This window comes from Lissotriton vulgaris, chromosome 3_1 (assembly GCF_964263255.1).
Source record: "Lissotriton vulgaris chromosome 3_1, aLisVul1.2, whole genome shotgun sequence".
Taxonomy (NCBI): domain Eukaryota; kingdom Metazoa; phylum Chordata; class Amphibia; order Caudata; family Salamandridae; genus Lissotriton; species Lissotriton vulgaris.
The window spans coordinates 109,218,410-109,362,588 of record NC_141689.1 but is presented as its reverse complement, the minus strand read 5'-3'; positions in this window follow the sequence as shown (position 1 = coordinate 109,362,588).

Below are 144,179 nucleotides of genomic sequence, written 5' to 3'. Positions count from 1 at the left end.
AACACTCCTGAGAACCTTTTGCCCCTCAGATTTTCGTGCACTTGTGCCATTAACACCTTTTGTGCTTAATCCGAGGTGAGCCTCTCAAGAGGAGGAGGGTGGGTTGCATGTGAATCTATGAAAGCTTCCAATACTGGAGAACTACAGTTGCAGGTAAGTAATTTGTGTTCTCACTCCTGTATTTGAGCTTTCATAGATTCACATGCCTGAATCAGAATAGCGAGCAGTAGAATAAGGGACTTTTCTTTTATTTTTAGACTCCATGCAGACCTGGTATAGCTATGCAAGACATAATTTATCTATACAAATTGATTATGGAATTCTGCATATTAGAAATGTAACCACTCACTAAACATAATAAAAACTGTGCATTTGTATCCAAGAAACCAGGACGGAGGGATGAAAAGAGGGCTCACCGTTACTGGATAAGGTTTCTCAGCACCGCTTCTCCCACCACCACATCTCTTCCTGTGGCTGCATCCAAGCAGTAATGCTTGGTGAAGGTGTGTGTACTCTTCAAGATCGCTGACCTGCAGATATCCTGGATCGGTACTCCCGCAAACAAAGCAGTGGAGGTGGACACTGCTCTTGTCGAATGGGCACGAACTTGTGCATTTAAAGGATTTCCAGCTGTCTGATGACAATACTCTATCGCACTGGAAATCCATCTGACAATTCCTCTTTTTGATAAGGGAAGCCCTTCCTGGGTGTGCTTAAGGCAACAAACAGTTCTGAAGATTTGCGGAAGGGTTTTGTCTTTTGTAAATAGAATTTGAGACAGCGTTGGACATCCAGCAAGTGGAGAGCTCTTTCCGCTGTGGTTGTTGGTTGAGGAAAGAACCGTTTGAGCATTAGCGGCTCATTTAAATGAAAGTCAATTGGAACTTTTGGAATACATTTTGGATTAGTCCTGAGTATCATTCTATCCTCTTGAAATTGTAAGAAAGGGTCTTGAATCGTGAGAGCCTGTAATTCCCCCACTCTCCTGGCTATAGTGAGCGCTATGAGAAGCAGAACTTTCCACGATCGAAATTTAAGATCTGCCCTGTGTATTGGCTTGAAGGGCTGTTTCATTAATTGAGAAAGAATAATGTTCAACTGCCAGAGAGGTGGTGGAGGCTTTACTAGAGGAAAAACCCGGAATAATCCTTTCATGAATTGTTGGATGACTCTTCCAGACCACATAGTTGGTCCTGAGGAAGTCCTCCTGTAGAGTGATATTGCAGCTAAATGTACCTTTATCGATGCATGAGCCAAAAGTAAAATGCATGGAATAATCTCATTCGCTGCCGAATTCAGAGGATGAATGTTACATCTTTGGCACCACAGACAGAATCTTTCCCATTTCATTCTGTGGGTCTTGTTCGTACTCTCCGCTCTGGCTTTTGATAGGACGTCTTTGCATTCCTCTGAGATCTTTAGATGGTGACACTTACAGTGCTCAGGAGCCAGGCTGCTAAGGGCAAAAATTTCGGATCTGGATGTAGCACTTGTCCCTGGGACAAAGTCAGAATCCCCTGTATTGGCCAGAGGCGAATCGGATAAACCTCCGACAGCAGAGGAAGCACTGTGAACCAGTGCTGCCTGGGCCACCATGGGGCTATCCGGATCACCCAGCACGGCTTCTTCTTGATCTTCATAAGAACTCGTGGCAGTAGGGGAATTGTAGGAAAGGCGTAAGCAAAGACGCCTGACCATGCCATCAAAAATGCATTCCAGCAGGATCCCCGTTGGGGAACCCAGCTTGCGAAGAACCAGCATTTCCCGTTCTCTGCTGTTGCGAAGAGGTCTACTGTTGGTTCCCCCCATCTTTGAAAGATGTTGTCTAGAACCCCTTGGTCGATCTCCCATTCGTGGCAGGTAGATTTGAGCCTGCGGAATGTATCTGCTTGGACATTCTGGTCCCCTGGGAGATGTTCCGCTGTTCTGGATATCTCGTGTTGCAGTGCCCATTCCCATATTCTATGGGCCTTTTGCGACAGGGAGAGTGATCTTGTTCCTCCTTATTTATTAAAGTAATGCATAGCTGTTGTGTCGTCCGTTCTTACTAACACAGTTGATCTTATTTTTGGTAGGAACGCCAGCAAGTTGATATGCATCTTCTGCTCGTGCAATTTCCAGCGGCTGCAGACTTTAAGGTCCTAAAGGAAGGCTCCCCATCCTTCTAGGGACGCATGTGTAGTAATTATCAGTGGGGCTGGCTCTGTGAGGAATGAGAAGCCCCGCAAGATGTTCCGCTCTTGGGGCCACCATTTCACGGCTTGAACCATGTTCGGCGTTACCTTGACTATGTCTTCGAAGGATCCCTATGCTTGAAGCCATTGTATATCTAGCTGCTCTCGCAACGGACGCATCCTTAACCTGCAGCAAGGTACGAGGGGAATGCAAGATGACATTGTTCCCAGCAATGACTTGTACTTGCATACTGAAAGGCACTTTCTTTTTGTGAAGTCTTTGAAAAGAGATGTAATTCTCAGTTGCCTTTCTTTGGAGGGGAAATGCCTTGTGTCCAGTATCGCTCCCAAGAAGGTGATGTTTCTTGTCGGTTGAAGGGATGATTTTTCCTCGTTTAAAGTCAGACCTAACCTGGCAAACAAATCCACGCAAGCCGCTGTTGGCGATCAGGCAGATGCTGCTGATGGTGCCTTAACCAACAAGTCAGCGAGGTAAGGAAATACTTAGTGTTTGTTTCCTTAGAACAACCGCCATTGGAGCCAGGCATTTCATGAATATTCTTGGGGCTGTTTTCAGGCCGAACTGCAGTACCTTGAATTAGTAATGTTCTCCGGCAACCATGAACCAAAGGTACTGCCTGTGGGAAGGATGGATGGGGATGTGAAAGTACGCATCCTGTAGGTCTGTGGTTATAGGATCTCCTGGGTCTAAAAGCAGAAGGATGTCCTGAAGAGAAACCATTGTGAAAGATTGCTTTTTGAGATAGGTGTTTAGGGATCGGAGGTCTCGAATAGGACGCCATTGGAGAGTGTTTTTCTTGACTAGAAAAAATCGTGAGTAAACCCCTTCCCCTCTGGGAGTTCGGTACCGGTTCTATTGCTCTCTTTCGGAGCATTGTCTGAATCTCCCGACGCATCTGAAGTAAGTGCCTGACCTCTTGATGCATCGGTGGTGTACAAGGGGGCGTTTGTGGAAGTTCTAGAGTGTGTCCGAATTTAATTATGTTGAGGACCCACTGGTCTGTAGTTTTTTGCTGCCAATTTTGGAGATAATAAGCAATCTTTCCACCCAAGGGAACATGTGACGTAAGAGGGATAGGTGTAGCCGGATCCTGAAGGCTGTCATTGTCGTTGGTTGTTGTCTTTCCCCCGACTACCTCCCCTACCCTCTAGGTGTAGATTGTGTGTAGCCTCCTGACTGACTGTGCGTATACTACTTACGGTAAGGCTGCGATGATGTAGAGTACGATGAATATCTTCCCTGCTGGTATCCTCCTCTGAAAGATGATTGGCCTCTACCTTTAGAGCCTTGAAAAGGAACTTTCCTATATTGTGGTGTTCCTAATGATTTCGCTGCATCAGTATCTTTTTTGATACCTTGCAGTACCTAGTCTATGTGATTTCCGAATAAATCCTCTCCATTGAAAGGAAGGTCCAAGATCTTATTTTGGACTTCCGGCCTGAACGCTGTTGCTCTCAGCCATCCTTGTCTGCACAGGACCGCCGCTCCCCCCAACGATCTGAAGGCTGTGGTTGCGATGTCCATAGCACAATCTATGACTTCAGCCGAAGTCCTTTCTCCCTCTTGCAGATTCTTGGGGCCTTATTTATGAAGGCCTTGCGTCAGTTTTGCGCCGCCGGTGCGTCACTTTTTGTGACGAACCAGCGGTGTAAAAAATGCGCCTCGTTGCGCCATATTTAAAAAGTGACGCATATAGGTAGATGCGTCACTTTTTAAACCCCTGCGCCACATTATACCTGCGTCAGGTATAATGTATGCAGAGGGGGCGTTCCCCCGCAAAAAGCCTCGTAATAGTGACGCAGTGAAATCTATGAGATTTCACTGCGTCACTTTTAGGATGCTGTTGCGTCAAAATCTTGCGCCTGCCTCACAGCAGGCGTAAGACTGACGCAAGCCCTTTCACATGGGGCTTTCCCCATGTGAAAGGACGCATTGTTGGAGTTGCGTCACTTTTGTGACACACTCCAGCAATGCGTCACTTTTGCGCTTACAGATACGTCAGAAATACTGACGTATCTGTAACTCCTTGCGACATGATACGTCATACATTAAATATGACGCATCAGGAATGTCGTAAAGAGTGCGCAGTGAAAAGTGACGCATCGCTGTTTTCACGCAGCGATGCGTCACTTTTCATAAATGAGGCCCTTGGTCTGTCAGCCTCTGGAATGCAGGAGGCGAGAGGTCACACCACATCTGCCTATCGTACCTGCCTAGAAGCTTTAACTAACAGGGCAGACAGAGGAAAACTTCTTCCCCGCATTGTCCAATCTCCTACGCTCTCTGTCCGGAGGTGTCGTAATAGAAGCGGACGGATTCCTGGTCTTCTGCTGAGCACCCTGGGTTATGACGGAGTCCAGCTTGGGGTGGCCTAGAAGACAAGCTGAAGCATCCGAAGGTGCCTTATATTTTTTGTCCAGTCTGGCAAGTACTTGAGTCACCATTGCCGGTGTCTCCAGGACTTTCAGGCCCTTTTTCCATAGATGATCGACAATCGGTAGGGACCGAAATGTACTACGATAAGGTTCCTTGAAGTCGTAAAAGAAACATTCTGCTTTGTCTGTGGACATGGCGAGTGTGAATCTGTTTGTGGCTCTCTCCATTAAATTATGAAAACCACTGATGTACTCACGTGGTGAATTGACAGGTTTCGGTGAAGGGGAAGAAATCGACTAAATGAGATAATCATCCCACTCCCTGCTAGGGTCCATTATCTCTCCCTCCTCCTCATCATCATCCGTGGTCACTGGCTCTAGTTGAGATCTTGCTGGTGGAGATCTAGGCAAGGGCTCTGGTAAAATTTCTCGCCTACACACTGGCGTACCTGGTATAGAGCGTGGTTGAGGCGTAGTCACCTGTAATTCTCTAGAGGTATGAGGAACAGGATGTCTCTTATAATCCTCCAGCATGAACTGCAAATCCTTTAGCAATGAAGATGGAACAATCACCATCTCCTCCTGGTGGTATTATTGCTGGGGACGACATTGAAACCCCTCATATTCGTCCTCTGAGTCACCCTCTTGGTACTTTATTTGCAACTACGACGGGCTACTGGCATAGCCAAAAGGACCGCCATCATCCTCCACTTCTTCTGACTCCTCCAACAGGTGAGATGTTACCAAAGGGGCCACCTTACTTTGTGATGGGTTCTTCCGGGCAAGAACCCATTTTCTGGGTTTTTTTCCTCTCGTCGACAAATTCGGCATCGCAACCACAGACGTTATTATCGTTGTCAACGCTACCATCGACTATTGCGTTACTGTCGTCATTGCAGTCAACGGCGCAATTGTTACCTGTAGCCATTGTAGTCGATGCAGTCGTCACCACAGATCTCGGCATCGACACTGCCGCCGACGGTAATAAAGTCTAAGACGTACGTTTTACCTCCGATTTAAAAGGCGCCGCTATCTTCTTCGTCGACGCTCCCGTCGACAGTGTACATTTCTCCAATGTCCCCTCAGAAGGTGTGGAGGCCAGCTTCTTGACTGAATGTTTGACTTTAGTGGGTGATTGTGGGCTGTGAGCTTTTCCTCTTGTTATGTTAAGTTATATTAAATGTATACAGCGCACAGTTACTGAAAGTGTCCCGGAGCTAACTCCAGAAAGAATTAAAAATTATCCATACTCCTATGTCAGTCTTAAACAGCAGCGTTTTTAGTTGTTAAAAAAAAGCAATGGCTCATGGATACTCCTTAGAGCCTTCGGTAGTAGGTTCCAAGCCAGGGCGGCTTTGCAAACAAATGAGTTGCCGCCAAGCCTCTGGCGGATGAACCGAGGATTTTTCATTAGCAGCTGATCCGATGATCGCAGGTGCCGGGAGGGTTTATAAAATCGCTTCTGCAAATAGCTAGGGCCAAGACCATGCAGAGCACGGTGAGCCATGGAAAGCATTTTAAATTAAATGCGAGACTCCACCGGGAGCCAATGCAGAGTACGTAAATTAATGCGGACTTTCCGTCTCCGAGGCAATCCCAGTAGAAGTCTGGCGGGCGCATTTTGGACTACTTGAAGTTTCCTGGTCAAGTAAGCCGGACTGCCAGCCAGCAAGGCGTTAGCGTAATCTAGGCGAGACAGAATCATTGCTCTGACCACCGTCTCCTTAGCGCTCACTGGCAGCAAAGGGAGGGATATCATCAAGATTTTAAGGGTCCCCAAACAAGTCCCTGTCAGCTTTTTTATCTGAGAAGAAAAGTTCAAGTCTTCATCAAACCAAACCCCTAGGTTTTTGGCCAGGCCCTTGCTCACAGTAGGGCATGGAAAGTCAGGGGGCCAGAGCCTAGCCCTGAAGTCCTCAGTCCTTGGTATGTTTTACCCCTCAAGCATGACCCATGCTCTCCTTTTCTTTGCTTGGGGGAGGTTTAGAGGGACTGCAGCCAGAAGACCCTAGACAGGACTTCCTTCCTGGCTTTAAGCTTTTGAAGACAAAGTAATAGCCTTCCTTCACGAGCCCTCAAAGTTTTATTTGAAAAGGTACGACATACCTTACAATCCTTTGCTTGATGATCTGGATAAAGGCCGGAGATGCAATCCTTTAAGGGTCGTCTGCATAGTGCCTTTTCTTTGAACAGGTGGCACAGGCTCTAAATAAACCTTTTTTCTCCTTGTCAGCCATTGTAACCGTAGTCTGCTGCCTTGCTTCTGCTCCCTTAACAGTAGAAATCACCTGCCCGTCGACCTGGTGTCTGTGGATTTGTGTCTTAAGCCTGTAAAACACTAAGTGGACACTGATTAACAAACCCACCCACCACCACCCATGGACCCTCCGGCCCCTTTTTGCCACCTCCTCTGCTACGCCTTATCAATCACCTCACTGCCCAAGACCTAGTCCTCCTCCCAGCTATCCTCCTCATAGTCAAAGTCCATACAACCCACCAATTCATCTGCCCCTGCCCACTGAGAGAGTAGTGGTGGTACCACCAGCAGATATTGCACATTATACACCATCTCTGGCCTACCCACCCCCAAGTCACCTCCACCGGCCATTGTACATGCAGACCTTGCAGCACCCTTTCCAGCTATTCTTGCATCTTCAGATGTAACCTCAAACCACTGCTCTTCACCTCCTACTTTCCCTTTTCAGATATCCCAATCCTCTTGGGAAGACACTACCTCACATCTCTCATATAACATCGCTACACCCGGTGCCTAAAACAGGGATCACCCGTTCCACTCCTCTGGCTTTCTTCTGAATCACTATAAATGAAAGGAGGCACAAGGAAGAGATATATTAGGTCCAGCATCAGACCTCGGAAATGACAACCTAGCACAAAAGGACGTTGCAGTTTATCATTGGGTGGGAGGGATAAGGATGTCAGAAGTAACTGGCTGGTAGACCTAAGGATCCTGGGGGAGATGAGGGGGGTTGGAGAGTGATCGGATCTGAATGCTATCACACACCCAGAACGATGTCATGCTTCATCATTGGTCTGCTCCTCGTCGGGCCGATGTTGCAATGCTGGACAGGTCCCTCAGTGGGAGATCTTTAGCTTGGATCTTTTGATTTTAGCCATATAGATGAATGCAAGTGAGGGGGTGTAAGTGTAGGGTGGTGTGTAGGTGACTACAAGTCTAAAATATTTCATCAATACTTGGTAGACATAGGTTTAGCCTCTCCTCAGGACTTAGTGGAAGAAGGAAAACCATTAAAACAAGATTAGGGGGTCCCCAAAGTCTTATGGTGGGGGTGAGCAAAGGAAAGTTTTTGCTATTACCTCTACTGGGAGCATGTGCAACATTCTAAGAACAAAAAAAAAACAGACGTCTGAGGTACCACAAAAACCTGTCCTGGAGGGTGGGCCCAGAGGCAGTCTGCAACCCAAGGGTGGGTACTAGGGTAAGAAATGGGATTTCAAAAAGACTATGTTTCAATTGTAAGGCAAATGGGCACCTAATTGGGGGCTTTCCTGGTCCCAAAAAGGCTTCTACTAGTACACCCCCAGTTACAACTGAAGTGGTGAGTTTACAGATGGGATTCTACCGTAATCTAAAAAGTGTGGGGTTGAAGCAACTGCTCTGGCTGTCTGGCTCCGTAACCTGGACAGCCACACATGAATGGGGTTAGAGTAGAAGCACTGAGAGATATAGGTGCAAGTGTAACCATGACAACTAAAAAAACTGGTATCCCTAGAGCAGTATTGCGCTGGACAAACTTAACTAGTCACCAATGGTGAGAACTATACTAAAGTTCATCTCATGGCTACCGTGCCCTTAAAGTGGGGAGGGATTACTGGACAAAATTAAAAGGTGGTTGGGTTCTTTGCCATCCCATTACAGTGTCATCTAGGGAATGATCTGGAGCCCTCAGCACGGGCCGAGGTAGAGATAATAATTCCACGCAACCATGCTGGGAATACCCGATTGGGCTGGTGTAAAAACAAGGAACACAAAGCAAAGCCTAGGGCAGAAAAGAAAAGGGGTGTTGGGGCCTGGAATAATGCCCCAACACTGCAAGAGAAAAGGTAAGAAGTCTGGGAAACAAACTTCAGAGCAGCCACAAGTTTAGGTCTCCTCTCCTCTGGGAGAACACTGGTCAGACCTAGAGGAAACTGAGCCCTGGGTATCTGGGCACTCCTCTGTGCAACAGACAAAGAACCCGAGACCGCAAGCTGCCTCACATGAAAATGAATATTATTTTATAGTTTCATAGAGTGCAAACCAGACCCGTGAGGGTATTCCAGAGCTTTACAGGATTACGGGTGGTATACAAAGCGTACAGTAGGGAGGGACCGCTTGGGTAAAATAGGTGGATACATTATAAAAGAAAAAGGAAAAAAAGAGAAAAAAAAACACGCAGTCTAAGGCCACGGGTACTTCTGGGATAAAAATTTTAAAAAGTAGATACATTATACAAGAAGGAACGCAGTCTCAACTCTTGGGTGGGATGTCCAGGAGTGCAGGAATTGGTATCATCCGTAGGAGCAGTGGATAATGCAGAGCTGGAGGGTGGAACATGTCGCTGAGGTAATAGAAATGTTATCGTTAGATGATGTATTTGCCCATTAAGAAGGATTTGGTCTCCTTTTTAAAGTGCGCCAAGGACGGAAGTCTTCTGATGGCGGGTGGGAGAGAGTTCCAAATTCTTTGAGCGGGCTCCGATTGTAGGTTTTTTCTTCCGGAAGCGTGCTGGTTGCAACAGGTCTTTGGCAGATCTGGAGTTTCTGGCTTCTTCGGATATCACAAGTTTTTGGGTGAGAAATGCAGGGGAATTGGAGTAAAGAGATTTGTGAGTAATGCAGACCAGTTTAAGTTGGATTCTGGCCTCTAGGAGAAGCCAGTTCAGAACTTTGAGGTGGAGAGAGATGTGGTTGGATTTCTTTGAGCCAGTTAGGAGTCTAGCGGCGTCGTTGAGGCAGTCTTTCAAAGGGGACAGAGAGTTCTTGGGTAGCCCTGTGAGTAGAGCATCCATATTCAAGTCTGGAAATGACTAGTGCCTGGATTGCAGTTTGAAAGTAGAAACATCGAGGAAGGGTTTTAGGTTTCGGAGGTAACTCAGGTGGAATCTGGCAGTGTTGGCCATAGAGTTCATATGGCCACGCATGTTCAGGGTGCCATCCAGGGTTATTCCAAGGGATTTCAAAGAGTCAACAATGATAGAAGGGCAGTTTAGTGCTGTGTTGGTCTGGATTCATTCCTGGATATCTAAATTGGTTGTAGGTGGGGGAGATTAGAAGAAATTCAGTTTTATTCGTGTTTAAGCTGGTTGGCGGTGAGCCAATGGACTGTCGGCTTCAGGGCCTCATTCTGGGAGAAAATGTCCCCAGGGGAAGAGATTTTGATGCAGATCTGTGTATCATCGGCGTACATAAGGTAGGAGATATTGGCAGCACCTCAGTGAGTGGTTCAAGGTAAAGGTTGACGAGGGTAGGGTAGAAGGTTGACTAGGGTAGGGTAGAGGGTTGATCCTTGGGGGACTCTAACTGGAGAGGGAGCAAATAGATTACAGTTGATGGACTCTGAGTGATTTTGGAGGAAGGATCTAAACCATTCAAGGACTGTGCCATCCAAACCCATCCTGAGTTTGAGGCGTTCAAGGAGAAATTTGTGGTTAACCGTATCAGCAGAAGATAGGCCTAGGAGGATTAGCAAACCAGTTTTCGCTTGGGGGGGGTCTTGGGGGGAGTCATCCACAATGTGGGAAGGATGGTTTCCATGCAGTGTCCAGGTCTGAACCCGGATTAGAAGTAATCTAGAAGGTGGGAGTGGTTGATGTGTAGGCTCAGCTGCTGTTGCACACATTTTTCCAGAACTTTGGCTAGGAGTGGGATGTTGTATTTGGGTCTACAGTGGTCAGCGGAAGCAGGATCCAACGTAGGTTTTTTTTAGCATGGGGACAAATTGCCAGCCTTGAGAGAATCAGGAATGGAGCCCTGTAGGAGGGAGGCGTTGATTTTTGAGGTCCAGGAAGGGATGATAGCCTGAGAGGCGGCAGCTAGGCAGTTAGAAGGGGGAGGATCATTGAAGTGATTGTTCAGGTTTAAAGAGGCAAGATTTCGAGAGGGTGTTAGTCATGAAATAATCAATACAATTGTAAAGCGCACTAATTACCCATGAGGATCCCAAGGTGCTAAAGGGGGGGGTGCTGCAACTACTCAAAAAGCCAGGTCTTGAGGAGTCTTCTGAAGGTTAGGAGGTCCTGGGTCTTCCGTAGGGGGGGGGGGGGGATGGGGAGGCTGTTCCATGGTCTTGGTCTTGAAGGCGAGGTGGGAGAAAGATCTGCCGCTGGAGGTTGCTCTTCGGATGCGGGGGACTGTGGCGAGGGCAAGGTCTGCAGAGCGGAGCTGGCAATTAGGGGTGTAGAAGCTGAGTCATCTGTTGAGGTATGCTGGTCGAATGTGTAGTGCTTTGTGTGCATGGGTGAGGAGTTGAAGGTGATCCTCTTGTTGATGGGGAGCCAAAGCAGGTCTCTCAGGTGGGGTATGATGTGGCTGCGGCGAGGGATGTCTAGGATCAGGTGTGCGGAGGAGTTTTGAATGCGTTGGAGTCCTTTCAGGAGTTTGGCCGAGTCTCCTGCGTAGAGGGAGTTTCCGTAGTCCAACCTGCTGCTGACGAGGGCCTGTGTGACCGTTCTTCTAGTTTCTGTGGGGATCCACCTGTAGATCTTGTGGAGCATGCAGAGGGTGTTGAAGCAGGAGGATGAGACAGCGTTGACCTGTTTTGTCATGGAGAGACTAGAGTATGAACCCTAGGTTGAGTGCATGGTCAGTGGGTGTTGGAGCTGTTCCCAGTGCGGTCGGCTACCAGGAGCCGTCCCAGGCCTAGGGGGTGGAGCAGAGGATGAGGATTTCCGTCTTGTCCGAGTTTAGCTTCAGTCTGCTGTTCTTCATCCACTTGGCAATGGCTTTCATTCCTTCGTAGAGGTTGATTTTGGCAGTGAGGGGGTCCTTGGTGAGGGAGAGGGTGCCGTCGGCTTTGGAGATGATGTTGAGGTAGTGCAGTCTGGTGATATGGGCAAGCGGCGCCATGTAGATGTTTAACAATGTTGGCCTGAGGGATAAGCCCTGGGGTACGCCACAGATCTCGGTGGCTCTCGGTTCTGCCGGAAAGGAAAGAGGTAGTCCAGTCCAGAGCCTTGTCTTGGATTCCAGCATCATGGAGGCGTGCGTAGGGTGCGGTGGCAGGCTGTGTCGAAGGCTGCTGACAGGTCCAGGAAGATGAGGGCCGCGGTTTCTCCTTAATCCAGCAGGGCTCTGATGTCATTGGTGGGTGCGATGAGGGCAGTTTCGGTGCAGTGGTTGCTGCGGAACCCGGACTGGGACGAGTCCAGGGTGCTGTTCTCCTCGAGGTAGCGGGTCAGTTGTCTGTTGACAGTCTTAATTGATGACCTTTGCTGGGAGCAGGGCGATGGGGCGGAAGTTCTTGGGGTTAGCCTTTGATTTTTGAGTAAGGCATTGATCTTGGCGTGCTTCCAGCTCTCCGGGAAGGTTGCTGTCTAGGAGGAGATGTTGATGTCCTTCCGGAGATGGAGTGCGATGGTGGTGCTGGATTTGTGGAAGATGTGGTGTGGGCATGGGTCTGCCGGAGATCCGGAGGGGATGGTGTTCATGATTTTGATGGTGTCATTGTAGTTTATGTTGGTCCAGGAGCGCAGGGGGTCGGTGTGGATGGTGGACGTGTGGACGGAGGTCTCAGTGGTTGTCGTAGCGGTTAGACCTTGAAGCGGTCGTGGATGTCTGCGATCTTGCGATGGAAGGTGGCAAGGGAGTTGCACAGGTTTATTTATTTATTTATTTTTTTTGAGTTTTCTATAACGCTGGCCAGACCCCATGGCATTGGAGCGCTTCACAACCAGATGTGTAGGTCAATATAGCGAATACAATACACAGAAGGCTAAGCGAACAACAAGTCCAACACGTATAAGTCATATAATGAATCGAAAGCGCACAGAGTGAGCGTACAGCAGGACCACAAATAGAATACGCATACCAATAAGAGATTCAACTGGCCCTGAGGCAGTGAGGACAAAGTCATATCCGTATCGAGGCTGACCCCAGGAAAAGGGGAGGGAGAGGTCAGTTGCAAGAACGTGCGATCTGGTGGCAACAAAAGTTCGGATTAGAGGGTTATGTAATTGGATTCGGGAAGGCACGTTTGAGGTAGAGGTCTTTTAGTTGGGGTTTAAACTTTAGAAAGGAGGAAACAGTTCTGATGTCGACCAGGATGGTGCTCCTGATTTTCGGAGCATTCCCAGCAAAGAATCGGTTTGCAGTTTTCGGTTCCCGAATTCCTAGGGGGATGAGCAGGAGGAAGTTTGAGCTTCTGAGTGTTCTTGCTTGACCGGCTTTCTTGAGTTTCGAGGCAAGGTATTCTGGTTTCCCTGTGTGCAAGGCTTTGTGAGTCAGGCAGGCTGTTCTGAAGCTGGCCCGCATTTCCACTGGGAGCCATTTTAGATCTCTGAGTGCGGGAGAAATGTGGTCAAATTTTTTTACTCCCTAGACCATTCTGGCCGGTGCATTGAAGGTGGTTTTTAGAGGAGCTAGGTGGGAGAGGGGGGTACCAGAGAGGGTTGTGTTCCCGTAGTCCAGTCTGGATAACTCAAGAGATTGGGTGGCTTGTTTGAGATCCGCGGGTGGAATGTAGGGTTGGACTTCGTTGAGTAGTTTCAGATTGAAGAAGGAGCTCTTGGCAGTTTTTAATGTGGTTCGCCATGGATAATTTGTAGTCTAGGATGATTCCTAGTGATTTTACAGAATTATTCAGAGTGGGCATCACGTTGAGATTGTCCATAGCTTTTAGCCACTCGGAAACTTGCGGGTTTTCTTCCTTGTTGGAGATCAGTAGGATTTCTGTTTTACCTTGATTGAGTTTCAGGTGGTTTGAGGATAGCCATTCTCGGACTTCTTTGAGAGTATTATTGAGCCTTAGGATGTCATTGATGGAGGAGGATTCCAGGTAAATCTGGGTGTCATCTGCATATAAGTGGAAGGGGATGTTGGCTTTATTCAGAATAGAAGTGAGGGGTAACAAATAGTTTCTTACCTGTCGGTGTAGTTTTGCAGCTTGAAGATCTTTCTGGATTCACTATGCTGGGCATATTCCGCAATCTGGTGGTTGGGTCGGGAATCGTAGTCTTTTTTTTTTCGTAGCCCAGGTGGGCGTCGACGTCCCATCATTTGGTGTACCTTCGGATTCTTTTTTCTTTTCTGTGCTTGTAGTGAATCCATGGCTTTGTTTGTTAATCCTATTTTCAACGTAATTCTTTTCACATATCTTGTAAGCTTCAACTTGCTTTCTTTTCTATGTGTTTCCACCTTATTCTCCAGCCTCATCTTTCTGGCGGAGGCTGGTGGGTTCGCTAGTGAATCCAGAAAGATCTTCAAGCTGCAAAACTACACCGACAGGTAAGAAACTATTCGTTTTGCAGCGTGAATCTTTCTGGATTCACTATGCTGTGCATATTCCGTAATCTGGTGGTTGGGTCGGGAATCGTAGTCTTTTTTTTTTCGTAGCCCAGGTGGGCGTCGACGTCCCATCATTTGGTGTACCTTCGGATTCTTTTTTCTTTTCTGTGCTTGTAGTGAATCCATTGTTTTGTTTGTCAATCCTATTTTCAACGTAATTCTTTTCACATATCTTGTAAGCTTCAACTTGCTTTCTTTTCTATGTGTTTCCACCTTATTCTCCAGCCTCATCTTTCTGGCGGAGGCGGGTGGGTTCGCTAGTGAATCTAGAAAGATCTTCAAGCTGCAAAACTACACCGACAGGTAAGAAACTATTCGTTTTGCAGCGTGAATCTTTTTGGATTCACTATGCTGTGCATAGATTTTGTAGCGGTTTCGTTACTTTTGTGGTGGCTGGGTGGAAGATGAGCGTTGGTTGTAGAATATATGTTGAAGCACTCTTTGTCCTACTTGTGCTTCCTTGTTCATCTGTACATCCACGCAATAGTGCTTAGTGAACGTGTGCACTGAAGCCCATGTTGCCGCCAGGCATATGTCCTGAATTGGTGTGTTGGCCAGAAAGGCAATTGTTGCTCCTTTCTTCCTGGTCGAGTGGGCCTGTGCCCCTCCTATTAGCTCCTGCCCGCTTGCTTGTGGCAGAATTGTATCGTTTGTGCGATCCATCGAGCTTTAGTGTTCTTAGTCACTGGTCTACCCATGTAACTGTTTGCGAAGGATACGAAGAACTGTTTTGTCTTCCTGTGTTCCTTCGTCCTTTCAATGTAGTGCATCACTGCCCCTCTTGCGTCTAGAGTGTGGAGCGCCCTCTCAGCGCTTGTCGTGGGGTTCTAGAAGAAGCTAGGAATCTGAATACTCCGATTCATGTGGAACCTTGACACCACCTTTGGCATGAAGTGCGGGTCTGTTCTCATCACGACCCTGTCACTGTGTATCTGGATGTAGGGTTCCTGCGGTGTTCGTGCCTGTAGTTCGCTCACCCTACATAGCGAGGTGATTGCTACCAGAAAGGCCGCTTTCATTGTCAGCATTTGCAGTGATGCCTTGTGGATGGGTTCCAAAGGTGCTTTCATGAGCTCGGTCAGTACCACATTCAGGTTCCAAGCCGGCGGCGGCATCCTTTTTGGTGGCGCTATTTTCTTAGCCCCTACCAGGAATCTTTTTACTACTTGAGATGTAAAGAAGCGAGGATGAGCTTAGCTTGGCTCTTATTAGGTCGTTGAGGTATCTTAGCACCGTTGATTCCTTGGTTAGCTTTCTCTGGAGTTTTTTCTTGCAGCACCATTGAGTGAATCTTTTCCATTTTTCCCCATAGCACTTGCGTGTGCTGGTCCTCCTTGCCTCTCGCCGCACCCGTAGGGTGCTCTCTGGTAGTTTCAGATGTGCAAACTCCAAGTCCTCAGGAGCCAAGCTGATAGGCTGAGGCCCTTCGGCTCTGGGTGTAGAACTTCTCCCTTTTCCATGGAGAGTAGGTCTTTTCTTTTTGGGAACTTGTGGGGTGGACCCTGTGCCAGGCCTGCCTGGCCCATTGTGGTGCCACCAGGGTGAGCGTCATGTTGCTGGTCATGCATTTTTTGAGAACCCTGGGAATCAGTGGTATCGGGGGAAAAGCGAAGGCAAATGTTTTTGACCAGCTTATCCATAGGGCATTCCCTTGGGATAGTACCTCTGGTTGTCGGGATGCAAAGTACTGGAATTTTGCATTCTGGCGTGTTGCAAACAGGTCTATTGTCGGAGTGTCCCACCTCCTGAATAGTCTCTCTGTTTCCTGTATGTTGAGTTGCCACTCGTTGGATGCTGAAGTTTACCTGCTGAGCTAATCTGCTTCTACATTGTCCTTCCGTGGCAGGTGTATGGCTAGCAAGCCTATTTTGAGTGGTATTGCCCATCTCCAGATCTCCTGTGCCAAGCTTGACAGAGGGAATGATTGTGTTCCCCCCTGCTAGTTGATGTAAAACATTGTTGTGGTGTTGTCTGTCTGTATCAGCACCTTCTGGTTGTACAGTTGTTTCTGAAAGGCCTTGAGGGCAAGCACTGTTTTCAGCTCCAGGAAATTGATGCGTTTGACCGCATCCCCTCGGCTCCATAGACCCCTCATTCTGAGCTTGTTCATGTGTGCGCCCCATCCCTTCTGGGATGCGTCTGTGGTGATGGTCACTGTTGGGTCCGGTGGCGTTAGAGGCTTCCCTATTGTTATCCTCTCTTTGGGCCACCACTTTATTTCTTCCTGCACTTTGTGCGCTACAACCACTAGATCCTCCCAACTTCCTGTAGCTTGTGACCATTGCTGTTGCAGCCACTCTTGGAGTGATCTCATCTGTAGGCGTACATTGGGGACCAGGTGTATGCATGACGCCATCATTCCCAAGATCTTGCTCACTGTCCTCGCTCACCCCTTCAGGTAGTGACGTTTCTCCCTCAGTAGGCTGAGTGTCCTCTTTTCGCTGGTTAACACCCTGCATTGGACGGTGTTGATTTGAGCTCCCAGGAAGATCTTCACTTGCTCTGGTTCCATCGAGCATTTTCCCCAGTGTATGGAGAATCCCAGGCCTGCTAGCGTTATTGTGACCTGTTCTGCATGATCTTTGCATGTCTTGTAAGAGCTTGCCTTTATGAGCCAGTCGTCGAGGTAGGGGTACACGTGTATGCCCTCTCTTCGAAGATGTGCGGCCACTGCTGCAAGGCATTTGGTGAACACCCTTGGTGCGGACTTTAGACCGAATGCCAGGGTTCTGAATTGGTAGTGATCCTAATTTACTGTGAATCTTAGCATGTGCTTGTGCTTCCTATTCATGGGGATGTGCAGGTACGCATTTTGAGGTCTATGGTGGACAAGAAGTCCCCGACCTTTATCTGTGGGATGACCTCTTGTAGGGACGTCATCTTAAATTTTTTAGTCTTTACATATTTGTTTAGAAACCGTAGATCCAGGATGGGTCTTAGGCTTTCGTCCACTTTTGGCACCAGGTAGTAGTTTGAGTACACTCCCCTGTTCCTTTCTTTGAATGGGACCGGTTCGAAGGCCTCTTTGAGGAGGAGTTCTTGAGCTTCCTCTTGGAGCAAATACAGCTCCCTTCCCGAGTGCTCTCTTTTCTTTGGCTTTCTGTTTGGTGGTCTCTTTTCCAACTCTATGCCATATCCGAACCGTATGATGTTGAGTATACACTGGTCTGTGGTTATTTTCCTCCACTCGGAGGAAAAATCTCAGCCTGCCTCCTACTGGTGTTACATGTTCTTTTGTGTCTTGTCCGTGTAGCCCTCTCCTCCTTGCTTTTCCGTGCTCTTCCCTCGGAGCGTTTGAGTGGGTGGGCACCTTTTCCTGTGTGAAGTCACATAGAGGGGGGTTGTTCACCGCCTCTCCTCTGGCACCGCCAGTTTCCTCTCCCGCGAAAGGACTGGCCCCTGTTCTGGTAGTTCCAGTTTTGCTTCTGCTGGCCCTGGGGGCCTTGGTTGTCACTTTGTTGACCCTGGTGGAACGCCTGGTGTGGTGGTCCTTGCTGGTTTCCACCCCTTCCGTTCGGCCTCCGCGTAGGTGTGCCTCTTCTCATCCCCCTGAGTTGCAGGGCCCCCATGGACCTTGCCGTCTCGTTGTCTTTCTTCAGTTATGTGAGTTTCTCATCAACTGGGGCTCTGAACAGTGTTTCTCCATTGAAAGGGGTGTTCAGGATGTTGTTTTGAACCTCCGTCTTGAAGCCTGAGATCCTGAGCCAGGCTTGGCTTCTCTCTGTGATTCCTATAGCCATCAGCCTGCTGGATGTTTCTGCCCCGTCCAAGGCGGTCTTCAGGCACGAGTTTGCGATGCTTTTCCCCTCTTCCACGAGGTGAGCGGCTCTCTGCAATTTGTTCATCTCGTCCCAATGCTGGTACTGGTGCCTGTTGAGAAGGGCGTTGGGAGTTTGCCATCCTCCAGTGCATTGCTGCGTTTCTCTCAATTTTTCTGCCTGTTAGGTCCATCCTCCTGCTTTCCTTGTCAGATGGTAGCCCAGATGTTGGGACGTTGGCCCTTCATCTGGCCGTTGCGGCTATAATTGAGTCTGCTGAAACTGACCCCTGGATGTAAGGGGGGTCCTGGGAGGAGAACTTGTACTTCTTCTCCGTCCTTGGCGTGACTGACCTGCAGGTAGCTGGTTCTCTGAACGCCTCTTTGCCCTGTGCCATAATACTCTTGAGCATGGGCAGGAAGTGGCTTTTTGTCTGTGCGGGGAGCAGGAAATCTGCCTTAGCCTTCTCCTCCTCCAATTTGGCTTCATAAGCTGCTGCAGCCTTCTTGACGACCTCATAGTAGGCCCCAATGTCATCTTGCGGCGAAGGCCTCGAGGGGTATGTCTCCACAGCCTCCTCCGGGTTTTTGGCCTCGATGTCCTGCCAATCCTGGTCCTGAGCCGTCAAGGATCCAGAGTCGTAGCTCGAACACGGGTCCCCATAATCACCCTCTGTGTAATAGAGGTCCTCCTCTTCTCCCTGCTCAGAGGGCTCTGGAGTTTTCGGCGGTTCTTCTGCGTCAAACTCCTCGTGTTCTTCTATCTCTTCGAGGACCGTCATGGGCTTCGAGGGGAACATGAAGCTTTTAATTTTGTCTTCGAAGTCCTTCTTCCTCTGGATGATGTTTTCCATCTCGGCCTTGAGCCTTCTTTTCTTTCTCTCCATCTGTGCGGCCTGCTCGGCGTCTAGCATTTCAGTCGCCCTCTTAGACGGCCCCGTCTACGTCGGAGCGGCTCTCGGCTCCTTCGAAGTCGAGGATCCCTTTTCGGGAGCTTGCTTCGACAACCCTTGTTTTTTCGCTGGTCTTTGCCGCCTGGGAGTCCTCCTCGAAGGATCCGCTGGGCTGTTTTTTGGGGACCGCAGCTTCGGTCGTCGAAGATTTCGATGCCGGTGCTCCCTTCGAGGCTCTAGACTCTGATTTTCGAGAGTCAGCCTCAGGTTTTCGAGGCCCTGTCTAGGGTTTCGGAGTCGTAGACTCTCCTACCTTGTCTGACGATTTCTTATTGGTCTCTGCGATCTTGGAGACATCTGGACCTTCGGTGATGTTGTCCTCGTCGTGGTGGAGAGGCCCAGGTCGTACAGCGATGGGGCCTTGCCCTGCATCGTGTGGTGAGCGTTTTTCCCCGAATCCTCAGCGTCTTCGGCGTGAAGACTGTGTAGGCGTTGCAGTCCTTGCTCCCGTGGTCGATAGGCAGACAGAGGTTGCAGACCGGGTGCTGGTCTCTCTGCACGTACTTGTGGTGGCAATTACGACGGATTTTAAACGGTGTGTTGTCCATTACTGCGCTCAGGGGGTCCCCTGTGTGTGCATTCTACGTCGGACGTCGAAGATCTCGAGGTTCCTCTCCTTCGTCGTCCCGGCTCTGATGATCTTCTCCTGGTCTTCTCGAGTTTTTTCCTGAAGACATTCACTTATTTTTCTCCTCCAAAACTTCTGGAGCTTCACGCAACGATCCAGACCCAACGGTGGAAAAAAGGATCTAAAGATGGGGCCCAAGGGTGGGAGCTTCCGCCGGAAGCATTCCGAGGTCACCGAAGGTACACCAAATGGTGGGACGTCGACGCCCACCTGGGCTACGTACGAAAAAAAGAAAAGAAAAAAAGACTACGTTTCCAGACCCAACCACCAGATTGCGGAATATGAACAGCATAGTGAATCCAGAAAGATTAACGCTGCAAAACATGTAGATATTGAACAGTTGCAGAGAGAACAGAGCTTTGGGGGACGCCTCTGTTCACGGGGAGAAGGTCGAAGGTGTATGACTTGATTTTGACTCACTGGGAACGATTCTGGAAGAAGGATGAGAACCATTGTAGAACCTGGGCTTCAGCCCCAACTCTCTCCTTGAGGGCCTTGATGAGAAGATTATGATCCACTGTGTCGAATGCTGCTGACAGACCGAGGAGGATGAGTAGACAGCAGTGGTCTGAGTCAAGGGAGTGACTGATGTTGTCGACAATGTTAAGTATTGCAGTTTTGGTGCTATAGCCTTTTCTGAAACATGATTGAGGTTGATCTAGCAGGTTGATGATGTCAATCTGTTTATTCAACTGGTGGAGCACGCATTTTTCCAGAAATTTTGGCCAATAAGGGGAGATTAGAGACCGGTCTAAAGTTGTTAAAAAAAACAGGCCTTGACTAAAAAGACTTTAGGAAAGGGGTAACTTGTCCGATCTTGAGGCATTCGGGTATGGTACCGTTTTTCAAGGAACTGTTTATGTTTTCGCACCAGATAGGAGCGAGGGCGAATTTCAGATCTTTGACCAATTGGGAGGGTCCATATTGTGGGATGAGGCCTTTGATGAGGCGATTAAGTTGAGAATCTCAGTTTCCGAGACGGGATCGAAGGCGGACCAGGTACGTGCGGGAAGCCTACTGGAGGAGGATTAGATAGTTATAAAGCTGTTGCCTGGAGGAGGTAGGTTAATGTCAAGGGAAAGTTCGATCTTGTCGATTGTCGTTAATGAAGTTGTCGCATAAGGCTTTAGAGGGATGGACGAGGGAATTAGACGGTTTGGAGGTTTGCTTTTTAATGATGTCTAATAGTTCTCTTGGTCTGTTTTTTGCCTTGTCGAGTGCATTGAAAAAGAAGTTGTTTTTTTCTTTAGTGATGTGGTTTTTGTACTCTTTTCTTGCTGATTTGAGCTTTTCACAGTGGGTGGAGGAGGGGTTCTTTCTCCAGAGCCGTTTCTTAGGCTCCGAGTTTCCTTCTTTCATCTTTAATGTCCCTGTTAAACCATGTTCTTGAAGGGATGTTCCTGTTTTTTTTATTTCATGGGGGCGAGTTGATCTAAGATGGAGGGCACTGTTGTGTTGTAATGTGCTGTGAGTTCAGCGGTAGCGAGGCCGTACGGGGAGATGGGAAGGAGGGAGATTTTTTCTTCTAGATCAGAAGTGCAGATCCGCGACAGATTCCTGGAAAACTTGGGGGGGGGTCTCTAATGGGGGGCTGGTGAGCGAGCGAAGGTGGGATGTCGTTATTGTTGGAGCTGGGGTTGGAGAGTTCCTTCATGATGTTGAAGAGCTCTTTGCTGTTGTGTGCGTTGTTGTCTAGGCGGTCTTTGAAGGAGGCTCTTTTGGCAGATCTGATGAGGTGATGGGTGTCTGCAGGTGGCGTTCTTGTGGGCAGAGTTGCTGTCCGGGGTCTGTTCAGGGAGCAATTTCTTCTCTTAGTTTCGGAAGGTTTGCTTGGAGGTCTTGAGGGAACCAGCTGGCTTTCTTGTTGGTGTGTTTGTTGGAGAGTTTCTTGATCGGGAGAGGGTGTTGGCGCAGTCGATCCATTGACTAAGGTTGAGGGCGGCGGTGTCGGGGGCGGGGCGGAGGGCTCTGGGCGAGGGTAGTGGTTAGCTAGTCTTTGGTGATTTTGCTCCAGCAGCAGCGTGGGATCTGTTGGGTGCGGTGGGTTTCCGGAAGGTGAAGTGGATGCAGCGATGGTCGGTCCAATGGAGTTCGGTTGTGTGGTTGAAGGAGAAGTGGGCACTTGCGGAGAAGATGGGGTCAAGCGTGTGGCCAGCGGACCGGGTAGGTGTTGTGATGAGTTGTTAGAGTCCGAGGTTGTAGATCACGGTGGTGGAATTGCAGTCGTCGTTGTTCGAGTTGGAAGTTCAGGTACCCGAGGAGGATTTAGTCTGGAGGCGAGAGTGTGTGTACTGACTAGGTAGGCAATGGAGTCGCTGAACTGTGGTCGAGGTCCGAGGGGTCTATAGACTAGGGTTCCTCTGAGGGTGTTGGGAATCGTGTGGATTTGGAAGTGCAGGTGTTCAGCAGTGCTGAGGGTGTCGTCTGTGTTGATCAAGAGTGTTCCTGTGGACGATGGCGATTTCTCCTCCTGATCCGTTGGTGCGGTCCCTGCGGGTTATCTTGGAGCCGTCTGGGGTGGCTATGGCGATGTTGGGTGCCGAGGCGGGGTTCAGGCAGGTCTCGGTCAGGAAGGCGACATCTGGGGAGGTTGAGTCAAGTAGCCCCCAGAGTTCAACAGAGTGTTTGCGGGTGTTGAGGAGATTGCACCTGAGATAGTGGAGTTCTTTCCTGGTGGGTGGATTAGCAGATCGGATGCAGGAGAAGGGTATTTGGTGCGCTTCGGGCGTCTAGGAAGCAGGTGTGTGATCGTCTGATGTTGAGTGCGTGGAGGGGTACTGCTATCGTAGCAGCATCTGGTGTCGTGGCGTTCGTGGGGGCCAGGGATTCTGTAGCTGGGTGCGGTCCAGGAGCAGACGGGCTTGCCTTAGGCATGCCTTTGGCGCGCCCGCCATAAGAGGGGGGAGGTGAGTGGGAGGAGCAGCTGGGAGCAGACAAATGAGAGCGGGGCGGGAAACTGGAGTGAGGAACAAGGAGGGGTACAGAAAGCAAAAGAGGTCACAGGGCACAGAATAGCGCAAGAGGGGAAAAAGGAGGAATGAAACGAAGACAAAATAAACAATGACAACAAAAAGCAATACAGTAACAGTGAGCAACCTAGGGCCTACCACTGGCCAACAGGGATGAGGCCCAGGTTGTAGCCTGTAGGTCGAGGAGGGCCTCCAACTTCCTCCAGCAGCAGCGGCAGCTGGGCTAAGGCAACAGGCACACAGGCGGTTAGATTTTAAAGTTGGGCCAGTGCGCTTTGTTTTTGTGTGAGGTATGGGAAGACATCGCGGAGATAAGAGGTAGAGCCGGCTGATTTTGATGGTTCAGAAAAGGGGGTGGTTAGCTAGGGATTTAAGTTCATTTCCTAGGACAGAGATTTTGTTGCAGAAGAAGGATGAAAATTCCTCGCTTTATATTAGGAGTTTAGGTGTTTGTTTGGAGGTTTTCGCTAGTTTGTTGGATTGGTGTTTGACCAAGTTAAACTGCTTGCGAGGTCGATTTTTGGCGGTCAAGCTCTGTTCAGAAGAATTCTTATTTTAGAGTTGAGGATTTTGTTTATTGTCGGAATTCCTGGTCTGGCGGAGAAGTTTTAGATGGGTTGCAAATGGGTGTTTCCAGTTTTGTTCAGTCTGGAGAAGGGATCTCCTCTCCTTGTTGAGGGATCCGTTGAACCAGGTCATCGAGAATATCAGATATAGTGGAGGAAGTCTCACAATGTGCTGCCACTTTCCCGTGATCAAGGTTCTTGGTGTCTCTAACCCATTGTTTGGTAATCACAGGTTGTGCTGTTCATGTCTCGTGGGTGCTAGGCAGGCGGAAGGTGATGGCGTGGTGGTCAAACCAATCACAAGGGTCAATAGAGATAAGTTTGACCTAAGCAATGATATGTCAGAGACTCCCACAAAACATTGGGAGGAGGGATGGCACCTCAGCAATACAGAGTTCTCACTCTCATTGGCCCATTACATCCCCTTAGCTGGGCATCTTGGCCAGGCAAAGACTTGGAGTAGGAAAGTTGTCCACTTCGACTGTCCAAACATGTACCAGAAAGTGAAAGAGTTTTGCAACACCTGTGTTACCTGTCAAGCCAATGGCAAAACGGGTACCAACCCTAAGCCCTATTTTGTTACATCCAAGTTAAGATTTTGGCATTTCACAAACATAATTCTAAAAGAATACATAAAAATGCATTGGAGATATAGACATTGTAGATACATTATCATCCATATAGTTACACGTTCAGCTCATGATGCATCTGCCACCAGCTGCACATCTTATACTTTCGGTGGCCTAACTGGACCTCATCGATCGGATTCTCATGGCTGGCTCACCAGTCCACCCCCCTCCACCCTTACAATAAGGCGTGATTCTGGCAACTTCCAGTTACAGACAATATCTTTTTTGCCCAACAATGTGGCCATCCCAATAACGTTTCTCTCCAGTCTCAGTCATCTAACTCCCTCCAAGAGGCACAACAGGGCTGTCCTTCTGTCTCTTGGAGGAAGATTACAATGACATACAAAAAGCGTGGGATGCACATCCTCTTAAATAAGGCTACCCGTCCTATAGCGATTAGAGGCAGGAGGCCCTGTTTCCACAGGACCTAGTCAGGGTGATCATAAGGGGCTGAAAACTAAGAGGCCAGGCCAGGGCTTGGCAGCAGAGAATATCTAGAGATCTAAATATTTGAAGGAGACAACATATCGAGATCGCAGGGTGCCAAGAATGTCCTCTTGTGTCTTCAACTGGTACCAACAGCGACTTGTTCATGTTTTTCTGCAGACCACATGCTTCACAATATGGGTTGAGGCGTCTGGTGCTGAAAGACTGCAGGTCAGCCAGAAATAATAGGATGTTATCCGCTTACAGAGCTTTTCGCTTTTCAGGATCCTCCTCTTAAAGCCAACCCAAATGTGGGTGTTGCATCTGAAGGGTGTGTGATCTGAGATGGCTCAGGGCAGGAAATCATTGGATGGGAGCAAAATCTGACCGATTCAATCAATCAGGATTTGTAGAACACAGCAGCTTCACCAGTGAGGGTCCCTAGGTCTGGAACCCAGTTTATGCTCTGTTGACGCATAAGTGTACAAGCATTGTGAGGGGTTCCATAATGTCCAAGCATCCCATAGGACAATTGAGTAGGTCTACAATGTAAGTTGGGATGAGAGTGCAATTCGGCCCAGCCAAAGGGCCTCGGAAATATCCAGAAAGGGGTCTGAGACAGCATTAAAAAACACACCACATCCCCCAATCTGATAGTCCAAGGGGCGGAGGCACCACAAGGTCCTGTGGTGCGTGCAGTGTCCAGTGCAACATCTGTTGGGGAACGTAGGCAGCTATGAAGTTCTGGTGTCTAGTCTCTAGAGCGCCCTCCGTTTCTATGTACCTCCTCTGCAAGTCAATGTAGGAGGAGGACAATGCCATTGGGAAGGCCTTGTGCAGCAGGATCACAACCCCTCATGAACCTCTGAAGAAAAAAGCATGAAAAACACAAGTCCCAGCCAAACCTGATGAGCAAGGGACACTGGGCCCCTAAAAGATGTGTTTCGTGGAGCATGACCACATCCTAGCAAAACCGCTTATATAACAAAGTACAGGCAATCTCTTATCGATAAAGAACAGTTTACATTCTAGGAAATTACCGTAACCATGTGTGGCAGGGCTGGAAAGTGTTGTACTGGCCGCTCTCCTGATGAGAGGCCTCCCAGTCCAAATAGGGATAGACTCAGTGGAGCCATAGACCATGTTGTATGTGAGTGGCCCCAGTGGATGTAGTTTGTTGTAGGTGCCTTCAAAAGAAAGTCAGAACAATAAAGGAAAACAGAACATTAACTATCCCCCTCAACACATACTCCTAACTATGAAGCATCTGTCGCCAAACATTCAAACAAAGAAACTAGTAGGGTGTGTCAGGATTCCATCTAAGGCTCCCTGTTGCCAAATAGAAGGATCACGCTAGCTGACAGCAATTTCTGATTATCACAATAAAACAACAAAAGAGCGTAACACCACCGGAAACGCTCCCTCCAACCTATGTCCAAAAAGATTATATGTAATACAGAAGTATTTCACAGATTATGTAGCAATGGTTGGCTATCCATGACCGGGTCATTCTGCACATCTCGATCTGCGGGGGTTCAAGTGAGTGGCTCATGATCGCCATCTTGAGTCTGAAAGATTGTGGGGGTGCCCGAGATAGACACCTTTGGGTCAAGAGCTTCTGGTTCACTCCCAGTAGAAGAGCTCATAGGGCTCGAAAAAAATCTGAAAAATTGTACTAGTCCTGCAGGTCTAATACCTTGAAAAATCACCTTGACCAAACTGCAGCCTACTTGACCTCAGTCTCTGAAAGCGGAGGAAATGTGACAAGATAACAAGATTTAAAGGCATCTTTATTGCTCATTCGCTTGGTGAGCAATAAAAATGCCTTCAAATCTTGTCACATTTGCTCCGTTTTCAAAGACAGAGAACAAAAGTTAGTTTGTTTTCCTACTCGCCAGAAAGGGCGAGTAGGACCTAAAAATAGCTCGTCCTCCTTAATTCTACCTCGCAAATGCGAGCGGATTTGTCAAGCCGTGGCTCAGTAACCCTTGTCTCCTGTGCTGGTTCGGTCGGCCCTGCTTGAGTGGGTTGTCTATCCCCCCTGGGTACCCGAGAGAGCTCACGGGGGACCCAACTGTCATACAGTTTGTGCATCTTCAATTCTGGTGGGTCAGAGTAACTGCTGCTCCATTGCCCACTTCCATGCTTGTTGGGGAATGTCAAAGAAATAGGTGGAAGAGTTGAAAATTACTTTCAGCCGGACCAAGAACAGGAGCATATATTGGATATGATGGGCCAGGAGTTTCTGTTGAACACCTCAAACAAGCATCTGCGCTGCAGGACCGCCCTGGTGTAGTCTGTGAACACCATGAGCTTGGTGTTGAAGCGCAGATCTTGGTGATTTGATACTCCTTGAAGATGACATTCCAAGAGTGGTGGTTGAAGATGCAGCCTATCATGGGGTGAGAAACAATTGCAGGCGGCCTGTTAACCATGACCCGATACTCCCTCTCATCCACAAAACTAAGAGACAGTTTATCCAAAGGGACACAAGAACGGAACCATTGCTCCAGAAAGCAGTCTGTCCCGAAGGTCTCCACCCCCTCTGGGAACCCAATGAGGCACAGGTTGTTTCTCAGGGATTGGTTTGGGCACCCTCTCCTCGTTCTTCCAGTGTATCCATTGTGGAGAGCAACTAGAGACGTGCAGTTTAAGGGTTGTCACTTTATCTTCAACCACTGAGACCCTGGCTTTAGTCACCCTGCCTACTATTTTGTGAGTATCTTAGTGCAGAATGAATACATCCAACAAGACTTATCCACTTTTGTCTGTACTGCTTCCCTGGAGCCTTTAATTGCTTTGAGGATGATGGGCATGTCGGTTTATTGTTATTGATGGGAGAGTTGGTTTGTGGTCTACCCGGTATGTACAGTGGGTGCAATATACTGGTATTTTTGTGTGGCCAGTTTGAGTTGCGAGGGCTTGTCAAACCCCATCTCCAACTGCAGAGCCACATTCGCCATGGGAGGGTATCGGCACAACCCAAGTGACCAACTTGCTACAGGGCAGCATGAGCAGCCAGAAAAGGCAGACATGAAGTGGATCACAGAGAATCATCGCTGCAGTGCAATACCCCATTTAAGTACAGTGCAGGATTCAGACTTCAGCAGTTCCCCAAATTTATCCAGGCACCACAGAGCCATTGAGGAGGCAGTCTACGACATCTTAATCAATGACGGATTTATAAAAGCATGGCATATCACCTGTGAGGGTCTCAAGGCACTGGGGCAGCTTAACTGCTTTGTGGTGATTTGTTGATTCGAACAGCCAGGACTTGAGTAATTTCCTGAATTGCCGGGATGATTGAGGTAGTCAGGGGGTGCAGGGGAAGGTCGTTCCAAGCTTTGGGCACCAGGTGTGAGGAGTGCCCTCGGCTATTAACTTGGCGGATGAGAGAGGTTGTCTGCGAGGGAAGATCGCAGGTGTCTGGTCAGTTAGTGGAAAGTTATGCTTTTGTGGATTTATGTTGGTCCTTCACTGAGCAGGACTTTGTATGAGTAGATCAGAATCTTGAACTGGAATCTCTTATGGATCTGGAGCCAGTGTAGCTTCTGGAGGTGGGGTGTGATGCTGGTCCGTCTGGGGAGATCGAGGGGTCTTGCAGCTGAATTTTGTATGGACTGTAGTCTCTTCAGGAGATGTGCGGTGAGTCCTATGTAGAGTGTGTTCCCGACGTCCAGCCAGCTAGTGACAGGGGTCTGCATAACAGTCCTTCCAGTGTTAAGTGGGAGACAACTGAAGACCTTGCCAAGCATGTGTGGGGTGTGGAAGCAGGCAGATGAGAATGTGCTTACCTGCTTATTCAGATATAGCTTGCTGTTCTAGATGACACAGAGGTTGTATACGTGGTCTGTCAGGCGGGGAAATCGTCCAAGTTAAGCAGGCCATCGTGCATTGCTCCATGATGAGATGTTGTTCCTAAAGATCAAGACTTCTGTCTTGTCCGTGCCGAGCTTGGAATAGTTGTCTTTCTTCCAGTCAGCAGCGTTTATCATACATCTGTGGAAGTTGCTTCTGGTGGTGGAGGGGTCTTCCGACAGCGAGAGGATTATGTGGGTGTCAAGTGAATAGGAGATGATGCTGAGTCTGAGCGATCTGACTGTGTTGACAACAGGATCATATGCATGTTGAAGATGGAGGGGCTGATGGACGATCCATGTGGGATGGAGATCTTTTCAGGTTTTGAAGTGAATGGCGGGAGAAGGATTCTCTGAGTTCTTCCGTTTGAGATGATCCTCTTGAGGGCGTCTCACTGGATTTGTAGTGTAGTTCCTAGTTTCCCACTAGGCCCTGCGCATTGGAATAACATAAACAGTAGTATCGACGTGGAACTGCTTATATTCCAGGTCTCCACTGACTATGCTAAACTTAATTAGGTTGTGTTACCAACTAGCTCAGAGGTCACTGGAAACTTTCTTCTCTGCATAGGAAGTGATCAGCTTCCTTGGCACAGACAAGAAGGGATTCAGTTTTCCAACAACCGTGCAACATGACAACTTTGCTCCTCAGATCAAGAGTCAATCTCTAGGGTCGTGTGAAACAATAGACATAGATTTCACTCAGTCAGTCTAGTGCAGTTTACTTTCACAGTATGTAGAGAATAGAGAGACGGGCGTGTATCAATAAAGGTTAACATTTATTGAACAGTCTTTCTTCTCGTACAAGAGAAATGTATTGCCACAATTGCAATAACTGTTATTATAAAAAGTACGTACAGTAAGATAAGAATTGCGAAATAGAACTGTAAAAGCATCGATATGGTTTCTTAGCCATACAATGGTTTAAAAGTAATAAAACATATATACAGTCATATATACATTAGGCTAACATACTCAACTGGTGCTTCTAACTAAGCCTACCCCAGTGTGCCTGACCTAAGCCTAACACGTGAGAAGTGGAGTAAGTAAGTAGCTTAAGTTAAGTTGGTTTTGCCAAGGTTTGTTTCAAGAATTCTCGTCTAAGGGTTTAGTCAACACCATACCTCTGAATAGAATGATGGAGGATTGGTATCTCCTTCAGGGGTCTCTCTCGATATCCCAGTCACCCGCGAGGGTAAACTGGAAGCGCCGGGACTGGATTTCTCTGCACAAGAAAGGCAGCGGCTTCTCTCAGCGCGTCGAGGAAGGAGGGGTGACAGCGTCCGCGGGCAGCTGGGCTGGATGTCTTCGCAGAGGACGGCTGCACGGCTCCTCAAGCGTACTGCACCATAGTTCGCGCTGTAGCGGCGATAATGGTAATCAGCAGCTTCACCACCACAGGATAGCAGGCTGCAGCGACAGAGTGCTAGTTTTTACCAACACAGGGTCATGCAGGCAGCTGGCATCAGCAACATGTTCGCTCGCTCATTGCTTAAGGCAACGTTGGTAATATTTATACCTGACAGGTGCCGGGTTTGACGCAAGTTTGCTGGACATAAGACGTCAATTAAAGATGTCACTAGGAAGTGGCAGTTATCAGTTGCTCATTAGAGTTCCATTACTAATCAAAACATAGCAAGCGGGGATTTCCAGGTTTGCTAAGTTTTTATCTTGTTGAAGAACTCGGAGTGTTATCTAGGAATATCAGATAGTGACTGCTGCTCTGTCATTGCACTAATTGGTCGCAAAGGAAGTAGCAGAGAGTCATGCTGGAATGTGGCTCTGTTCGTGTGAGGCCAGAGATGACTTTACAGAAAATCGCACTTGAACGGTTATGCCAATATAGGGAATCAAGGGCTTTATAGCCGAATAGGGGCATAAGGTCACAGTATCGATCAGGAACCTAGATAAGCACGCAACACCCACTCCACGGGTTAATGTCCATCAAAATTACTAAACTAAGCAATAAGATGCATGTGTAACATTGCCCACCCCAAAATACATAAATGCATTCGAAATAGGCGTACTTGTAATACATGGAATTTAGGTACTGTACGTTTTTTTTTTTAAAAGCATAGTAATCATTCAAAAATTGTTGCATTTGAAATCAATGAACGATTATGCAAAAAGAATTACACATGAAGTATCTCTGACAGAAGAAATGCGAGATAAATCATCACATAAAAATGCATTGTAATAACATGTGTACTAGAGGCTGGTGTTATGTTGTTATGTCTCTAGATGTGTTTAGAAATAGAAGTGTGAAGCTTCTGTTCTCTAAGAATAGTTTTTACGTTAAGCAAAGAATTGTTCGTGCCAAAAAAAGAGAGGGTCAATATTTTTTAAAAAATAGTCCAATTCAAAGAAAAAGATTTTCCAAAGCACTTGGCAGTTTTTGTTGATCAAAACTGAAGGCCGAATTCAGAGTTCATGGGAACGCTGTGTGTCGGAAAAGCTTCTAAAAAGTTATTGTTTCTCTGTGGGTGAGAACATCGTATCAGACAGGCTCGCAAAGAATTGGTCTACAAAATCAGGTGATAGTTCAACCAAATTAGATAGCGCTGTAACTTGGCAGGTGTGAGAATGATTGCTGTCATCGAAGGCAGGACCAGCAATGCTCACAGAACGTTGTACCTGGATGATGTTGCTTTTGTCACTCGCTCCACTGTTACCACTTGGCTGTAGTACAGGAGTCTCCACGAATGCCGTCATCAGGATTGGTAGCCGCTGGGGACAACACAATGCGTGAGCCGTTATTGGACTGAGCAAAGTATCGACGTCCATTGGTACTGCTGATGGAAGTGAAAGACAGATGTCCAACACGCATTCATCGCCGCAAAGCATACACCGTAGCACAGGTAAAATGCAATTTTGCCATATCGGTCTGAATGAAAGGAACCAGGTCATGTTTAGATCTCTCAGCCTGGCCAATCCGAGGACGTTAGTTATCCTGTCCCTGTAGCGCATTGCTAGGATTGTCTCTTCCATTCCCATGGGAGCTATGTCTGAGGCGAGGCTTGCCATAACGAAGCAGGAGGATCAAAAATAGAATCCCTGCGATAAGTCCCAAAAATAGTGGTATACCACCAAAAATTGAGTGCACAAAATTAGGAAAGATTCCCAAAATTGCCTGGAAGGGTGTTAGCAGTCCCGTGAAGACTGTCTTAAATAGGCCTGGGATGCTTGTTGCACTAGACATGTTAAGGAGTTGGCTCAACATTTCTACGAAATGCACGGGGCAATTTGTTGATAAAAGGTCATGGACCTCAGTAGCCGTCCTTGCGACTAGAAGATCATACGTCTCTTTAGATGACGTTATAGGCACTGTTGTCTGTAAAAGTACAGATTTCATTTTGCTTAATGTATCAATTCGTATAGAATAGAGATTCAGACGAGGCCAGATGGGAGTCACTATGTCTGGAGGCCCGCTCGGAAACAATGCTTGCATACAACATTTGACCAAGGACGTTACTTGTACTAGATAACTTTTCCCTGGCGCGAGGCCACAGCACCTGTGATCCGTTCTTAGAATGTAACTCCCGTTTGCGAGTTGCATAAAGAAGGGCTCTATCTGAGTTGCAGGTGTGACTAGCTGGTGGCATGAGAGGTTGTTTGAATTTCCATCACATGCTCCGTGTAAATTAATACCCTGACACAAAAGTATACCGCTTAGTGAATGTTTACAGTTGTCACCACTAAGAAATACATTTTTGTCGCTGTCACTATAGCAAGAATGAGTGTATGGTAATTTCCATTCGGATTTTACATATCCTTTACCCAATTGTTCATACTGGCCAGCAGGTATGTATTCAAGGCACTTTTTAAATTGGAAAGTTGTTATCGGAATTGTGATAATTCCGTGTATTATCCATTCAATGACAGGACTCTCTGACATTGTCAATGGTAATCGCTCGAGTTTTTCGATGCTCAGGATTGTATAGTCTGCTCCTTTCTGTGCCAAACTGATCTGTTTATCAGTAAGGTTAAAACTGGAAAATAATGACGTTGTGTTGATTAAACGCCAAGGCACATAGCCTGAACGAAGATTTTGCAGCTTCCAGCCTAATTCTATAATAGAGCGTAATTGAGACTGGCCCTGTTGTAACATAAGCAAATCTCTGTCTATCACATCAAAGGCAGAGGATACAATATTGTCCAACGAATATATTCTGGAAGACAGAGTCATTAACCCATTGTCTACCACAGAAAGTGATTTTTCCAAATTAATACAATCAATTTCTCGTATTTTTTCAGCAGTTTCAATTTGCTTTACTTTCCAAGCCTCGTTGTAAGCAGCATAGATGCTGGTCGCTATGAAACGCTTTTGACGCTGTTTGCGTGGTCCAAGAATGAAGTCGCGCAAATCAGCACCATCTTTTAGCAAAGACAAGTGTTGCTTAATTTCAGCCAGTGTGGATGTAGTTAGCCATTCTAGGCAGAGTTTCCCTACACTGTATGTTGTTATTATCCCTGGATGCTGTCTCTGGGAATATCTTGGGTCTAATCTGGTCATTTTTAAACCCTGTGTTTTGTTCAGGAACCTATCTTGACAATTATTTGTGTCTGTAGGCCAGATTAACCACTTTTTCCAATCAGGATGTGTTCTGTTGAAATGTAAAATTTGTGACACGTCTAAATCAATATCTGTTGTTGCATTCTCAGCTATTGGCTTTGGTATAGACGGTGTTTTAAGGTCTTTGTTCTTAGCTAGGCCAAGACAAGATGTTTGGTGTACAGTGTCATTTAAAAATAACATTTGTTCTGGTATCATGCAGGTTCTAAATAGTGCTTCAATGCCTTGCACCTGCCAATCTTTTGTACCCCAAATTGTTTTCGTTTCAATATTATTTTTCCAATAATCAAAACCAAATGTCATCATTTTGTCATAAAATGCTTCTGAATATATCATTTTAGAATTTGTCAGCATCGTTTTCATTCCTGTTTTATCTAACAGTTTATAATAAAACGTTTCTGCATCACTGGTGTTAAACCCTGAGAAGTATTTGAATTTCTCAAAAAATGCTTTAGAACTGCTTTTAGGTGGTGTAGAACAATGTTCCCATTGATTATACATAAAAACATTTCTAGGCTGTGCAGATTTATGCAAGTAATGATCCCCATAGTGGGTGTAACAGAATAACTGCTCATAACTAGATGAACCTTGTAAATAGTCATGATCTGTGAATCTAGCTGACATTACTAAATCAGACATCATGTCATTAATACTGTTAAAGTCCCAATCATCAGAGAATGTACTAGGTGTAACAAAGTCACTTAAGGAAACCTTTAGTTGATGAGGATACTTCAGGATTTCGACCGGACCATAGATCTCATAGTCTGTTTTCTCCCATACTACCCCACCAGGTATTGGAATTGCTGTGACATTTACTGTTGACAGTTCTCTTTTCTTCACGTGGGATGATCTGTGTGGTTTCAGGACTAGGTTGATGTTCTGACTTGCTGTGTCCATTGTAATATATTTTCCTTCAATGAATTTTCCCAAACATAGTACCATGATGAGCCAAAGCAGGAGGAAAAATACACCTAGACCGAACCAGAACTCTAGCCAAGGGGAAATAAGGTAGATTTCCTTCAGTTGATGAAAGAGTTCTGTTGCTTTTTCTTTAAAAGACTTTTTTGTTTCTGGCATCACTTCGGGGTCATTTAAATCTTCAGAGAAGTTGTCGAAGTTGATGAAATAACCAGAGGCAGTTCTGTCAATTGATGGGATTGTTCTTTCAATCTGTCTCTCGGTAGCATTTTCTGATGCCACATTATTCTAGACTGGTGTTGTTTCTTGACGAACTGTTTCAATCTGTGTTTCAAGAGGCACGAGTTCCATGGCATTATTGCATAGTCCTTCATTGTGCACTGCAGGCTGATCGAATGTGATGAGTCTTTCAGTTTGAACCTCTTGGATTGTTGCAAGTTTGGGTATTCTGTTGTTTCTTGGGAGTCCACTGGGCCTACTGTTGATTATAGGCCACATGCTTGTGGTTTTACCAGATCGATGGACACGATTCTGTTCTCCTTTTTACCAGCAAGGGGCGGTAGCACAACTGATCTTGTTCCGGTGACTGCCAAGACAGGTACTGCTTTTCTGTAAGAAGGCCCAAATTCCTTCTTAACCGCAATCTTTTCTCTGACTAGATCCCCAATCTTTGGAATCCAGACAGGCCTTGCTGGGGCTGTTGCGGGTGGTGCCTCGTCAGTGGTACTTGGCTGTTGCTTTAACTTTATGTTGCTTAATGATTTTCTTGTTTCATTCAGTTCCTGTAAAACAGCCAAACGATCCTTTACATCAAAGTGTGTTGTTTCTTCTTGTACCACTGACATCTGACTATCGAGGTCCTGAACGTTCATTCTAATTCCGAACAATAGTTCGTATGGGCTGAAACCTTTTAGAGAATTTCTTGGCATGTTGTTAAGACTAGTCTGGACACTTATTAAATGTTTGACCCACCCAGCGCCTGAACCTAATACCTTCGCTGTTATAGATTGCTTTATGCCCCGGTTTTTTCTTTTTATCATACTTATTCCCTTCCGGGGTATGACTGACAAGAATACCACAACCCAATTCCCATGCTAGCCATGGCCTCCTTATAAGCTCGAGAGCTGAAAGCAGGACCCTGGTCAGAATGGAACGTGGTAATTGCGTATATGCCGATATGGACTCGCGAATCTTTTATAACCGTTCTAGCGTCAGCCGAGTGCAGGAGGCCTCATTTTTTTTTTTAAGTGCTTTTCGTCTTAATGGTGTACACTGGGACGCGCTTCTCTTCTTTGATTGCGCAGATAGACCGCCTTATGCTGTCTAGAAGGGATCCTGAAACTACACTGGCCTGTTCATTACTGCGATCTATGTTGCAGTCTTCACAATTTTGAGCAAAACATTGAATATCTATACTCATTCCTGGCCACCAGTATTCTGATTGTAATTCTTTCAGAGAGGCTTTGATTGTTTGGTGTTTCAGACCCAACCCCATGTGTGCTTCCAGTAATAGGAAGCCCCTCCTGCTCCTGTTTGGAATTACTCTATCCCCCACTCCAGGGATTCGAGCAAAAGGAACGGAGTTTGCATCGATTATGTATGCATAATTGAGTGGATAGTTTACGGGTAATGCTGCACAGTCGCCTTTTACGGTCGTTTTTACTGCCAGCATGGTTTCCCCGTCTATGTACTTATCTGTACGCTTTTTTGTGGCTACGGAAGCCGGGTTAGTTGCTTCCGCGGTGGCTGTATTAGCCAATGAATTCCCTGCAACGTGAACGCCATCACGTTGAAGACTCTGTGCGTGAATCACGTGAGTCTTTTGTAGTTCTTTGTGTAAAAGAGCTACTTGTTCCCAAAGCATTTTATGCTTTATTGTGGCACCTGTGTCATCTTTGTAGTCGTTTTCGATCCAACTCTGCAGTTTATTGTTGTAAGAGTTGACGCAAAAATGAGAATCGCACACTATAAGTGTGGGGAATTCGCGTTCTGCATTTTCGAGCGCCATCTTTAAAGATCTGATTTCAGTTCTTTGAACCGAACAGTTTCTTACAGATTCAGTTTTTGTTACTTTCGGTCTTAATTTACCGCACAGCCAACGACCTTTAATGATCGCACATGCTGCATTGTAGGATTTGCTCTCTACATTAAAATGCTGTACAAAGCTATCTGTATAGATTATACATGCGTATTGTGGGAGAGGTAGAATTTCGATTGGCAGAGGATATTCTTCTTCATATTCTAAGTCATTCAGTTCTTCGTATTGCGGGGCGAAATAGTATTTCACATCTTCCGCTCCTAGAGAATCTATGCACTGTATCCATTTCGGATCCAGTGACACTGTAGGCAGGTTTACTGGGCTGAATAGCGCTTCGAAGGCGGATTCCGCTGTAAAAATATTAATCCGTTTGCCGTGTGCTAGTTCTCTTTCATTTGCTAATGCGATTTGCACTGCATTCACAGTTCTTTCTGTGTGACTGAATGTTTTTTCTGCTTGTGTGTACAAGTGAGATTTAATTGAAATTGGTACCTTTTCTCCCTCATTAGAGGTTAGGTACGTGAATCCGCATCTTCCTGGGATGACTCGGATTACAAGATCACGTGTGTTGTCACGTGTATCTAATTTTGTTTTTGCTAACATGTCTGTTTGCAGTGATCTCAAAATTTCTGTGTGTTTTTGAGTCCAATTGATTTGTTTAAAATCAGGTTTAATTAGTTCGTAGAGAGGTTTAACCCTCTCTGCGTAATTAAGAATGTAAGTTCTTCCGAAATTCAGAAAACCTAGTATTGATTGTAGATTCTTCAGCGTTTTTGGAGCTTGGAGTACAGCGCACTTCTCTAAGAAGTTGTCCGCTAGGCTTTTCCCTTCACTTGATAATTCGTACCCTAAAAATAGTACTGTCAGATGGGCAATTCGGGACTTTTTAAAGTTGAATTTGTAACCCTCTGCTGCGAACCCAAGTATAATGGTGTTCACTCTTTTCAAGTTAGTATCCAAGTCATCGTCTGTGAGATAAATATCATCTACGTAAGACAATGCTTCATCATCATAGATTTGTAGTAACTCTGTTACCCTAGCTGAGAATAGTCCTGGGCTGTTCTTGAACCCCTGTGGGAGTCGACAGAATTTTTTCTGCGACCCAAATGCGGAGAAAGCGGTCAAATATCTGCTTTCCGGTGCAATGTTTTGACAAAAGAAACCATTAGAAATGTCTAATGTCGTTTTGTATTTTTTCCTAACTATATTATTCATTAGGGCTGCACTATGCGAGTTTTGTACTGCAAAAGTTTTGCAACATGTATTAAGATGTCTGTAGTCCAAAACTAGACGATATGAATTGTCTGGCTTGGAGACAGGAAACAAAGGATTGTTCATTTGAGAGGTGCATGTTTCAATCACCCCCTGGTACTCAAGTTGATCTAAGATCTCCCTGACCTGTTTTTTAGCTTCTTGCTTTATGGGATACTGCCTTTGGGCAGTTGGTTCACTTTTTAATTGAATTTTGTGAGGCGGTGAATCCTCATCCCATCCTACGTGATTTTTATACAATGCAGGTGCCGGGGCTACTGCCCATTTCCTTGCATATGTGTATTTTTTGTGAATCGGTATGTGATTCGAGAAGGCAGGCATAATTACTTCTTCGCCACGAGGGCACTCCCTGACAAACTCTGGGGGCCAATCTTTTTCAGCTAACAGAATATCATAGCCTTTTGAGAGCTTATACCAAAATAGACCCTTAATTTTCCTAGTCTTATCACCCTCTATACGCAATGTTATTTAGTATATTTTATGGGGCTCGCTAAGTCTGGTGTCGGCAGTTTCAACCTGAATGTATTCATTCGTGTCCACTGTCTCCAGATGACTCATCAAGATCTTCCGCGCTATACTGATTTCTGCTGCACTGTCCAACATTGTCAATGCCCACTCCCCGTTTTTCAACTGTGTCCTCAGTATTCTCGGCATGGTTGATTACTCTAATACTGGCTACCTTCTTTTTCTGAAATTGAGATTTCTTATTTTGAGCAGGTTCCTTGTCTTTGGACTTGGTGTGCTCTCCTGGGTCTGACCGTCCTATTCTTTCCGAATTCTGTGGAAGAGATCGAGAGGGACGTGTATCAATACTTTGATATCTATCAGGCTTTTTTATATTATCCCTATTTCTAAGGTTATATCTTTTCTCAGAGGGCTCCCGTTGGGGAGACTGGCGTTCTCGAGTCGGAGTTCTTTCCCTCCGTCGAGGAGACCTTCCTCTGGACTGGAAAACTTTTTCCTTGGGAGTGGATTGTTTATTTCCATCCCAGCTCTTTTTAGGAGTGTTTAAATTATTTTTAATAAATAATTTTTCAGGATTTTCGAGCAGTTGGGGCTTTACTGGTTTTCCACCCAAGCTGTCTCTACCTAATTCTTCATAGCATTTTTCTATGATTTTTGCTAGCTCAACAGGATCTTTTATATCTGTTTCCCTCAACTTCTGGCGAATCGCCACAGATGCTGCTTCTCCCTTTATGTTGGCTAATAATATAGCCGTGATCTGCTTGAAATCTTTCAGTAATTTCATACCTAGATTTAAAGCGGGCTCTGGACCGAATTCATTTTGAATCTGTTTTAGCACTTCTGGTATTACCGCCATAGACGGAACACCGTGTGTTTTTGTGTAAATGGAAGCAAAGACTGTACCCCAAATGTCGCAGTCCTCCACGTGTGGTGCGATTCCCATAGGAAGGCAGATGGTCAAGACTCTGTGTTTCTCAATAGGGGTAGTATCAGGAAATACTGCCTCTATTTGAGTGATTTTCTGGGCTAACCAGAAAGGAATTTGTTCCCGTTTTACGGGTGTTTTACCAAGACATGACTGTATGTTCTGTGGTGTAATTTTATTTGTGTTCCCCTGATGAGGGGTCAGCTGGTGTGAATTAACAGCTGGCTGGACTGTTGCAGTCCGTATTACATATTGGACTAATTGCCTATGTATTTTTATTAATGTGTTTAGCTGTTCTAACAGCTCTTCTCTAGACATTCTTGTAATGTCAGGATGTGGTGTGTAGCTGGCTAGAACCGGCCACGTGGCTCCTGGTTTACCTAGTGGACCGAGCCTAGTTATGTGATCATTATGTTTTAGTATTTACAACAAGGGGTGGTGAGGGACAGAGTCTCTGAATTAAACAGAATACTCTCACCCAGTCAAGAGATCAGGGCTAGATCCAACACCGTTTTTTAGCTCACTGCACCATCCCAGTTTCAGAACCTGGCTGTATGCAAATTAGTCTGTTCCTGTCCCAGTGCATGATGGGAACAGGGCAAACCAAACTACAAAAGCCAATTCTTACACTGGGAAGGAAACAAGCTACCGGGGACCGGTTTCTGGCATTTCAGCCTCTTCGGCCCGGCTTGCTTGAATCCTGATGGTGCAATGAGCAAGGGACTCACATCTGAGCATACCCTTCCACGCTTAGGGTGGACAAAAATATTTACAACAAGGGGTGGTGAGGGACAGAGTCTCTGAATTAAACAGAATACTCTCACCCAGTCAAGAGATCAGGGCTAGATCCAACACCGTTTTTTAGCTCACTGCACCATCCCAGTTTCAGAACCTGGCTGTATGCAGATTAGTCTGTTCCTGTCCCAGTGCATGATGGGAACAGGGCAAACCAAACTACAAAAGCCAATTCTTACACTGGGAAGGAAACAAGCTACCGGGGACCGGTTTCTGGCATTTCAGCCTCTTCGGCCCGGCTTGCTTGAATCCTGATGGTGCAATGAGCAAGGGACTCACATCTGAGCATACCCTTCCACGCTTAGGGTGGACAAAAATATTTACAACAAGGGGTGGTGAGGGACAGAGTCTCTGAATTAAACAGAATACTCTCACTCAGTCAAGAGATCAGGGCTAGATCCAACACCGTTTTTTAGCTCACTGCACCATCCCAGTTTCAGAACCTGGCTGTATGCAAATTAGTCTGTTCCTGTCCCAGTGCATGATGGGAACAGGGCAAACCAAACTACAAAAGCCAATTCTTACACTGGGAAGGAAACAAGCTACCGGGGACCGGTTTCTGGCATTTCAGCCTCTTCGGCCCGGCTTGCTTGAATCCTGATGGTGCAATGAGCAAGGGACTCACATCTGAGCATACCCTTCCACGCTTAGGGTGGACAAAAATATTTACAACAAGGGGTGGTGAGGCTGGGCCAGGGACAGACTGATTTGCATATAGCCAGGTTCTGAGCTGGGATGGGGCAGTGAGATAAATAACGGTGATGGATCAAGCCCTGATCTTTGGACTGGGTAAGAGTGGTCTGCTCAATTCAGACACTCTGTTCATCACCACCCCCTTTTGTAAATCGATTTTGGCCACTATAGGTGTGGCAGGGTATACTCAGACATGAGTCCCTTTCTCACTGCTCCATCAGGATTCAAGCAAGCCGGGCCGAAGAGGCTGAAATGCCAGAAACCGGTCCCCGGTAGCTTGTCTCCTTTCTGGTAAAGAATTGGCTTGGTAGTTTAGTCTGCCCTGTTCCCATGATGCACTGGGCCAGGGACAGACTGATTTGCATATAGCCAGGTTCTGAGCTGGGATGGGGCAGTGAGATAAATAATGGTGATGGATCAAGCCCTGATCTTTGGACTGGGTAAGAGTGGTCTGCTCAATTCAGACACTCTGTTCATCACCACCCCCTTTTGTAAATCGATTTTGGCCACTATAGGTGTGGCAGGGTATACTCAGACATGAGTCCCTTTCTCACTGCTCCATCAGGATTCAAACAAGCCGGGCCGAAGAGGCTGAAATGCCAGAAACCGGTCCCCGGTAGCTTGTCTCCTTTCTGGTAAAGAATTGGCTTGGTAGTTTAGTCTGCCCTGTTCCCATGATGCACTGGGCCAGGGACAGACTGATTTGCATATAGCCAGGTTCTGAGCTGGGATGGGGCAGTGAGATAAATAACGGTGATGGATCAAGCCCTGATCTTTGGACTGGGTAAGAGTGGTCTGCTCAATTCAGACACTCTGTTCATCACCACCCCCTTTTGTAAATCGATTTTGGCCACTATAGGTGTGGCAGGGTATACTCAGACATGAGTCCCTTTCTCACTGCTCCATCAGGATTCAAGCAAGCCGGGCCGAAGAGGCTGAAATGCCAGAAACCGGTCCCCGGTAGCTTGTCTCCTTTCTGGTAAAGAATTGGCTTGGTAGTTTAGTCTGCCCTGTTCCCATGATGCACTGGGCCAGGGACAGACTGATTTGCATATAGCCAGGTTCTGAGCTGGGATGGGGCAGTGAGATAAATAACGGTGATGGATCAAGCCCTGATCTTTGGACTGGGTAAGAGTGGTCTGCTCAATTCAGACACTCTGTTCATCACCACCCCCTTTTGTAAATCCATTATGTTTTAGGGCGCCATTAAACCAGAGCAGGTGCTCTTGAAATTTAAGTGGGATTTCAATCTCCTCGAAAGGAGCGTACTCTCCCGGAGGTTCCTCTATTTTGTAATAGTGAAACTCTTGTGTTATAGCGTTTACCGCTGGAAAGTTTATCCATGAATAGAATACCTCTGTCTGCCGATACTCGTGAGCCTCTATCACGAAAATTACTGTACCACCCTGAGGTGTCAGTCCGTGTTCTATAAGTTTTAAAGTTATAGATCTTCTTAACTGGACCGGGATGATAATAGCATCCGGGTCTGCCTGTAGGAGACTCGTGTCTTCCTCTATTAGTATGGAAGCCAGCCTAGCTGCTCCTTCATTGTCTGACATTTTATAAATGCAGTTTTTGCAGAGTAGGTCTCCAAGGAGACAAAGATTAGGTGCACAATATTTTGGAACACTGTATCCTTCAACGTTGAATAAACCAGAGCTTTACATAGGAATCTCTTCCTACTAAGGTCGGGCGGATTTTAACCTTTCACCCACTCCAGACGTCTATTGGAGTATTTACGGGAGAAAGGGGTGTGAAATATGCACGACTGTACTCTACAAGTCTTGCGTTAGTTTATCGCCTTACCAAACGTTAGGGCGCCATGTAGTGTAGTTCCTAGTTTCCCACTAGGCCCTGCGCATTGGAATAACATAAACAGTAGTATCGACGTGGAACTGCTTATATTCCAGGTCTCCACTGACTATGCTAAACTTAATTAGGTTGTGTTACCAACTAGCTCAGAGGTCACTGGAAACTTTCTTCTCTGCATAGGAAGTGATCAGCTTCCTTGGCACAGACAAGAAGGGATTCAGTTTTCCAACAACCGTGCAACATGACAACTTTGCTCCTCAGATCAAGAGTCAATCTCTAGGGTCGTGTGAAACAATAGACATAGATTTCACTCAGTCAGTCTAGTGCAGTTTACTTTCACAGTATGTAGAGAATAGAGAGACGGGCGTGTATCAATAAAGGTTAACATTTATTGAACAGTCTTTCTTCTCGTACAAGAGAAATGTATTGCCACAATTGCAATAACTGTTATTATAAAAAGTACGTACAGTAAGATAAGAATTGCGAAATAGAACTGTAAAAGCATCGATATGGTTTCTTAGCCATACAATGGTTTAAAAGTAATAAAACATATATACAGTCATATATACATTAGGCTAACATACTCAACTGGTGCTTCTAACTAAGCCTACCCCAGTGTGCCTGACCTAAGCCTAACACGTGAGAAGGGGAGTAAGTAAGTAGCTTAAGTTAAGTTGGTTTTGCCAAGGTTTGTTTCAAGAATTCTCGTCTAAGGGTTTAGTCAACACCATACCTCTGAATAGAATGATGGAGGATTGGTATCTCCTTCAGGGGTCTCTCTCGATATCCCAGTCACCCGCGAGGGTAAACTGGAAGCGCCGGGACTGGATTTCTCTGCACGAGAAAGGCAGCGGCTTCTCTCAGCGCGTCGAGGAAGGAGGGGTGACAGCGTCCGCGGGCAGCTGGGCTGGATGTCTTCGCAGAGGACGGCTGCACGGCTCCTCAAGCGTACTGCACCATAGTTCGCGCTGTAGCGGCGATAATGGTAATCAGCAGCTTCACCACCACAGGATAGCAGGCTGCAGCGACAGAGTGCTAGTTTTTACCAACACAGGGTCATGCAGGCAGCTGGCATCAGCAACATGTTCGCTCGCTCATTGCTTAAGGCAACGTTGGTAATATTTATACCTGACAGGTGCCGGGTTTGACGCAAGTTTGCTGGACATAAGACGTCAATTAAAGATGTCACTAGGAAGTGGCAGTTATCAGTTGCTCATTAGAGTTCCATTACTAATCAAAACATAGCAAGCGGGGATTTCCAAGTTTGCTAAGTTTTTATCTTGTTGAAGAACTCGGAGTGTTATCTAGGAATATCAGATAGTGACTGCTGCTCTGTCATTGCACTAATTGGTCGCAAAGGAAGTAGCAGAGAGTCATGCTGGAATGTGGCTCTGTTCGTGTGAGGCCAGAGATGACTTTACAGAAAATCGCACTTGAACGGTTACGCCAATATAGGGAATAAAGGGCTTTATAGCCGAATAGGGGCATAAGGTCACAGTATCGATCAGGAACCTAGATAAGCACGCAACAGATTCTCATGTGAAGTCTGTTGATCAAGAGGTGATGGGAGAATGTTGAAGAAGGCTGATAGGTCCAGGAGGATGAGGGCTGCCATTTTGCAGAAGTCCAGGAGGGCCCGGATGTCGTTGGTGGGTTTGATGAGGGCTGTTGTGTTCAAGTTGTTTGGCGAGTTGCTGGTTGAATGTCTTTGAGAACATTTGGTGGGAAGGGGCCGTTAGATCTTCAGTTCCACTGGGTCGGCAGTTGATTTCTTCAGAGGGGGGTGGGGTCTGCAATTCAGCGTGTTTCAAGTCTTCAGGGAAGGATGCAGTGGTAATGAAGGTGTTCAAGACTTTCTTGAGCTCATCTTCAATAGTCCCAAGGTTGAAGGTGGGGTGGTGACAGTGGTCTGTGTGTGAACCGGAGTACACAGAGTTCATAATGGTGATTGTGGCTTAACTTGTCAGGGTCCCAATTGGTGATCAGGTTTTGGGGGTGCCGTTTGCGGATGTGAGCAGGCTGATGCGGTCGGCGTCATGGGGTTATGGTTTTGAAGTGTTCGTAGTTGACAGATCTTGTCATGGAAGAAGTTAGTCAGGGTGTCACATTTCTAGGGAAGGGATGGTGTGGTTCTCGTGGCTGCGGGGTTGGAGATCTCATTCAGGATGATGAACAGCTCCTTGCTGCGGTTTGTGCTGGCTTCTCTGCGGGCTGCTTAAGCGTACATGTTTTCTTTCAGGGTGGGGTGGAAGTGATTTAGAGATGTCTTGAAGCTGGTATGGTTGCCTGTCTCTTTGCTCGTGCGCCACTTCCTTTCAACTTGCCTGCAGTTGCATTTGGTAGATTTCAACTCAGCAATGAACCAGCTGGCTCTTCAGAAAAGTCATCTGGCTGGCTTGGCAGTGGTAATTATGTCAACTCTTTCTATGATGCACTGGGAGTAGTTCTTTGCAGCCTTTTCTGTGTCTGGGAGGTGAGCGTTAATTATTGTCCCACTGTTTTTCTGATATATTTTTCCTCTTTCTGCGCATGGAGTTGGGGAGCATGGTGCCATTGTTGGTAAGTCTTGAGATGGTAAAGTGGATGCGGTAGTGGTTGGCAAGGTGAGCTGTTAGACCAGGTTGAACTTGACTAGGTCTTTAGATGTGAAAACAGGGTAGAGCGTTGTAGGTAGGGTAAGTGACAAGTTGTTTGAGGCTAATTCGGGGGTAGATGGGGAATAGGGGGAGAGAAATCACAATGAGGAAATACAATGTAATAGATTTTTAACTTTCAATCAGTCTAACAATAAGTGAAGTGACCACATCCTAATGAAAGGGTCGACAACAGTATCATCGGCGGGTCAGTAGGAAGAACAGAGCAGACTAGATCTAATAATCAGGCACAAGAGAAAACAGCACACTTGAGAAATAACAGCAGTATAGGAAACAGGCAGAGGAGAGAGTGAGGCATAATGATGATAGGCGGCAGCAGGAGCACAAGCGAGGAGGCGCAGCAGGCTAGTAGTAAGGGGACCTGGTCTTAAAGCCCAGAATAACTCAGAGAGGGGAGAAGAGGTCAGGAGAACAGGGCTGGACGCAACACAGGGCCAGCAAGCTGACAAGAAAAGGGTCCCAGGTCTTACAGGGCCTCTCTGGACCAGAGGCAGAGGTCACTCAACGTAGCCTCAGTGGAGCATGAAATTAACAGCAAACGCCTGCACGTCCGCACTGTGTCTCTGTACGAAGGTGTGCCAATATAGGGGCCTGCAGGGGCCCACCAGGCATTAACTGTTGTATCCGAATGCTGCACCCATACAAGTCATGCCAGGTATAGGCCTGTGACTGCTTGGCTGTCAATAGTGGCCATCCACGAGCCGAACCACAATGCGAGCCTTGCCAAAGTGCAAAAGGCTGCTTGGGCTCCAGGCTCAGTGCACATCTGCGAGGCTGCATACACCATATTGCTTTATGGCAATCAGGGATTCTTTAAGCATGTTATTCATGCATGAGGGTTTCAAGGCACGGGGCAGCTCCGGTCAGTAGTCTGATTGTTTGGGTTCTTCCAGTGAGGAAGGAGTGGAGCTGGTTGAGGGCCATTTCCTGTATGCCGTCGGAGTCTGGCGGTGAGTGTATGGTGGGAAACAGTGTTGAAGGCTGCAGAAAGGTAGAGTAGGATCAAGACTTCAGTGTGTCCTTGCTCGAGGAGAGTGCAGATGTCGTCTGTGGAAGAGAGGAGAGCGATCTCGATGCTGTTGCTGCCGAATCCGGATTGGGGGGTCGGAGGGGGGGGAGATGTAGGTCTCTTCACCTGCCGCCACCGCCGAGAGTCCAAATTGGCCAGGAAAAGCTCTAGCCGAGACGACGCCCAAGCCGCCACCGCCAAGAGTCACCAAGGGCACTGAAAACCGCGCCGCCGCTCCGGGAGGACTTCATCTCCCGGCAGGCATCGCGGTGGCGCGTGATAGTGACGCGGGACGCGCCGGAAGAGCGCGGAGGCAGCCATAAAGGAGGAGGAGACCGGCAAAGCGGGGGGAAAGCCACTCACCTGCCGCCACCGCCGAGAGTCCAAATTGGCCAGGAAAAGCTCTAGCCGAGACGACGCCCAAGCCGCCACCGCCAAGAGTCACCAAGGGCACTGAAAACCGCGCCGCCGCTCCGGGAGGACTTCAACTCCCGGCAGGCATCGCGGTGGCGCGTGATAGTGACGCGGGACGCGCCGGAAGAGCGCGGAGGCAGCCATAAAGGAGGAGGAGACCCGCGTCGCGGGACGCGAGCGGGACGCCCGGGGCGAAGCCCGGGCAAAGGGCGGGCCCTCTACGGCCCTCATCGGCACAAGTCGGCCAGGCTAGGCCACCCTATTAACACTACATCCTTGTGCACCAGGAAATCATTTGCGTCAGTGACTATAGCAAGCAGTGGTGTTCCAGACGTTGGTTGTCCGCCTTCTTTGCGCCAGGCTATCCAGACGGGGGTCGGTAAGCAGGCCATACAGCTTCTATCGAATCGCCCAGGAGCCTGGGTTAGGAAGGGGGTCCACGTGATACGCCATTACACTGACGAATGCGGAAAGGAGTCAGCTGGATACTTGCACAAGTTTGAAGTAAGACTTTTTGTTTTAATTCTTGGGAGCGACATCTTGTTAACTACCTGAACAGTGGGTATAAGACTTTCATACACCTTGCAAAATTATGCTAAAAAAAAATCCACACACGGCACCCGAAATACCAAAGAACACCATGGAAAATTACCTTGTCCAAGTGGTTAGCAAAATAAACAGCGAACGCAGACAATCGTTAGGTCTGTCCCAATCCCCTATTCTTCCTCCTCTGAGCCCACCCACTTCCTCGCAAATCAATGACTCACTGTTGCTAGACTCTAACAACGACTTACATGCACCAGCCTCCCCAGCCACTGTCAACACTGATGTTAGCACAGTGAATGTGGGGGACACTGAACAACATGCGGTAATTGACTCAGATGCACAGCTAGTCATTGAGGATGAAGAAAATAATGACAAAGAAGATGCGGAGGATGATCCACCGGCCAAGCAGTCCTCAAGGGCAGTCAGAGCCAGTCGTAGATTGCAAAAAACAAGACTATATCACCACCTAAGGACAAAAACATTTGCCAGATTAAGGAGGTCAATAATTTGAGGGATTTTTTGGACGAGGACTTGTGAGAAGTTGGCCCGATATGCAACGTTCGCTATTCTAGCGACCGCTATGTATCGTTCCAACGACCCTTATGGTGTTTGGTTGTAAGTCAACCTTTAGACCAGCTATCCTAGTAGCGTGGATACGAGCAGTCTAAGGCTAAAGACTCGAGAGGGCGTGTTAAGCCAGCTGTTTACCACACATGTACCCCTTGAACACCCAGTGAAAGGACACCACACAAGTGTTATGAAAATAAACAGTATATTTATTAAGAATCACAACAGCCCTGTACTCTTTATGAGGACAGGGTACTAAGCACAAACCAAATCTCTTTAGCAAATACTTCAAGTGCACAATTTAGAAACAAGTGTCCGAGGACACGGAAAGATTAAGGTCTCGGGCGGACCCGATAAGGCAAGTCGGAAGCGAGGGACTCGGGACCCTAGAGTAAGGAGGCTATGCAGGCACCGAAATGCCGAGTTACCTAGCCACGAGGGCTGCGGCTGCACAAGTCTTACAGGCGTCGGGGTCTTCGCTGACGAGCCAGGAGCCGGAAGAAAAGGAGTTGCTGGCCGGCGACCAGTGCTGAATAGTTCGTAGAGATCCAAGCCTGGATCGGAGATTGATGAAACCTGAAAGCAGAGGGGACCAAGTTCGTACTACTAGCCAGTAGTCAGAGGGTACCAGGAAGGCACCGGTTGGCCGTCACCTCGACCAGGTGAGTGGGCGACGCTAGGCTCTGCAGTCTCACGGACCAGGAGGCGTTATCGGCGACCACGGCGGAGGTGCGAGCTGTCCCACGAAGGATGATGCTGTCGGCGTCGCTGGGCCCAGGATGGGGCAACAAGCCTTGGCAGTTCTCAGGGCCACGTGGTGGGCCTAAGATGGCGTCTTGAGTGGACCAGGAGGGTCCGGGGTGCTTCTCGCAAAGATGGAAGCAAGGGCCAGTCTGGAGCAACCAGACCAGCAGTGATGATTCTTGGATGTCGTCACAGAAGGACACAAGCCAGCGGCTAGTGACCAGACAACGTGCTGAGCAGCGAGCAGAAGGGCCCCACGCAGATCGTGGAGATGCTGGGGAGACTGCACTTCGGTGCTGGAGCGGCTCAGGGTCGGGGCTTCTCGGACCCCAGAGCACTCACCAGAGAGTTACCTCGATGGTCGTGCTGGTTTTTAAGAGCGTGCAGGTTCTGATGATGGCCGGTCCCTCGAGGTCTCGTCGCACCCACAGATCACAGCTGAGCTGATGACGTGGGTAGAGGTCAGAGGTGCCAGGGAAGCCGGTTCTCGTCGAGCTGGGCCGTCGGATTCCTTGAGGAAGGACTTACAGCAAACCGCAGAGTTCTTAGTTGGTGCCCGCTGATGCAGGGTGACTACTCCTTAGTCACAAGGGAGAAATCTTGAGAAGAGTCGTGAATGTCCTTTCGTAGAAAGTAGTTTTTGAATCAAAGATGATCTAATTTGGAAGGGTCCCCGCTCCGGCCTTTATTCTAAAGAAAGGGGTGGGTACATGACTAGGTCCTGCCCTAAGGGTGGGACCAGGAAGGGGGGTAGTTACACCCCTCTCCCCTGCCGGACTTTCCCCAGGCCAGGGCTGTCGCCCCTGGAACTGGTTCTAACCGGCAGATGCGTAGTGAGCACCGGGGTGCCACTCCGCAGTCACCTTCTCGCCAAAGCCCTACCTACCCAGAATACACAAACCCTGTCTGGGACGGTGCGAACACCGCCCTCGACAGGAAACCCTTTGTCCAAGTGCTCCTCGCTGGAAGGACTCCCAGCAGCAGGAGGTCAGACTCGTGTCTGTGGTGGCAGCATCCATTTTGTGGAGCTGAGGCTTCAGTTAACTTTAACCGGGGTTCACAGTTACATACATGTCGTGTCCCTCTAGAAGGGTGGGATGCTAACCTCGTCGCCAGAATTGGTGAGAGGGCAGCACCCCGATTCGTATGACACCTTACTCGACATGCCTTGATAACGCGACACCGGAGTTACCGATATGGTACGCGTTATCATGGAACAGCTATTGGGTCTTGATTCCGCAAGCTGCAACCGGGCTCGGCTCGGGCCTGAACCTAGCTCACACGAGCCCACGCACTCTGCCTTCAGGATTGTTAAGGCCTGCCATAGGAGTGACTGATATGAACTCGGGTGTCCATTGTATGGTTAGATATAAACCTACTATACCTAAAGCAAAGGGTGATTACACGACTTCGCCCCAGCTGTCATGCAGCCAGTTGTGTCAAATTTAGGAGGCCAGCCAGGGGTGGCATAATACATGCTGCAGCCCCTGGCGGCCCTGGGTATACCTATGCCCTGAGTTACAGGGTCTGATAAGGTGGCCCAGTACCAATTGGTAAATGCACCTAGGGTACATATCGTAATTTAGAAAGAGAACAGCCAGGCTGTGGGTCTGATTAGCAGGCCCACAGCCAGAGAAAGTCGTAAACCAGTGAAACAAAAGCAAAAAATCTGGGTGATCATAGGATTGCAGACCCTACTCTCCTACATGACCCCCCCCCCAAACGTCGGAACAATAAGCTAACCTTGACCAGGTGAGTCTTCTTGTTCTAAGTGGAAATATCTGGAGAGCCCATCGGCATTGCCATGATCAGTACCAGGTCTATGTTCCACTGTAAAGTCCATCCCCTGTAGGGAAATGGACCACCTAAGCAGTTTGGGGTTTTCACCCTTCATCTGATTTAGCCACAAGAGGGGCTTATGGTCGGTCTGAATCTTGAAGTGAGTACCAAACAAGTATGGCCTCAGCTTCTTCAGGGCCCAAACCACAGCAAAGGCCTCCCTCTCAATAGCTGACCAATTCTTCTCTCTAGGGGTCAGCCTTCTGCTTATAAAAGCAATGGGCTGGTCTTGACCATCAAAATTCAGTTGAGAAAGAACAGCTCCCACACCCAACTCAGAAGCATCTGTTTGGACAATGAATGGTTTGGAGTAGTCCGGACTCTTGAGGATAGGCGCCGTGCACATGGCCTGCTTTAGGTCATCGAATGCTTTTTGACAGCTCGCTGTCCACTGAACCTTTTTTGGCATTTTCTTACTTGTCAGTTCGTTTAATGGTGTCACAATTGAACCATAGTTCCTGACAAACTTCCTATAGTAACCAGTCAGGCCCAAGAAAGCTCGAACCTGAGTCTGGGTGGTTGGAGGAGCCCAGTCCCTGATTGACTGTATCTTGCTCTCCAGTGGCTGAACCTGACCTCCACCTACAAGGTGGTCAGGTACACAACCTGTGTCTGCCCTATCTGGCACTTGGTGGCCTTGATAGTGAGACCTGCTGCTTGCAGTGCCTCTAACGTCTTCCGCAGGTGGACCAGGTGATCCTCCCAGGTGGAGCTAAAGACAGCGATATCGTCAAGATACGCCGCACAGAAGTCATCCAGCCCAGTAAGGACGTGATTCACCAACCGTTGGAAGGTGGCAGGTGCATTTTTCAGACCAAAGGGCATTACCACGAACTGATAATGCCCACCAGGGGTCGAGAATGCGGTTTTAGGCTTGGTGTCCTCAGCTAACCTGATTTGCCAATACCCAGCTGTCAGGTCAAACGTACTTAAGTAGTTGGCCGAAGCCAATCTATCGATAAGCTCGTCTGCCCTTGGTATTGGGTGGGCGTCAGTCTTAGTGACTGCATTGAGACCCCTGTAGTCTACGCAAAACCTCATCTCTCTCTTACCACCCTGGGTGTGAGGTTTCGGCACTAGAACTACGGGACTAGCCCAAGGGCTATCCGAGGGTTCAATGACTCCCAGCTCCAACATTTTCTGCACTTCACTTTTGATGCAGTCTCTAACGTGATCAGGCTGCCTGTAGATTTTACTCTTGACGGGCAAGCTGTCACCAGTGTCAACCTCATGGGTGCACCAATCGGTCTGACTGGGTGTTAGAGAAAACATATGTCTGAACGACTGAAGAACCTGTTTACAGTCGCTCTGTTGATGTTCGGAGAGGCTGCCACAAAAGACAACACCATCTACCGAACCATCGTCAGGATTCTGAGTGAGCAGGTCGGGGAGAGGGTCACTCTCCTCTTCCTGTCCCTCATCTAGGGCCATGAGCAAACTCATGTCCTTCCTGTCGACATATGCTTTTAGCCTGTTGACATGAAGCACCCTGTGGGGGCTCCGGGGAGTTCCCAGGTCGACCAGGTAGGTGACCTCTCCCTTTTTCTCCAGGATGGTGTAGGGCCCGGACCATTTGTCCTTGAGTGCTGCTGGGGCCACTGGCTCCAACACCCACACCTTCTGTCCGGGCTGGTAAACAGTCAAGACAGCCTTTTGGTCATGCCAAGCTTTTTGGAGTTCTTGGCTGGCCTTAAGGTTTTCAGATGCCTTTTCCATGTACTCAGCCATCCGCGAGCGGAGGCCAAGCACATAGTCCACTATGTTGGCTGCAGGCTTTTTGAGAGGTCTCTCCCATCCTTCCTTCACCAAACACAGGGGTCCCCTTACAGGATGCCCGTACAGAAGTTCAAAAGGGCTGTAGCCAACCCCCTTCTGTGGGACTTCTCTGTAGGCGAACAAGAGGCAGGGGATCAGAACGTCCCATCTACGCCGAAGCTTTTCCGGTAGTCCATGAATCATCCCTTTTAGGGTCCTGTTGAATCTCTCAACAAGCCCATTGCATTGTGGATGATAGGGTGTAGTGAACTTGTAGTTAACACCACATTCCTTCCACATAGCAGTTAAGTAGCTTGACATGAAGTTTGCACCTCTGTCGGAGACGACCTCCTTAGGGAAGCCCACTCTGGAGAACACTCCAACTAGGGTTCTTGCCACAACAGGTGCTGTAGTGGTCCTAAGGGGAATAGCTTCAGGATACCTGGTGGCATGATCCACTACCACCAGTATAAACTTGTGCCCTGAGGCTGTAGGTGGTTCCATGGGACCGACGATGTCGATCCCCACCCGTTCAAAGGGCACCCCCACCACAGGCATTGGTATAAGGGGGGCCTTTGTCGTGCCACCTGACTTACCACTGGCTTGGCAAGTGACACAGGAGCGGCAAAACTCCTTGGTATCCTCGTTCATATGAGGCCAGTGAAAGTGTGAGACAAGCCTGTCCCACGTTTTCGTCTGGCCTAAGTGACCTGCTAAGGGAATCTCGTGGGCCAAGGTAAGTAGGAAACCACGCTGAGACAAGGGTACAACCAGCCTCCTGGTCATGCCAGGCTTGGGGTCTCTTGACTCAGTGTACAGGAGTCCATCTTCCCAGTATACCTTGTGGGTACCTGTGGCGTTCCCAGCAGCCTCAGCAGCAGCCTGCTGTCTGAGGGGTTCAAGAGAAGGGCAGTCTAACTGGTCCTTCCCCAGGTCTTCCCTTGAGGGTCCCCCTGAACCCAAGAATTCAACTTGATCAAGTTCGAATTCCCTTGGCTCAGTTTCCCTCAATTCCTGTAGGTCAGCCTCCTCTGAGACTTGATCCTCGACCTGGGGCAAGGGGGAAGGCGCGGCCTTAACCCTACTGCTCTTTTTCTTGGGAGGTGTCTGGTCCGTTGTTCCAGGATCCAGCACCTGTTCAGTGGGGCATTTCCTGACCTGTGACCTAGTCACAGCGAACACATGTGCTGGCAAACCTAACATTTCCATGTGAGTCCGGTGCTCCACTTCTGACCATTGTGACGACTCCAAATCATTGCCCAACAAACAATCCACTGGGAGGTCTGGACTAACTACAACCTTCTTTTGGCCAGTTACCCCTCCCCAGGAGAAAGCTACAATTGCCATACTGTGATTGGTAGTGACATTGCTTGCATTGGTCACCAGGAATTCTGTACCTGGCATGATCTGTCCAGGGTCCACAAAGTTAGGCGTCACCATGGTGACGCTGGCACAAGTGTCCCTATAGGCCTGAGCCATCTTTCCATTTATGAAAGGCGTCTGTCGGTATTTGCCCAAAGTATTGGGGCTTACGTCAGGGGATACGTCTGCGTCCCCTGTACTGACAAGGACAGCCTGAGTGAGTGTGCCAACTAAGTTGTCACGCCCCTCAGAACCCAGGGTTAACCCTACTAAACCCTTGGGAGGCGCACTACCACTGCTGACTGTACTAGGGGGCACAGGTGCCTTAGGGGCTGCAGTGGCAGGAGTCTGCCCTCCTCCTTTCTTGGTGCACTCACTAAACCAGTGAGATTTACTTTTGCAGTACTGGCACCATCTTTTGGATTGGCCTTCTTTCTTCTTTTGGGGAGCCTGACCCCCACCCTCTTTGGGTTGTTGGGGACCTGTCGAAGACTTCTGGTCATTTTGTTCCCCCTTAGAATCTTTACCCTTTTGGTCTGCTTTCTTCTGACCACCTTGATTCTGGCCCTGGTTCTGTTTAACTCTCGTACGAACCCATCTGTCTGCCTTCTTTCCCAATTCTTGGGGAGAGGTCAGATCCGAGTCGACAAGATGCTGATGCAACAACTGGTTCTGACAATTGTTTAAAATTTGTTCTCTCATCATCAAATTATACAATCCTGCGTAATCAGTAACCTTACTGCCCAGCAACCAGCCCTCAAAAGCCTTAGTGGCACAATCGACAAAATCAGACCAATCTTGAGACTGCGTTTTCTGGGTATCCCTGAACAGCACCCTGTACTGCTCAGTGGTTAGGCCGAACCCTTCAACGAGTGTATTCTTCAAGATTTGGTAATTGTTAGCATCCTCCACCCTTGTGGTGAGGAGCTTGTCTCTTCCTTTTCCTTCAAAGGAGAGCCACAAGATAGCTGCCCACTGACTCTGGGGAACATCCTGCACAGTGCAGGCCCTCTCCAAAGCAGTAATCCATTTGTGGATGTCGTCCCCTTGTTTAAAGGGGGGCACTATCTTACCAAGGTGTTTCGTATCGAAACTCTTTTCCCTATTACTAGGTACATTGCTGCCACCAGTGGGGACTACCCCACTTAACTGTTGCTCTCTAGCAAAGGCAAGCCTTTCTTTGGCCAGGGCAAGTTCTTCCCTTTCGATCCTCAGATTAGCTGCCCTTTCCTTAGCTTCGTACACTCTCCTCTGAGGGGACGTCATCCCTCTCTGAGAAGAGTTGTGAGAGCCATTGGTTCGAAGGGATCCGCCAGAGTCTCTTGACAGAGATCGGGCTCGTCCATTCCCAATGTTAAGCTGACCTGATAGTGGCCCCAGGGGTCCCCCAGTACCGCTATCATGTTTGCTTAAGTTGGACCTGCTTAGTCTGACGACTTCTACCTGTCCCTTATCTGCCTCATCCCCAGAGAGATCCTCATCCTCATCCTCCTCCACATCCTCGTTCTCAGTTGCGAGGTGAATGAGGTCAGGATCGTCTCGGGTTCCCTCGAGGGGAGGCATGTCTCCTTCTGGATTAGAAGAGCTACGAAGTTTCTCAGCTCTCCTGGCATCATAAGTCTCCAAGAGACCAATCAGAAAGGACGTTGTGGGGTTAGACCCCTGTTGAATCTTCCTGGAGTGACACAGTCGTCTTAACTCCTTGAAGCTCAGCACAGTATATCCTGAAGGGATGACCTGTGGAGGGTCAACTGACACAAGGGGAGACTCAGAGTTTCCTCCTTGGCCCGACATACTGTTTCTAGTGTGGTGTAAGTGTTGCACCTACCTACACTATGTGTTTTCCTACTGTTCCCTTGCTAAGAGTTGTAGCCAAGGTGTGCTAAGCCTTGAGGAGCTACAACAGCTGGTTCAGTAGAACTCAGAGTATTCTAAGCTTTTAGTTATATGTACTAACAGTACTTGTGCGATCTTTCAACAAGATATTCTTAGGATACGTGTGGTAAAACAACAGCAAGCTCAAATCCCAACCGCTGCTCACCAATGTGAGAAGTTGGCCCGATATGCAACGTTCGCTATTCTAGCGACCACTATGTATCGTTCCAACGACCCTTATGGTGTTTGGTTGTAAGTCAACCTTTAGACCAGCTATCCTAGTAGCGTGGATACGAGCAGTCTAAGGCTAAAGACTCGAGAGGGCGTGTTAAGCCAGCTGTTTACCACACATGTACCCCTTGAACACCCAGTGAAAGGACACCACACAAGTGTTATGAAAATAAACAGTATATTTATTAAGAATCACAACAGCCCTGTACTCTTTATGGGGACAGGGTACTAAGCACAAACCAAATCTCTTTAGCAAATACTTCAAGTGCACAATTTAGAAACAAGTGTCCGAGGACACGGAAAGATTAAGGTCTCGGGCGGACCCGATAAGGCAAGTCGGAAGCGAGGGACTCGGGACCCTAGAGTAAGGAGGCTATGCAGGCACCGAAATGCCGAGTTACCTAGCCACGAAGGCTGCGGCTGCACAAGTCTTACAGGCGTCGGGGTCTTCGCTGACGAGCCAGGAGCCGGAAGAAAAGGAGTTGCTGGCCGGCGACCAGTGCTGAATAGTTCGTAGAGATCCAATCCTGGATCGGAGATTGATGAAACCTGAAAGCAGAGGGGACCAAGTTCGTACTACTAGCCAGTAGTCAGAGGGTACCAGGAAGGCACCGGTTGGCCGTCACCTCGACCAGGTGAGTGGGCGACGCTAGGCTCTGCAGTCTCACGGACCAGGAGGCGTTATCGGCGACCACGGCGGAGGTGCGAGCTGTCCCACGAAGGATGATGCTGTCGGCGTCGCTGGGCCCAGGATGGGGCAACAAGCCTTGGCAGTTCTCAGGGCCACGTGGTGGGCCTAAGATGGCGTCTTGAGTGGACCAGGAGGGTCCGGGGTGCTTCTCGCAAAGATGGAAGCAAGGGCCAGTCTGGAGCAACCAGACCAGCAGTGATGATTCTTGGATGTCGTCACAGAAGGACACAAGCCAGCGGCTAGTGACCAGACAACGTGCTGAGCAGCGAGCAGAAGGGCCCCACGCAGATCGTGGAGATGCTGGGGAGACTGCACTTCGGTGCTGGAGCGGCTCAGGGTCGGGGCTTCTCGGACCCCAGAGCACTCACCAGAGAGTTACCTCGATGGTCGTGCTGGTTTTTAAGAGCGTGCAGGTTCTGATGATGGCCGGTCCCTCGAGGTCTCGTCGCACCCACAGATCACAGCTGAGCTGATGACGTGGGTAGAGGTCAGAGGTGCCAGGGAAGCCGGTTCTCGTCGAGCTGGGCCGTCGGATTCCTTGAGGAAGGACCTACAGCAAACCGCAGAGTTCTTAGTTGGTGCCCGCTGATGCAGGGTGACTACTCCTTAGTCACAAGGGAGAAATCTTGAGAAGAGTCGTGAATGTCCTTTCGTAGAAAGTAGTTCTTGAATCAAAGATGATCTAATTTGGAAGGGACCCCGCTCCGGCCTTTATTCTAAAGAAAGGGGTGGGTACATGACTAGGTCCTGCCCTAAGGGTGGGACCAGGAAGGGGGGTAGTTACACCCCTCTCCCCTGCCGGACTTTCCCCAGGCCAGGGCTGTCGCCCCTGGAACTGGTTCTAACCGGCAGATGCGTAGTGAGCACCGGGGTGCCACTCCGCAGTCACCTTCTCGCCAAAGCCCTACCTACCCAGAATACACAAACCCTGTCTGGGACGGTGCGAACACCGCCCTCGACAGGAAACCCTTTGTCCAAGTGCCCCTCGCTGGAAGGACTCCCAGCAGCAGGAGGTCAGACTCGTGTCTGTGGTGGCAGCATCCATTTTGTGGAGCTGAGGCTTCAGTTAACTTTAACCGGGGTTCACAGTTACGTACATGTTGTGTCCCTCTAGAAGGGTGGGATGCTAACCTCGTCGCCAGAATTGGTGAGAGGGCAGCACCCCGATTCGTATGACACCTTACTCGACATGCCTTGATAACGCGACACCGGAGTTACCGATATGATACGCGTTATCATGGAACAGCTATTGGGTCTTGATTCCGCAAGCTGCAACCGGGCTCGGCTCGGGCCTGAACCTAGCTCACACGAGCCCACGCACTCTGCCTTCAGGATTGTTAAGGCCTGCCATAGGAGTGACTGATAGGAACTCGGGTGTCCATTGTATGGTTAGATATAGAACTACTATACCTAAAGCAAAGGGTGATTACACGACTTCGCCCCAGCTGTCATGCAGCCAGTTGTGTCAAATTTAGGAGGCCAGCCAGGGGTGGCATAATACATGCTGCAGCCCCTGGCGGCCCTGGGTACACCTATGCCCTGAGTTACAGGGTCTGATAAGGTGGCCCAGTACCAATTGGTAAATGCACCTAGGGTACATATCGTAATTTAGAAAGAGAACAGCCAGGCTGTGGGTCTGATTAGCAGGCCCACAGCCAGAGAAAGTCGTAAACCAGTGAAACAAAAGCAAAAAATCTGGGTGATCATAGGATTGCAGACCCTACTCTCCTACAGGACTTAATGTTAAAAATAGCGGAGCTGTTAGAAATAAAAATACAGACAATTGTTAAGCCACTTATCAGCAAGATTGATAAACTCTCCGCGGAGATAAAGAAACTTGGAAGCACTCAAAATGTTTTAGTAGATGCAATAGGTAATGCCTTAAGTAATGTCAACAAAGGCAATGATCCCCCAGGGAATGATAGTGAATCCAGGGTAACATCAGATGTTATTCCTCCAGGGGCAATTCCTGCAGAAGACCCACAAACTTCTAGCCAAAATATTAACAACTTGCCACTAGAAGCCCCAACTGTCCGGCAAACTGATTCAACACACGCTACAGTGCCCACTAGTTTTGACGAAAATCAGACACAATTTGTAGTTGAAGCTGCACCGTTAGTGCTAGTGCTAGCCAATACACCAACCCTATTACCGGACCAAACTGAGTCAGCCTCATCACTTAAAAGTAAGGCATTATATTGGCTCTCAAATAATATGAGGCTAGCACAGGGGGGTGAACAGAGGTTAGCTGATGAAATCAAAACAGCAAGGAGGGTAGGTTGGATAGGAAAAAAGCAAAAAAAATGGAAGGGCGACTGTGTGATATTAAATTTCTCGACCGCAACTGCTCTTCCTGATATCTTGCAAAATATCCTTCCACCACAAAAAAGAAGTAGCTCTATAATCCCTCTCACATTAGAATTTTTCTATACTGATTCACAAAAAAGCCAACAACCAAAAACCCCGGAAGCCCGTTTGGTCAATGCGTGATCATGGCTGGGGAGGTGGTTCATCAGCTCCTGACATGAATTACGCTCCCCCAAGTAGGGCAGGCCCATGGCTACCAAATCACTACAATAATTTTCAAAACACTACCCCAGGGCAAAATTGGAATCAAATGGGCAGACGAGGGCTTGGTATTATAACTAATAATTGTGGGCCTGCAGGAAATGCTAAATATAATGGAGGATGGCCAGGCATGCAGCAGAATGTACTGTATCCTAATACCCCAGCACCCATAGGTAATGTTGACTTTAACGGAGGATTGTTGGGCTCTTTTCAGAACCCACCCCCTCCCATTACCCCTGCACCTAGATGGAATGCCCCCGCAAATGGCTGGGGCTTTGGGGCCCCATCCTACAACTGGGGAGTCAGCACGTCGAATAGGTTTGCAGCTCTAGCTGGTTTAGCTGACTGCGACTGACTCGATGGAAGGGCCCTGACAACGCCAAGTAGTATCCACCACACATACCCTAGTTCATGTCTTGAAACCAATTCAAGGTATATTGCACCTAATATAATCTTGCAACAGCCATCACATCTTGCTGAAACAACAACACATCAACTGCTCCCTGAGATATCTAGGGCAACTCCACCTTGCCAGGTAGCAGAAACAGAAGGGGCTTTAGGATGCATAAAAATCATCTGCTGGAATATAGCAGGTTTGAAAAAAAAACCTTTTAGACCCATCCTGGCACGACTACATTTCAAGTGGGGATATCATTATGTTCCAGGAGACATGGGGGCTTGAAAACTACTATAAGGTGCACTATAGATCCTTTTTTATACCCGCAGTAAACACAAACGGGGGGAGACCCTCTGGCGGATTAACAACATGGGTGAAAATCACAGGTGGCCTATCCATTAAGCAAATTGATATTAACAATCCCGACATTTTATTGCTCGAGTTAAAAGACACAAATGGTCGCTGCACTTACGTGATCAATGTTTACAATAGACCACATCGACCATGTAAAGAATCAATTATTGTAACTCAGTTGAGCAACCTTGTGGCGGGATTTGATCAAAATGCACAAATGATTATAGGCGGTGATCTTAACAGAGGTTTTGAACCCATAATAGGACTAGAAGACATCCACAGGGATGAGGATATGGCAAACAACATTCCCTCAGTAGACACAAATTATAAAGCACCCTGCTCAGTGAGCGCCTTACAAATACTGAACTTGACACTAGAATCGGGCTTACGTGCATGCAACGGGCGGTTGCCTTCAGACTGTCCCAGTAGACCAACGTTTTCTAGAGGGGCACACTCCAGCCACTTAGACTATTTATTAGTTTCCCTGAACTTGTGGCCTATGACTATCGATCTACTGGTAGACGATCGCACGGAAAGCGACCATTATCCCCTGACCCTATCTGTCAAAACCCAGACTCTTAAAACCTCTGACAAAAGCGCCAATGGTACAATCTCCCTGCCACCAGATCCTCTAGTGGCAAACAACCGTAGATCCCTGAAATGGCCAATAGTACTAGACAATTCCAAAATCATTGGACAAATTTATAATGTTTTTGTAAGCCATATGTCCTCTCTCTTAGACAATAATACGGTCAGTAAAAATCTCAGTTTGATAGAATCCCATGAACACTTAACTAACCAACTTGGCGGGATCCTGACCAGGGCAATAAAAAGACCACATAATGCCCAAAAGAACAAACAAACCGGGGTCACCTGGTACAACCAGGACTGCCGGAAAGCCAAGACAGATCTAATTATAGCAGTCAGGGGGGGTTCAACGGACATCGTGAGAACTAAGAGAGCACAGTACAAAAGAATTTTATCAAAGGCCAAGAAAGAATGGGACGAAAGGGTTTGGTCTGACTTACTGGATGCATGTAAATGTAAAGATCAGACCACTTTTTGGAGCCTCATTGCTAGAGGCACCAGGGGAGTGACAGAATGTAAAGATAAATTTTTAGAGGAAAAGACATGGGTCGAGCACTTTACTATGCTATATTCTTGCACAAGCTCAGGTGAAAGTGGAGGATGGGATAGTTTGCAGGCCCCCTTGGTAGCGCACGATGAACCTCTTGTATTTTCTTTAACAGAAACTATCTCCGCAATTAAGGCAGTTAAATCAGGGAAAGCACCAGGCCCTGACAGAATACCAGGTGATCTTTGGAAACACGAAAATTACATCTGGGCCCCTTACATCAATTTATTATCCAACGAAATCGCCCAAGGAGCTGCCATTCCGGAAACCTGGAAGGGGGCAGAGATTGTGGCTCTGTTCAAGAAGGGTGATAGGTCAAATCCCTCGCATTACCGGCCTATCAGCCTTATTGACGTGTTACAAAAAATCTTTGCACGACATGTTCTTGGTCGGCTTACCTCCTGGATTGAAGAGCACTCTATTTTTACAAAATATCAGGCAGGTTTTAGATGCAAGATAAGTACCGTTGACCAGGTTTTTAGATTTTTATGTTTAGTCTGGAAATATACCATTATAAGGAGTTCCCACATATACGTGGCTTTTGTTGATTTGAAGGCAGCTTTTGATATGGTCCCTAGGGCAGCCCTTTGGAAAACATTAAACAAAATGGGTGCCCCTGGAAATATCCTTCAAATTTTAATTAGACTCCATGATAACAATTATGCACGTGTAAGATGGGGACCGAATGGAGAAGTCACTGAGAAAATAAAAATAGCAAAGGGGGTAAGGCAAGGGTGCGTAATGGCACCCACCTTATTTTCCCTATATGTCAATGACATCCCTGATACTCTTTTGGGCTGCGAGCATGACTCTCCCAAATTGAGTGGGCAAGCCGTTCCGGCACTATTATTCGCAGACGATACAATTTTAATTTCTCAGACACCTAGGGGGCTCGAAAACCTTTTAAACACATTCAGTTTATATTGTCATGATAGGGAATTAGAAATTAACTCCTCAAAAACCAAAATCATGACAATCAACCCCCATAAAGGTTTCAATAAGGTTTTTAAAATAAATAACGAACCTATTGAAGAAGTCCCTAATTTTAAATACCTGGGTATTATTTTAGACAGTGACATCACATGGAAAACGCAATTGGAGAATTCAAAACTAAGGCTAACCCAAAATCAGGCACCAATCCTAAGGAAACATAGGAATAGCCATTACAAAGCAGTCTCACCAGCTATTGAACTATTTAAATATAAAGTGCAATCTTCTTCACTTTATGGTGCGGACCTTTGGGCTTATGCTTTAAAGGATACCTTCCGAGTGAGGGAAAATTCCTTCATTAGGAAACTCTTAGGGATACCTGGGTCAACTCCAATGACACCCATATTATGGGACCTTAACTTTAGGCGTACTGATGATTATGCTTCTCTTCGCCCGCTACTCTATTGGGTCCGTTTATGGTCCACGGAGGAGCTGGCTGTCTATAGAGAAGCTTTACAAGAGATATTGGCAATAAAGAACATCACGTTTTTACCATGGCTAGAGTACGTCAAAAAATGGTTCGAAAAGTTAGGGTTAAGCGACTTCTGGTTTGACCCCGATTCCCTTACAAATGGTTCAAAACATATCCTGAAGCAAAGGTACTGGGACTATATTAGAGACTCAGTGCTTGCAAATCCCAGAACAGGGACTCTAACTTCAAAATTTTTTGAAACTAAAATGAACATGCAACTAGAGCCCTTCATGGACGAAATCCACCCTCCATTGGCTAAAAGCCTATACCTAAAATTCCGCTATGGCATTTTGCTATTAAAAGATAGAACAACTGGTTGGAATTGTAATAAGGGGTTGACTGGGGTTGCGGGCTCTAGCATATGTGAGTTATGTGAAATGGGGGTGAAAGAAGATGAGTCCCATGTTTTATTTATATGCCCAGCATACCTTAAAGCAAGGAAAAAATGGCTCAAGCCGATTTGTAATAGGCTAGGCCTTAGACAAACCAAGGTTGGTTTAAGAATATTTAAAGGCGATACTGCACAACCGATTGTGTTTAGCCTAAGTCGCTTTTTCCTATGTGTTGCCTTGATTAGGAAAAAGAAAAATCAGAGAACTTAAATATAAAGGGGCTATTTTACCATGTTATTGACTGTCTGTTAGTATAATACTGCCTGTCTTATTGTTATGGTGTATATCACTTTTTAAACATAACAGATATTTAATTTATTATTTTAACTATGTGTATATCTAGTTAGTGTTCCTTACAGAAAGGGGACCGACCAGGAACTAGTTAACTCCGGTGTGGATGACCTTTGCGTAATTTTGCACAAATAAGATGTGGTGATAAATTTTTACCCACTGCTGCTATTTACTATGTATTATAATGATGTACTGTGATTTTAATGTATTGTATCTTACAAGGTTTTTTAAACCGAATAAAGATTGAAATGAAATAATTTAGTTAGTTCGACATCGCCGGTCTTCTCGGTGACCTTAGCCATAAAAGGGAGGAGAGAGAGAGGTCTTAGCTCTTGAGTTCCGTGGTGTCTGCTGAGTGTTTCTTTAATAGGAGTCTGACTTCTGCGCGTTTTCAGTCCTCAGGAAAGATGCTGGTTTTGAAGGTGGCTTGGATGGTGAGTTGTAGTTCGGGAGTGATGGTGGCTCTGTGGAAGATGCGTGGGGGTCCGGGGTCTGTGGGGCTCCAGAGGATGCTTTTCAGGTTGTTGCAGTGTATTTGATGGTGACCGGGGTCCAGGAGGAGATGGTGGGCTGGCTGGCGCTGCTGGAGGAGCGGGTGGTTTCAGAGTCAGGTGTCCGATCGTGGATTCCCTTGATTTTCAGCTGAAAGTAGGAGCAGGTTGTAGAGGTCCTGAGAGGTGGTGATGTCCGTGGTTTCGCTGGTGAATTCCTAGATGATGCTGAAGAGTTCCTTAGGAGTTGCTTGAGTTGGCGAGGATATTGTTCTGGATGAAGGTCCTCTTGGTAGATGTGATGTGTTGATGGTATTCCATCATGGCGTTCTTTAAGGTGGTAGTCTTCCGCAGATTTGCTGTTTCTCCAGTTCTTCGAGACGTCTGCAGGCGAGTCTGGCTTCTTGGAGGTTGATGGTGACCCAGGTGGCCTTACTGCGACGCTGTCTGTCAGGAATACATAGGGGTGAAAGCTCGTCTGCGCAGTTGGTGATCAATTTGAGGAGTTCTTTTGCTGAGAGGTTGGGGTTGGTCCTGGTGAGGGTGCAGTTGAGCTGCTCCTCTGTGACCATGCTCCAGTTTTATCGTGGGCGGCGTGGGTTTATTGACAAGGAAGTGTACGCAGTGGTGGTCCATCCATGGGGGTTGTGTGGTGTGGCTGAAACGGATGTCGTTCCCACTTGTCAAGATGGGGGTTGAGGCTGTGTCATGCCTTGTGGGCTGGCGTGGTGACAAGCTGTTTCAGTACGATGTTGGCTAGGTTGTCCAGGAGAATAGTGGATGGGGGGGTCGCCATGGTTGTCGAGGTGGAACATCAGGTCTGTGAGGAGTATGTAGTTCGTGGAGGCGAAGCCGTGGGGTGCAATGAGGTCAGCGATGGTGGTGGCGAATGAAGTCTGGAGCCCAGGAGGGTGCCACGAAGTGTGGTTCTAGGGTTGGTCTGGATGGCACTTTACTCATGCATGCCCAAGTCCAGACTGTGACCCCCTGTAAGTGCTGAGCACCACGAGCAGACCACAAGACGCTGTCATAGGGGGTGGGGTGGGGGCGGGAGGGAGCGACCAAAAACAGCCCAGAAGGAGTGTGCTATTAGTGATGGGTGAACAGAGGCAGCCTCCCTTCAATAGAGGCATGAAAGAGGGTTGATCACACCACGAAGCCAGTGCCACCGTACGCAATTCAAAAGGACACCTCATTGGAAGGCAGTCACAGGTAGATAGCCACAAGCGTCATACATGTGGCAACCATTCAAAACACCCACCTGCGCGGACCAGGATAGAAGTTTTGCCGTCTTGGTGCCGGAAATGCCAGCCGTCAGAGGCTTAACAAGGTGCACGCAGCGCCAGGGGAAAAAAAATCAAAGGGTGAAACAGCCATTATGCAGCTGCTTCGTTCACTGGTGTGAAGGCGGCAGCCATATTGTATTCGGTCCTTCCATGTCAACGACCAGGTTAACAGGAAATTATATTGCTGTGTCTACAATAATTATGCAGCTTAAAAAGAACAAATTAATGTTAATTAATGTTTTTCCCCCCAAAGCTACAGATGCCCTGATCTAAAGGGAAATCATACCGGTCTCCTGGTAGGACGCAAGTCTGGGGAAAGGTCAGTCACACAATAACAAATAACAACAAATATAAATGTAATAGCACAAGACCCTTCTAGGAAACCCATTTGACTGCAGGCTACCTGGCATTTAAAACGTACTCCATCAACAATTCTGTTTTTGCTCCTCCATAAATAAAAGATCACCTGTCTCTCAGCTAGTTGTCCTTGGATCCTAAAACTAATAACCAAACTTAAGCAGATTTGACAAAGAAAAGAAAAAATGGTGAGAATGCCAAAAATGTCTGTGATAGTGATTGAATAGTGATTATTATTTGGCATACATGGAATTCAGAGACATCGAACGGGGGGGGGGTGAGGCGGGGTTTAATGGAGCAGTAACCTAGGCCCTAAGGCAAGCAAAAGAAATAGGTCCCCATGCACTGGTTGGATAGCAAAAGACTGTATTCAGTAAAATGGGCTATATAGTACTCATGGTCCACTGTACCATTCCAACAGCTGCCCTCTGCGTGCCACGCTCGGACCTCACACTATAAGAAACAAAGCAGCAACACAATGTAAATCAGGCAAGAGACAAATCATCAACTCAATGTAAATGGACAAGAGAAAATGTGACGTAAAAAGTTAAAAATACGCATGTTTAAGAAATCAAGGTGGATGATTTTTGAAGATACATCATCTGTCATGTGGATTTTGGCCCTCATGCTCAACCCTAAAAAAGGTGCAACAGTTAATATATAACGGGTGGGGGGAAATCAAGGGAGAGCAAAATCTGTCGCATGTTAAAGAAATTCAGAGAGAAATACCAAAACACAAAATTATTTGCCAAACTCACTGTGGACACAAAGCAGCAAGAAATGTGGTTATGTAAATTTTGAAAAGACTTCACCTGCTTAGCGTGGCTTCTTCCTGCCACACAAACTTCACAAAGCAAAACCCTCAGTGTTTACTCGGAGGGAAAACCTGATGGCCAAAAGGTAAATATAATAGACGTTTCAACCTCATGTTTTAGTAAACATTAACGCTGAAATACATGTTTAAAGCTCAAAGCAGCATCCTTCAATGTGAAACCTAGGTACTGGACTGAGGCCAACTGTAAGGCTGCCGGAAATGACGGCCTCCAAAACATCAAGTGGCAAATGGGGGCTACGGAAAAAGATCTGAAGTCTTTGTGGGCCCAACATCAAGGGGACATCTCAAACTAAATTGATATTTTGGAAGAGACTGCAAAACTTCTGCTGTGGTTCTTACTGAACTGCGATAGTCAGCAGCAGAGCCTTCTTCTCTTCCCTATACAGACCCGACAGTGAGCAATGCGTTGCTTCTGGGTTGGGGTGTCCATCTGTGAGAGGTGGAGATAAGTGGCCTCTGGCCGAGTTCCAGCCCCACATCAACCTAAAGGAATGAGGGGCCAATAAATTAATCAGAGCTGGTAAAGCACAACTACTCACCGGAAGGGTATCAAGGCGATTGAGGGGGGAATGGGCAGCTCCTAGATGTTCTCTCCGATTCGAAGAGCCAGGTCATGAGGTCATTCATGAACCATGGAGAGTGTTGGTGTCTGTCGGAGGTGGAGAGAGGATGTTCCATGCCCTGGCGGCGAGGAAGGAGAAGGAAATGTCTCCTGTTCTGGTCTTGATGCACGACCCTGCAGCAAGGGAAAGCTGAGCTGAGCAATCTTTGGGGTGCGTGGAACGAGTGGTGGTTCAGGTAGGTAGGCCCGGAGTTATGGAGGCTTATGTGGGCGTGGGTGAGAAGCATGAAGGTGATTCTCTTCTCAGCGGGGAAACAATGTAGTGTCCGCAGATGTTGGGTGATGTGGTGAGGTAGGTTTTGAACTAGTCTGGTGGTGGTGTTGTGGACGTTCAAGTTTGTGGGTGAGGTTTTGGTTGATCCAGTCGTAGAGTGCGTTGCTGTAGTCTTGTCTGCTGTTGGTGAGGGCATGGGTGACAGTTTCCTGTGCTAGAGAGGAATCCAGTTGAAAGTCTTTCCTAGTAGCATTGATTTGGCAGTTAATTTTGAGTTCAAAGTAGAGGATGGTTCTGAGATTGCACACGCTTGTCAGTGGGGGGCGGGGGTCCCAAGGGCAGGAGGCCACCAGGTGTCAATCCAGGTGTATGGGTGTGGGCCCATGAGGAGTACTTCAGTTTTGTCCATTGAGATGTAGGCAGCTGTCCATCAACCTGACGACAGCTGCCATTCATTCTTGGAAGTTGTGTTTGGAGATATTGGGTTCGTTGGATAGTGAGAGGATGAGTTGGGTGTCGTATGCATAGGATACAATGTTGAGTTTGTGGGATCTGACAATAGGTGCAAGCAGGCCATGCAGACGTTGCCAGGGCGGGGTTGATGGAGGATCCTTGGAAACTCCGCAGGCAGTCAGCGTGGGATCCAAGAGGAATCGTGGGAGTGTCACCTGCTGCGTTCTGCAGGATAGGAATGAGCTGATCCAGTCGAGGACCTTGTTCCTAATTCCTGCGTCTTGTAGTCTGTGGCCAGGGTGCAGTGAGAGACAATGTCAAAGGCTGCAGAGAGGTCCAGAAGGATGAGGGTCAAAGTCTCTCCTCTGTCCGGAGGAGGGAGCGGATGTCATCTGTCACAGTAAGAAGGGTGGTTGCAATGCTGTGGTTTTTCCCGAATCCGAATTGGGAGGAGTTGAAAATGTTTTCTTCTATTAAGGAGGCACGCTTCCCGATTAAGCTTTTTGATGGCTTTCGCCGGGTAAGGGAGTAAGGAGATCGGTCTGACGTTTTTGAGGTTGGGTGGGGCTCTGCCAAGGGTTGTTTCAGGAGTGGTTTGATCTCGGCGTGTTTCCAGTCATTGGGGAAGGAGGCGGTCTTGAAGGATTCGTTGATAATTCATTTAAGCTCTGGAGGAGATTTCCTCCATGTGTATGTGGAGGGAACGGATACTGAGGAGGATGCATTGCAGGGTTTGGGGTGCAGTGGAATTGTGACAGCGAGTTGAGGTGGGTCCTGGGTCTCGGAGAAGGCGTGGCGACTGCGGCAGCAGGTGAAAGGTCCATGGGTGTGAATAGATGAAGAACCCTTGCAGTTGTCCTGGCCTGTGTTGAGTGCCTATAGGGCAAAAGAGCTGTTGCACTGGCGCATATATGGCACAAAGTATTATTAAGTAGAGGGTTAGTAGGGAGAGGGCGGGACCATGCTGGAGGAGCCACAGCGGCGAACAACATGGGGAAGAGGCGAGAAATATGAAAGAAACAGAAAAAAAGACAAAAAGGAACAGGAAAAGGCAAGGAAATTGGAAGCAAAAAATGAAAACTTGAAAAGGCAAGCATAAGGAGGAAAGAATTAGGCACAGAAGGGGAGACAAGCAGGAGGAGGCACAGAAGCCTCGAACACCAACCTTGCAGCGATGGGGGCAGGCACTTAACAGTGGAGCTGCCTGAGGGGGAAGAGCAGTAGTCTGACCAAAAGGTCAGAGGTCTAGGCGGATTAATTAAGCAGTCAGTGCCTAGGGCACAGCTTTCCAAACTGTGTGGCGCGACACGTTACTGTGTCGCGCCCCATACGTTGGTGTGTCGCGGGATGTGACGCGATGACATCTGCGGGCCCATATGAGGGAAATGCGACTGGAGCCCCACTCATTAATTGTGACGTGCAAACGTGCGAGGCGGAAGGCGGAGCAGCAGCCTCATCGTCCGGAGCTCGATCCCACAGTGACTATACAGAGGCTCAGTGGGGTCATTGTCGGAGTTCCAGTGGCGGTCTCAGCGACTGAGTCATTCGGGCCTGGTTAAAGCGAAAGGCCAGTGGAAATATTGAACCCCCCCCCCCCCCCCCCTCCCCTCCGGGACTGCTACTTAGCTTCCCACGGCTCTGCCCTGAGCGTGCGTCCTTGTTGTAAAACAGTGGCATCGGAGCCACAACCCCACCATCCCAGGCACTCACTCGGAATGTAAGTGTATTTCGGCATTTAAAAATGGCTCCAATCTACAGGCACTCGAAAAAATATAGTTGGAAGAAATGGTTTCTAAGGCAAGCATGGGCCGTGCTGACATGCACTGGTGATTTTAAATGGCTAATTCACCATTCGCGTTTATTGGTCACCTGGGTGGATACGCCTGTCGATCACTGCTGGCATGATGCAACTGCTAAGGGTGTTTCAGAGAGCTCTGAGGAACCGGCAAGCAGAGTCCGAATTGCATCAGATTCAGAGCCAGGCTGCGACTGGTGTATCACTGAGCAAGCCGAACTCCGAAACTGGGATACACCTAGGTACACTCAGAGACCCAAACCCGCAGTGCAAACAAATGAACATCTAAGTCTAAACCGAAATACTTTTTCCGGCCTCAGAACGTTTAATACCAAATAAAAAAAATAGAACGAAGGAGGTGTGCACAGGACACATTCAGGTGTGCGTTCATAAAATAAATGTGCAATTTATTGTGTTAAACAGACAAAATATTTCGAACAGAAATGCATATTACATATAGCCGTACGTGCATACACGGCAACACTTCGGATTAAGAAGGTAAACTACTGAATGTAATTAGGAAATTAATTTCCTCTGGCTTTCTTCTAAATTTGTCGGATGTTGACATGTATCCCCTTTTGTGAGTTGCAAAGCAAACAGCTTTATTTTAATCATGAATTGCCTTTTTGAACACCATGTCATATGTACTGAATTTGTGAGAATTTATGCCATTGGTACATGCAAGACCAATTGACAATGCAAATAAGCGTGGGTTTTGAATTGTTACATCTCTGTCACATTGATTTGTATAACACTATACATCCAGCCAAGTGCCAGGTTTCTCTCCTAAGATATGGATTCCTTCGAGATTGTCACTGAGTCACAAGAAGTCCTATACACGCGGGGCCCCCGATAGCGACGCACACACTTATGTTGGTTTTTCTGCCTGCCCTGGCTTACGTATATGCCATCCGCCCTTGGGCCGCAATCAGTCCATCCTACTCTCGAAGTTCCTTTTTTATCAAATTGCGCGTAGACTACATCTACCAGCATCCTCCAGTCAAGAATGAAGTCCTACTTCGATTTCGATGCCCCCCGCCATCCCGACTTGGTTCCAATTCAAATACACTGCGGCGGTGTCCGCGGCTGCCTTACTGATTGATGTTCCTTGTAGCGGCCAATTGACTTCGCCTACACGAGTAAGTGTCCCGGCGTCGCTGCTCAAACTCGGCTTCTTTGTAGCGCGATTGTTGCAGCCAGACGTCCCAACTGATATAGATCTCCTTTGTGTGTCATTTGCAGCGATTCCCGGTTGAATTATTCCCGCTCGCTGTATTGACTACTGTGACCAACGGCCCCCCGTATCTACATTCCCGTTCAAACACAGGTAGGAGCTTGTTGTGAGCCCTGCGCTAGGGGTGTGCTTGTCCTTTGTATGACTTGTTTTTTTCCAAACACTTACGGGCGCTTTCTCGCCTTTACCCTCTACAGCCTACAATATCGGCGCCTAAATATGTGAACTGCCCTTCCATCTGGGTGTGCACCGCGTTGCGGGCACCGCGCCTCCAGTGTCCCACTTTGTGACGGACAGGTATGATTTGCTTTTACATAGGCCCTATGTCACTACAATCTGCCTGACACTACGGTGTTTGACCACCCTGTGCACTGTCTCACTTTCTTTTAGACTCCCAATTTTCCACTGCGGTATACCTACACCACGGCAACCTTTGTGCCCACCGTGCAGGTAATATTTGCCTTCCCATTGTTCTGAGTCAGAGGAGGTCCATGCAATATGCAATATTTTTTAGTAAATATCTGACACCATTCCCTAATTTCCTTACAGATTAAACCGTTCCCAGTCCCTGTCCTGAGGAGAACCTTTTACATCTAAGGTTCGAAACGCGTCGACATCCCCAACCTGTGGCAAGATAAAAGGGTGCAGCCAGGGTGAAAATCACACCACTCCTTCGGGCCCTAGCAGTGTAATCCTAAAAAACATTCGACCACAGGCTGTGTAAGACAGGCAGGCACCTTTTTCCACCCTAGTTCCACCTGTCCAGTGGTTGTTAGTTCTAAGGACTGGTTTCCTTTTGTTTTTCCTTTCATGCACAAACAATGTATTGTTTCTATTAGCACTTGTACTTCGCAATTTATTTGGAATTGTACTGTTTTTTGGTGTGTCAATATGTTTTTTGTTCGACTCTTTCACCTCAGCTGTTTGTATATTTGTAAAATTGTACATTTGTAGATATTGTATACATGATTGTATGTCGTTGAACCAACTGTACTGACAGTTTTCCGTTTATGTCTGTTGCCTTTGAAATTTATGAAATCTAAGTTTAAATGTAAATAAATCTTCTTGGAATATATTTCCATTGGTCACGTAGTATATATTGACTGCGTGTGCCTAGAGTTGTTTGTCAACGATCCTGACCAGCCATCCTGTTCTGTTTTCCCGACATGTATGCAAGGCATAGTTAGTAAGTGGACAGGGTGATTAGCACAACCAGGCTGAGTGTTAATACAGAGAATTATTGGTGTCCAGTATGAAAGAAAAACCCAGCAGAAAGACATTTTAATGGAAGGCTATTACAAAGACATAAAACAAAATGCACATATGCACTGCTGCAGCCGCACGCGAGTACCCACAATTACTCTGCGTACGCTTTATGGCTTGTGAATGATGCAATTTGAAAGAAGCCTGGACTATGGGCTCTGGACCGGGGTTTGGGAGGCGCTGGAAGAAATATTTTGCCATTGCATCAGCAGCTACAGACTGTTTTTACTCCTCTGTATAAGAAAGACGTTACTTCCTGCAACATTTTGACCAATGTTCCTTGCTCACGTTTGCATGTAAAACTTGGTCCTTCTCTTCCTGTGCATACCTGGGGCCGGCTCTAGGGTGGTGCGATTGGTGCCACCGCACCAAGTGCTGACTTTGGGTGGGGCGCCATGTTTATTGTTTTCAAAGCACCTGATGCCACGTTTCTTGACCTAGCAAGTTTCAAGCATCGTTAAAAATATCACGATAACTGCGGTGATTAATGTTCTTTCTGGAAAAAGACCGGAGACTTATCTGGAAGTGGAAGTTTTGACTCATAGCGCAGATGGTTAACTATGCCTGCTGCAAAGAACTTGTCCCATGCTCTATTGCACACTAAACATACGTTGGAGTGTCGCGCGATGCGACGCAATGACGTCTGCGGCCCATATGAGGGGAATGCGACTCATTACCGTGTCCCTGAAATTGTTTTCACAAAAAGGTGTGTCACCAACATGAAAAGTTTGGAAAGCTGTGGCCTAGGGGGGGGATCAAGAGTGGCAATAACACATGGAGCCAGGGCAGGTTCTCTTCCACAAATGGGGATAACCATTGCTCTGTTTGCCACCGTAAAATACAAGCAATGTCAGCACATCTGCAGACTGGTGTTTCAAAGGCATCTCTCACTCAGACATGCGTTCCGCTTTAGTTGGTGGGTTTGGGGGACTAATGTATGCCTTCTTGAGGATACCACTCCTATCTCACTGTCTCACGTTATCAAGAATATGAGGACCAACTGGGACCAAATTATCCAAGAGGACCCAAATTGGGCACGGAAGGTAATTCCTGTGCTCGAGTATCTGTCCTCTGATGAGGCTATGTCCACGGAGGACCTGCTATTGCAGTAGCAGGGCTGGGTTCTCAGCCCAGGCATTCGCAAAATCCATGTCCATGCATGGAGAATGAGCGGCGACATCTGAACACGTTTGATCTTACTCCAGAGGTGATTGACATCCTCTTGGCAGCCAAGCATCCCTCAACAATAACTAAACTATATATGTCTGTTGTTGGGACCAATGTGTTGCCTGGTTCAGGACTTGGAGCCCAAGAGTGTGGATCCTCGATACAGATCCAAACAATAATGGACACATTCCAAGGCTTTATAACACACAGACAGAAAGACAAGTCAATTGATGCAAGTCAACCGCTCAAAAATTCTGTGTGCAACTGAAATAATTGAGTATTGTACAGCCTATGGAAAAAAACAATGAAAAACATTCCAATGGCGGAGAAGTCCTATCTCTCCTCCCCCAGGCCTCTATTCACCAGGCACCCTTCTCCAGAGTTTTCCATTTAAAACAATGCATGCACCATCCGTTTACCAGATGGCCACAGTCCCGGACTGTGTCCCAACAACCTGGGTACAGAAGCACTAAACATGGCAACAACATCCAAATATCCCATTTGTCAGGCACAGAATAAATAGTAAATAAACAGGGGTGGCAATGGCTGGGAGTCCTAAACTATCAAAAGGAAAATGGAGAATTTAAAGCAATGAAAAAGGTGGCTTAAAATGCCGGACAATCTACAAACATTGCAAGTACGAAGAATTTAGTGAAGCAATTAATCATATCAGAACACCACAGAATTACAGGGGGGTCTATGTGATCAGTCCCACAGTGGCAGGACCAGTATCTGCAGTTTTACTGCAGCCAGTAAACACCACACTGTTCCCTATAAAAATCTGGTTTCCGGAACTACATTTCCCAATTTAATCACAAGCAGCAAAGCCAACTACCTCTCTGGCAGTATCTACATTCCGACCGAGTGCAAGTGAAGCGAGATTAAACTAAAAAGTGTGCGGGACGCTAGAGGCTTGAGCCAGATGCCTGGCTCTGGTGCCGCACGAGGGCCCCTTGAGAAAAAATAAGCCAAGCTTTCATGTGACTCCTGGTTGTAGCTCACACTGTAAACTAATGCACCACAAATTAAACACATTATTAACATTAACCTTTAATGTAAACTATGAGAGGGCACCAGCTGCTCATCCAGTGGCTGAATGAGCAATGTAAAATCAGAAAACTTAGAATTTCTTCCAAGCTTCTCCGCTTGACCAATTAGTTAAGAGTGCTCTGGTATACATCGTGAAGCTTGAAAAATTAGTTGTGTGTGTGCAAATCCTGCCTTGCCAATCCCTGGTGAGTAATGAGAAACTCCTGTTGCATGCGTAAAACCAAACAATGTAGTCCACAGAAAGACATTAATATCAGAAGTTACACTTTTGAGCAATGAAAAGCTCTGAAAACAACTTTAAACTACTGCAAAATGCTTGAAATGGAAGATCACTAAAGTACAGCTGTTTTTTAGGGCGACTATTGCATTTTCACACAGTGCTTTATTTGCTGGTTAGGACCTCATGGCACTATGAATAAAGAAATCAGTAATTCCCAAAGCACAAAACAGGGCACAAATCTGTCTCTCTCTAGTTACACACACAACCTACATGTGACTGCGTTAATCAGTTGAAGTTTCATAAGGTAAACGTAAAAGAAAAAATAGTTCATTTTCCCATCAATTTAACTTGCATGATCTCTGAGCATCTTTAAATTAAAGTATATCATGGTTGTATATATGGTTACCTGAAGAACAACGACCAGAATAGTTTTAGAACATTTTGTTCTCAAAAGCCATGTGATGTCTTTTACACCCACAAACACACTCTGAAAGACATGATTATTCCCCCAAGATTATACAGCACTCACCCTCTGTGCTCTGCTGGACTGTCACCGATTGTGCCACCAGAAGCCCAGCGAGCGTCTTTTCTTCGGCCAGGTTGTTGGTCAGGGTGGGCAAGTGAGCTTCACACAGTGCTGAGAGATAAGTAGCAGGTTGTATGTGGCTGCATGCCTCTCTCCTCTAGGACCGTCGGCCAGGGTCCCTCGATGTAAACAACTAGTCAAGCACCTGAGTAGGTGAGGGCTGGCAGGCCTCGATACACAGGAAGATTGCAGGGAAAACAGCATCCTGCCAACACAACTCTCCTTCACAAGCTTGCTAAGCTCTTGAACTGGCCTCTAATTTAGCAACTAGGGAAATGTAACAGCGGCCAGCAGTGGTCTTAAACTGCAACACACATCTGCTCTGCCAAATGCATTTCACTGTAGTACAGTTTGTTAGAAATGTATGCACAGCGCACAATCCATAACTCAGAAGTCTGAATGTGCCCTCATATGTCACAATGAATAGAAGTAGGCCCAGTGAAATTAAGTATTTGTCCAGGATCACACCACTTGGTCAAACAGGAAAGAGCGGGTGAGAGGCAAAACCATGTTGAAAAGTGGCCATTTTTACTGCAAAGCAGATCAGAAAGGCAGATATAATTCTCTTTCTTCCTGGTGCCGGATGTCCCTCTTTAGACTCTCCAAATGCGCATTTGTGTGCATGCAGGTGATAATTAACGCTGCAGGGCTCAAATCACTAACCTAATACCAGAATGCATTTTTCCAAATAGGTTGGTCTTTTTAACCATAAAATTCAGGCATGCCCAATACGGAACTCCTTCAATTTAGGGCTTTGAGACAAACATTGGGAAAGTGAACTAAGCGCTAACTGGATAGAGCTGCAGACTTTGGAAACGGGAAACCAGATTCTAGTCCGAGCATTGGCTCCACAATATTGTAACCCTTGGCATATCACTTCACCCTCATCTCCCCTTACCGTTAAAAAATACATTCTAACTTAAGGCATTCATATAGAATGCCTGGTTCTCGTGTATAGCGCTACTGCCTTGGGTCACGTTCATGCTGTATAAACTGCAATTATAAATACAAAAAATGGAATACCCCTACCAATAGTCTTGGCACCTGGAAGTTTCCATTTGCATATAGTTTCCATCTGCCAAGCCGGGGACAGAACCTGCAACACCAAGTTCTAAGACAGAACAAGTATAGAGGGCAAAGGGCTGGCTGTTGGAAAAAAGGAGGCCACAGGAATGCATCGCAATTCAACTTTCATTCTGGCAAATGTGTTTGGGGTGGCCCCGTTGGAGACTGGATCCCTCCCTTTGGGAGAAGTTAATCTGTCCTTGAAGTGAAGTGCATGGCTGAAACATGGTGCGTGGATAGGGCTGGCAGCTGAATTACTGAGTTATTGTTTGGGAACAGGGGGTTTTCAGAAGGGGTGGCAGCAGGCACAGGTGAAAGCTTCTTGGGTCTAATTGAGCCACCCCCTCCTTCTGTCCATGGCATGTCTGTCCCATCGAAATCGCCTCTCTACAGCAGCAGCCTGCTGTAGAGTTACCGGGATGGTGTTTCTCTGTAATTGATCTTTAACCTTAGCTTTGATCTGAAAGGCCACCACCATCCAATTACCGCTGTGACTTTCGGGCGTCCTAATTCTCTTGTCGCCTGCTCAGCGTGATGCGACTACGGCACACTTTGGCACCTGGGGAGTGCATGCAGAGCCATCAGCAGGGGCTGCAACCTCGAGGCGAGGGATTGTGCTCGGGACCCTACAGACAATACTAGCCCAGCCTTGCCGCACCCTATGCCTCCCCATGATGCTGAAATTAAACCACGCCGCTGCGCAAAATGTCATCACGTACGCGACGGTTTATTTTGAGGCCCAGCGGCGGGAGCAACTTTAAAAGTACTTAGGGGCAGATTTATGTTAACTGGCGCATCCCCAGGGATGCGCCAGTTAACATGCGCCACAGTGCGCCACAGCTCCGCCAGCCATGGTGCGCCGCATTTATAATACGGTGCACCATGGTGCAAAAACATTGCTGGAGTTGCGTCGCAAGCGCGACGCAGCTCCAGCAAGGCTCGGGGGTGCCCCATTTTAACAATGCTGTGTCAAGACCTACGCCTGCTTCAAGCAGGCGCAGGCTTTTGATGCAGCATTGGCTTAAAAGTGACTGAGTGAAATCTCATAGATTTCACTCAGCCACTTTTGCGAGGCGCACCTGCCCCGGAACGCCCACCCTGCGCCGGAACGCCCGCAAGCGGCGCAGGGCTTTACAATGTGACGCATCTGCCTAGATGCGTCACGTTGTATATCGTTCGTCGGGATACGCCACATTTACGCCGCCTTTTGACGCAACAGCGGCGTAAACGTGGAGCAAGGGCCTCATAAATCTGCCCCTTAGTGCGCATGCGTGAAATGACACGCATGCGCACGAAAAAAGGCAGAGCTCAACTGGTAATGGTGTTAACGCTGCCGCAGGAGCTTCAAAAATGATTGAAAAATGACTTAGTACGCATGCGTGAAATGACGCATGCGCACTAAAACGGCAGCACATGGGGGAGATCAAAGATACCTAGATTTAGAAAAGGAGCGTTCTGCGCATGCGTTTACTGATACGCATGCGCTCAAATGAGGGGGGAGATCAGCCAGATGGGAAGATTGAAACTACGGTACACCGGGCCTGAATCCAGGAGGGGGAGCAAGCGCCCCCTCTTGCCCCCCTCCCCCCACTCCCATGGGCTGGTCACTCTACTCTGCAGTGACCAAAGACTAATGGCAACACCGCCTTCCCACAATCCTTTGCGTAATATCTGCATACAAACACTAATTGCGTAGGATCAAGCAACTGCAGCGCCCAAAGACTAGGTGTCCCTGCCTGCCCACAATCCTTTGCAAAAAAATCTGCATACAAACCCTCATGTCACTTCTCTTTCATCCCTGCGAACCATGGATAACTAGTTTTAAATCTTGTGTTTACAGTTTATCTTGAGCGTTTTTGTTCCAAACTCTCTATTGTTCGACACACGTTGCAGCCTCGCCCTAACCTTATAAGGCTGTTTTATCCCCTACGAGAGCTGCGAGTTTCGTGGTGATCGTGAATCGAGTTTTTGCGTCCCATGCGTGACGTTTCACTTGTACTTTGAGTGACAGTGAGACTTATGACTTGAATTTATGGAAGGCATTTCCTGGAGGAAATGTCTGGCATTAGTACAAACATAGAAGTGCTCGGATCGCGATTTCCTGGAGAAAATTTCTGGCATTTGTACATAGATAGTTGCGCTGGGATCGCGTTACATTAATGTGATCACGAAGGTAACCAATAATAATGGACACTGCTTCTAATAGAGTTACTACATGGACTGTTTACAGGACTCTAGGGATGCCGACGCTTACTTGGTTTGGCGTGACGTAGGAGGATATTCTGACTGTACAGAAGCATCAAGCAGTGACCACCGAGCCTGTGCCACATTTATGCCATCAACTGGCAACAGTATATTCACTAGAAATACAGGGGCAGATTTATGAGGCCGTTGCGCCTCTTTGCGCCGCAATTGAGTCACTTTATTTGACGCAACTGCGGCGCAAACAATGCGTCCTATTTACAACGTGACGCATCTAGGAGATGCGTCACGTTGTAAAGCCCTGCGCCATAAGGAGGCGTTCCTGCGCAGGGGGGGGCGTTCCTGCGCAGGAACGCCTCCTGAAAGTGGCTGAGTGAAATCTATGAGATTTCACTCAGTCACTTTCAGGGCAATGCTGCGTCAAAACCCTGCGCCTGCTTGAAGCAGGCGTATGTCTTGATGCACCATTAGTAGAATGGGGCACCCCGAGCCTTGCTGGAGCAGCGTCGCGCTTGCGACACAACTCCAGCAATGCGCCACATTTCCGGCACAAATGCGTCACGCATCTGTGCCGTTTTTGCACCATGGCGCGCCGCATTATAAATGCGGCGAACCATGGGTGGCGTAGCTGTGTCGCACGTTAACTGGCGCACCCTCGGGATGCGCCAGTTAACATAAATCTGCCCCACAATAACTACCATTTATGTTTCTGCCTTCTCGCATTGGGCCACAGTGCCCGAAATCACTGTTTAGAATAAGGGCAGGGGCGCGGAGGTGCCAAGGAGAAAGAAGAGTGGCCCTGGCAGGAAGTGTGGTCAGCGGGAGTATGCAAAATAAGGGATACTGAGTTTGTGTTGGACAACTGGTCGGTGTCCTGCGTGTTTGACAGTTAACTGATACTAAACAAGTTTGATATAAGATGCACACTTGCACCAACACGACCTTGTTACTTTCAAAATGCAATGTCTAAACTGAAATTCGAGGACCTTTCACACCAGCTTGGATGCAGAGTTGTTGGTATTCGTAAAGCGCACGCCTGTCTCTGCTGTGCATTGTGGCGCGCTGCCGGGTGGTGCAGCCTGTCTCTGGTGTGCATTGTGGCATGGTGCCGGGTGGTGCAGCCTGTCTCTGGTGTGCATTGTGGCTTGGTGCCGGGTGGTGCAGCCTGTCTCTGGTGTGCATTGTGGCATGGTGCCGGGTGGTGCAGCCTGCCTCTGGTGCATTGTGGCACGGTGCCGGGTGGTGCAGCCTGCCTCTGGTGTGCATTGTGGCATGGTGCCGGGTGGTGCAGCCTGCCTCTGGTGCATTGTTGCACGGTGCCGGGTGGTGCAGCCTGTCTCTGGTGTGCATTGTGGCATGGTGCCGGGTGGTGCAGCCTTCCTCTGGTGTGCATTGTGGCATGGTGCCGGGTGGTGCAGCCTGCCTCTGGTGTGCATTGTGGCACGGTGTCGGGTGGTGCAGCCTGTCTCTGTTGTGCATTGTGGCTTGGTGCCGGGTGGTGCAGCCTGCCTCTGGTGCATTGTGGCGCGCTGCCGGGTGGTGCAGCCTGTCTCTGGTGTGCATTGTGGCGCGCTGCCGGGTGGTGCAGCCTGTCTCTGGTGTGCATTGTGGCATGGTGCCGGGTGGTGCAGCCTGCCTCTGGTGTGCATTGTGGCTTCGTGCCGGGTGGTGCAGCCTGCCTCTGGTGCATTGTGGCACGGTGCCAGGTGGTGCATTGCTGTGCAGCTCCTGCCAACTGTCAGGTGCCCAGCTATCAAGAACCTGCAGACCAGGCTCAGATGAAGTGATATAGTGCAGGATTGACTGGCTGTGTTCACAACATATGCATTCTGTGGGGTGTCTTTGTCTTTGTCAATGTGTAACAAACACCCCGCATGCTTTGACATTGCATTTTTTTCCCGAAATAACACACACTGGGGCATATTACCAAGTGCATTATCGCCGCTTTGCGGCGATAACTGTATCGCCTTATTACCTAGCTGTCGCTAACACCAGTTAGCGATAGCTAGTAGGAGATAGCGGGCATTTAGGTGCCCACTTTGCATGTCAGCGATAATTAACGCTAATGACATGCAAAGTGGGCGTGCCAAGATGTTAGCGACTGGAAACAGTCACTAACATCTCTATCTCCTATTACCAACTTTTGGAAATAATCGCGCTAAGCGCGATTATCTCCAAAATCTAACGCCTGCCCAGAGCTGTTCTTAGCCATGTTATCCATGTGGAGTAGTGTGGCTCACTGGTTAGAGGCGGCAGACCCAGAAGCAGAGGTCGGCCCGGGACCAGGGTTCAATTCAGCGGGCTCGATAAATCTCGCCTTCGGTGTCACTCTAACCATGGGTCCCACTCAGCAACTCTGGGCAATAGCTTGCTTAATCTCCACAAACGGCCCCATCAATGCCCGGGATGCCTGGCTTCACCTTGGGGGTGGCCAGTAGGGACCATCTCACAGGGAAAGCCAGGATGGGTTCCCCAGCGTTATACAGCGCCAGATAACCTGTGAGTAGCAGTGCGCTTTACAAGCTCAAATACACACACACACACACACACATCCAATGGTAGGTGGATAACATGGCTAAAAGCATTTGCTCGGTAATGCATGAATATCGCTGACTTTACAGCGATATTCATGCATTTCGGGCGATTTTTATCGCTTAGGAGATAAACCTTGATAATAGCAAGGCTCCTAAGCGATAAAAATCGGCGAAGCTCGGCGATATTAATATTGCCGCTAAACCAACATAGCGATAATCATCGCTAGTTGTTGGCAATATGCCCCACTACCCCCAGCAAGAGCAGAAACCCTCCAGAGAGGCGGTGGCCCTGGTGCTGTTCTCAACCAGTGGAGAGCCCGTAAGGAACCCCTGCACGGAACTACCAGGTCCCGGAGGAGGCCCTGTGACCTGGCTGGCAAGAAGACTGTGTGCAGCGAGTGTACCCGTGGTGCAAGGCCCGGATCACACTCACGCTGGGCGGTGGAATCTTAGCTGAGCGGCAGCCCTTGCTTGCGGCCCCTGACCCAACAACACCGTCGTGTGCCTGTACACCCCGGCGTGTGGTGTCTGCAGCTCCAGTGAATCGCCGGCGGGACTGCGGGCAGGCGGCATGGTGCGCAGCCTGGCGGCTTGGGTGGCCATCTCTGCAGTCCTGTGAAGCTCATGGTGGTCCCGATAGGCCCTGCCCAACAACTAACCAGCGCAGTGAGTAAATGCCCACCCGCGGCTGCGGGGAGTCAGACACCTTGCTGGAGACTTTGCCAGCACTACAGCGAGTGAGACATGTGACATCAGGAGAGATACTGACAGCTGGTCCTGGATCCCCAGTAGACCAAATTTGAAGAACAGGGCCCTGTGGGCCAGCATTAGAAGCATCTACAGCTCGTTTGTCAGTGCAGTACTCCCGGAGTGTCCTGGTTAATCTAAGTCACACAGTGTCCCCCTCATCGGCTTGATTGTGCATGGTAGCACTTCAGTGGTAAGGAACCTTTTTATTCTGCTCTGTGGTGGGCTTCAACAGTGACCTTGAGATCAGTGTAGTTTACATCGGCGTCACTCAGCTGCCTCACTATCATCCAGTTGGCATCTGCGACACGTGCACTTGGGCCCTGTGTGCTGGCTACTGACAACAAGTACTACGGTGTCAATATTGTTAAGCTCCACCTCCTGAGGCACGTATGTTATGCACAGGACCCTCCTTAGCTGTGGGTGCTCGATACTGTAGCTGGTCCGCAGCTGAAGGCTGACTGACTCAGGCAGAATGTAAAATACTTTGAAATGTATAGTAGCCTACTCACATTTAATTAGGGGGGGAGGGAACAAAATATGAGTGTGAAATAGTGGACCCCCCTGTGAAGGACCCCAGGTTCACAACTGCACCCAAACAATATTTCCACACTACTTTTGTCATAGTATAAGTGGAAGCAGCATCAACTGCATTGCATATGGTTCCTGCTGTAAAGTTACAATGGAGGTTCAGACTTGAGGAGCGAGCAAAGAAGCAGGCGAGTAAAATGGTATTTTAAAATGATGATAAAATATTACCGTAGTTACAGACATAAAAAAGTGGGTTGAAACGAACAAGAGAAGTTGAATAATTGTCCTCTGGCTAACTTTAATGACAGGAAGGGTCATCCTTCCACATTCACAAGTATCACGTTGTGGTTTCTCTTTTAAGACTAATATAATACTAGCTACATGCCGGCAGACTCGACAACATCAATTAATACTTGATGGATGCAACCAGCCTGAAGTTGCCATCCATTGCAGAAGCACAAAAGAGCCAGCAACGGTGGCAGGATTATTAACTTTTCAGGTAAAATAACATTTTGCCCTTGGAGCGCTCCCCCAACACTAATTTTACAATGCCAATTCTTATCCTTTTCATTTGATTTGGAGCCACGGTCTGGTTGTGGCCTGAAGCATCAGCTGTATTCTGCCTTATGGAAATACTGGGGCCAGTCAAGCCACAACTACAGACCTCTGGTTTATGTAGAGGTCCAGAAACAAGGGTACAGTATAGGAACTATTCTGGGCATGTTAGTAGCCAGACAACATCTCCCGTGCCCCTGAATCAAAAAATATTTTAGATTCCATGATAGCTTTGTTTCCATGTAAATGTTCACCCACTTGCGATACGATGGCTCCCACACTTGCGTTGTGTAAATGGTTTCTGCCCAATGCATTTTGGGCCCTTCTGGCCCTTCTGGCCCTTCTTCAGGGGTTGTATCTCGATCCTGTTGGTGCTCAATCAATTGGAATTGCTGCGAAGTGCATTACTTTGAACCCGATGCGAAACGAGAACCTCTCAACAGAGGTTACGCGCTTACGACACAACTCCAGCAATGCGTCACCCTTACGCCACAGGATGCGACACGCATCGCCCTATCCTTGTGCCACGGTGCACCGCATTGTAAATGATTGTGTGTCGCATCTTTACTCGGGCATCCCTGCTGATTTGCAGAAATGCGCCAGAACTTGTAAATCTGACCCTTCATGTGCAATTGCAGGCAACAAGTGAGCAGCGTCACAGCCCAAACTGCAGTGTAGTTCCTATATTCCCAATAGGCATTGCGCATTTGAATAATATATCCTATAGATTAGACTTAGGACTGAGGTCGACTAGGTCTCTATCGAACATATTAGACTTAATTGTGAGTGCCAGCTAGCTCAGAGGTCACTAGAAACTTTCTTGAATAAACAAGAAGGGATTCGTTTCTGACAACCGCATAAACATGACAACTTTGTTTCCCAAGAATAAGAAACATATCTCTAGAGTCGCGGAAACAATAGATAGTTATTTCACTCAGATAATCGTGCATGCTTCATTTCACCAGAGGTGCAAAGAAACAGAGAGACATGCGTTTTCAATAAAAGTATTTTTTGAACAGTCTTCTTTCTCATGCAGAAGAAATGAACTGCTACAATCGTAATGCTGGTTGCAAAGTACAATGCGTACAGTAAGAATCTATACTTCTATACTACTATTATAAAGAGAGAACTTGCACCTTTTGGCCAGGTAAACTCGGGAACCACAGCACCAATCACAACACCCAATACAGCGTTGGAAAGGGCAGTTGCAGCAGAGGGACATAGGCTATGCAGACGCCCACCATATACATTTTGGGGCAGATTTATGTTAACTGGCGCATCCCGAGGGATGCGCCAGTTAACATGCGCCACAGTGCGCCACAGCTACGCCACCCATGGTGCGCCACATTTATAATGCGGCGCACCATGGTGCAAAAACGGCACAGATGCGTGACGCATCTGTGCCGGAAATGTGGCGCATTGCTGGAGTTGCGTCGCAAGCGCGACGCAGCTCCAGCAAGGCTCGGGGGTGCCCCATTCAACTAATGCTGCATCAAGACCTACGCCTGCTTCAAGCAGGCGCAGGGTTTTGACGCAGCATTGGCCAGAAAGTGACTGAGTGAAATCTCATAGATTTCACTCAGCCACTTTCAGGAGGCGTTCCTGCACAGGAACGCCCCCCCCCTGAGCAGGAACGCCTCCTTATGGCGCAGTGCTTTACAACGGGACGCATCTCCTAGATGCGTCACGTTGTAAATAGGGCGCATTGTTTGCGCCGCAGTTGCGTCAAAAAAGTGACGCAATTGCGGCGCAAAGAGGCGCAACGGCCTCATAAATCTGCCCCATAAAATGTAAAAGAACCGTGCCAGCAAAGTAGTCCCTTGTGGGCGTGTCTGCATTGTGCTGTGGGTGTGTGCTGGGGGCGTGACAATCGCTGGGGGCATTCCGTCACAAGTGTTGTTTTTTCTTCCCAGGTTCTATACATTCCTGCTCCCTTTAAATAGTAATTCAGTGGTGGTCCCATTCTCTTAGAACCACCCCAAGCACAGTTATGGGCAAAAATACAACTAAAAGGCCCTGCAAAGCATTATGGGATAAGCTTAGCCTAAATTTTAGCATTCATGAAAGGGTTTCAATGTTTTTGAATTTTACTCATCAGGGACATCTTGGGACGACGAGGTGAACTGCAGCTTGATGTATAATATTTTAAATGCGATTGCATTTGCCTCATCAGGGACATCTAGGGACGGCGAGGTGAACTGCATCTTGATATATAATATTTTAAATGCGATTGCATTTGCATCATCAGGGACATACAGGGACATGAGGTGAACTGCAGCTTGATGTGTAATATTTTAAATGCTATTGCATTTGCCTCATCAGGGACATCTAGGGACCATGAGGTGAACTGCAGCTTGATGTATAATTTTTTAAATGCTATTGCGTTTGCCTCTTGGGGACAACTGGGGAGAACGAGGTGAACTGCAGCTCTTTGTAGAATTATTTGGATACTATAATATTCACTTCCCACTGCTAATCTCGTCCCATAATGGTTTGCAGGGGCTTGATCTCAAAATCATCACCTCTCTCACTGCTTGCTGGAAGCTAATTTCACTTTTGTGAAATGACTATGGGCCATATGTATCATTGAAATTTGCATTCGCAAAGGCCGAAATTCGCCGAATTATATATCATATTTTTTCACCACCGATTGGAAAAATGCACAGGTCTCTCTCATTGATGCCCAGCACCGACATACACTTTTAGACACACCTCCCACCACAAGTTCTAGAATTGTGAACTTTAGAGATGGGGAGCTACGTTAGAATCTCGGCATCAGTTCAACATCCTGTGATTCCAGGCAAATCGCTTTGTCTCCCCGTGCCTACCACAAATCAATGTGTTCTTCTGTAATGTAAATTGTGCTCATGCCATGTTGTCGAGTTCGCGCTATATAATATTGCAAGGAAAATAAAGTAGGGAAACTCGAGTTCACACACTACTGAACGCGCACTCTTAAGTGCATCAGCAGTGCACTGTGAATCTGAGCGTTTCACAGGCCTGTCACTGATAAGAAATGCTATCAAAATGAAATCCTACGAAACAATATACTACTGGCCGGCAGCAATTCATTCCCGGACAACGTCGGGACGGGCTGCTAGTAGTATTATAAAATAATACTGTAAAAGCATGGTATGCTTTCTAAGCCATATAAAGTAACATACATAAATACTAAAAAGTACTCAACTGGTGCTTCTAAAATAAGCCAAACCTGATGTACCTAACCTAGGTCTAGTATGAGGGAAGAAGTAAATGAGGTGTAGCTTAGTTTTAGTATTCTTTTGCCAAGAATCTATCCAAGATTACTCTTAGGGTCTAATCAGCTCTGTACCTTGGTTTAGAATAAAGGAGGTCTGGTATCTCTCTCTCAGGACTCGATTTTCCAACACCACGCAAGGGGAGCTTGGAAACACTGGAGTTGGATTTCTCGGCAGGAGAAAAGACAGCGTCTCTCTGAGTGCATCTGCTGGAGGCTCGGCTTCCTTCGGCACTTGCTGTAGCGAGCTGCATTGGGCAAGTAGATAGTCGAACTGCTCCAAACCACTGTGTGTTTGCTTGGGCAAGTGTGGGCATATTTATACCTTGAAGGTGCCGAGTTTGACGTAAGGTTGGACATAATAACGTCATCAAAGGGTCTTAGCTCTTTGAAAACTCCAAGAGTTCTTGGATAAATTAATATTCAAGCAAGGCGAAGTCCCTGACTGCTGAAGGCGAGTTTTCCAAGAAATCGTTGTGGATTTTCGGAACTAGTGGAAGTATGCATGCTGTATTTGGACTGCATGAGCTCTGTCTAAATATGGTTATGATTTCAATGCCTATAGAAGAATATGGTGAATAATACCTATATAAGGGCATGAATGAGAAAATTACACTGGGGTCCTAAAATGTTATGCAACACCCACTCAACTTATTATGTTCGTCATTACTAAAGTATAAGCATCTAAAACATAACTAAAGCATGTGTTTACAATCCCACTCAAAAATACATAAATGTATCTGACAATGGTTGTACACAAAAAATGAGTATTCGTACTGCACGCATTTTTAAAGGCAATAGTTGACATTCATAGCATATGTAACCACATTTAATGCTATCTGAATTAATTATTAAATGGACATTCATTAAATGGCTCTAAGTTTTAAGGACAGGTCGAGACCATTCCATATCAGAATATATAAATTGTTATTGTTTTTAAGGACAAGGCCAAATATTGTCTCTAGGAAGTGTTCAAAAGAATTTATTGTTCTCTAAGAATAGTTCTACTTTAAGCAGATTAATTAGCGCCCCCCCCCCAAAAAGTTTCAATTTTTCTGAAAAAAAGTCTAATCAAAATAGTAGAAAAATAGAGTACCAAAGTTAGAAGCTTTGTTGTTGAAAAATGAAGGTCGAATTCAGAGCTGTGTGCTAATTTCAAAAGTTAATCTCGGTGTCAGGAGAAAACATCAAATCGTCTAAGCTGGCAAAGAAATCGTCTACCACAGTAGGTGAAAGCTGAACCACTTAATTAAGTAGATCAATTGTACATAGATGAGAATCATCACCATCAACGTCAACAGCATTAGCAACATTCACAGTATATGGTACCAGTGTGCCGGTTGGTCCATGAATCTCACTGGCAGTAGCTTGCGTCTGTGAGACCTCAATGAATGCTGTCATCAGGATTGGTAGCCGCTGGAGACAACACAATGCATGAGCCGCTACCGGACCTAGCAAAGCGTCACCATCCGTTGGCAGTGCTGATGGAAGTGTCAAACAAACGTCTAACACGCATTCCTCTCCACAAAGTAGGCATCGTAGAACAGGTAAGATGCAATCTTGCCAGATTGGTCTGAACTAAAGGAACCATGTGGTATTCAGATCTCTTAAACGAGCCAAGCCAAGAATCTGTGTTATTCGGTCATGATACTGCATCACCAGAAGAGCATTTTCCATGGTAATCTGGGTATCCCTGGTGACTGGACTTTCCATATAGGAGCAGAAGTAATAAAAATAGTATCCCTGCTACGAGTCCCAAGATGGGAGGCAGGCCGCCGAACACAGAGTGCACAAAATTTGGAAAAATGCCTAGGACTGCTTCAAAGGGTGCTAACAGTCCCGAAAAAACTGCCTTAAATACATATACTATACCACTGGTATCAGACATGTTTAAGATATGACCTAATATTTCTGCGAAAAGTATTGGGCAGTTTGTTGATAATAGGGCATGTATCTCCGCATAGGACCTAGCAACTTGCAGATCATACGTTTCTTTGGTCGAGGTCAGTGGCACAGTTTTTTGTAAAAGAAGGGCTTTTAGTCTGCTTAATATATCAATTCGAATAGAAGAGGTGTTCAGTGAAGGCCATAGCGGCGAATCCCAGTCTGTCTTACTTTTAGGAAACAATACTTGCATACAACAAGTGACCCTGGCTGACAAACTAACTAAATAGGATTTTCCTTGCATCATTCCACAACAGCTGTGATCGTTCAACATTATGGATCTACCATTAGATAGCTGCCTAAAAAGTGGATCTATCACTGCTGCCGGGGAACCCTGCAGGTGGCAAGAAAGGTTATTTGAAGAACCCTTTGCAGGCTCCGTGTAAATTAATACCTTGACACAAAAGTGTACCGCTTAGTGAATGTTTGCAATTGATACCACTAAGAAATATCTCCTTTCCCCCATTCCAACATGTGTGTGTGTACGGTAAATCCCAGGTTGACTTAATGTATTCTTTACCCAACCTTTCATACAGGGCTGCTGGTATGTGTTTCAAGCAATATTGAAACTGGAAAATCGTCACCGGTATTGTGATGGTGCCATGTATTATCCATTCAATGGCTGGTTGATCAGAAACGGTTAATGGTTATCTTTCCAGTTTTTCAATGCTCAGCACCGTATAGTCTGCTCCCCTCTGTGCCAAAGAGATTTGTTTATCTGTAAGGTTAAATGCAGAAAACAATGATGTGGTGTTGATTAGACGCCAAGGCACGTAGCCTGAACGAAGGTTTTGTAACTTCCAGCCTAGCAGCATTATAGAACGTAATTGAGACTGGCCATGTTGTAACATTAGCAGGTCTTGTTCCATTATGTCTACGGCAGAGGATACTATGCGGTTCAAAGAATACATTCTGGAGGACAGAGTTGTTAACCCATTGTCCACTACAGAGAGTGCTTTCTCTAAATGAATACAATCAATTTCTCGTATTCTTTCTGCAGTTTCTATTTGCGTGACTTTCCAAAATTCATTATAAGCAGCGTATATACCGGCGTATATGAAACATTTATGACATGGTTTACGAGGTCCTAGTAAGAAATTTCTCAAATCGACGCCATCTTTAAGTAAAGTTAAGTGTTGTTTAATTTCTGGAAGTGTGAATTTCTGTAGCCACTCAAGGCATAGTTTTCGTACACTGTACGTTGTTATTATCCCTGGATGTTGTCTCTGGGTATATCTTGGATCTGGCCTGGTTACTGTGAACCCTTGTGTCTTTTTCAGGAACCTATCTTGACAGTTATTCGTGTCTGTTAGCCAGATTAACCATTTTTTCCAATCAGGATTAGTTCTGTTCTGTTGTAAAATATAGATTACGTCTACCTCCTTGTAAGAAATGGGGGTTACCCAAATCTCAACCGGGGTAGCATGGCATCAAGTGGGCAGGCCAAACTTCGAGGACATGTGAAGCATTCACGCAGTACCCACAGCCAACACCACAGGCACACCACAAAAGAGGCAGGACACCAGTTTGAGTTGGAAAAAGATACGTAGTTTAGTAGGGTTTCCAACCTGCAAGGCAAAAGAATGCAAAACAGTAGTGTCACACAGGGCGCCAAATGGCGCCAGAGCCAAGTGGATAAAGGGGGGAAATTATTTACATAGGAAGTAGTCCATGCTGAAAGAGAAAAAGGATGGAATCAAAATGTCATAAGATCTGGGGCCAATCTGGCGGGGCCAACTCAGACTCTCATCCTAAAGGGAAGGCTGTAATTGCAAAAGTTCTACATTAACATAGTTATACATCATGCACATTAACACCAACCCAACCCCTGTTAGGGAAGAAAACATTAGGGCATCACGGCATAACATGGACAGGAACACCTGCAATAAATCAGCCTGTCTGGCCCATCAATCTGGTACATAAACAAGGGCCTGGAATAACACCTCAGGCCAACCCATTGACCAACCTAGGCGGAACATACATCGCCCAGCATAGATATCAGGTAGGAGCCCTCCTCATATATCAGGAACACCTGTAAGGAAATAGCTAGGCTCCCTCTACCAACAACCTTGGGGTATCAACATCAGGATGTACACAACAGCCCACCCTTATTAGGCCCCTGACGTCCCAATCCCAGGTCGGGGACGCAGTACGCTAGGCACTCTGCTTTAGCATAAGGCTCAGCCCTAACTAGGGAGAACAGGCAGATAGCAGTCACCTAACCACTAGGCCCGTATTACCTTGAACCTAATGGGGGCCAGCCTCTGGGCCTAAGAACCTCAACCTAGGGCAAACCCTCCCCGGGGTCTACATATTTAGGTGGGACACTTCAGGGAAGATTAGGCAGTTCAGGTATCCCGGGACTCTGCAGCAACAGTCACCAGTAGCCTTTCCTTGGTTTCTGGGCATTTAGGCTCCACCTAGTCAACAGAGGCAGGGGAGGGGCGGACACCGACCCTGTGCCCCATTGCCCTCTCCACCCCCACACTGTATATTGTTGCCCACACTCACCGGGCTGTCCAGGACCTCCTTTGCGGTGGGGGCAGGCACCGGCAATGTGCCTCGATGCCCCTGCTGCACAGTGCTTTCAATTGCAGGGCTTCCCTGACCAACCGGGAGCCCTGCGGGACCTGCAGCACCTTCTCGTGACCTCCGTCTCTCCCAGGCCCCTCTTATCTTATGGGGACCCAGGCTGCAAGGCGGAGGGGGGCAGGCACCGACAATGTGCCTCGAGGCCCCCTGGCGTAGCGCACGCAAAGGGAACTTTTCTCCCCTCTGGGGGATTCACCCGGCTCCTCTTCCTCACCGGGGGCCGGGGCGGCTCAATAGGGGCTCCCTCCTCCTGACAGGAGCCTCGCAGCTGCTCTGCTCCGGGCGCCTCAGGTCGGAAGGCGGGGCTGGCACCGACAGTGTGCCCCGGCCCCGCCTACCTCACCGGCCCCTTGCGTGGGGGCACAGACCGGCGGGGTGGCCTCCCGCTCCGGTTGCTCCTCTCGGGGCTCCCTCCTTGGCACGGGGGCCCCGCAACGAAGCTTCACCCGGGTCCCCCTCCTACCTCACGGGGACCCGGGACTTCGATTCCCCTTCTCCTGGCCTTCCCGGCCAACAGCCAATCCCTGCGCGGCCTTCAAAGGTCACGGCCGCGCAGGCCAATCAGTGCGCAGCGGGGGCGGGCCGATGACGCGGCCGGGCCCCCGTCACGTGATGGGGGATCTGCCGGCCTCAGGGGCTAGCGCGGCCCTTTCTTCACTTCGGCGGCCCTCTCCTCACACCGGGGGCCGCCGCAACGGTATCCACAACGGTGGGGGTCCCTTAAAGGCGGCGCCGGGCCGCGGTGGTGATTTTCACCAATTTACGACCGGCGCAAGGCAGCGCCAACACTCCTCGGGCTGCGGCGGTGATATCGGCGGCAATAAGGGGTAGGCTCCCTTTTAATTACTTCTTTAGATAGCGGCAAAAGCGCGCTTCCACAAACGGCGCTATTTACAAGCTGCCTCAGTCTCCTCAGGAAAACAGCGAAAATGGCGCAATTTACAAGCTGCCACAGTCTCCTCATAAAACAGCGCTATTCATAGCGCACGGCGCCTCCCTCTGCCCACAACTTCAGCTCCTTCCTCAGACCACGCCAAGGGGGCTGGAATTTAGCGCTTCACCACACAGCGCTGGACAAACGGGCTTTTCAACACTAAGGGGCCACAACAGTCCCAGGGGCCCAGCGCTTCCACAGGGCCTCACACCACCTCAGCCCGCAGCAGTTCCTTTGGGGGCATAATCTTCCCCAGGGGGCTTCAGAGGGGCAGACAGTCCCACAGCAGTTCCTCAGGGGCACACTCCTCACCTCCTAGGCGCTTCTTCACACAGCGCTGGCGTGATACCCGGTCAAATAGCGTCAGTGACCTGGATAGGGGCCCTCCCTTGTCAGGGGCCCATGGGGACAGTAGAGGGGGGGTTTATAGGGGTGCAGGGCCCAGCTCACAGGCCCATGTGGCGGTAGCACCTCACAGCAGGTCCCCTCTCTTCCTTGTCCCAGCGCTGACTGACTCTCTGGTGGCACTTCTCCCTATTTATACTCTTCTCCCTCACAGAGCCAGCACCTTCCGGAATGTTGGCAAATCTGGCCTAAACTGGTTCTAGGGGAGGGGGTGAGCACCCTGGGTGCCAGGCTTTCCCTCCAAAAGCTAGGGGTAGCTGGGTAATATTATCTAGACCGCTGACCTATGGCAGTCCAGTGGCAAAACCCATGGCCATGGCATCCATTTTAAATACAATACATTTCAGTCAGGTGCTGTTCTAAAATGGGGAAATTTACAAGTGCTCACATTATTACATGTAATTACATTTTCAACAAGGTGTCTCACACCACTCATGGCCTATACAGGTTTAATCCCATGGGGGAGACATCCTAGATAAGGGGGTCAAAAGCGAAAAATTTGGGGGAAATAAGCCAAGTCCAACACTCCTCATCTGTAGTTCTATTACTGTCAGTTGTGGATCTAGGTATGGATGTTTTGTTTAAATCTTTTATTTTAGCTAGGCCAAGATAAGATGTGTGTTGAATAGTGTCATTTAAAAACATAATTTATTCTGGGATGATGCAGGCTCTAAACAAGGCTTCTAAACCTTGCAACAACCAGTCTTTTGTGCCCAAGACAGTTTTTGTCTCAATGTTGTCTTTCCAAAAGTTAATGCCTAATGTAGACATCTGAGCATAAAAATCAGTAGAATAAATTTGCTTAGTATTGGTCAACATACTTTTCATTCCTGTCTTATTAACATTTTTAAAGTAAAAAGATTCCGGATTTGTGACATTGAAGCCTGAAAAGTATGGAAACTTTGCATAAAGTGTTTTCGAGCTACCCTTTGGCGGCGTTGGACAATGTTCCCATTGATTATAAATTAAAACATTTCTAGGGTTTGCAGATTTATGCAAATACGATCACCATAATGATTAAAACAATACATTTATTCATAATCTGATGAACCTTCTAAGTATTCATGTTTTGTGAATTTAGCTGACATTTCTAAATCTGACATCATGTTATTAACAGTCTCAAAGTCCCAATCATCAGAGAATGTGCTAGGTGAAACAAAATCACTCAAAGAAACCTTAAATTAGTGTGGAATCTTCAACAGTTCCACCGGGCCATAGATGTCATAATCAGTTTTGTCCCATGCTATACCACCAGGTATAGAAACGGCTGTGATGTTCACTGATGACAGGTCTGTTTGTTCACGATGAGATTTGTGAGGTTTCAGGAGCAAGTTGATGTTCTTACTTACTGTGTCCATTTTACTATATTGTCCATCTATCAGCATTCCCAAACTTAAAAAAGGTTGAGCCAAAGTAGGAGAAAAACTACACCTAACACAATCCAAAATTCAACCCATGGTGAAACCAGATATGTCTTCTCAAGTTTATGAAAGAGTTCTGTTATTTTTATTGGGAAGTTTTATTTGCTGTTGTTGTTTCAGGCTCACTGGAATCCTCGGAAAATGTATCAAAGTTGATAAAATAGCCAGAGGCAGTTCTGTCAATTGTCGGAATTGCATCCGGATTACTTGAAATTTCTGGAGCTGTTTCTTCCTTTGTCATATTAGTATAGTCAGAGGCTATATCATTGTAGACAGGTGTTTCTTGACTAACTGTTATTTGGGTCTCAAGAGGCACAAGTTCCATGGCTTTGTTGCATAGTCCTTCTTTTCTCACTGCAGGCTTATCAAAGGTGATGAGTCACTCAGTTTGAACCTCTTGGATTGTAGCAAGATTTGGCTGTCTACTACATCTTTGGAGTCCACTGGGCCTACTACTTATTATCGGCCACATGATGTGGTTTGAGCAGGTCGATTGACACAACTCTGTTCTCCTTTCTTCCAGCAAGGGGCGGCATTAACACTGATCTTGTTCCATGGATTGCTAAGATAGGTACTGGTTTTCTGAGAAGGCCCAAATTCCTTCTTGACCGCGATATTTTCCCTGACTAGATCCCAATCTTTGGAATCCTGAGAGGTCTTGCTGGGACAGGTCGTTGGCTTCAGTGGTCGTTGGCTTTTGTGTTGTATTGCTCAGACTTCTTCTTGTTTCATTTAAGTCCTGTTAAACAGCCAAACGTTCTTTGATATCAAAGTGTTTTTGTTCCACCACTAAAGTACGATGATCAAGATCCTGGATGAGCATTCTAGTACCAAACAGTATTTCGTATGGAGTGATTCCACCCAGAGAATTTCTTGGCAGATTGTTAGGTCTACGTTGGACACTTATTAGTTGTTTGACCCACCTGTCACCCGAGCCTAATACCCTAGCTGTTATTGATTGCTTTATGTCTCGGTTTTTTCTTTCCACTACCGTATTTCCCTCAGGATGGAATGGACTTGAGTACCGCAATGCAATGCCCAAACTGGCCATGGCCTCCTTGCAAGCTCGAGAGCTAAACGCAGGACCCTGGTCAGAATGTAGCGTGCCGATTCCGTATGTGCCGATAAAGACTCGCAAATCTTTTATAACAGTTCGAGGCCACATCCAAATAAATCTGTCCTAATAGTTGTGGGAGCGCATTTGTCGGTGGTGACGTCTGCATGTAGAAAGTCCAATGCTGGCTAACAAAGGTGTCTGGACTGGGCTGGCTACACTGTAGTCAGGTATCTGGTGGCGTTCAAAGCTATGATCTCTGTAACAGACATCACAATTGATACAGAATTCCTAAATATGGGCATTTATCCCTGGCCACCAGTACATCTCCTTTAGTTCTAGTAGAGATTTTGAGATCCGTTGATGTGTCAGACCCTCTCCCATATGTGCTTCTTGTATCAGAGCACCTCTGTGTTTCCTGTTTGGAATTACTCTGTCGCCCACTCCAGGGATTCGAGCAAAAAGGAACGCAGTTTGCATCAATTATGTATGAATATTCGAGTGGATAGTTCAGGGGTAACATTGCACTGCTGCCTTTGCTAGTGGAAATGACAGCGAGCATTGTTTCACCGTCTATTTCTGTTTTTGAACGAGTGATTGTAGCTACGGAAGCCTTTGTACAGCTGCCTTCGCGGCTTCATCAGCCAATGAATTGACTTCAATGCGAACGCTATCCCGCTGATGACTCAGTGTATGGATCACGTGAGTCTTTTGTAGTTCTTTCTGTAATAGAACTACTTGTTCTCAAAGCATTTTATGTTTAATTGTGCGACCTTTTGCGTCTTTGAACCCGTTTTGAACTCAGTTCTGCAAGTATTCATTGTAAGATTGGACGCAGTAATACAAATCGCACACTAGTGTGGGGAATTCGCGATCGGTATTTTCAAGCGCCATCTTGAATGCCTGTAGTTCAGCTCGCTGAGCTGTACAATCTCCTAGTGATTGAGTTTTTGTGACCATGGGTCGGAATTTACCATCGTGCCAGCACTGTAAGCTTGTTTACCCCCAATTGCAGGCTGTGCTGATCTGTCTGTATAAATTATACAGCTGTAATGTTCTAGAGGCAGAATCTTAGCGGGCAGAGGACATTCGTGTTCGTATTGTAGAAATTCTTGAGTTTTCAAGTAGGGGTCAAAAACGTATTCAACGTCTGTTGCAGCAAGAGAATTAACCCATTGTATCCATCTCGTATGTAAAGCTTTAGCTTTCGGAATGCTTGCTTTCGTCACTGCCTCTAAGGCAGGTACAGGCGTAACGACCATTATGCATTTTCCCTGTGCGAGGGCTCTTTCTTTTGCTACTGCAGTTTGAACCGCTGTCAGAATTTTTTCTGTTGAAGTGAATTTCATTTCAACTTGTGTGTGCAAGTCTGATTTATTCTATTCTATTCTAAGGTTTGGTAAAGCGCAAACAGCTGCCCCAGCGAAGAGGCGTCCCGGCGCTAAGGAGAATCACAGACCCCCACCTGAGCAAGGAAAGGAGGGAAAGAGGTGAACTAAACAGAGGGGAACAGGAGGGTCTTAATAGCCTTTCGGAAAGTGGGGAGGCTTTCTAAGGAGCGGATATTCAGAGTCAGAGCATTCAAAAGCTTGGGTCCCAAGACCCTAAAGGAGCGTCCGCCAATGCGACAAAGCTTTGTGCGGGGAACGTTCAGTAAGTGCTGGTTAGAGGAACGCAGATCACGTCGTGGAACGTAAGGAGTGAGGAGAGTTTGTAGGAGAGTAGGGCTTCCCAGTTTAAAGATTTTGAAGGTCATGATGAGGGCTTTGAAGTGAATTCTGGAGTCAGCGGGTAGCCAATGCAGTTTGCGAATAGTAGCTCTAACCGAGCATCTGCAGGGAAGGCCGACTAAAGCTCTTGCCACCGCATTTTCCACGCGTTGCAGTCGTGCTATTTCTCCTTTGTTGGCGCCTAAGAGGAGGATATTGGCGTAATCCAAGCGAGAGAGGATTGTCGCTTGGATAATAAGTTGGCGGACTTTAGCGTTGAAAAAGCCAAGTATAGGGTTGAGACTCCTCAACAGACCAACACAGGTAGCAGCCACTTTCTTGGAGTGAGTCTGATAACTGAGTGATGTGTCCATCCAGACTCCTAGATTTTTTACTAGGGACTTGGGAGGAGGAATGGGGCCTAGGGATGACGGCCCCCAGTGCTCATTCCAGTGGCTGGTGTTTTTGCCAAGGAGCAGCACTTCCGTTTTTCCCGCGTTAAGTTGTAAATAGTTATCCGTCATCCATTGGGCCACTGCCGCAAGGCCATCCCTGAATCTAGAGGCCAAGATGGAGGGGCCTTCCGTGAGAGTGATGGCCAGCTGGGTGTCGTCGGCATACGACACCAGCGTCAGGCCCCACTCTTTGGCCTCTGCTGCAAGTGGCTGCACGTAAAGGTTAAAGAGGGAGGGGCTCAACGCAGAGCCCTGAGGGACTCCCTGTGCAATGGGATGGGATTTGGGTAAAAATGGGGGGGCTGACACCCGGAAGGATCTGTCCTTTAGGAAGGAACAGAACCATGTCAGAGAAAGGCCAGAAACTCCAATCGTCTCCAGACGATTAAGAAGGATGTCGTGGGATACTGTGTCAAAGGCTGCGCTGAGATCGAGAAGAATCAGCGCAGCACTTTGACCGGAATCTAAGATCGTCTGGAGGTATTCGGAGGTAGCCAGGAGGGCAGACTCCGTACTGTGGCCCGGTCTGAATCCATTTTGGGATGGGTCCAGGATGTTATTCTGGTCCATATGTTGGGACAGGACGCTATTTACATGGGCCTCTGCAAGTTTGGACAGCCATGGGAGCGGAGATATGGGCCGGAAATTTTCTGGCTTAGATGGATCTAGAGTAGGTTTTTTGATAATGGGTGAGACCCACGCTTGTTTCCAGGCTATTGGAACACTAGCTGAGGAGAAGGAGAGATTAAGTATGGCAGCCATGGAAGGCAAAAAGAAATCGAGTGAGTCCATGAAGTGAGTAGGACTCATAGGATCCGCAGGGGAGCCTGATTTCACCTTTCTGCACAGTTTAGTAAGGTCGTCAAGAGAAATATCAGGGATGTGAGTTAGAAGGGTACAATCAGAGGTGAAGTTGGTTGGGTTGATAGGATTAAAGGAGTGCTGAGAGAATGTTTTGTAAATATTTTGAACTTTCTCTATAAAGTACGTGGCGAGGTCCTCACATTGTTGTGCAGACAAAATACTGGGGGAAGGTGACCTAGTGCTCTGAAGTTCTTTAACTAGTTTGAAAACTATTTTAGCAGGGTTAGGGCTCCAGTTAATTTTGTCTGCGTAGAAAGCTGCACGTGCAGTGCGGATAGCTTTATGGTACAATTTTTGTTTTGACATGTACTTGATTTTGTCCCCACTGTTGAATTCTCTTCTCCAGAGACGCTCAGCTTTTTTACAGTCCTTGCGCATGGATTTAAGGGTGTCATTGTACCAAGGGTTGGAGGGTGAGGTACGCCCTTTGGACCATTTAGCTGGGATGAGAGCGTCTAGTCCTCCAGTAATCCAGTCGTTAAAAGCGCTATAGGTCATATTAATGTCCTGGTTGGCCTCTCGGTGGAATTCACCAAGGGTGGCGTGGAAGTCACTGGTGGATAGTTTGTGCCATGGTCTTTTAAGGCGGAGAGTTGGTTCAATTTTATGCGCTCGACCATTGACTAGTACAGTCAGTTTAATGAGGTAGTGGTCCGTCCATCCCATTGGTATAGGCATCTCTGTTATGACCTCCTGGATGTTGGTAAAAACCGGATCTAAAGTGTGTCCAGCTGAATGTGTTGGGGCCTGAATTAGGGAGTTAAGTTGTAGGGCAGAAAGATCTGCAAGGAGATTTTTAATAGTGGAGTCGCTAGACAGATCAAAATGAAGGTTGAGGTCACCTAGTATGGTGAAATTAGCAGATTTGGTCACTAGTGAATTTGCTACCTCAAGAAGAGCTTCAATAAATCTAGAGGCAGATCCAGGTGGGCGGTAGATGTAAAGGCCAGACAGGGCAAAGTGTGGGCTAGTTGTAATTTTAAAGCTGGCACATTCACCGCCGGGGAGATCTTCTTTGGTAAATGAGCAAGAAAATTGCTTTTTGTGAATTACAGCGATGCCACCGCCTCTCGCATCTCGATTTAAAGTTGACATGTAATAGTCGTCCGGAAGCGTGAGGTTGGGTATGGCAGACGTGCCGTCCCGTAGCCACGTTTCACAGAGGAAAAAGATGTCAGGGTTTTCATCAAGTATGAGAGAGTTAACCTCAAGATGATGTTTGGTGAGAGACCTGACATTGCGTTGAAGAATCGTGAGGGGGGTGGTTTTAGGTGAGTCTCGTTTTTCTTGAATACGACGAGGGCTGGTAGCAGTAAAGTGGCAAGAATTACATTGGAGGCGCGTATAGCCAAAAGTACCTGTAATGTCAACACATCTCTGCCCAGGGTTCAAGGCAAGGAGGTGTTCTCTGTCATAATGAAGGGGTACCTGAGGAGTTCGACCAGGGGGACTGGCGAGAGGCGATGTCTTGGCGATGACGGGCGTAGACAGGCTTGCCTTAGGCGCGCCTTCAGCGTGCAAACGGCGCGCCTGCTGCGCCCGTCCGCTGCGCGTCCGGTGGATACACATGTTTATCAGGGAGTGAAAGTGGACGGGGGCGTGGCCTAGGAGTGGGCGTGGCCTCGCAGCATGCCGTCAATGACGGCAGGATTGTTTTCAAATTGGCTGTTCCACTGCAGCGCTAGATCCGCTGCGCGGTCAGCTCGAAGTTTCAAGTCCTGAATAATGCCAGGGACCAAGTAAGTGCAATAGTTTTAAAAAGCAGAGTATTCGTAACACACAAAGATTTTTTTTAAAATAGATAGTACAGACTCCCGGTTTCCGCCTCAGGAGGAAATGTGCTTCTGGGCAAAAACGCTCGCAGTCAGCGTTTTATACCGGTAGGCGGGGGGCGTGGCCTAGGAGTGGGCGTGACCTCGCAGCACGCCGTCAATGGGGGCAGGATTGTTTTCAAGTTGGCTGTTCCACTGCAGTGCTAAGTCCGCTGCGCGGTCAGCTCGAGGTTTCAAGTCCTGAATAATGCCAGGGACCAAGTAAGTGCAATAGTTTTAAAAAGCAGAGTATTCGTGACACACAAAGATTTTTTTTTTAAATAGATAGTACAGACTCCCGGTTTCTGCCTCAGGAGGAAATGTGCTTCTGGGCAAAAACGCTCGCAGTCAGCGTTTTATACCGGTAGACGGGGGGCGTGCCCTAGGAGAGGGCGTGGCCTCGCAGCACGCCGTCAATGGCGGCAGGATTGTTTTCAAGTTGGCTGTTCCACTGCAGCGCTAGATCCGCTGCGCGGTCACCTCGAGGTTTCAAGTCCTGAATAATGCCAGGGACCAAGTAAGTGCAATAGTTTTAAAAAGCAGAGTATTCGTGACACACAAAGATTTTTAAAATAGATAGTACAGACTCCCGGCTTCCGCCTCAGGAGGAAATGTGCTTCTGGGCAAGAACGCTCGCAGTCAGCGTTTTATACCGGTAGGCGGGGGGCGTGGCCTAGGAGTGGGCGTGACCTCGCAGCACGCCGTCAATGGCGGCAGGATTGTTTTCAAGTTGGCTGTTCCACTGCAGCGCTAGATCCGCTGCGCGGTCAGCTCGAGGTTTCAAGTCCTGAATAATGCCAGGGACCAAGTAAGTGCAATAGTTTTAAAAAGCAGAGTATTCGTGACACACAAAGATTTTTAAAATAGATAGTACAGACTCCCGGCTTCCGTCTCTGGAGGAAATGTGCTCATTTGCAATTGGTAACTTTTCACCTTCATTAAAAGTTAGGTATGTGAATCTGCATCTCCCTGGGATTACAAGATTGCGTACGTTGTCGCGTGTTTGTAACTGTATTTTTGCTAACATATCTAATTGCACTGAATGCTAAATTTCTGTGTGTTTTTGAGTCCAATCAGTTAGTTTGAAATCAGGTTTGATTAGTTCGTAGAGTGGTTTAACCCTTTCTGCGTAATTTAGAATGTAAGTTCTTCCAAAATTCAGGAAACCTAGAATTGACTGTAAGTTTTTCAGCGTCTTTAGAGGTTGGAGCAGTGCACATTTCTCTAAAAAGTTTGCTACCAGGCTTTTGCCTTCACTTGAAAGTTTATATCCCAAGAATAGGACGTTGAGGTGGGCAATTCGTGATTTCTTAAAATTGAATTTGTACCCTTCGGAAGCGAACCCAAGTATTATGGTGTTCACTCTTTCCAAGGGTACGTCCAAATCATCGTCTGTAAGATAGATGTCATCAACATAAAAATAATACCTCATCATACGTTTGTATTAACTCTGTTACTCTGGCTGAAAATAACCCTGGACTATTCTTGAATCCCTGAGGGAGACGGCAAAATTGTCCCTGTGTCTCCATTATTAAGAAAGTGGTCAAATACCTGCTTTCTGGTACAATGTTTTGACAGAGAAACTGGTTGAAATATCTAGTGTAGTTTTATATTTCTTGCGAACGATGTTATTCATCAGTGCTGTACTTTGTGCATTTTGTACGGCAAAAGTTTTGCAACAAGAGTTTAAGTGTCTGTAGTCCAAAACTAGACGATATGTATTGTCTGGTTTAGAGACAGGAAACAAAGGATTATTCATAGACTAGGTGCATGTTTCAATCACCCCTTGGTATTCACGTTGATCTAAGATCTCCCTGACCTGTTTTTTAGCTTCTTGCTTAACTGGATACTGCCTCTGTGCAGTAGGTTGATTTTTTAACTGGATTTTATGGTGAGGAGAGTCCTCATCCCATCCTACATGATTTTTATATAATGCTGGAGCCTGGGCTACTGCCCAGTTTCTGGCATAGGTGTATTTTTTTATGAATTAGAATATGATTTGAGAAGGCTGGCATAATGATGTCCTCACCATGTGGGCACTCCCTGACAAATTCAGGTGGCCAGTCTTTTTCAACTAGAAGAATGTCATAACCCTTAGAAAGCTTCTCCCAAAAGAGCACTTTTACTTTTCTGGGTATGTACCCCTCCATCCGGACCGTTACTTCATGTAACTTATGGGGTACAACTTGAATGCATTCAATCAAGTCCAATGTCTCCAGATGATCGTTCAGGACCTTGCGAGCTATGGTAACCTCTGCTGCTCTGTCCAGCATTGTCTGGGCCCACTCCCCGTTCTTGAGTTGTGTCCTCAAGATCCTCGGCATGTCTGATTTTTAGACTTGCTACCTTCTTTTTGGTGAATTGGGTTTTCTTATTTTTCTGAACGTGTTGATCGTCTTTGGACTTCACGTGTTCTTCCTTTTGTTCTGACCGTCCTCTTCTTTCGGATTTCTGCGAGGAAGTCTGAAAGATACGAGCGGAACGTGTATCAGTATCTTGATATTTATCAGGTTTTCTCAAATTATCCCTATTTCTGAGGTTCTACCTCTTTTCAGAGGGCTTCTGTTGAGGAGACCTTCCTCTTGACTGAGAACGCTTCTCTTTAGGATGTGGCAGTTTTGTGTTTTCTCACTTCATTTTAGGAGTAGTAAGATTCTTTTTAATAAAGACCTTTTCAGGATTTTCTGTTAGTTTGGGTTTTACTGGTTTCCCACCCAAACTAACTCTACCTAGTTCTTCATAGGATTTTTCAATAATTCTTGAAAGTTCATATGGTTGCTCAGTTATATCTATTTCTTTTAGCTTTTGGCAGATTGCCACAAATGCTGCTTCACCGTTAATGTTACCTAATACTATAGCCGAAACCTGTTTGAAATCTTTTAGTAATTTCATATCAAGATTCAAAGCAGGTTCTGGTCTGTATTCATTTTGAATCTGTCTTAGGACACGTGGTATTACCGCCACAGATGGAACACCATGTGTTTTTGTGCAGATTGAAGCAAATACTGTACCCCAAGTGTTGCAGTCCTCCACATGTGGTGCAATCCCCATTGGTAAACAGATTGTTAAAACCCTGTGTTTCTCATGAGGTGTACTATCGGGAAATACTGCCTCTATTTGAGTAATTTTTTGAGCTAACCAGAACGGAATTTGTTCTCGTTTTGCGGGTAATTTACGAATGACTGTTTGCATAGTCTGTGGTGTGTGGTGTAATATTGTTTATGTTCCCCTGGTGAGGGATGTGCTGTGGAATTCTTACAGCAGGTTGGACTGCTAAAGTCTGCATGACATATTGAACCAACTGTCTATGTATTTTGAATAAATGTTTCAGCTGAGCTAACAGTTCTGGACCTGTCATTCTTTCAATGTCAGGATGTGGTGTATAGATGGCTAGTAACGGCCATGTTGCTCCTGGTCTACCTAGTGGACCGAGCCTGGTAATGTGATGTTGATGTTAATGGAATTCCAACGTCCTCGAAAGTAACGTATTCCGCTGAAGATTCCTCTACTTTGTAGTAGTGGGACTCATGTGTTACTGGATTTGCTGTAGGAAACAGAATCCATGAATAGAATACCTCTGTCTGCCGATATTCATGTGCCTCTATTACAAAGATTACTTTACCACCTCTTTATGATACTCCATTATTTATAAGTTTGTAAGTTATAATTTTTCTTACATTTGCCGGGATGTGTATAGCACCCGGGTCATTTTCATTCAAACATGTAGTGTCTAGCTTTTGTTCAATTGCTGCTGCTTCAGCAGCTCTTTCCTCGTCACTATCCGTCATTTTTATGAAGGTTTGCTGAGCTAGTTTCAAGGAAACAAAGATAAGGTGCACAATATTTTGGAACACTGTATCCTTCAACTTTGAACAAACCAAAAACTAATACATAGGATTTTCGTCCTACTCAGTTATGGCGGATATTCTATCCTTTTACCAACTCCAGACGTCTATTGGAGTTTTTACGGGAAAAAAGGGGTCTGTGTGAAAAGCACGACTGAGTTACTCTAGTATATAGCGTTAAATTAGTGCCTTACCAAACTTTGGGCGCCATGTAGTGTAGTTCCTATATTCCCATTAGGCTCTGCGCATTGGAATAAAATATCCTATAGATTAGATTTAGGACTGAGGTTGACTAGGTCTCTATCAGATATATTGGACTTAATTGTGAGTGCCAGCTAGCTCAGTGGTCACTAGAAACTTTCTTGGATAAACAAGAAGGGATTATTTTCTGACAACTGCATAAACATGACAACTTTGTTTCTCAAGAATAAGAAATATATCTTTAGAGTCGCGGAAACATAGATAGTTATTTCACTCAGTCAATAATGCATGTTTCGTTTCACCAGAGGTGCAGAGAAATAGAGAGACGGGCGTTTTTAATAAAAGTATTCATGGAACAGTCTTCTTTCTCATGCAGAAGAAATGAACTGCTACAATCGTAATACTGGTTGCAAAGTACAAAGCGTACAGTAAGAATAGTATTATAAAATAATACTGTAAAAGCATGGTATGCTTTCTAAGCCATATAAAGTAACATACAAAAATACATAAATAGTAAAAAGTACTCAACTGGTGCCTCTAAAATACGCCTACCCCGATGTGTCTAACCTAGGTCTAGGGTACACAGTCAAAATATCGAGTTGATAATATCGTTTAGACAAAATATCGAGTCTGAAAAATCGAAGGTAAGTAATATCGACAAGCAAAATATCGACGTTAAAAATATCGATTTATGTGTGTGTAAATATTATCGATGACAATAATATCGAAATAGGAAATATCGAAGCTAAAAATATCGATTGTAAAAAATATCGACATTTTAAAGTTATTTTGAAAAGAATGTTAAGTAATGATATAGTAAAATGTTGTGTATATATAATTTCAGTATTAATTATTAGTGAAATAAATTATGTAAAATGTTTAGGAGCGGGATGTAGAGTTTATAGGGGATAAGGGTGGGTAGTGTATTAAAATGTATATAATTTAAAAATATATTTTTATTAATAATTATAAAATATAAAATATTAAAATATAGAGAAGAAGTTGTAAATATTTGTGTATTAATAATGTGTATTAACATTTTTTGGTAATGTTTAGTAGCGGTTATAGTGTTTATAGGGGTTAAGGGTGGGTAGTGTATTAAAAAGTTATTTTGAAAATATTTGTATAAATTTCGTATTTAAAATAAATTTGCTAAATTTCGAATTTTAAAAAAATTTCACGATTTTTGCGAAATTGTATAGAAAAATTATGAATTATGTTTAATGTTTGCTAGTGTATTATTGGGTATATAGTGGATGTGGTTGGATTTATAATGCCAAAAAATATAGTATAATAATGTTTAGTAGCGGGTTATAGTGTTTATAGGGGTTAAGGGTGGGTAGTGTATAAAAATGTTATTTTGAAAATATTTGTATAAATTTCGTTTTTTAAATAAAATTTCAAAATGTCGAGTTATAAGAATTTTTTTTGATTTTGGCGAAATTGTATAGAAACATTATGAATGATGTTTAATGTTTGCTAGTGGTTTATTGGGTATATAGTGGATGAGGTTGGATTAATAATGTAATAAAATATAGTATAATAATGTTTAGTAGCGGGTTATAGTGTTTATAGGGGTTAAGGGTGGTTAGTGTTTATGAAAATGTGTTGAAAACACTAGTGAAAATTTCGAAATTTTTTGTACAATTAAAATAAAATATCGAAATAGATTGAAAATTAAAAAAAACATTCGAAATTCAATAAAATACAAGATAATGTTTGCTAGTGTGTTATTGGGTATATAGTGGGTATTTTTTTAAAAATAATATGGAAATTTTTAATAACATTTTATTTAATATAACATTAACAAATATTCGAAATTGATATTAAATTTCAAAATTTCGTAAATGTTTTGGATAAAAATAATAATGATGTTTCATGTTTTATATTGTTTTATTGGGTATATAGTGGATACGTATGGATATTGTTTGAAATAGTATGTTTGTACATACAAAATATTACAAGTACATTAAATAGGAAAAGTCTCTAGCACTTACCTCAATTAAGTGTTGATAGGATTTGGAATCGTAAATTAAATTGGTTTAGTGTCCAGCACTTACTCTAATTAAATGGTGATTGGAGTTGGAATAGTAACTTAAATAGGTTCAGTGTCCAGCACTTACCCTAATTAAATGGTGATTGGAGTTGGAATAGAAAATTAAATAGGTTCAGTGTCCAGCACGTACCCTAATTAAATGGTGATTGGATTTGGAATAGTAAATTAAATAGGTTCAGTGTCCAGCACTTACTCTAATTAAATGGTGATTGGAGTTGGAATAGTAAATTAAATAGGTTCAGTGTCCAGCACTTACTCTAATTAAATGGTGATTGGAGTTGGAATAGTAAATTAAATAGGTTCAGTGTCCAGCACTTACTCTAATTAAATGGTGATTGGAATTGGAATAGTAAATTAAATAGGTTCAGTGTCCAGCACTTACCCAAATTAAATGGTGATTGGATTTGGAATAGTAAATTAAATAGGTTCAGTGTCCAGCACTTACTGTAATTAAATGGTGATTGGAGTTGGAATAGTACATTAAATAGGTTCAGTGTCCAGCACTTACTCAAATTAAATGGTGATTGGAGTTGGAATAGTAAATTAAATAGGTTCAGTGTCCAGCACTTACCCTAAATAAAATGGTGATTGGAGTTGGAATAGTAAATTAAATAGGTTCAGTGTACAGCACTTACTCTAATTAAATGGTGATTGGAGTTGGAATAGTAAATTAAATAGGTTCATTGTCCAGCACTTACCCTAATTACATGGTGATTGGAGTTGGAATAGTAATTTATTTAGTTTCAGTGTCCAGCACTTACCCTAATTAAATGTATATTGTAGTTGGAATAGTAAATGAAATAAGTTCAGTGTCCAGCACTTACCCTAATTAAATGGTGATTGGAGTTGGAATAGTAAATTATTTAGGTTCAGTGTCCAGCACTTACTCTAATTAAATGGTGATTGGAGTTGGTATAGTAAATTAAATAGGTTCAGTGTCCAGCACTTACCCTAATTAAATGGTGATTGGAGTTGGAATAGTAAATTAAATAGGTTCAGTGTCCAGCACTTACCCTAATTAAATGGTGATTGGAGTTGAAATAGTAAAATATTTAGGTTTAGTGTCCAGCACTTACTCTAATTAAATGGTGATTGGAGTTGGAATAGTAAATTAAGTAGGTTCAGTGTCCAGCACTTACCCTAATTAAATGGTGATTGGAGTTGGAATAGTAAATTATTTAGGTTTAGTGTCCAGCACTTACTCTAATTAAATGGTGATTGGAGTTGGAATAGTAAATAAATAGGTTCAGTGTCCAGCACTTACCCTAATTATATGGTGATTGGAGTTGGAATAGTAAATTAAATAGGTTCAGTGTCCTGCACTTACCCTAATTAAATGGTGATTGGAGTTGGAATAGTAAATTAAATAGGTTCAGTGTCCAGCACATACCCTAATTAAATGGTGATTGGAGTTGGAATAGTAAATTAAATATGTTCTGTGTCCAGCACTTACCCAAATTAAATGGTGGTTGGAGTTGGAATAGTAAATTAAATAGGTTCAGTGTCCAGCACATACCCTAATTAAATGGTGATTGGAGTTGGAATAGTAAATTAAATAGGTTCTGTGTCCAGCACTTACCCAAATTAAATGGTGATTGGAGTTGGAATAGTAAATTAAATAGGTTCTGTGTCCAGCACTTACCCTAATTAAATGGTGATTGGAGTTGGAATAGTAAAAGAAATAGGTTCAGTGCCCAGCACTTACCCTAATTAAATGGTGATTGGAGTTGGAATAGTAAATTATTTAGGTTCAGTGTCCAGCACTTACTCTAATTAAATGGTGATTGGAGTTGGAATAGTAAATTAAATAGGTTCAGTGTCCAGCACTTACCCTAATTAAATGGTGATCGGAGTTGGAATAGTAAATTAAATAGGTTCAGTGTCCAGCACTTACCATAGTTAAATGGTGATTGGAGTTGGAATAGTAAATTATTTAGGTTTAGTGTCCAGCACTTACTCTAATTAAATGGTGATTGGAGTTGGAATAGTAAATTAAGTAGGTTCATTGTCCAGCACTTACCCTAATTAAATGTTGATTGGAGTTGGAATATTAAATTAAATAGGTTCAGTGTCCAGCACTTACCCAATTAAATGGTGATTGGAGTTGGAATAGTAAATTAAATAGGTTCAGTGTCCCGCACATACCCTAATTAAATGGTGATTGGAGTTGGAATAGTAAATTAAATAGGTTCCGTGTCCAGCACTTACCCAAATTAAATGGTGATTGGAGTTGGAATAGTAAATTAAATAGGTTCAGTGTCCAGCACATACCCTAATTAAATGGTGATTGGAGTTGGAATAGTAAATTAAATAGGTTCTGTGTCCAGCACTTACCCAAATTAAATGGTGATTGGAGTTGGAATAGTAAATTAAATAGGTTCAGTGTCCAGCACTTACCCTAATTAAATGGTGATTGGATTTGGAATAGTAAATTAAATAGGTTCTGTGTCCAGCACTTACCCAAATTAAATGGTGATTGGAGTTGGAATAGTAAATTAAATAGGTTCAGTGTCCAGCACTTACCATAATTAAATGGTGATTGGAGTTGGAATAGTAAATTAAATAGGTTTAGTGTCCAGCACTTACTCTAATTAAATGGTGATTGGAGTTGGAATAGTAAATTATTTAGGTTTAGTGTCCAGCACTTACCCTAATTAAGTGGTAATTGGAGTTGGAATAGTAAATTAAATAGGTTCAGTGTCCAGCACTTACTCTAATTAAATGGTGATTGGAGTTGGAATAGTAAATTATTTAGGTTCAGTGTCCAGCACTTACTCTAATTAAATGGTGATTGGAGTTGGAATAGTAAATTAAATAGGTTCAGTGTCCAGCACTTACCCTAATTAAATGGTGATTGGAGTTGGAATAGTAAATTCAATAGGTTCAGTGTCCAGCACTTACCATAATTAAATGGTGATTGGAGTTGGAATAGTACATTATTTAGGTTTAGTGTCCAGCATTTACTCTAATTAAATGGTGATTGGAGTTGGAATAGTACATTAAGTAGGTTCAGTGTCCAGCACTTACCCTAATTAAATGGTGATTGGAGTTGGAATAGTAAATTATTTAGGTTTAGTGTCCAGCACTTACTCTAATTAAATGGTGATTGGAGTTGGAATAGTAAATTAAATAGGTTCAGTGTCCAGCACTTACCCTAATTAAATGGTGATTGGAGTTGGAATGGTAAATTAAATAGGTTCAGTGTCCAGCACTTACCCTAATTAAATGGTGATTGGAGTTGGAATAGTAAATTAAATAGGTTCAGTGTCCAGCACTTACCCAAATTAAATGGTGATTGGAGTTGGAATAGTAAATTAAATAGGTTCAGTGTCCAGCATTTACCCTAATTAAATGGTTATTGGAGTTGGAATAGTAAATTAAATAGGTTTAGTGTCCAGCACTTACCCTAGGTAAATGGTGATTGGAGTTGGAATAGTAAATACATAGGTTCAGTGTCCAGCACATACCCTAATTAAATGGTGATTGGAGTTGGAATAGTAAATTAAACAGGTTCAGTGTCCAGCACTTACCCTAATTAAATGGTGATTGGAGTTGGAATACTTAATTAAATATGCTCAGTGTCCATCACCTACTCAAATTAAATTTAGATGGGAGTAGGAATAGTAAGTTACATAGGTTCAGTGTTTAGCATGTATTCTAATTACATGTGGTATATTGAAATAGATTGCACATTATATTAATAAACATTTCGAAATGATAATAGAAATGAGTTTGCAATAGCTACAAGATAAAAATTACACAGTTGATTTTTCAAAAAAACTTTATTTTTTTTACATCTCAAAATAAGGACAATATATATTTATTATAAAGCAATGTATAGTGTAATTAATACAAAATATAAGGACAATGTTTGAAAAATGACATTTTTGAGTAGTTGTTTTGTAACGTACATTTTATGTACAGAGAAAAAAATGTAGTTTAACATTATGCAAAGTATGATAATATACATACATATTCAAATAATGATATGTTAATAAAAAATTAAACATTTGTTATGAAATAAATGTTTCTAATATTTACATATAATATAGTGCACTACAAATGATGATATAAAAGAATGAACATATTTTAAAATATATTTAAATCTCAATAATATTGATCATACCATTAACATCATTTTCAGGGTATTTATAAAGTATACAATATTTTTATGTACAATTATTATTAATAATAAATAAGTTTTAATAATAATAATGTTCACATGTTAGTCATATTGTTAAAAAATTTATACAGCAAAAACAGATAGTATAATACATATTTTTCATAGAATTGTTTTCAATAAATATTACATTAAATATTAAAATGTTTTAATATTTAATGTAATAAATATTAAAAGTATGAAAACAATACAATAATAATTTGTAAAAAAACATATATATTTAAACATGTTGCAAACAATTTTTAGTTAATTATACATAATTTTGAACAATAAAAAAACTTGTTTTGGGCATTTATAGCACTATTTTTTACAGTATGGTATAATTTGGGTATTTTTTTTTGTAACCGCTCTTTGTCTTTTTGCATCATTTTGGGAGAGGGAAGGTCGCGGTTGGCAGCAGGTTCACGTCTGAGCAGGTAAGAGTCTATTTTGATATATTTAAACTATTTTAACTAAAAATTGAAGGTAGTCGTTTGTTATTTAGGGGTTGGTGATTAATGTATGAGTATTTAGATAGTATGGAGTTCACTCGATACGTATTTCGGTCATCGAGGCTTTGTGTTATTTGAAGTAGTTGGAGTTAGTGAGTTTGTCCTAGGATTTGGTTATTTTATAAAAAAGTTAGTATGTCATGTTTATATTATATGCTATATTGCTTAGTGTTATGTGGGTGGGATTGTTTAATGTTTTTTTCTACGTATTTTGAAACAGCTATTTCCGTTTCCGAGTAGTGATTTTTTTATCAAAGGAAGTGTGTTTCAGTTGTTTGAACTGAGATGTATACCATACTCCCTTTATTTTTCGAGTTCCCTGCAACGTTTCTAACATTTTTAGATTAGTTTCGTTAATTTTAATGGATTTTGAGCAATCGATTTATTTGGATGATGGATACATTTAGCACAGTTTTTTTTAACATATTTAATGGATTGTTTAATTAAGTCTTTGAGATTTTCACACTATATGGATTGTAAAGGATTACTGGTTATGATGTTGTTTTTCAAGGTAAGTGATTAATTTATATTATTTATTTTGGGTGGGAAAAGTGTTTAAATGAAATATATTTTATATACTGACATAATTATTTTGTCTATTTATAATTGTGAGTCAAAATATATTAGACAAAATAATTAAAGATTTGTTATATTATAATATGTGTTGTTGCATATTTAAGGATATTTGCGGATGTTAACCCTTTTATTTAGTTAGTGTAGTTAGTTTAATGTTTTGGCTATCATTTTTAAGTATTCTAGTCCTCTAGTTGTTGGATAAAGTTGTACTTGCTGTTGTAAATACTGATACATTTGAGCAGTTTGTCTTGAGAGTTTTGGTTTTAGTTGTAAGACAGATTGCTCCATTCGTAATTCTTGGAAACTTTGCTCTTTTTAGATTGCTGTGAGGAGTTTGTGTAATGTGGGAGTTGTACGTCCAGTAGAAGATAGGAAGGCATTGTGCCAACCTTCAACAGCGTTGTTTGTTTTGGCCTCTTGGTTCAGCGTTGGTAGATATACATTCCACCAGGGAATTAAAAATTTAGGTTGGCGTCTGTGGCCTGACCTATGTAGTCTCCCTACCCAGTTGTCCTCAAAGTAATCCAAAAGTGGGGCAAGTCTTTGCTCATTTTGTGTGTAGAAAGGACTTTCAATTAATAGATTATAATGTTCAGCCACGTCAGTTATTGGCACATATGCCAGAGCAATGAGGTGTTTAATTTGGTATGCAAAGGTAATATTTGTTGCATACTCAACACTAAGTGCAGATTTTTGTAAATGTCTCCAGAGACATTGATTAAAATGAAAATAACATCCTTGAATGGATGTGTGTGGGTAAGTTTTCAAAATGGAATTAATCATAGCTTGTTCGAAGTCTATGATTATTTTTAATGGAAAGTAGTCTGATGTTTGTTCTTTTATTTTGTGCAAAATTTCAGTATACGTTGCTGCTTGTTTGTTTGGTAACAAACAGTAGATGAATGGGATACAGGTATTATGATATTGCCCATGAATTGTATACACTTGGTAGAAAGGTTTTGGGCATATGGAAAAAGTGCCATCCATCATCCAGGTTGGACTTTCTTTTAATTTTTTAATGTTGTTATTTGTGGCAAACATGATGATTCTTTTCTCCTTGCTATGATTATCATAAAAGATAAATGGTTCGTCATTATGTGTGATGGCAAAGTCAGGTGGAATAATGACTTCCTCAAAAGTTGTAGCTATTGGTATAGTGGGTCTACTTGATTTTTTTGTCCTAGCTATGGTTCTTTTGATTGAAGCAATTGATGGTAACTGACCTCTTGCTTCTCTGGGTACTTTAGATAGTAATTCTTTCAGAATTACGCTGCTTGGTAGGTCAGATGTGCTACTTAATTCTTTTATATTTTCGAGAGTGGATCTAACCTCGATTTCAGAGATGTTTGGTGGATGGTTATGTTCAGTAGTATTAATAACACTTGTTTCTCTGGTTGTAGCACACCCATAGCATTTATTAGAGTAATATTTAGTACATTTCCAGTTAACTTTAAGGTCTTTTTGTTTCTCCTGAGTATAAGTATAGCCCATATAGCATAATAAAAAATTTCCTTTCTGAGATGTAATAAATCTTGCATCTTCTGTCATTCTTGTGTTCTTTTATCTAGAAAAGTTTTTATAAAAATATTAGGAAAATGTGTAATGTTCTAATCATTTTAAATAAAGCATGCACCATTTGTAGTTTCTTACTTACCAACAGTAAAGTTGTATCTTCAGAAAATAGGTGTAGTTTCAGTCAGATGTTGTTCTAGTGTTGGTAGGTCTGTTGAAAAAAAGTGAAGTCTGTTATAGGATTTGTTTAATTGTGTATTTTGGTTAGACATTTGCTAGTGTGTAACTTTCCTAATGAATAAGTTACTTTTTAGGGATTACAAAAGAGAAATATTCAAGAAAATACTAACTGAAGTATTAACAAAGAGAAGTATTAACATTGTACATTCTATTGAGCATATAATGACTTTTTATGTTTGTATTTTGTACTTACCAAGAGTTTTTGATTAGTTGCAGAATGTCTGTTCTTGGATGCGAATTATCTGCTTTTAGTACTTCTGTGGTCTGTTTAGAGAAAAATTTATAGTAATTTACCAAAGTGTATTTATGTGGGAAAAACAATAGACAATTTTTAATAAAGCAGTGTTACTTATTTGGTGAAAATAACCAGGGATAACACATGTCTTATGAGTTAAAACAGAAGAAACACATTAGAAAACATGAATTCTTTAAACTACTTGTCTAGTTATTTTAAGAGAAAAGAAGATTTGGGTAGATACCTTTTTTATAGTTAAAGTGTTGATTATCTTGAAGAAAATGTTGAACTTTATTTTTTTGTAGACTCTGTTTTTGGAAAAAGTAAATAGAGAGACAACATTTTAGTGTTAAAATAGTAGTATATAAGTTATAGTTTACAAAACATCAAAAATTTGTACCAGAGCTATAAGAATACTTACTTGTAGTATTTAGTAGTATTTTTATGCACAGAAGAATATAGATGGTGCTCCAAAAACTGGCAGTATGTGGTCACGTTGAATCTTCCCTGCAGGTTGTAGGGATGATTGAGAATGGTTTATATAGGGTATGTGTAATTAGTGTTTCAATCTGATTGGTCACATATGTTCAGAAGAGTTACCATTGGTTAGTTTGAATTTTTTTTAACTAAAATAATTAACTTATATGTGACTTAATGGTTTATATAGAGGAATAGAAAAATAGTATGTATTTAGTAAAAACACATTTAATAAATATCAATTTTAAAATATTAGTAAAATGTAAAAAAAAATGTTTGTCTAAAAAGAGTGTTTATAAAAATATAGTTAGAAAGAAACCAAATAAATGTAAGTAAATGAATATATTATTTAATAAACGTAAGAGAAATTAGTGAAGTATATTAATATGTGTGTATTACTAAGAGTGTAGATGTTTTGGGGTTATATAACAAAAATAGACTTATTTAAAGCTATCGATATTTTTAGCAAGACGAAATTAGTGCTGTCGATATTTTAGTTATCAATATTTTTGTAGAGTGCTATATGTAGTATTGAGTGTCGATATAATGGTAGTCGATAATTATCTTAACGATATTTGTGTAGTCAATATTTTTGTGCATCAATATTGTGTGACCGATATTTTTGTAATTTTCATGTAAAGTATGGGGAGTCGATATTATTGATATCGATGTTTGAGACTCGATGTTATTGTAGGTCGATTTTTGTGAAATCGAAATTCTGTCAGTGATTCAGGTCTAGTGTGAGGGAAAAAGTAGGTGAGGTGTAGCTTAGTTTTAGTATTCTTTTGCCAAGAATCTATACAAGATTTCGCTTAGGGTCTAACCAGCTCCGTACCTTGGTTTAGAATGAAGGAAGTCTGGTATCTCACTCTCAGGACTCGATTTCCCAACACCCCACAAGGGGAGCTTTTAAACACTGATGCTGGATTTCTCGGCAGGAGAAAATACAGCTTCTCTCTTGTTGTGTTTTATCTAGGACCCCAATCAATATTGTGACCTCATGCCCCTATACGGCTATAATCAATACATATCCCTATAATGGCATAACAATCAGAGCCATATTTCAGTAACTCGCCTCTGCAGTCCATGACAGTCCATGACACAGCAAAAGCCACTTCCTTAGATTCCTTAGATTCCACACCGAGTTCTTTCGACATACCAAACCCCCAGCAACCTGGGAAAGCCCCGCTTGCCTTGTTTTGATTAGTAATAGAACTCCTGCGAGCACTGTAAGAACGACCAGTTCTTAGTGACTTCTTTATTGACGTCTTATGTCCAAAAACTTACGTCAAACTCGGCACCTTTCAGGTATAAATATACTAACGTTACCTTAAGCAAGCACGCGGTGGTGGTGAATACAGGAGCAGAACAGCTGTCCCCTTGCAGAGCCCAGCAGATGCGAGAAGCCCACGGACGCTGCCCCTCCTCCTTGACGCTCTGAGAAAGACTCTGTCTTTTCTCCTGCCGAGAAAATCCAGCTCTTGCGGGTGACTGGGATATCGGGTCCTTAGAGGAGATACCAGACCTCCCGCATTCTATTCCAGAGGTACAGTGCTGACTAAACCCTTAGAGAGAATTCTTGAAACAAACTCTTGGCAAAACCAACTTAACTTAAACTGCTACTTACTCCCTCCCATGTATTAGGCTTAGGTCAGGTACACCGGGGTAGGCGTAGTTAGAAGCACCAGTTGAGGTCGTTAGCTAATGTATATATAAGTGCATATATTATATTCATTTTAACTATCTTATGGCTAAGAAACCATATCAATGCTTTTACAGTATTATTTCGTAATACTCATTTTACTGTACGCACTTTTCATAATAACGAGTCTTACAATTGTGGCAATTCATTTCTCTTGCATGAGAAGGAAGACTGCTCAATAAATAATATCTTTCATTGAAAACGCCCGTCTTTCTATTCTCTGCATCCTAGTGAAAGTAAATCTGCACAACTGACTGAGTGAAATAGCTGTTTATTGTTTAACACGACTCTAGAGATTGACTCTCATTCTGAGGAGCAAAGTTGTCATGGTTATGCGGTTGTCGGAAGCTGATTCCCTTATTGTCTGAGCCAGGGAAGCTGATCACTTCCTATTCAGTCAAGAAAGTTTCCAGTGACCTCTGAGCTAGCTGGCGCAAACCTAAATTAAGTCTAACATAATCAGCAGAGACCTAGAAGACCGCAGTCCTACGTCTACACTGCTGTTTATGTTATTCCAATGCGCAGGGCCTATAGGGAAAATAGGAACTACACTACATGGCCCTCAACGTTTTGTAAAGCGATAAAACTAACGCAAGACGTTAGAGTAACTCAGTCGTGCTTTTTCACATAGACCCTTTTCCCCGTAAATACTCCAATAGACGTCTGGAGTGGGTGAAAGGTTAAAATCCACCGGAACTTAGTAGGAAGAGATTCCTATGTAAAGTTTCTGGTTTAGTCAACGTTGAAGGATACAGTGTTCCAAAATATTGTGCACCTAATCTTTGTTTCCTTGGAAACCTGCCCTGCAAACCTTCATTAATACAATGTCAGAAAATGGCAATAACAACGGAACCAATGAAGTCGCAGTAGACGCGAATCAACAGGGTCCCGATGTTACAGGGATTAATGAACCGGGTGCGATTATCATCCCGGCAAACATAAGAAAATCTATAACTTCAAAACTTATAGAAAACGGACTGACATCACGAGGTGGTACAGTCATTTTCGTGATAGAGGCACACGAATATCGGCAGACAGAGGTATTCTATTCTTGGATAAACTTTCCAGCGGCAAACGCTACAACACATGAGTTCCACTATTACAAAATAGAGGATCCACCGGAAGAGTACGCTCCTTTCGAGGAGATTGAAATACCATTAAAATACCAAGAGCACCTGCTCTGGTTTGATTTGATTTGATTTGATTCGGGATTTCTAAAGCGCATAGCTACCTTTGGGCGTCCCAGCGCTAACTAAGTTAGACAATACTCCTAGAGGTGGATTATTGAGGGAACAACCAGGTTTTCAGCATTCTACTGAATGAGAGGAGATTGTTTTCTTTGTGGATGTTAAGGGGGAGGCTGTTCCAAAGCTTGGGAGCATTATAAGAGAAGCGTCGGCCGCCAGTGCGAGCCTTCCTTATTCTGGGGACTCTAACCAGGAGCAGGTCGTCTGACCTGAGATGCCGGGCTGATTTGTGTTGCTTAATGAGAGGTCTCAGGATTGGAGGGCCCTTCCCTTGTAAGATTTTATGGGTGATGCACAAGGCTTTGAAAGAGATGCGTTCTTGGATGGGGAGCCAATGAAGCGTCTTGATGGATGGCTTGGCTGAGCATCTGGATTTCGTTCCTGTCAGTAGCCTTGTTGCGGCGTTCTGGGCGAGCTGGAGTTTCTTTATAACAGCTGCGGGTGCGCCTAAATATAGGGCGTTTCCGTAGTCCAGTCTTGATAAAATGAGGCCCTGAATCAAGATTTTCCTAGACTGGAGGGGGATCAGTGGAAGGACCTTCCGGGCTGCTCGCATGAGTCCAAAGCAGGTCCCTGCTGTCTTTCTTGCCTGGGCTGTGAAGCTGAGATCTTGGTCAAGCCAGACGCCTAGGCTTTTGATTTCTTGTTTTGGTATGGGGGGAGTGCCCATGCTGGCTGGCCAGGTAAGAGTTTTTGGGAGTTTGTTGGGATTACCTAGGAGCATGATCTCTGATTTTCTCCATTGAGTTTGAGCCTGGAATTGCCCATCCATATAGATATGTTGTGCAGGCAAGAGACTAGGTTCTCCATAGATTGATCAGCCTGGTTGATTGAGATGACTAGTTGCGTGTCGTCGGCATACATGACCACCTTTATGCCAAATGGGGAGGCGATGTCGTCCAAAGGGGCCATGTAAACATTAAAAAGTGTGGGGCTCAGGTAGGAGCCCTGACGAACTCCGCAGTTCAGGGGGAGAGATTTAGAATGACCGTGGCTATCGGCCACTCGGAAGGTCCTGTATTCCAGAAAAGACTTTAGCCATGCCAGAGTGGTGTCCGCGATGCCCGATTTTTGGAGGCGGTGGAGCAGGATGGTGTGTTCCACCATGTCAAAGGCAGCGCTTAGGTCTAGGAGGATCACTGCCACTGATCCCCCTGCGTCCAGAATGGATCTTGTCTCCTCTGTTACGGCCAGGAGGGCGGTGTCAGTCCCCTGTCCGGGTCTAAATCCTGTCTGCGAGTGGCGGAGGAGGTTATTGGTTTCTAAGAATGATGAAAGCTGTTCATTTACAATCCTCTCTGTCACCTTGCTAATGCCCGGAAGGAGAGAGATGGGTCGGAAATTTGAAAGATCCTGAGAGTCTAGGTGGGGTTTCTTTATAAGAGTCCGAACTGTCGCACTTTTCCAGCTGGTAGGAACTATCCCACTGGAGAGGGATGCATTTATCAAACTCGTGAGATGGAGGGAAATAGTGGGGGCTACTAATTTGAGTTTGTTCATGGGGGCGGGGTTGTCTGGGGAGCCACTCTTCACTCGGTTAAGCGTGTCCAGCAGTTTTTCTGTGGAGATGGAAAGGAAGGCTTTCAGAGTTGGTGCGTCTGGGGTGGTAGCCCCTGCTGGGAAGTTGAGTGAGGGGTGGTTGGTGGGAAGGGACATGATGATTTTTTGTATTTTGGAAGAGAAAAACTCAGCAAGTTGGGTGCATCTGGCACCGGTAGGATCAGTGACCGGCTGTGGTTCGGGGATTTTCATGAGGCTTTTTACTATGCGGTAGGTATCCCTGGAAAAGTTGGAAGCAGCCATGATTTTTCCTTCAAAGTAAGAGGCTTGAGTGGTTTTGATGAGAGTTTTATATTGTTTAATGGCCGATTTATAGGTTTCTTTGTTGTTGGGATTCCAGTCTTTCCTCCAGGTCCGTTCTAATTTTTTGCATTTTTTTCGGAGATCTCGCAATTCCGAAGTGAACCAGGGGGATTTGTACGAGTTCCTCTTACTAGGGAGCTGTTTGACGGGGAGAACCGCGTCCAGAGAAGGTTCGATCCAATCACGAAATTGGATATTGGCTAGTGAGGGATCTGGGTTCAGGGTAGGGGTGGAGGCTATGAGCTGATGGGTCCAGGCGTCAATGTTAAGTTTGTTCCATGAGCGCGAGGGTGCCTGGGGTGGGGGACTGGGGCTGATGTGGTTGGTTATAGGGATTTTGAGTAAGATCAGGTGGTGATCTGTCCAAGGAATAGGAAGCGGAGGAGATGTGGAGAGTTCTTGGATGTTTGAAAAGACAGGGTCCAGGAGATGGCCCTTTTTGTGGGTGGGCAGGGGATTCTTCAGGGAGAGGCTGAGTGCAAGGAGATCGTCTTTGAGGTCTCCCACCGTAAGACTCTCTGGATCATCAAAGTAGATGTTGAGGTCTCCTAGTACTGTGAAGTTAGGCGATAGACAGGACAGGGAAGTGGCAGTCTCTACAAGGGAATTAGGGAACTGTCCAAGTTGTCCCGGGGGTCTGTATATAAGTAGGCCCGACAGGGTTTTTTCCGGGGAGAGATGTAGAGAGAAGTGGACATTTTCACAGTTAAGGACTGGACTGTCCTTCAAATGACAAGTGATATGGGCTTTCGCGATTATTGCTAATCCGCCTCCTACTCCTTGCGATCTGTCCAGATGTTTGATGGTGTAGCCGGGAGGAAGGGCCTGGACTATGTCTGGATAAGATGCAGAGTTAATCCACGTTTCCGTAAGGAACAGCACCTCAATTTCGAAGTTCTGAATGAGTAAGTTGATTTCGGTGCTGTGCTTGGGGAGCGATCTGCAATTGAGCAGAGCCATTTTGATTGTCTGTGCTTTGGGGGGTGATTGCAAGGTGGATTTGAATGCACAGTAGTTGCATTTAAAATGGCATTTATCAGGAGAGATGGAGTGGAGACAGGGTTTGGGAGTGTTTATTGCCAGTTTGCGGAGAGTGTCTGGCGAATAAATAATGGGGGGAGGAGTGGGAGAGACTGGGAGACTGGGCCCTGGGCATGTACTGGCGCGGACGGGCTTACCTTTGGCGCGCCTTCGGCGCGCTGACAGTGTGCCCGCTACGCGCGTCCGCTGCGCGTCTGGCCCTGGCACATTTTATAGAGTGCAGAAGAGGGGGTGTGGCCTCTGGCCGGTGGGCGTGGCCTTACGGCCCTCGCTGATGGCGGCAAGAAGTTGTTTGAACCCCGCGGCAGCGTTTAATTTGGCTGCGAGGAGGTGTCGACGATTGTGATGAGGGGGGAGTGCTCAAGCTAAGTGATGCCACAGGTAAAAACACAATAAATTTCAAAGTACAATTTTTAAAACAAGTGCTATTCTCCCGGCTTTCCACCTCAGGAGCTTTCCGTCTGCCTTAATGCGAGCTTTTCAGTCAGCGCGGTATAAGTAGGGCAGGGGGCGTGGCTTCTGGCCGGTCGGCGTGGCCTCACGTTTAAAGGTGCCCTAAAACATAATGATCACATTACCAGGCTCGGTCCACTAGGTAGACCAGGAGCAACGTGGCCGGTTCTAGCCAGCTACACACCACATCCAGACATCGAAAAAATGTCAAGAGAAGAACTTTTAGCACAGCTAAAAGTATTAATTAAAATACACAGACAGTTAGTCCAATATGTTATGCGGACTGCAACAGTCCAAACAGCTGTTAATATTCCACAGCTGACCCCTCATCAGGGGAACACAAATAAAATTACACCACAGAACATACAATCATGTCTTGGAAAAACTCCCGCAAAAAGGTAACAAATTCCTTTCTGGTTAGCACGGAAAATTACTCAAATAGAGGCAGTATTCCCGAATACTACCCCTATTGAGAAACACAGAATTCTGACTATCTGCCTTCCAATGGGAGTCGCACCACATGTGGAGGACTGTGACACTTGGGGTACAGTCTTTGCTTCCATTTACACAAAAACACATGGTGTTCCGTCCATGGCGGTAATACCGGATGTGCTAAAACAAATTCAGAATAAATACGGTCCAGAACCTGCTTTAACTCTTGGTATGGAATTACTGAAAGACTTCAAGCAGGTCTCGGCTATATTACTAGCCAACATAAAAGGAGAAGCAGCATCTGTGGCGATCCGCCAGAAATTGAAAGAAACAGATATAACAGATCAACCAATTGAGCTTGCCAGAATTATAGAAAAATGCTATGAAGAATTAGGTAGAGATAGTTTGGGTGGGAAACCTGTAAAACCCCAACTACTCGAAAATCCTGAAAAATTATTTATTAAAATTAATCTAAACACTCCTAAAAAGAGCTGGGATAGAAATAAACAGTCCACTCCCAAAGAAAAAGTTTTCCAGTCCAGAGGAAGGTCTCCTCGGCGGAGGGAAAGGACTCCGACTCGAGAACACCAGTCTCCCCAGAGGGAACACTCAGAGAAAAGATATAACCTTAGAAATAGGGATAACTTAAAAAAGCCTGATAGATATCAAAGTATTGATACACGTCCCTCTTGATCTTTTTCGCAGAAATCGGAAAGAAGAGGACGGTCAGATCCAAGGGAAGAGCACACCCAGTCCAAAGACAAGGAACCTGCTCAAAGTAAAAAATTACAATTCCCAAGGAAGAAGGTGGCCAGTATTAGAGTAATCGAACATGCCGAGAATACTGAGGACACAGCTGAAAAACGGAGAGTGGGCACAGACAATGCTAGACAGTGCAGCAGAAATCAGCATAGCTCGCAAGATCCTGATGAGTCATCTGGAGACAGTGGACGAGAATGAATACATTCAGGTAGAAACTGCAGACACCAGAGTTAGCGAACCTCATAAGATATAAGAAATAACACTGCGTATAGAGGGAGATAAGACTAGAAAAATAAGGGGTCTATTTTGGGATAACCTCTCAAAAGGCTATGACATCCTGTTAGCCGAGAAAGATGTGGCCCCCAGAGTTTGTCAGGGAGTGCCCTCATGGCGAAGAAATGATTATGCCTGCCTTCTCAAATCACATTCCAAGTCACACTAAATATATATATGCAAGGAAATGGGCAGTTGCCCAGGCACCAGCATTATATAAGAATCATGTAGGATGGGATAAGGACTCTCCTCCTCACAAAATCCAGTTAAAAAGTCAACCGACTGCACAAAGGCAGTACCCAATTAAGCAAGAAGCTAAAAAACAGGTCAGGGAGATTTTAGATCAACTTGAATACCAAGGGGTAATTGAAACATGCACCTCTCAAATGAACAATCCTTTGTTTCCTGTCTCCAAACCGTACGATTCGTATCGTCTAGTCTTGGACTACAGACACCTTAACCCATGTTGCAAAACATTTGCGGTACAAAATTCGCACAGTGCGGCACTAATGAATAACATAGGGGCATATTATCAAGAACAGGAGATAAAATTATCGTAGCTTTATCGGCAGAAAACTGCTGCTAAAGTGGCGATAATGGGCTTGATAATATGCTCTATAGAATTCCAATCGAAGCCCATGTTAGATGTGAAGACATCTAACATGGGCTTCGATTGGAATTCCATAGAGCATATAATCAAGCCCTTTATCGCCACTTTAGCAACAGTTTTCTGCCGATAAAGCGGCGATAATTGTATCTCCTGTCTTGATAATATGCCCCATAGTTCGCAAAAAATACAAAACAACATTAGACATATCTAATGGGTTCTTTTGCCAAAATATTGCACCAGAAAGCAGGTACTTAACCGCTTTCTCAATAATGGGGTCACAGAAAAATTTCTGTAGGCTCCCACAGGGATTTAAGAACAGCCCAGGACTATTCTCAGCCAGAGTAACAGAGGGGCATATTACCAAGCAATAGCGATAATTATCGCTATTGCTTAGTTCGAGACAAAAATTTACCGCTGCGCCGATTTTTACCACAAATAAACCTTGGTATTACCAAGTGTTAGACCTGTCTGGCTTTTTGCGTAGTCCCTCCAATTTATTTTTTATTTTGTCCCCTTTTTGCCCCTCATACCTTTAGTAATTTTTGTGTCCACTAGCTTTTTCTAGGTGTTGGTCAAGGGGATAGGTGTTCTTTTTCCCCCCTCATAGTTTTTCACCTCAGGCCTAGAGGCCTTACTGACAGGAAAATGCTGAAATTCACAAAATGGTGGCCACTAACTGTTTCCAACTGCCACCTCCTAGACTGGCCCATAGATTAGCATTAGGCCTTCCAGAACTTTCTGGACCTTACTGGACCCTGTGTGGCTTGGCTATAAAAGGCCAGGGGTCAGGGAGCCATTTTGTGTAGTCTAGAGTGTGAGAGGAGAGAGGCAGTGGTGTGAGGAGGAGGACGCGCTAGAAGAAGTTAGTTGGTCTATTGGATTGACAGCATCTTTCAGAAGACGTTCCCCCTCGTGCTCCTGACCAAACCCTTTCGTCGGTCTGTCATTAAATTGGGACAGCCAGGCAATCGTGGACTTTGGCCACCTTCCCGTTTTGAGCCGTGTCCCACACCCTCCTTCACCCCCCTTCAGATTAGTAACTGGTTCCCCGCCTTCCTCTTGAAGTCCCAGCCTACCCGGATTGGAAGAATTGTTTCCGGTGTGTTCTAACATCTCGCGCTGCTGAGGTGTCTCTGAGCTGGAGGCGCGAGAGGCCGTTGAGGTGATCAGACTGCGGAGAGTGGCGCTGTTAGCTGCTTAAGCCCTGCGGTGTAACTGAAGGTGAGGCGGGCAGGGAAGCAGCGAGACACTGATCCTCCACGCAAGGGCAGAGGCGTGTTACACACCGTGTGAGGGAGGCGGCGCCAGCCGAGTCACTGATTCCCCGCGCCTGCGCAGCTGAGGCCTAAGTCAGGAAGGAGCGAGGGATTCCCGAGAGGAAACGCGTCTCTGGGCTCCTCGGCGTCTCCGTCTCCTGGTGAGGTCAGGGGCTAAGGAACAGCCCTCATCCCCGGAGAAGCGGGGAACTTGGACTGCAGCCTGCCGGGAAACAAGTAAGGTGTGGAGAAGGGGGAGGACGTGAGGCAGGAGCCGGGGAGACCATTAAGGCCCTGGAAAGGAGTTCCAAGTCAACCCATCACTCGGAAGTAACAGTGGGAGGTTCCCGGTCCGGAGATAGCCTCCGGTTAATCTGTCATTGACACAGTCAAGAGGAGGAGGGGAGAGTGCGGGTAAACACCCTGATGTTGTCTGGAAATAAGCACTGATATAATTGCTGTGAAGCAGGGGGTAAGCTGGAAATCCCCTAAGGCTTTATAGTCTTAAATTGCCTAGAGTACAGTCAGTTCCACTTGAAACTTCTAAGAGTAACATTTTGTTGAAGTAAACAGGAGACCCCAGTTGGGGATGAAAAATCCATTACTGAATAAGGATAATCAGCGTCTTTAGAAAGAGCACTGGACAAGTATAATTCTCTGTTTGGGATGGGATTTAGGCAGTGAAGAACTTGAAAACTCTGTCGCTCCCTCGAGAAGGCCTGGAAAAAAGACCCAAACACCAGCACCAGGCACGCCTTCAAAAACGCCACCCGCATACACCACCAACTAATCCGATCTGCCAAGAAAACCGCATTCAAAGACCGACTAGACAACAACGCCCACAACAGCAAGGAATTATTCAGCATCGTCAAAGAATTTACCAACCCCTCAGCCAACTCCAATGATATCACCCCCTCTCAAGCCCTCTGCGACTCCCTAGCTTCGTTCTTCCACAACAAAATCACAGACATCCACAACAGCTTCGACAACCAACCCGGAGACCAACCCACCCAACCTTCTGCCGTACCTTCACCCCCCTTGAACATCCTTAATAACTGGAACCCAATCTCCACTGAGGACATCATCCACCTGATGAACTCCATCCACTCAGGATCCCCCACAGACCCATGCCCTCACCACATCTTCAACAAAGCAGACTCCATCATAGCACCACACCTCCGAGACGTCATCAACTGCTCCCTCAACTCCGCCACCTTCCCAGAAAGCTGGAAACACGCCGAACTCAGTGCCCTTCTGAAGAAACCCACAGCGGACCCCACCGAACTCAAAAACTACCGCCCCATCTCGCTCCTTCCATTCCCGGCCAAAGTCATCGAAAAAGCCGTCAACAACCAGCTCGCCGCCTTCCTCGAAAGCAACAAATCCCTTGACTCCTCACAGTCTGGCTTACGAGCCAAACACAGCACGGAGACCGCCCTCATCGCAGCAACAGACGACATTCGAACTCTACTGGACAATGGAGACACTGTCGCCCTCATCCTCCTCGACCTCTCCGCAGACTTCGACACAGTCTGCCATAGCACCCTTCTACAGCGCCTCAGAAACATCGGAATCCAAGGAAAAGCACTGGAATGGATCACCTCGTTCCTCACCGGAAGAACCCAGAGAGTCCGCCTCCCACCATTCAACTCAGAGGCCACTGAAGTCATCTGCGGCGTACCCCAAGGGTCCTCACTCAGTCCCACCCTCTTCAACGTATACATGAGCCCCCTCGCGACCATCGCACGCCAACACAACCTCAACATCATCTCCTACGCGGATGACACCCAACTGATCCTATCACTCACCAAAGACCCTAACACCGCCAAAACCAACCTACATGAAGGAATGAAAGAAGTAGCCGAGTGGATGAAGCACAGCCGTCTGAAACTGAACTCAGACAAAACAGAAGTCCTTATCTTAGGTACCTCCCCCTCCGCTTGGGATGACTCTTGGTGGCCAGAGGCCCTTGGAAAAGCACCCATCCCAACGGACCATGCACGGAACCTGGGCGTCATCCTGGACTCCTCACTCTCTATGAACAGACAAGTCAACGCTGTTTCATCATCATGCTTCAACATTCTCCGCATGCTCAAAAAAACATTTCGCTGGATCCCCACCGAAACCAGAAAAACAGTCACCCATGCACTGGTTACAAGCCGCCTGGACTACGGAAACACCCTATACGCCGGTATCACCGCAAAACTACAGAAAAAACTTAAACGCATCCAGAACGCATCAGCCAGACTCATACTAGACATCCCGCGTAAAGACCACATCTCTAGCCACCTGAAAAACCTCCACTGGCTCCCCATCAATAAGAGGATTACTTTCTGCCTCCTATCCCACGCACACAAAGCACTTTACGAACTTGGACCCGAATGCCTCAACACACGACTTTCCTTCTACACCCCCTCTCGCCAGCTACGATCTTCCAACCAAGCCCTTGCTACCGTTCCTCGCATCAATAAAACCACCATGGGAGGTAGATCCTTCTCCTACCTCGCAGCTAAAACCTGGAACTCACTCCCCACTCACCTTCGTCTCACTCAGAACCACCTAGCATTCAGAAAGCAACTTAAAACTTGGATATTTGACAAGTAATTCCCCACCCTTCTTCAAGCGCCTTGAGACCCTCCGGGTATGTAGCGCGCTATACAAATCTACTGACTTGACTTGACTTGACTTGAGTAGGTGGGAAAAGCTGATAAAAGCTGCACATTATAATTAACTGTGAACTGCTGTTTTGTGACGCTAAATTTGACAAAGCTATGTAACGTGTATGTTTTGGTGATTTGTGAGAAATCTAGTAATCTCATGACTAAATTATATTGAGCTGTCTACTCTAATAGGAAAACTGCGTAAGGTGATGATTTAGCAACTTTGACAGTCTAAGAATATTTACAGGAATAAATGTACAATATTGAGCTGTGATTTTAAAAGTCAAGAAAGCAAATATTATTTTTATAAACAAGCACATATTTTTCTAACATTGGTGTAGTGTCATTTTTATGTGTTATTGCGTGGAATTACTGCTGGGTGGTTTGCAACCTTCACACTTGTGCCTCTAGTATTTGTGTCCTACCCTAGGCCAGGCTACCCTAGGTGACCTGTCATCCCAGGTTCCAACACCAAGGTTTATCGCAAATGCGATAAAAATCGCCGCAATGCATGAATATCGCTGAAAAGTCAGCGATATTCATGCATTACCGAGTTAATGCTCTTAGCCATGTTATCCACCTCCCATTGGATAACATGGCTAAGAACTGCTCAGGGCAGGTGTTAGCTTTTGGAGATATTCGCGCTTAGCGCGAATATCTCCAAAAGTTGGTAATAGGAGATAGCGATGTTAGCGACTGTTTTCAGTCGCTAACATCTTGGCACGCCCACTTTGCATATCATTAGTGATAAATATCACTGACATGCAAAGTGGGGCCCAAGATGGTCGCTATCTCCTACTAGCTGTCGCTAACTGGTGTTAGTGACAGCTAGGTAATAGAGAGATAATTTTATCTCCGCTTTCTTGGCTTTTAAAGCCAAAAAAGCGGAGATAAACCCCCTTGATAATATGCCCCTAAGTTCCTACAAATATATGAGGATGAGGCATTATCTTATGTCGATGACATCTATCTCACAGACGACGACTTGGATACTCACTTGAAAAGGTTGAACACCATAATACTTGGGTTCGCAGCAGAGGGTTACAAATTCAACTTTAAAAAGTCACCAATTGCCAATCTAACAGTCTTATTCTTACGATACGAATTATCAAGTGAAGGAAAAAGCCTAGCGGACAACTTCTTAGAGAAGTGCGCTGTACTCCAAGCACCGAAAACGCTGAAGAACTTACAATCGATTCTAGGCTTCCTGAATTTCGGAAGAACTTACATTGTAATCTACGCAGAGAGGATTAAACCTCTCTACGAATTAATTAAACCTGATTTTAAACCAATCAACTGTACTCAAAAACACACTGAAATTTTGAGATCATTGCAAACAGACATGTTAGCTAAAACAAAATTAGAAACACGTGACAATACACGCAACCTTGTAATCCGGGTCATCCCAGGAAGATGCGGATTCACGTACCTGACCTCTAATGAGGGAGAAACGGTACCAATAGCTTACAAATCACATTTGTACACACAAGCAGAAAAAACATTCAGACTCACAGAAAATACTGTAAAGGCAGTGCAAACTGCTATAGCGAAAGAACGAGCACTAGCACAAGGCAAAAAAATCACTGTTCTCACAGCAGAAGCCTTCGAGGCACTATTCAGCCCAGTAAACCTGCCTACAGTGTCACTGGATCGGAAATGGATACAGTGGGAAAATTATCTTGCTGCAGAAGACGTGAAATACTATTTCGCCCCGCACATGAAAAAACTGAATGATTTAAAATATGAAAAAGAATATCCTCTGCCAATCGAAATTCTGCCCCTTGAACAGTACTCCTGTATAATCTATACAGACAGATTTGTACAGCATTACAATGTAGAAAATAAATCCTACGATGCAGCCTGCGCGATTGTTAAAGGTCGCTGGCTCTGCGGTAAATTCAGACCGAAAATAACAAAAACTGAATCACTGAGAAAATGTTCGGCTCAGCGAGCTGAAATCAGATCCTTAAAGATGGCGCTTGAAAATGCCGAACGTGAATTCCCAACACTAATCTTGTGCGATTCGCATTTTTGCGTCAATTCTTACAATAATGATTTGCAGAGCTGGGTTCAAAATGATTACAAAGACGATACAGGTGCCACAATCAAGCATAAAATGCTTTGGAAACAAGTAGTTCTTTTACAGAAGGAACTACAAAAGACTCACGTGATACACACTCTGAGTCATCAACCTGATGGCGTTCACGTTGCAGGGAATTCATTGGTTAATTCAGCCACAGCGGAAGCAACTAAACCGGCTTCCGTAGCCACAAAAAAGCGTTCAGAAAAATACATAGTCGGGGAAACCATGCTGGCGGTAAAAACTTCTTCAAAAGACAACTGTGCAGCACTACCTGTGAACTATCCACTCAATTATACGTACGTAATTGATGCAAACTCCATTCCTTTTGCTCGAATCCCTGGAGTGGGGATATGGTAATTCCAAACATGAATCGGAGAAAGTTATTAATAGCAGACGCACACATGGGTGAAGGACCAAGGCACAAACAGATGAAGGAATCTCTGACTGAATTACAATCAGTATACTGGTGGCCGGGGATGAGCTTGCACCATTATAAATTTGTAAAGAACTGCCCAGACTGCGACAGAGACCGCAGTAACGAGTCAAGCGGAGTAATTCCATGGCCATTTATGAAGGTAGCATAGAGCTATCCACACATGCAATCCAGTGTCCTATTAATTGTTTAAGACTACTGACGCCAGAACTGTTATAAAAGATTTACGAGTCTTTATCGGCACATACGCCATTGCCATGCTTCATTCTGAGCAGGGTCCCGCTTTTAGCTCTCGAGCTTATAAGGAGACCATGACCAGCATGGGCATTGGATTGCGATTCTCTTGTCCCTTCCATCCTGAGGGAAATGGGGTAGTGGAAAGAAAAAACCGATACATAAAGCAATCTATAATAGCAAAGGTATTAGGTTCAGGTGATGGGTGGGTCAAGCATTTAATAAGTGTCCAACGTAGTCTTAACAACTTGTCAAGAAATTCTCTAAAAGGTTTCAGCCCGTACGAACTATTGTTCGGAACTAGAATGCATGTTCAGGACTTAGATAGTCTTGCTTCAGTGGTAGAAGATAAAAATAAAGACTTTGACATCAAAGATCGTTTGGCTGTTTTACAGGACTTAAATGAAACAAGAAAAGCCCTGAGCAACATAAAGTTAAAACAACAGCCAACCACCACTGAAGAAACACCACCTGTCCCAGCAAGACCTGTCTGGATTCCAAAGATTGGGGATCTGGTCAGAGAGAAAATAGCGGTGAAGAAGGAATTTGGGCCTTCTTACAGAAAAGCAGTACCTGTCTTAGCAATCAACGGAACAAGATCAGTAGTACTACCGCCCCTTGCTGGTAAAAAGGAGAACAGAGTTGTATCAATCGACCTGGTAAAACCACAATCATGTGGCCTATAATAAATAGTAGGCCCAGTGGACTCCCAAGAAGTAATAGAGGTTCAAACTGAAAGACTAATCACATTTGATAAGCCTGCAGTGAATAAAAAAGGACTATGCAGAAATGCCATGGAACTTGTGCCTCTTGAAACACAAATTGAAACAGTTCGTCATGAAACACCAGTCTACAATGATATGGCATCAGAATGTGCTAATGAAAGCCAAATGGGAAAAACAATTCCAACAATCGACAGAACTGCATCGGGCTACTTCATCAATTTCGACAACTTTTCTGAAGATCAAAGCGACCCTGAAGTGATGCCGGAAACAAAGACTTTTAAAGAAAAAGCAACAGAACTCTTTCATCAAATCAAAGAAGCATATCTGAATGCACCATTGATTGAGCATTGGATTGTATTAGGGGTACTTATACTCCTACTATGCTTAATTTTAGTTTTAATTTTAGGAACATTTATTACAGTTCAATGGACACAGCAAGTCAGAACATCAACTTAGTTCTGACGCCTCACAAATCATCTCACATCGAGAAAAGAGAACTATCATCAGTAAATGTCATAGCCATTCCAATACCCGGCGGGGTAGTTTGGGACAAGACAGACTATGAAATATATGGCCTGGTCGAGATCTTGAAATATCCTTACCAGTTTAAGGTTTCATTAAGTGACTTTGTAAAACCAAGTACATTCTCTGATGATTGGGACTTTAAAAGTATAAATGATATGATGTCGGATTTAGTGTTGTCAGCAAAATTTACAGAACATGATTATTTACAAGGTTCATCTAATTATGAACAGATGTACTGTTTTTCACATTACGCAGACCACTATTTACATAAATCTGCTCAACCTAGAAATGTTTTTAAATATAACCAATGGGAACATTTTGCTACTCTACCTAAAAGCAGTTTAAAAACATTCTATAAAAAATTCCAATACTTCTCAGGGTTTAACACGAGTAATGCAGAAACATTTTATTACAAACTGTTGGATAAAACAGGGACGAAAACCATGCTGACTAATACTAAATTGATATATTCAGAAGCATTTTAACAAAAAATGATTACATTTGGTTTTGATTTCTGGAAAAATAACATTGAAACAAAAACCATCTGGGGTACAAAAGATTGGCAGGTACAAGGCCTAGAAGCATTATTTCGAGCCTGCATGATCCCAGAGCAAATAATGTTCTTGAATGACACAATTCAACAAACAACCTGTCTTGGACTAGCCAAGATTAAAGACCTAAACAAACCGTCTATTCCAAAGCCAATACCTGATAATGCAACCACAGATATTGAAATAGACATATCCACAATTTTAAATGAAAACAAAACACATCCTGATTGGAAAAAGTGGTAATCTGGCCTACCGACACGAATAACTGACAAGATAGATTCCTGAACAAAATACAGGGGTTAAAAATGTCCAGACCAGACCCTAGATACTCCCAGAGACAACATCCAGGGATAGTAACAACATACAGTGTAGGGAAACTATGCATTGAATGGCTACAAACATCCACACTGGCACAAATTAAGCAACACTTGTCTTTACTTAAAGATGGTGCTGACTTGCGCGATTTCCTTATGCGACAACGCAAACAGCGTCAAAAACGTTTCATAGCGGCCAGCTAATATGCGGCATACAACGAGGCTTGGAAAGAAACTCAAATTGAAACAGCCGAGAAAATACGAGAAATTGATCGTATTAATTTGGAAAAATCACTTTCTGTTGTGGACAATGGGTTAATGACTCTGTCCTCCAGAATATATTCACTGGACAGTATTGTATCATCTGCAATTGATATAATAGACCGGGACTTGCTAATGTTACATGGCCAGTCCCAATTGCGTTCTATTGTACAGCTAGGCTGAACATTGCAAAATCTCCGTTCGGGCTATGTGCCATGGCGTTTAATCAACACAACGTCATTGTTTTCCATCTTTAACCTTACCTATAAACAAATCAGTTAGGCACAGAAAGGAGCAGACTATACAATCCTGAGCATCGAAAAACTTGCAAGATTACCATTGACAATGTCAGAAAGACCTGTCATTGAATGGATAATACACGGGATTATCACAATTCCGATAACAACTTTCCAATTTAAAAATTACCTTCAGTATATACCGGCAGGCCAGTATGAAAAGTTGGGTAAAGGATATATTAAGTCATCATGGAAATTACCTTATACACACACATGTTATAGTGACAACAACAAAAATGTATTTCTTAGTGGTAATGAGTGTAAACATTCACTAAGCGGTATACTTTTGTACCAAGGTATTAACTTACATGCGGCCTGTGAGGGTACTTCAAACAACCTTTCATGCCACCAGCATGGCACACCTGCAGCACAAATAGAGCCATTCTTTAGGCAACTTTCTAACGGGAGTTACGTTCTAATAACGGATCACAGCTGTTGTGGCTTGGTGCCAGGGAAAGCATATCTCTTAAGCGTGAGTTCCATGGTCACTTGCTGTATGCAAACATTGTATCCGAACGGCCCTGGAGACTCAGTGGCTCCGATTTGGCCTACTTTGACTATCTCTTCTATACAAATTGATACTTTAAGCAGAATGAAGTCTGTGCTTTTGCAGACAACAGTGCCCATCTCGTCATCAAAAGAGACGGATGATCTCCAAGTTGCAAGGACGGCGGCAGAGATACATACACTTTTATCAACAAATTGCCCGGTGCATTTCACAGAAATGCTCAGTCAAATCCTAAATATGTCGAATACCAGTGGTATCTCGAATGTATTTAAGACAAGTTTTTTCAGGACTGTTAACACCATTTGAAGCAGTTCTGGGTATCTTTCCAAATTTTGTACATTCGATCTTTGGCGGCGTACCACTACTTTTGGGACTCGTAGCAGGTATTTTATTTTTAACTCTCCTGCTCCGATATGGCAAACCAAACCGCAGACATGACTCCGGCACGGATGGAAGAAACGATCCTAGCAATACGCTACCGGGACCGCATAACTAAAGACCTTGGGATAGCCCGGCTACGAGATCTGAATATGACCTGGTTTCTTTCATTCAGACCTATATGGCAGACCTGCATCTTACCTGTGCTTCGATGTATGCTATGCGGAGAGGAATGCGTGTTAGACACCTGTCTTGCACTACCATCAGCAATACCAATGGAAGTCGATACTTTGCTAAGTCCAGTAATGGCTCACGCATCGTGTTGTCCCTAGTGGTTACCAATCCTGATGACGGCATTCGTTGAGACTCCTGCACTACGACTAGGTGGTGGCAGTGAAGCAGAAAGTGAAAGCAACATCACCCAGGTACGACCTTCTGTGAGCATTGCTGACCCTGAAATCGATGATAGCAATCATTCTCACAACTGCCAAGTTACAGCATTATCGAACTTGGTCGAACTGTCACCTGAATATGTAGACCAATTCTTTGCGAGCCTGTCTGAAATGATGTTCTCCCCTGAACAGAAACAATAACTTTTTGGAAAAACATTCCGGCACACAGCGTTCCCATGAACTCTGAATTCGGCCTCCAGCTTTGATAAACAAAAAGCTACTGAAAAGCGTTTTGAACTATTTTTCCCCGCTCACCATGAAATTATTTTTTCCAAAATATTTACCTTTTTACTGGCGTACGTCCTTTGCTTAAAGTAGAACTATTCATAAAGAACAGAGCTTCTATTTTTAGTAGATCTAGAGACAAAATTTTACCTCAGCCTCTAGCACATTTTACAGCAATTGTATGTATATGTGATGAAATAGTCTCGCCCTTCTTTTCTGTATTTAGAGACATTTCATGTGTAATTATTTGCAAAATCATTCAACTGAATATATATGCAAACATTTTTTGAATGATTACTCTGCTTAAAAACGTACAGTACCTATTATCATTTTCATGTATTTCATGTACACCATTTCAAATGCAAAATGCATTTTGGGGTGGGTAGGAATACACGTGCATCTTATTGCTTAAGTTTTTAGTAATTGATGGACATAAATTCGTGGAGTGGGTGTTGTGTTTTATCTAGGACCCCGATCAATATTGTGACCTCATGCCCCTATACGGCTATAATCAATACATATCCCTATAATGGCAGAACAATCAGAGCCATATTTCAGTAACTCGCCTCTGCAGTCCATGACAGTCCATGACACAGCAGAAGCCACTTCCTTAGATTCCTAGGTAGCACACCGAGTTCTTTCGACATACCAAACCCCTAGCAACCTGGGAAAGCCCCGCTTGCTTTGTTTTGATTAGTAATAGAACTCCTGCGAGCACTGTAAGAATGACCAGTTCTTAGTGACATCTTTATTAACGTCTTATGTCCAAAAACTTACGTCAAACTCGGCACCTTTCAGGTATAAATATACCAACGTTGCCTTAAGCAAGCACACGGTGGTGGTGAATACAGGAGCAGAACAGCTGTCCCCTTGCAGAGCCTAGCAGATGCGAGAAGCCCACGGACGCTGCCCCTCCTCCTTGACGCGCTGAGAAAGACGCTGTCTTTTCTCCTGCCGAGAAAATCCAGCTCCGGCGTTTCCAGCCTACCCTTGCGGGTGACTGGGATATCGGGTCCTGAGAGGAGATACCAGACCTCCCGCATTCTATTCCAGAGGTACGGTGCTGACTAAACCCTTAGAGAGAATTCTTGAAACAAACTCTTGGCAAAACCAACTTAACTTAAACTGCTACTTACTCCCTCCCATGTATTAGGCTTAGGTCAGGTACACCGGGGTAGGCGTAGTTAGAAGCACCAGTTGAGGTCGTTAGCTAATGTATATATAAGTGTATATATTTTATTCATTTTAACTATCTTATAGCTAAGAAACCATATCAATGCTTTCACAGTATTATTTCGTAATACTCATTTTACTGTACGCACTTTTCATAATAACGAGTCTTGCAATTGTGGCAATTCATTTCTCTTGCATGAGAAGGAAGACTGCTCAATCAATAATATATTTTAGTGAAAACACCCGTCTCTCTATTCTCTGCATCCTGGTGAAAGTAAATCTGCACAACTGACTGAGTGAAATAGCTGTCTATTGTTTCACACGACTCTAGAGATTGACTCTTATTCTGAGGAGCAAAGTTGTCATGTTTATGCGGTTGTCGGAAGCTGAATCCCTTCTAGTCTGAGCCAGGGAAGCTGATCACTTCCTAATCAGTCAAGAAAGTTTCCAGTGACCTCTGAGCTAGCTGGCGCAAACCTAAATTAAGTCTAACATAGTCAGTAGAGACCTAGAAGACCGCAGTCCTACGTCTACACTGCTGTTTATGTTATTCCAATGCGCAGGGCCTATAGGGAAAATAGGAACTACACTACACTCTCAGTGCATCTACTAGAGGGTCGGCTTCCTTCGGCACATGCTGTAGTGAGCTGCGTCGGGCAAGTAGATAGTCGAACTGCTCCAAACCACTGTGTGTTTGCGTTGGCAAGTGTGGGCATATTTATACCTTGAAGGTGCTGAGTTTGACGTAAGGTTGGACATAATAACGGGTACACAGACAAAATATTGAGTTTTAAATTTCGATATACAATTATATCGAAGTTTAAATATCGAAGGGACATAATATAGAAGGTAAGTAATATCGACACTCTTAATATCGATATTAGTAATATCGAAGTTTTAAATATCGATGTCAGTAATATCGAAGTAAATATTTTCGATGTTACTATTATCGATTTTTTAAAAAAAAATTGTGTATATTATATTGTATTTATTATGTTTTATAATTTATTTTTAATGTAATTTAATTAAATGTTGCCTTTTAGTACTGTAGCGGGTTGTGGGTTTATAGGGGAATAGGGTGGGTAGTAATTTAATTATGTTAAATTAATTATTAATTAGTAGGAATTATTAATTATTTATTTGAGAATTATTTGTAATTAATTTTAATTAATTGATTAATTGATTAATATATGTTCTGTAGCGGGTTATGGGTTTATGGGGGAATAGGGTGGGAAGTAATTTAATTATGTTAAATTAATTATTAATTAGTAGGAATTATTAATTAATTAATTGAGAATTATTTTTAATTAATTTTAAATAATTGATTAATTGATAAATATGTTCTGTAGCGGGTTTTGGGTTTATAGGGGAATAGGGTGGGAAATAATTTAATAATGTTGAAATAATTATTAATTAGTAGGAATCATTAATTAATTAAAATTAATTGGTAATTACATTTAATTAATTTGGTAATTATTTTTAATTAATTGATTAATTGATAAATATGTTCTGTAGCGGGTTATGGGTTTATAGGGGAATAGGGTGGGAAGTAATTTCATTATGTTGAATTAATTATAAATTAGTGGGAAGCATACATTATTTTTATTAATTGGTAATTAATTTTAATTAATTGGTAATTAATTTTAAATAATTCATTAATTGATAAATGTGTTCTGTTGCGGGTTGTGTGTTTATAGGGGAATATAGTGGGAACTAATTTAAATGTAATTAAGTAATAATGAATTACAAATCATTGTTAATTTAATTTTATAATTGTTAATTATTTATTAATTGGTAATTAAATATTATAAAATTGTATTTTTAATGATTATTTTTGGTTACATATATTTAGCTAATCATGTTTTTAATAATTATGTATATGTATTGTAAATGGTTTATATTTATTTATTAGTTCATATTTGTATTATTAAAAAAAAGAATTTTTTATAAGTATGTCATTTTAACCCCTACGCTATCCAACACTTTCCCTACTGTTGCACTCTCTGGAGTTGGAATAGTAATTGTTACCCCTAAACTATCCAACACTTTCCCTACTGTTGCACTCTCTGGAGTTGGAATAGTAATTTTTACCCCTACGCTATCCAACACTTTCCCTACTGTTGCACTCTCTGGAGTGGGAATAGTAATTTTTACCCCTACGCTATCCAACACTTTCCCTACTGTTGCACTCTCTGGAGTTGGAATAGTAATTGTTACCCCTACGCTATCCAACACTTTCCCTACTGTTGCACTCTCTGGAGTTGGAATAGTAATTGTTACCCCTACGCTATCCAACACTTTCCCTACTGTTTCACTCTCTGGAGTTGGAATAGTAATTGTTAACCCTACGCTATCCAACACTTTCCCTACTGTTGCACTCTCTGGAGTTGGAATAGTAATTGTTACCCCTACGCTATCCAACACTTTCCCTACTGTTGGACTCTCTGGAGTGGGAATAGTAATTGTTACCCCTACGCTATCCAACACTTTCCCTACTGTTGCACTCTCTGGAGTTGGAATAGTAATTGTTACCCCTACGCTATCCAACACTTTCCCTACTGTTGCACTCTCTGGAGTTGGAATAGTAATTTTTAACCCTGCGCTATCCAACACTTTCCCTACTGTTGCACTCTCTGGAGTGGGAATAGTAATTGTTACCCCTACGCTATCCAACACTTTCCCTACTGTCGCACTCTCTGGAGTGGGAATAGTAATATTTACTCATACGCTATCTAAAATGTATTTAGCTTTTTTATTAGTTTTATGTTGTTATTAATTGTTATTTATATGATTATTTTATGTATATAAATGTTTTAGTAATTTGTTATATTTTTATTTGTTTATAAGTTATGAAAATAATTAATTTAGAGGTATTATAAATGAAAAATATATTATGTATTATATATTTATTATTATTAATTTGTATTACAGTATGTATTCATTTTAAATATTATAGTACATTTTTAAATATGTTTATTACATTTATAAGTATTATTTTGTTAATATTAGATTTTTATTTTATAAAAATAAAACGATATTTTACAAAAAACAATATTTTTGTCATTCTATATTTTTTGGGATATATTTGTACTTACCTTGTTAGGGATAGATTCCGATATTTTTGCCATCGATATTTTTGTTCCGATAATTTTGTATATCGATATTTGTGTATTCGATATTTTGTCAGACATTCATATTAACGTCATCAAAGGGTCTTAGTTCTTTGAAAACTCCATGAGTTCTTGGATAAATCAATATTCAAGCAAGGGGAAATCCCTGACTGCTGAAGGGGAGTTTTCCAAGAAATCGTTGTGGATTTTCGGAACTAGTGGAAGTAGCCATGCTGTATTTGGACTGCATGAGCTATGTCTAAATATGGTTATGATTTCTATGCCTATATAAGGATATGGTGAATGGTATCTATATAAGGGCATTAATCGGGAAAATTACGCTAGGGTCCTAAAATGATATACAACAAAACAAGAGCAAATTACTTTTCAAGAAGTGCAGCTTTAGTGGGCGAGTACTTAGACAGCCTCTCTGGGGTACATTCGTACATTCCAGATGACATGAGGTGTTACTTGCTTTTCAAATTTTTGCGTTTGCTACTTTCTTCTGGGTAGAACTGTGGTCTATGCTGTTCCTAAGGAATGTGGCTAATGGGAAGGTTACCGCCTGTCTGGGAATGCTTGGTCGCTAATGCTCTCTTGCATCCCTAATTTTTTCCAAAAGTCTTATTGGAGTTACAGAGGTGCTGGGCGAATACACTTAAAGGAAGTTACTTAAAATGGTCCTCCTCTGAGCCACCCAAAATTGTACTTCAAAAGCTCAGGCCATCTGCTGACATTGGCATCAACCTAGCTGCCCAGTTTTGCATTGGGCTTTATGTCAACATGTTTTTTGTGTGCTCATGTGACATTTAAATGCCATGTGTGTATAACTTATAGCCCACAAGTGCCACTTTATAGGAAGGACCACATACTGTTACTACCTTCAAGTATTAATACATTACCATGTTTTGTGCAAGGTAAGTTTCATCAGACGCCATGTTGCAAACACATATAGGTGTGATCTTATTTAAAGTAGCTTAAAAAAGGAATGTGAACTTGTGTAATGGGAGGGGTTAAAATCCCTGTTTAGAGGTTTTAAAAAAAACACGATAGGTCGCCAAGTAACAGCGCATGTGCGCTGCCTGCAGGCTCAAACTAAAATGCATATGGTAGGGTGGCTGTGGCAGTGTCCCCCGACCCGCTAGCTCAACTCATGTGGCTAAATTGTGTTTTATGCTGTGCTTGTGAAATTTTAAAAACGTTTTCATTTAATTAGTCGCTGATTTTAAAAATGGAAATCTGACAACTGGAACTGCAAGTTCATTAGTGCTAGCCTGTACCTGAGCTGCGTTGCTGTTCATGCCTTCTCCCTATCCTGAATAAAGAGGGGGGACGGTATCTTCAGGGCAGGTGGAGAAGCCTGGGCTCGATTACCACTCCTGCCCGCCCCGGTCCGATGCGGTAGCTAGTACTGTTGTGCAGAGGGCGGGTCAGGGAGAGCCAGGCACTTCCTGTTCACCACTGGAGCGGTTAGCGCTCTAGTGGTTGTATTCACTGGGCTATTTAGCCATCGCCCCCTCTCGAGTGCACAGCGGTCGCGCGCAGGGGTGCCGAAGAGTAGCCTTAGAGTTGCCGGTCTGTGCCCGTCCGTGACCAGACGGGGCCAGGGGCCATGGACTCTGTTCTACTCGACACGTACCCCATGGGGGATCACCGCATCAGGTATACAGCCTAAGCTCCAAGAAATTTGCAACCAGTGCCTCTAATGGGCTGCGCTTGTAATCTCTGGCCATGCCCAGAAGGACCCTTTTCGTGTATTCATTGCCACTTCCAGGTATCTCACACTGACACCTTCAGTGGATGTAAGATAGAGGGGACGTTGGCTCCTAAGGGCCTGAAGATTTTTCTCCTCAATATTCGTTCCTTAATAAAGCACCACTGTGAACTCTGGGACCTTATTACAACGGCAAGGGCAGATATTTGTTTTTTAACTGAAAACTGGCTCAAACCACATATGGTCCCTGCCATTACTCTGGGGGTTCCTACCGGATATAAAATCTCAAAGCTGGACCGCCCGATAAAAACTGGGGGTGGCATTGCCATAGTTTATAAAGAAGGACTGAAGCTAACTATAATTGAACAAAGAAGTTGTTCCCTGATGGAAGTCATGATCTTTAAGATCGGTTCGGCTTCTAAAGCTCACTGGAAGGGAGCATTATTATACCGCCCTCCAGGGCCTAGTACAGGTTTCACTCTAGCTCTGACCGAATTATTGGCCCCATATTTTAAAGCTAAAGAAGATTTCCTTCTTTTGGGGGACTTTAACATTCACGTAGACCTCCCCAATCTTCCTGAGACTATGTCTTTGCTTTCTGATCTCTCCCTTTTAGAGCTTGAAATACAGAACAAAGGTCCTACTCATACAGGAGGTCACACTCTGGATCTAATTTTTTCTAACTGCTCTAAGATATTATGTAGACCCTCGACCCGAGTAAGCTGGTCCGACCACTTTTTGGTGGAATTTGTCCTCCTTGGCCTGGACAAACCTAAGAAACAGCCTGTCCTTCCGCCCCAGTGGCGTAGACAATGGCACAAGGTGACATTGGATGACCTACAGAAAGTGTGGACAGAACCCACTATTTTAGCTACGGACAATGTGGACTCTGTTCTATCTAGGTTTAACACCCTTTCAGAGGCGGTTGATCTGTTGGCCCCTATGAAACTGTATAAACAGCAACCCATTTCTAAGCAAAAGATTTGGTATACTGAACAACTTAGGTCAGAGAAACAGAGATGTAGGAGATTAGAAAAAGTCTGGCGGAAGAACTACACAGAGGAAAGTAGGAAAGAATATACTGATGCCCTGTCCTTATACCACAAAAACATCAGGCTGGCTAGGAGGAGCTGTCTTACTTTACAGCTGACAGAGGCGGGCAATTCCTCCAAAGAACTCAACAGGATTCTACAGACTTTTGTGAAACCCATAGCCTGTGAGAGTCCTGATGATTTCTCTCAATCCCTGTGTGATGATATTTCCTCATTCTTTGAAAATACAATAGAGCTGATCTATGAAAAAACCATAAAAGCAGTTAACCGTAAGGGTAATGCCACTAGTACTCCTCCACTATCAAGCTCACATAATAGTGGCTTACCTATGCCCACATTCACTGGTTTTCCGGAGATTAGTCGAGATGACATCAATTTGCTGACAAGTCTTTTTAAAACAGGGTCTCCTTTGGATTTCCTGCCTACCAAAATGGTTGCTTTTTAAGGCAACCTACTTGGCCCTATGATTCAAACAACAATAAACCTTTCTCTTAGGGAAGGTCGAGTACCTCAAGAATGGAAAAGAGCTGTAGTTAACCCTATTCGTAAGAACTCGGCCTCACCATGGACAGATTTATCTAACCTCCGCCCAATTTCCCTTCTGCCATATTTAAGCAAGCTGACCGAGAAACATGTGAATACCCAGTTGTCCAAATTCATCGAGGCATCAGGAGGGCTTGACCATACACAATCAGGTTTCAGACCCAACTACAGCACCGAATCAGCGTTCCTCTCTGTGACAGATAACATCAGGATGGCACAGGATAGAGGGGGCTCCATGATTCTGGTGCTGTTGGATCTGTCCGCAGCCTTCGACACGTTTTCACGTGATATTCTTCTCGGCCGTCTGCAGAAAGTGGGGATAGGAGGTTTGGCTCTGTCTTGGTTTGAGAGTTTTCTCTCAGGCCGCTCACAAAGTGTCAGCTTGGGCTCCTACCATTCCAGCTCTAGGGAGCTCACCAAGGGAGTTCCACAGGGCTCATGCCTAAGCCCCACACTATTTAATCTGTATGTGGCCCCTTTAGCTGACATTGTGAGAGCATATGGATTCACTCCAGTGTCGTATGCTGACGACACTCAGCTTCTGTTTCCATTCCAGACCCTCACTCCTGCAATTAGACATTCTTTTGCGGAGGGAATGAGAGCGGTGTCTGACTGGATGGCCTCCAACTGCCTACAATGTAATGTGGGCAAGACAGAGGTCATGCTTTGCGGGAAGGCTCCTCTCCTCTGGTCTCCGGACTGGTGGCCATTGGATTTGGGCCCTGTCCCTTGCCCTAAACAGACAGTGAAGTACTTAGGTGTACGATTGGACCTGGGACTACTGCTAAAAGAGCATGCGAATCAGGTGACAGGGTCCTGTTTTCGGATGATTGGGCTTTTGAGGCGTGTATTTCCGTTCTTGTCGGACACTTTTAGAAAGACCCTTGTCCAGGCACTCATAGTCAGCCGGTTAGGTTACTGTAATGGCCTCTTCTTATCTGCTAATGAAGAGGGACTCAGCAGACTGCAAGAGGCCCAAAATACCGCGGCGAGACTGGTCTTAAATGTCCCGCCTAGAACACCCTCTCGCCCTCTCCTGGAAAGACTCCATTGGCTGCTCATTCGTCAACGGGTTAAGTTCAAGATCTGCTGTGTTGTACATAAAAGTTTGTTTGGCTCAGGCCCTCAATATATGGCTGAAAAATGTAACATCTGTAATCCTGGACGTTTCCTTCGCTCCACCGGCCAACTATTGCTACAGATCCCTTCGGTTAGGAAGGTAAGGCAGGTGGTCTAGCTCTATCTTATACTAGCAGCCCGCCCCAGCGTTGCCTGGGGTAGAAGGGGGCTGCATTTCAGGTTTGCGTGCTCTCCCGCCCAGGCCCCCGCCTGCCACGACATTGTCTGTGTCCTGGACAATGTTGTGGCGGGCGGGGGCCGGGGCGGGAGAGCACGCAAACCTGAAATGCTGGCTTCCCCTACCCCCGCCTGCCCTGACATTCCCCAGCAGCCCGTGCCCCGCCCGGCCGCCCCGACCCTGGCTGCCCCGGATTCTTACTTTGCCTCTGCTGCTCACACCGCCGGTCCATATTTCTCCGCTCCGCCGCTCTGCCACTCACCACCTGTCCGCCACCGCTCCTCCCCGCGCCATATCCGCCTCTCCGCTCCGCCGCTGGCCTCACTTCACCGCTCCTCCACTGCGCGCCATGTCCGCCGCTCCTGGGACGCTGCTCCTCCCCTGCTCCTGACGTGACGACGCACAGTCGCGGCCGGTGCTACTTTGGGGGAACTACTTTTTGTAAAAATTTAACTTTTTATATAACGTTTATTTTTAAAAATTTTTAAAGCCAATGACCATCTACACACCCTGTCGATTTCAATGGTGTATCGGGTGTGTAGATTGGCGCTGTGGTTCCCGAGTTTACCTTGCCTAAAGGTGCAAGTTCTCTCTTTATAATAGTAGTATAGATGGGCCCTACCCTTTGGAACAACCTTCCCCTTTGCCTGAGACAAACTACCAATTATCTCAAATTTAGGAGAACACTCAAGACACATTTGTTTCGGACAGCATAATTTCATTTGCTTTCCTAAAGCTCTGTTTTGATGTACATCTGGTGAACCAAGCGCGGAGATACCCCTACGGGGGTCGAGTCCTGCGCTATACAAGCACTTAAATAAATAAATAAATGCATCGGCTCACGCTTTTTTAAAGCAGGTTATTGAGGTGCCATCTTTGAAGCTTGCAGCTTAACCTAGAAGCACATTTATGAACTGAAAAATAACCAAATAATACAGAAATCTCAACTGAAAGTTGTGCTTTCAAGTATACGTCACAAACTATCATGTTCTCAGAATAACAATCCATCACCAAATCAAAGTAAAAATAGTTTTACATACAAGTTTACAAGATGTTTTTACTTAAAACGTTTTCCAACATTCCTCCATAACGGTCAATCATTGACGCTCAAAGTACAAATAAAAAAAAAAACGCATAGGTCGAAACGTAACACAAACAAGAAAACGTTGGAGGATGAGCATACCAAACATTATAATCACCATATAATATGAAGGAGGGGCCATAATTTGTTAAAATTTACAACACATTGGTCCTGATTTACAAAAAGTCATAGGAGCATATTCTCAAGGACTTATCGCTCAGTTGGCGGCAGTTTATCGCAGCAAAAGTAGTGGTGAATTTATTGCACCATTCACAACAGCAGATAGCACCAGTTTACCTGCAATGGCAGCCGCAAAAAACTTTGCCGCGGATGGCACCGGCAACTAACGCTAATGAGATGCAGAGAAGGCGTTTCCCTGCAAAAAGCCACGAAAACACCACTTTGTCTCAATGACCAGCCAGATTTGCGATAAGATCCCAAAACAGGCGATAAGGCACGCTAGCAGCAGGGATTTAACACCTGCCCTGACCAGGTGTAAAGTCGGACAACAACCTGCACCATGAAAGGGATCCCAGCCCACACCTGCAGAACAACTGATGCCAAGGAGCTACTGATCATGCAGCTCAGACACCTAACAGGGCCACAACACCCCACCCTCCCTTCCTGGACCTACCCCGGGCACCCCCCCAGACAAAGATATGTCACATCAACCTTACGGAATCATGAACCAAACAATTCGCCTGATGTCGCACAATTAGAACATTCATGTGTGGTCAGAAAATGGAGAATCATACATTCATAATTGCAATTTCCAACACAAAATTTCATTCAAAATAACTCAAAACAACTATTCGGAAGAGTCATAGCGGGTCTTCCCTGGACAATCTGTAGGTCACAGCCTGGAGGATAAAATTAAAGAGAAGATGCGCTCATCAAAGGACAGAGAGAAAGAGAGGGAGAGAGAGAGAAAGAGAGAGGGAGAGAGATTGTACAAGGAGCGCAAGGCCACTCGGGCTTGTGGCTCTATATGCCAACTGGTGTGTGTGTGTATTGGTGCACCATAAGCCTAAGGCCTGGCCTCAATTGCAGCTCCAAAGCCACATCACATTTCGAAAATGCAAGTAGTAGTCAGACAAACATTAGGGATGAAAGCTCCTTTGTTCCAATACGTAAAGCAGAAGGACATCTGCACCGCCGACCTTGGTCTTGAATGCGGCTGGCACACCCTGAGAAAGATACCAATGCAGATGACGACTCCAGCGCCACAAACTGCGCTAATGAAAGACCAACGTATCCACACCCCACACTCGGAAGTCCCTGCTTGAGGTAACCCTGGATGGGATGACCTTGACACTCACATACACAACAACCCATTCTTCCCAATGTTGCACACACGTACAACTCATTGCTCAGAGCTGTGGCATATCATCCACATAACCGCCGCCGGTCAGAAGAGTGCCGGTTCTACAAGACGCACCAACTCTATGGCAGGCCATCCCGGGCACATGCACAACCCCCGTCATGTTGAACAGTACCGTGCATGTATGCTGCATTTGTTGGGAGCACTGCCTCTGGCAGTGTTGCGCATCAGTAACCGTCCGAGCTTCTGTCTTGCGTACATCACCTACGTCCAACACTGGTTCCACTGTCGATCATGGACATTCGAGTGACACATGGATGTCTGCCTATCCAACACTACGGTAGCTGAACTGGATTATGACTTGTGTGTGCGCCCCCTGTTGGATCATGAACAGGAGTGTAACATTGATACCAGTTTATGGGATGCCTTGATATTCTGCGTATGTGCCGGCAGTTGTGCATGGGAGATTGCACAATTCCTTGTGTGCAGTGACCACATCGAGGCGCTCCCCTATTGGGCTGTGTTGCGGACTGAGAAAATGGAATGGACGGAGCAAATCTGTCTGAACCAGTTAATGGATTGGCTTGCCCTCGTGTTAGTTGCACTCAACAACAACGTACTGTTGGAACTGATTGCCCATGAAGCTGCGCTCGCATTCATGGATGAGTAACTACGTTCCTGCAGCCACAACTCATTATAACCCAGAGCACAGGTCCCAAAATCTTGTTGCATCTTGGATGAATGGCCACATATCCCACCATAACAGTGGACATGTCTGCATTCACCTGGACTTAGAACTGCACCTATGCGTGTTGACACACAGCAGTGCAAGGTGAGGCAGTCCCATGGGCAGAGCTGCACCGGTTCCTAAATCGGACATACAGCTGGAGGGAGAGTACACACTTGGCAAAGTAGTGCTACATGTGACCTTGTTGGACCCTCTCACATGCTCACTGTCAGCAGAGCAGACAGTCGGCGCAGTCTGGTGGTACAGTACTATGCCGATCCCATGTTTTGTGAGTCATGTCTCCTGACAGGGGGCAAGGGGGCAACATCACATGATTCGTCCAGCTAGGCAAGTTGGGCTGAGAACGCTGCCATCCTTAATAAATGAGGTTTATATTTAGCTCCACCTTTCTTGCACCTCTACATGTTCCTGTGCTGCCTGTTATTGCCTGAAGCATTGGTCTGCATGTTGTGGCTCTTCTCTTGCCTGTACTGACACGCACATGCCAATAAAGCCTATGCAACTTCACTGGTGTTCAACTGTGATGAGTGTTGATTAGAATGCCAAATCTTGTGCCTCAATGAGCATTGTCTGTACACGGGGCGGCACTGGCTGATGCATTTCACCTGGGGGTTGAGTCCCCATTGACAGCTCCACCTCTGTGAGCCAGACATCGTGTGTGGGATAGTTGCTGGAAAACCAGTGCTCTCACGTGTCTGCGGCAATGTGAGTATGGTGTCCAGATTCTTGTCAATGTGGATCAATGTGATCCATCAAAAAAGGCTGTGTCCACACAGTTGAGTGTGAGTAGGTATGCGAAGAGAGGTTCTGTTGTCACATGTGATGGGGGACACTACTTCAGGGCGGTAACACACCGGTACTACGTGGGCATTACTACGAAGCGCTATTACTATGCATTTTTTAGTTCGCGTTTATACTCCGCATTATTTTACTACGACGGGATGTGCAAGGAGGAGAGAGGTAAGCGGAAATGTGTTTTTTTAAGGGTTTTAGAGTAGAAGTTTTTTTAGTTTTAGTGTAGTGCAGGGGGTAGTGTTTTAGGGTTTAGGGTAGTGTTGTAGTGATGGTGTAGTGTAGGGTAGTGTTTTAGGGTTTAGGGTAGTGTAAGGGGGTCGTTTAGGGTAGTGTTTGAGTGTAGGGAACAGACTAGGAGTAGCAGTAGGGTCATGCTGGGGGCTGTGTTATAGGGTTTAGGGTAGTGTTGTAGTGTTTGTGTAGTCTAGGATAGTGTTTTAGGGTTTAGGGTAGTGTCAGAGGGACGTATAGGGAAGTGTTTGCGTGTAGGGGCAGGACTGTGGCACAGGCTAGGGTTGTGCTAAAGGTTGTGTTGAAGGGATTAGTATAGTGTTATAAAGTTTGTGTAGTGTAGTGTATTTTCAGTTTGTATTTTGCGTAGTGCAGGGGTGTTTATTTACTTATTAACAGTTACAAAAATAATTAAAAACCTTTCAAAGTGTTTGGGTGTTTATTAAAAGAAAAAAAGCAATGTGAAAAAAAGATGTGTATTACATTTATTAAGCGCCTATTATTATTAAAAAAATATTTAAAAATACTCCCCCGCCCAAAACCCCTATTTCCCTGTAATCCTGTCTCAGGGGCTAGCTTACTTTCTTTAAAAAAAAAAAAAATGGTACATATTTTCAGAGTAGTGGTCTGCGAAGTAATTAACTGTGCAGTGAAAGCAGTTTCTTATTTTACAGATGCATTTGCGAACTAATGGTTTGCTAATTAAAAAT